This window comes from Sus scrofa, chromosome 15, assembly GCF_054392235.1.
Source record: "Sus scrofa isolate SSC_HxYL_T2T_F1_AM1 chromosome 15, Sscrofa_HxYL_maternal_Yorkshire_Landrace_v2.0, whole genome shotgun sequence".
In the NCBI taxonomy this organism is placed as follows: Eukaryota; Metazoa; Chordata; class Mammalia; order Artiodactyla; family Suidae; genus Sus; species Sus scrofa.
Genome location: NC_139397.1, coordinates 36,105,681 through 36,249,859, shown reverse-complemented (window position 1 = coordinate 36,249,859; position 144,179 = coordinate 36,105,681). Strand labels below are relative to the sequence as shown.

General features: G+C 36.6%; 1 protein-coding gene across 1 annotated transcript; it reads left to right on the top strand.

Annotated features, from left to right (window-relative positions):
• The first annotated feature begins 23,637 nt into the window (after positions 1-23,637).
• On the top strand, positions 23,638-140,193 carry LOC146395793 (uncharacterized). Its single transcript, XM_084999929.1, has 5 exons — positions 23,638-23,710; positions 35,745-35,837; positions 39,302-39,419; positions 123,901-123,985; positions 138,303-140,193. The coding sequence occupies exons 2-5, from the start codon at positions 35,755-35,757 to the stop codon at positions 138,323-138,325; spliced, it is 309 nt and encodes a 102-aa protein (XP_084856055.1). The 5' UTR covers positions 23,638-23,710; positions 35,745-35,754; the 3' UTR covers positions 138,326-140,193.
• The last annotated feature ends 3,986 nt before the right edge of the window (positions 140,194-144,179 follow it).

Here is a 144,179-nt window from a genome sequence, read left to right as displayed (position 1 = left end):
TATCTTGGTTTTCTGGCATCTTTAGAAATTTTAAATATCACTGCTCATCCAAGGATAATAAACACATTTATTCTAATGCAAATCCAGTTACTCTAGGTACATGGGCAATCTTTAACAATAAATCCATCTCCTTGACCCCTATAAGCAATACTCTTATCTTACAGGCATCCTCTGTTACAATTGACATTTATTTCCAAGATTCCATAATTTGGTAAAAATATCCTGTAAACTAAATTTATCCCCCTCCAAGGGCTATAGTTTTATAAAACTACCAGCCTGATAACAGTGACTCCTACCAAGGATGAAAGCCTTAACTTCGGCTTGGATTAAAAAATGAATTTCAAGTCTAGTGTCTTACCACTTGTGGTCCTCTGTGCCCACACTCAAAACCATCTTTAATTCAAATATTCAAAATAGACTATTTAACATAAACATATTTGTTTGTAAGGACCTATTTTGGAATTAGTCAGATTCTAAGGCCTCCAAAAAAAACAAAAAACAAAAAACAAAAACCAAATTTCCTTGATTTGCTGAGTGTAAATCACCCTGGGATGAGAATTGCAAGAACTCTTGGTTGGTGTTTAAAGATTTCATTCAAACCCCTATACCAAGACCAACATTTAACATGGCTCCCAACAGCACAAAGCCATGTCCCTGAGATAACTAACTCCTCTTATGAGTTTCTGTCTGGAAAAGCCCAGAACTATCAACATAATTCACAGTTTACTCCACCCAACACCTGACAATCATCCTCCTACCACTCTTTCTTAGAGTGTTTCTTAGACTCTCAATTGTGAATCTTTCCTCTGTTGTTCTGAGATGTGTGTGTCTCTCCTACCAATCAGGAGTATATCTCTCAAGGACCTGAAAGTCATCCCTTTCAAATCTAATCATCGGGAGGGATGAGGCTTCTGTCTCTTAGTCTCTGTGGGCAGATAAAATCTTAATTTCAGTATTTATGGCTAAGCGGACCCAGTTGACCTAATTGATTGACACCGAGCAATTTAATTTTAAATTGTTGTTAATTTAATAAATAATTACATTTTGGAGTCTCCATTGCGGCTCAGTGGTAATGAACCTGACTAGTATTCATGAGAATGCGGGTTTGATGCCTGGCCTCGCTCAGTGGGTTAAAGGATCTGGCGTTGCTATGAGCTGTGATGTAGGTCACAGACATGGCTTGGATTTAGTGTTGCTGTGGCTGTGGTGTAGACTGGTGGCTATGGCTCCAATTTGACCCCTAGCCTGGGAACTTCCACATGCCATGAGTGTGGCCATAAAAAATAAATAAATAATTACATTTTAAGTTTTCACTTTCCTGACTCCACTTACATCCCTACTTATTCCCTTCCCTATTCACTTGTTCTCCCCATAAAATGCCCAGTCACTCTGCACAAATCAGAATAGAGATCAGCTTTTTCCCCTATGCTCAGCAGTTACTGAGTAAAATATGTTTTCACTGCTATAATTAATGTATGGCTTTTAATGTCTTTAAAGATTAAGACATTTATTCTTAATGTCTTTGGTATCCTCAGTATTCCTATCACAGTGAGGAAAAGTTCACTCACTAGACATGTAAAGTCTACTCTTGTACCAAGAACCATCCATGGAAATCAGAGGGACTACAAAGAACATTGACAGCTGTAGTGTTTACTCCTAGTATTTACTCCTTAATTTTCAAAAGAGACTTCTCTAGACCTAAGAACATATATTATCTTAGCAGTAGCAAATACCCTCTTCAGAGCCAGGTATTTTTTTTAGCAAAAGGGACCTCACCCTGATACAAAAATCAAACAAACAAATAAAAACCCTATTGTTGACTGACTTATTAAGCTTACCAATATTCCCCAGGCTTTCTACTAGGTCTCAAAGTCACACTTGTATATTTTCATGAACAGCCCCTTTTTCTTCTGGATATATAATCCCATCAATTAAAGAGAATGAACCACGAGTTTCTAGAGCACAATATATGATTCAATGGAAAAATGGAAGTAGCCTTCCACCTGCCATTTAACTGAACTTAACTCCATCTGAACATTTATCCAAATCATGCCTTTTTCCTCCTACGGATTTTACCTCCCCATGTCAATACCAACCTTTAATTCTTATAACTAACTTTCCAAATTCTGCACCATCAGGGTAAACTCTAATTGGTGATACTCCAAAGAAATAATCTAGCTTTCACAGGACTTTGACTTTATCTGCCACCTCAATCAGTCACTCCATTAAAAAATCATACAGGATTTGCATTGGGTCTATTCACTGTTATCTATAAAGGTGACTTTGTAAGTGGGAGGAATTCTCATTTATGAAATGGTCCTAGAAAAAGACACATTGGCTGCCTCAAAAATCTGTAATGGACGATATTTCATCTAGTATATAACTTGAAATTATTATCTAATATAATAGAAAAGTAGGAAAAATAAGAGAGTAATTAATCAAAACGAATACTGCTTCACAAACCAACTACACAGTTCACTCACCTGATGCCAAAAGGAATTAATCAAAGGAAGGTTTTAATGGGTAAATGGCCATCTGTGTGAATTAGATTCTAAACCTAATCTCAGAAAATCATATGATACCTTTTCCACTTGACTCCTTGATTGCTTCTCTTATTTCACTATTTTTTTTTCCCTACTCCTGTTCACAGATCCTGTCAACCCAAGTATATTGTAATCACCAGATTTTATATTTGGCCTTACATTTCATTTCTCCATTTGCCTACTTTCAGCATAATGCCCGACAATTTTCCATGTACTTTTCAGACTCCAGAGTCCACAAAGTTTTTGTCATTGTTGTTGTTTTGTTATTGTTGTTTGTTTTGAATACTTAAGACTCCAGTTTTGCCTTTGTTTTCTCATCAGCATTGTGTGTTGGAAAACACACTGATTTAGTTAGAAAGCAATGTCATCTATAGCTATGAGAAAATATGACAATCAGTAGGTAAATTATTTGTGGCCAGTACCTTCTTTAGTAGATATATGTGAATGAAGCAGTTACTTCCACACTGAAAATCATTAGACTTAGTTTCATTGGTAGAGCACATAGACTTGGCCTCATCATTTGTGGAAAGGTAGAGAAATTTTTTAAATATTCAGAAAGGGCCTTTTGAAAAACAACTGTGCCCATTCTTAAGCTATGGCTTTTTCCACCATTCTACAGGCTGCTTTGTGATGCCAGGGCTGAGGCTCTGAAAATTTCATTTATCCTTTGCCATTGGATCCCCTTTCAGAGTCTTCAAAGAGGAGGTAGGAGAAGATGACTGAAAAAGTCTTTTCTACTTTCTCCCTCTTCTTTGCTGTTACCTTCCTGTTACTGTCAAATGTCACCCGAGCACCCAAGGAGTTACTTGCTCCAGTAGCCACAGCCGATCTCAGTGAGCAGTCTTTCCAGCACTTGCAGTCCTAACATCACTGTGTCCTTTTGAGATACCAGCGCCATCAGCTGCTGTTCCTCTTCTGAGTCTGGGGTTTGCCCAATGGGGGCCCCTCCTTTCAGCTCGGCATAGCAGTTCCAGCTAAGCCATAGGTCCTCCTCTTGCCTTTTCACTTCCTGAATATCCAGTGAGCAAATCTTTTACTAATTTCTATCTTTTTTTTTTTTTATTTTTTTGCCACCTCACAGCATATGGAGTTCCTAGGTCAGGGATCAGATCCTAGTGGCAGCTGCTCCAGCTGCAACCACACTGGATCCTTAACCCACTGTGGCAGGCCAGGGATCGAACCTGCATTCCAGGGCTCCAGAGACACTGTTGACCCCATTGCACCACAGCAGAAACTCCTAAATTCCATATTTTAAAGTAACTAGTATGTTTTCTATTTCTTAACCAGATGCAAACAAATAAAATGACCCCAGGAATAAATATATTTTATGTTGCTATTTCATGCACACACACACACACACACATACACACACACATGCGCGCTTAATGTTTCCGGAAACAATATTCAGCCTTACTCTATGTGATACATGGGGCTTTCTAGAATTTTTATTCCATTTTTGGGTTTTTGAAACTTCTGTTAAAAATCTTCCAAATTGGAGTTCCCGTCATGGCTCAGCAGTTAATGAACCTGACTAGTATCCATGAGGATGTGGGCTGGATCCCAGGCATTGCTCACTGGGTTAAGGATTCGGCATTGCCATGAGCTGTGGTGCAGGTTGCAGACATGGCTTGGATCCCACGTTGCTGTGGCTGTGGCGTAGGCCGGTGGCTTCAACTCCAATTGGACCTCTAGCCTGGGAACCTCCATATGCCATGGGTGCAACCCTAAAAAGACAAAAAAAAAAAAAGAAATCTACCAAATTTATTTTATAATCTATTATTAATTCTTGATCTGAAAATATTGATGTATATGAAACACAAATGTGTAGTCTAACTAATATCTCTGCCTTCATGATGGCTTAAACCAGACATTTGATTTGCATATGTGGAATTTTCTAATATTAAATATGTTCAGGATGATGGAAATAAAGCTTAGGAAGAACTATGGACAAAAAACAGATAATGAAAAGTAAAGTTTTAACATAAAATTAAAATTAAAAACTCAAATTATATGAATAAATTCTATTGAAGTGCTCTTTAATTAACTGCCTACATCTTTCAATGGACATGCTAAAAATACAATGAGAACCAAAACGTGATTCATATACATATACACAGGCACAAGGATGGAAGAAGGGTGAGTTTGTTTTCCCTACCTGGAGCTGAGACATCTGAGCACTCCTAGTTCTGGGAACTTTTGATTCCAATCCCCCTGATTCTTAGGCCATCAGATTTGGAATGAGTTACACTAACAACTTCCCTGGTTCACCAGCTTGCAGACAGCAGATGATATGATTTCTTGGTCTCCATAACTGCATGAGCCAATTCTTATAGTAAGTCTCCCTAGGGAGTTCCCTGGTGGCCTAGAGGTTAAAGGATCTGGTATAGTCACTGCTGTGGCTTGGGTCACTACTATGGCTCAGTTTTGATCCCTGGCCAGGGAACTTCCACATGCCTCAGGCATGGCCAAAAAAAAGAAAAACCCAGTATATATCTATATGTAACCCATTGTTTCTTTTTCTCCGGAGAGCACTAAAACACATTTCTAATCATATTGGCTTTTCATATTCAATTCAGGTATCATCTCTTCTAGAAAACCTCCCCCAAATTTCCTGGGTGAATGAAGTACAAGGCTCCCACAGAATACATGATTCTATGAATACACATTTAAAGTTCTCTTGTAATTTCCTGTTTGGGTTGCCTTGCTCCCCCATGATGCTGTGAGTACCTCAAGGATAGATAGCATATTATGCTCATCTGAGTATCACCATTACCTAGTCCATTGTCTTGCTCATAATATATGTTCAATATTTTGCTGTTGAACTGAGCCCTCTAAGGACAAATAATCAACAATTTGCACTTGTTCATGTTATGAGTGCTGTGGGTCTGGAGAGAACCCAGAATGAAAGAAACATAACCTAATGTATACACACCCAATTTCTGTATCCTACGTTTTTTTTTTTTTTTTTTCCTAAAATAGCCCTAAAATTTGGTCCTTAAGAAAACTGGCTCAAACCCTTATCCTTCTGGCCTTTGACTTCTGGCCCAATTTTCCTGCTTCACACATTCAGTGTTCTTTCTTACCGCAGCCATGCTGTGAACAGCTGGTATCATGATGACACAACACTGACTGCCTCCAACATGCCTCCTGACAGCAATCTTCAAAACAAAATTTAAGTTGAAACTATTCCAAAAACATCCCTGACCTCACAAAGATTTATCCGTTCTCTTGGTATAGGTAGTAAATGAAAAAATACAGTTCTCTTCCCAAATAGATTCTGTCTGACAGATGGTGTTTTGTTATTTTAGGAAAGCAGCCCTCGTCCACTGAGTCTTTAAAGGGTTCCTTTAATAGTCCCATTGCAACATTTCCATAAATCATTTGCTTCTTTCTAAGAGAACATGTACAATAAATTCTTCCATAAGATAACTACAGAGAAACTGGCATCTCTTAGGGTTATAAAGATGAGATTAAAAAATTGGTATGAAAGACCTCTGTAAGCCATCAATACTTTATAAATATGTGTGCAAACAAGAAAATGAAATAAGCTTCCTGTGGGATATTTCTTCATAGTATTTCCATACCTCCATGGAACAGGCTATTTAAAATTGATTCTTATCCTTCAGGCACCTCTGTTTTGCCAATGTGACATGTTCCTTGTAATTTTCAAAGGCAAGATGATAAAATTGAGATTTGTGGTTATCACAACCCTTATTTCACATGAAAGCCAACTGTGATTGTCAGAGATAACTTCAACTAGGGAACCCTAGGTCTATCTGAAAATTTACCCCAAGGAAATGATATTGTTTTATTAACAAATCCCAGGAGAGAGCAATCATGTATCATCATTGATGTATTAAACAAAGACGAGGCTCTATGATCTGAAAATAGAGACAATTACCGATAGGGAATATTATTTCAGGTCATTAGGGAATGATAGTGTTCAAGGGAAAGGAATGTGAGTTTTGCAAAACTAAAGAATGTGCAGGCAGCAGAAATTTATCCTTTCAAAAAAAGAACTGAGCATTTTTTTTTGGGGGGGGGTTGTTGAATGTAAGATTCCCAACTTATCACTTTAAGTAGATTACAAGAAAAATTACTATACTGAATGAAAACATAAATTGAAATCGTACCTATGCGTTGAACATATTTCATTGAATGTTGCAAATAGTAAGTAAAATGAATGTAAATAACCTAGACTGGCCTTATATATATATCATGTGCATTTAGATCTAAGTCAACATCAGTGGTCCTAAAACTAGGGGTATAAATCAGTGCAACACTTTTGGTGGGCAGTTTCTCATTATCTAACACTGAGTTTTTTTTCTTTTTTTCCTAAAGTGCACAATGTTTTTATCTTTCTTTTTAATTTTTGGCCACTTCACAGCATATGGAGTTCCCAGGCCAAGAATCAGATCTGAGCACCAGTTGTGACCTACAATGCTGCATGCTTCAATCCACTGCTCAGGGCCTGCCATCAAACCTGTGTCCTGGTGTGGCACATTACATCGCAGTGGGAACTCCTACAGTACACATTTTTGAGGCTAGAATTCTACAGCTAAATGTTGACTTCAATCTAGATCTACAAAATAATACTCACAATATGATTATTGAATTATGGCTTAAGCATGGCAAAAAATAATTCAATAATGAGAGACCAAAAACATAGTGGCCATGCATACAAAATAGTAATCAAAAGTCTTAGTCATTAAATACCACTTTTTTCTTCCAAAGGGATTCTAAATATACTAATCTCCCTGACATTTTCTACTGAAATGATTATATTTCTAAGCTATACTGATACCACATAAATATAAATTACTCTGTGGTGTGGTTGGTTACATGCTCTATACGTTCATAATGTATTTTATAAAATATTTTGTATTTAGATGGTCCAGTACTGCATCAAGGACTTTTTCAGACTTTACTTGCTTATTTATTTACTCATTTACCTGTCTATTTATTTAGCTCATTAGTCAGCTTGTAGCATAGGCTCTAACAATATCAGGTGTAAGCAACACATATTTTAAAATAAAGTTTTGGAAAAAAATTAGGTTTACAGAACAGTTGCAAAGATAGAATAGAAAGTTCCTATAGATTCAAACAGAATTCTAATTTCTTCTAAAGTTGTTATCTTACATTGCCATTTTACATGTGTCAAAACTAAGAAACCAATATTGATGCATTATGATTAATCAAATCATAAGCTTAATGTGGATTTCACCCATTCTCCCAGCCATGTTTTTTTTTTTTCCTGTTCCAGGTTCAATCCAGGGAACCACGTTCCATTTAGTCTATCATGAGGTAGCCTTTATTTTCTTCCAATCTGTCAGTTTTTCAGAATTTCCATGGTCTTCATGACCGTGGCAGTTTCGAAGAGTACTGTCAGTATTTTGTAGTCTATTTCTCAATTGGGGTTTGCCTGATTTTTTTTTTTTTTTTTTCTTGTGATCAGGCTGTGGTTATAGGATTTGGGGAAGAGGATCACAGAGGATTTTTGCCCTTCTAATCATATTCTTATCAATGTTCTCTCTCCTCCTTGGTGTCAATGGAAGAAGAAAACAAACAAACAAACAAACAAACAAAAAACAAAAAACCACAACATGAGAGTTTTGAGTTGTTTCATTTGGGACAAAATGAGGACTATAGCCTGAGAGGCACATTTCAGATAGCTCTGAGAAACTGCTCCAAAGAGGTAGGGGGGAGGTTAGTATATACGTGATTTTAGTGAAGGAGTTATGTGCAGTCAAGCACACATTTTGCAGAAGGTCTCTCCTAGTCTCGTGAAGGTTACTGCTAGTCACGAGGTGCATACATCACCATGAAGGATTTTAGTGCTTTTCTAGATACAATGAGATGCAAGCATTGGGCTCATAAAATCTTCTCCTGAAAATACTATCTGAAAAGCTGCTCTGCCAGCTTTCCCAGAACATAGGAAAGCCTCACTCCTGATCTTCACCCTGAGCTCATTTTAGGGGTTGTTGAAAGTCAGTGCTCACAGCAGCTTGTGAGTCAATCCTTGTAGAGGTAGATGGCAGGTGCCCATCCTTAGTTGGAAGGAATAAGGAGAGCTCATAGATTAAAATATTTTATAAATTCTGAGGCTCATAGGGGGTATTTTGGAAATTTGCCAGGCCAATTTTAATTGTCACCAAAGTTGGGGCATATACCCCATCCAATGGGTAAGCGCCAGAAATTCTAGATTCTTGGCAATGTATAAAGATTCCATGTTACTGTCCTCACAAGTGAGTGTTCCACCAATCATTCCTATAGAAGAAAAATGTATTTATAAATATCAGAGCCTAGAAGCTCAGTCTGTTGTACAAATAAACAGAAAATACAACAACAACAAAAAGATGTTCCTGTTTTGGCTTAGCGATTAACAAACCTGACTAGCATCCATAAGGATGCGGGTTCCATCCCTGTCCTCATTTAGTGGGTTAAGGATCCAGCATTGCCCTGAGTTGTGGTGTAGCCCACAGATGCAGCTCAGAACCAGTGTTGCTGTGGCTCTGGCACAGGCCAGTGGCTGCAGCTCCAATTTGACCCCTAGCCTGGGAACCTCCATATGCTGCAGGTGCAGCCCTAAAAAGACAAAAAAGACAAAAATAAATAAATAAATAAACAAATAAGCAGAAAATGCTTTTCATGGATTTAATATACATGAAATTTTCAGGACTATAACAGTTAATGAATATTAAGGTAAGGTTGTTTATTATTTTTAGGAGTATTATCCAGGTTTTTTTCATCAATTTGGAAAATTGTGTTGCTAACTATAACATCACTCATGATATTTGATTTGTTAAAAATGAATCTATGATAGTATGCATTTATGCCTATTGCATTTATGTGACGCTGTGTATAGAAAAAAAATGCATTTACTTGGCCTTTATTTTAAAATATGATAGTAATATCCAGTTGAATGTTATCTTGCATTTCTTAAATCCAAACATATTTCTTCTAAGTTATTGCAAATATGTGGCTCCTTCACTTTACATTGCAGTGAAGATATTCTAAACATTTACTTATGGCATAACATATTTATTATAATTACTTTCTTTTATTTTTCTTCCATCATCAGGAAGACATTACATTAAATTTCAAAATAACATGTACAGGTTGGTTATAGTTTTTAATGAATATCAGAATCATAAAAGAGTATTAAAAAAAGTATTAAAATACTTATGGTAAGTGTTCTCCGATGGCCTAGCAGCTAAGGATCTGGTGTTGTCACTACTATGGCTGTGGTCACTGCCATGGCATGGGTTTGATCACTGGCCTGGGAAATTCCACATGCCCCAGGCCAGACTAAAAAAAATATATATACATGTATTTTTTTTTTCTTATATCTTCATGATAAGATATTTGTAATAAAGAGCCATTTAGAACATCATGGATGCTTGAAACAATATTTTCTCAACTGGGAATTCCCAATTATTCCTTTTTATTTTTTTAAATTTATTTTTAATTAATTAATTATTTTTGTCTTTTTGTCTTTTCTAGGGCCACACTTGCAGCATATGGGGGTTCCCAGGCTAGGGGTCCATTTGGAGCTGCAGCTGCCAGATTACGCCACAGCCACAGCAACACCAGGTCCGAGCCACGTCTGTCACCTACACCGCAGCTCACAGCAATGCTGGATCCTTAAACCAATGAGCAAGGCCAGGGATTGAACCTGCAACTTCATGGTTCCTAGTCAGATTTGCTAACCACTGAGCCACGATGGGAACGTCCAAGAATTCCTTTTTAAAGGGCTTAGACACTCTTTCCTAAATGAGTAAGAAATCAGGTGCTCACTCTGCTTATATTTTCAGGATTTTTCAATATTGTGAAGAATGTGTAGTACTTGAGAAAGGAAAAGAGGGGATATTTACCAGATAGGCCATAGGGATAAAAACTGAGGTTCTTAAAACAACTCTTAAAGACATATAACTTACCCTACAAACTCTCTGAACTCAGGATTTTTTCAGTGGGTGGTCAGTTAAAAACAAAATAAAATACCCTTCAATGTTTGTAACTTAGACTTGAGAAAGCATTGTGATCATTGAAAATCATCATTTCAGTTCTGGATTCTCAGTGGGGCTGGGTTAGGGGAGTCAACAATGGCAAGGCAGAGGGTGCATCTTCCACAAAGTGATCCCAGCAGAGAGGAGGGTAACAAAGGCAGGAAAAGAGTCAGGACTGTTTCATGCATCCCACATTTATTTTGTGGCTATTTAAATCTAGACATTTGAGATAGAGGGAAAGGATGGCATCCCTGAATATACAGAACTTATAGTCTAATACAAATGAGTCCTAAAATTCATTCATTCATCCATTCATTCATTCATTCTCTTTTATTTCTTAACCAAAGACCTATAGGAACACAGGCAATTGAACAATGGGTAATTATGAAGCATATCATAAAATGGTATGGGAGGGAGGGGAATGTATGTATATATGTATGACTGGGTCCCTTTACTATACAGCAGAAATTGGCACAACATTGTAATCAACTATACTTGAAGGAAGGAAGGAAAGAAAGAGAGAGAAAGGACAGGCTGGAAGAAAGGAAGGGAGGAAGGGAGCATGAGAGAGAAGACTTCGAATAAGAATTCGGTTTGTATTAGGTGATTTTGAGAAAGCTTCAAAGATCAGGACTTGGCTCTGTATGGAATGCTTTCAAGAAACAGGGCATTTCTATGTTATTCTATAATAGTTTAATAATTCTTATCTAGAAAGTAAGAAGAATACAGAGAGGCTAAAGCTGTGATTAGATAAGAAACATCGGTGACTCAAATTAGCCAGAACAGAGGAATATCAGGCCATTTTTTGTAGTTTGGGCAATGTCCTGTTTTTGTCTTGATTCATCAGTCACTGAGGGGCCTTGTCTGAAGCTTCTGTACTATAGAAAGATAACATGACCTAGCTGTGCGTGCCAGGTCACCCTGAGCTCTCAGAAACTACTTTCTTCTTTTTCACAGTCATTTATTCAACAAAAATCTAATTCAACAGACATCTATTAATTATTTTATGTATATATAGCCCTAAAGTTATAAGTAGATGTTTGATGGCCCCAGCCCTCCAAAAATAATTGAGGTTAGTTTCCATCTATAAATTAGTATTGTTTGTTGATGAGGTTCCACAAATGAAGACATTTTCAGGTGGTGGGGAGTTTTCTGTGAAGGCTCCGCAGAAGAGAAGGTATTTCACTTGAGTGTTGAAAGATACACAGTTGTTTTTGTTTGTTTGTTTTTGTCACACCCATGGCATGTGGAAGTTCCAGGTGCCAACAGACACCACAGCAGTGATAACACACTAGGCCATAGGGAACTCCAAAAGACACATAGTTTTGACAGTTTCAGATAAGGAAAATAACTATGGGCAGAAGTAGCAACTGCAGAAGTTATAATATGTGAGAAGTACTCTGAGTACTGAGATAAGCTTCAAAAGGACCTCCTTGGTCGGACTGAGGAGTTAACACCTTCTTATTTTCCATTGACCATAACGAAGTTTGGAAGCATTTTATATAGAAGAGGCTTATGATCATATTGGCACCTTATTGAATAGTTTGTAGAGTGGGATTGTTAGCAAATCAAGTTTGATGCACTGGGAGGCCAAAAAAACCAAAACGTTGGAGTTTGGATCAGGGCCAAGCAAGAAAAAGGGGTGCTCAATCCTCCACACTCCCCAATGATTTGGGGGCAGAAGTTTATATGGGCAAAGTGTGGGGTGAAGGTGGCAAGGTGTGTGACTTTCTTCTGATTGGTTGGTAGTGAGGTAAGAGGGTGGTGCTCTACAAATCTTGAGCTCATCCTGAAATTTGCCATTTTCCACCTTGGGGGGAGGGGCCTAGTTCTGCAGAGCTCAAAGACATTGTTATATATATTTGTTGAGGGGGAAGCCAGAACTCAAGGCTACACTATGGTTTCTTGACTGTTTCTCCCTTGTTTATGCATCCCCTACCTTCCCTGATGAGCACTTGTTTGAACCTAACTTTTGGAACTCAGAGAAGGTGGTCATAGAGGCTGAATGAAGCCTATTTCCTAAAAATAAGAAACAGGGGATACAGAAAGGACTTGTGTCCAAAAGCCCCACAGGGTCTTGCTCAGTTTCAGGATTACAAACATATACATCAGGGACTAATTTGAGAACTAAATAAGATCACACCAAAAGATCCTAATGCTGAACCTATTGTGTGTTTGGTGCAATGTAAATGCCATGTGGGTCATGTGGGTCCCTTACTGTTCTTAATAAGGATGTTAATTCCATGAAAACAAGGGCCCCTTGGTGAGAGGAAACTTTAGTCATGAAAGGAAGACTGTTCAAGGAACCAGAAATGATTTACTGTTTTTAGTAAATTCACTTGATTTTAGAGAAGGATAAAAACAATTCTGAGATCACGTATCAGTGCTAAGAGAACTCTCTAGTTTTATGAAGCAATCATTCTTTCATAACTTTTAATTAGGCCACCATTAAATATAAAATCTAAACTATTCTGTTGGCAAAATATTATTTAGTACTAAAAAGCACCAGAAGAGGAAGACATGGTAACTTCTCAAAAGGACTAAAATAAGATGGATTCTAATGTTTCTTGGATAATTTAAGAGGCATCTTATGTGATGATAAGAAAATGAAGTTGATGACCTATCAATGTCCTTTCTAGATGAGAAATTATACAATAATGTATTCTAATAAGTCCTTGTACTTAACAAAATAGGCAAGGATCCCTTTTTGAACTCTATGTGATTTAAATTATATTTTTTTCTGTAGAATTAAGAATAGTTTTACTTTAAAGTTAAATTGGGTGTGAAATTGGTTCCAAGGTTTTTTTAAGCAAAAAGGATAGCTATGATTTTTCACTTTTTCTGATTTCACAAGCAATACATACTTATTTTAGAAAAATTTGAAAATATGAAATTTTCCAAGGAATAAAGAACATCTCCCATAATTTCATCACCTAAGTGTGTTTCATAATTCATTTATTATATTTAATACACAAAACCAGAGCAGGCATCATTCAATCCATAGCCCTCCCCATATTACCTTTGCATTCTCCAAAGACCTTCCCTGGATATCTACCCCTTGAGGTGTTCTCTCATTTCCATCTGCTCTCACCTGTCCTCAGGAATCTGAATGTCTTTTAGGCCATTTACAGTTCTTTCCACCACATCTGTATTGAAAGGGAGTGATTAAGAGGGTGGAAGAAGGATACCATCAATTTCTTTTTACTTACCAAACAACTTTCTCCTCCTCCTTTCTACTCTTCCAAAGCTTTCTGTACCATTAAATGCCATCCCTTGAAAAGTACCCACCAAAAAAACTCAGCTAATAAAATGGTACAAACAACTCAGGGAAACCACTTAGCTGTTCGGTATAAAGACATCAAGATTGTAGATAGCCCTCTAGAGATAATGGACATCAAAGTAAAGAGAGGAAGTCTTCCACATATAATTCAGTGCTAATAACACACTCGATTGTTACATTAGTGACAGCAAAATTTCACTCAAGGACAATTCTGAAGCAAACTGACTTAAAAATCTCTATTACTTGAAATTCTTTCAATAAGGGAATTAGCGACAGTGTTCAGAGCAGTACATGTTTTAATTTTAGGTGATGTAGGTTAAATATGCACCAGCAATGATCAGAAAAAATAAAAAATATATAGTAAAGTACAGTGTCACCATTAAGATCTTACCTGTTGGTTAACAAAAAGAAGTTCTTGAAAAGGAGGTACGTCAGGAGTTCCTGCTCTGGTGCAGTGGGTTAAGAATTCAACTGCCCAGCTCTGGCTGCTGAAGAGGCACAGGATTGATCCCTGGCCTGGGAACTTCCATATGTCCAATAGGGGTGAATATGGTTGTAAGTGATCAGAAAGAATTCTATTCTTAATGTGAAGATATTTGAAATTTATTATGAATAATGAGATAGGATACACAATTTAAGATTAGACTTAACTTGTGTGATACACTTGAGTGACCTCTGCATATTTTATTCTACATCTACACAGTCTTTGAAACTTATGTAAGAGAATGTGTCAAGGACATCTATTTTAAAAGAGTTACAACAGAAAAAAACTAGTGTGAGAAGAGAAAAAGTGCTAACGCTTCCTTCTGTGAAAGTGCTAGGATCTTGTTTCAACATTAAAAATCAGTTGAAAATGTAAGTCTAGGTGTCTGCTGTGTTGGGATCTCTTTTCTTATGGGAATAACACTGACTAGAATATACTAATTTCTTAGAATCCTGAAACCATAAAAATTTAAAATCTGAAAAAGAGTCTGAAATCATCTAGACCAATTGCATTTACAGATAAGAAAATGTAGCATCAGAGAGAAGTGAATTTCCTAAGGTCTAATAGTCAGTGATTGAGAACAACGATTCCCTACACATTCAACTGCTACTTCTAAGTCCTGATCTCTTTAATGCTGATCTCTTCAATGCTCACCAGGCTACCTAGTATTATACATTTTTAACACCCATTACTAGTAGTTGGAAAAATATTATTCATGGTCACTTGGAAGTTACTATAGGAAATGTTCAGCATGTAAACAACCCCGGAAACTGTTTTAAAATCTTAAAGCAAGCCCATTTGACAAGAATATGTAGTAGCCTTCCTGAAATTGTTATGTGGTTGCAACAAAGTTTACACATGAATAATTTTCAAATTGAGCACAAGTTGAGGCATTTAAAACGTTCACAGACTTCTAGTAAAGATGAAAAAAACACCTTCACTTTCCCCCAAAAGTTGATCAAAATATTAGTAAAGAAACAGCAACCATAATAATAAAACAACAATGTTTAGACAGAAGCTTGGGAGACATGATGCAGCAACAGTACGCTAATATTAACAAACTTCTAAAAATAGCAATCATTGAGTTCCCATGTAGCCCAGTGGTTAAGGATTCAGTTTTGTTACTGCTGTGGCTCTTGTGACAGTGGCTTTGGTTTCGCACCCTGGCCTGGGAACTTCCATATGCTGCAGCTGCTGCCAAGAATAAATAAATAAATAAATTTTAAAAATATAAACCATATGGAACCCTATTGAAGGACATTTCAGAGGAGAAAAAACTATAGCTAAAGATATACTCTGAAAATATTGCAGATACCATGAACAGATCCACCCTCGCCAACTAAATGAGCCTCACAGTTTCTGAGTTCAAACATGACAAATGGTTAATAAGAGATATATGTTGTGTAGGGAAAACTTTTGACAGTTAATCCTTCCAAACTTCTCCCTCCCTATAATACTCTGAAAATACAGAGTGAGAAGAAATGGTAGTATTCTGCTATAAAATAATTCTGGAAAATACTACCTACAGAAGTTGACTTATTTACTCAGAGATATCAGAAGCCATGGAATGAGTTTGGGAATGTCAAGCATGGCCTTCTTTATTTAAGTATTGGGAGGTTAAACTTTCACACCTAATTGCTTGTCATTCATCAAAACAAAAATTAATCTTGTTAGTGACATGTTCTGCCCACATATATAGAGCTTGTTATTTCCTCTCCAGTTCTGGAGAAAGACAGCTGCAAGAGAAGATAGAAATTGGAATCATGCTGCCAAAAGCCAAGGAGTGCCAACAACTACTAGAAGGGAGGAAAGAAGCAAAGATAATAGATTCTCCCTGAGCCCCCAAGTGGAAAACAACCTTGCCAACACGTTAATTTTTACCATTCTTTTCTTTTCTTTTTCTTTTTTTTTTTAATGCTCCCAGGCCAGGATTGAACAGGAGACACAGCAGTGACCATGCTGAATCCTTAACTGCTAGGCCCCCAAGGACCTTCCACCAATACCTTAATTTTAAACTGATCACTCAATTTTAAACGGATAGCCAGTGAAAGAATAGTTTCTGTTATTTTTAGTCTTCTGGTGAAGCAACTTTCCCACTTTTTTACCTCATCCCAAGGAAACATATACCATCTTTCTAGATTCAGCTCAAATGCTTTCTCGTACTAAATTTTCCTTGATTCCAGCTAAACTGACCATTTCTGGATTCTTTTTCCAACATAGATTATCACAGAATGTTGGATAAAGATGAAATATTTTCCCTCTGGAAGCAACCTTTTCCTCTTCTGAGTGCTCACAATACTCAATAAAGGAAGATGGAGTGAGATGTCAATTCAAGAAGTTAGTGTCAGAACAAAATAGTGACTCCAGCAAAAAGATACTGAAGAGAAATTGCAGTACTAATACATAACTGATAACAATAGACTGAATTGAAATAAATGCCCAGAGGTAACAAATTGTCAACCCAGATTTTTCCATGATTTCTAGGAACAAGATCAGGATCCTCAGTATTTTTCCAGGAAGCACTTCATTTTTTTCCAGGAATTCTTGAGACCCACAGTAAATGGGAAGAACATCTCACTGATTCAGCACCTCCTTCCCCCTACTCAGGATGAGGTATGTTGATAGAAGGATGAGTTGTGTTTCTCTCTGTTAGGGAAAATCCACCTTGGGTTCCTTGCCATCATCTGCTCTCCTGCATAAAAGAGACTGCAATAGGAGTGAGCTTTGCAGGTGGTGGCAAGGATCCATCTCTTCTAGCAGTGGAGAATTGTGTCATAAAATATAAGGTGAGAGAGAGCACTTGATATTTTATTTGCATTTCAGAAAACACCCTGAGGAGTAAGAAAAACATAACCTCTCATTTTTAGTGTTCAATTTATAACAAAATACAATTGTAGAAAATCTTATTTCTTTACCTGGATTTTCTGTTTCAGTTTGCAGCTCCCTGGCAAGCTTACTATGACAATATAGACCTGGAGAATGGCTGGCATTCTCATGAAAAATACAAACTTTAATGATACATTTTATGGTGTATGATTTGAGATGCTCATCCTTGAGTGTGCATAATGTTCTGAATCATCATTGTTTTGGCATCAAGATATGATTGATATTAGATGTTATACCCACTATTTTGTCACCTCTAAGATTCAGCTTTTAAAATAGGATTCTTTCAAACATTTACCAACTGTATGTTATTATCTCTGGAGGAATGAATATTTGGATAATTGGGAAATCTAAAACGTTGATGTAGGGATTTATGATTTGGATAAAATTGCCTTCTGCAACATGAATTTTTGAGAGACTGGAAAAATTCTTACATCCCAAAAAGATTCAGAACTTATGAAGTGTATCAAGATGCATTCATATTCATACTGAGGCTTTACTGCATTTTTCATTTAACAGATTTGTGCCTCCTTTGATCTTTGATCCCCAGAGACTCAACCCAGCACACTACCATATCAAACTGAAACATGTGTATTTTCCTGCTCAATGAAATGCAACTTTTAAACGTTGAACACTGGTTTACAAAATGTCTCATATGAACTTAAAAAGAAGATTTTCATACCAGAGAACTTAAATCAGTTCTCTATCTCAAACAACTTCATTGCTTCATGTTTTTTATTTTTTTTTAACTATGTATATAATTTCATCATAAATGACCACAAGTGGAAGATCCTGGGCTAGGGGTTGAATAGGAGCTGCAGCTCCAGGCCTACACCAAAGCCACCACAATGCCGTTTCCATGTTGCATCTGTGATCTTCAAGGCAGCTTGCGGCAATGCAGGAATATTAACCCACTGCTCGAGGCCAGGGATGGAACCCGCATCCTCATGGACACTATGCTGGGTTCTTAACTTGCTGAGCCACAATGTGTTAATGCACCATTTCTGTCTTAATCTATAATCATAGCTCGGGCCATACTACTACAAAACCAGAAGAGTTTAACTTTTAATCATTACAATTTATTCTTCATCACTATACTTTTTGCATTCATTCACCTGATATTTTTTTCATGATCCAGATAATATTGCTGAGTTCAAAATAAATCTAAGTATAAACTGAAAAGCTAGAAATCCCATACAGAAGAAATTCTGTCAATCATTATACCCCTCTTGCTCTTCTTCCATCAAAGACAGATGTTGACTGTGCTTATTTTATGTGCAAGGTATTACTCTAAAAACTGGATATAATTCAAATAAGAAAGAGGTATATTATCTGACATCAAAAAGTTTCAAGAAGAACCTTGCCTTATAAGGGAAGGTGTATTTAAGATTACCCTCACTGATTCAGTTAAAATTACAAAATGAAATCAGAGGTAAGAGGATTTCTGAGGAATGGAAAAGTCCATTGCTAAATAGGGTCTGGTGTTGAATTTCATCTTGTCTGTGTTTTCAGAACCAAAAATACAGAATTCTTGGCGGACCAAGCTTCTATCTTTGAGCTTAAATAAACTTTGAGCTTTTTTTTTTTCTGAAATGTCTTATAAAATTGCTATTCGTGCCATTAGGAAAAAAATGCAATAAGTCTCTTGGTCCTAGAACATCTTATACAAATGGCTATATGGAGTAATGAGAAATGTGTATAGATTTAATTATAGGAAGCTTCAGATGAAAAATATGGTAGAAATGAGGCATCAGTTTTATACTTCTCTATTGCCATTGGTGGTAAGTTCTCTCTTTCCCCTCAAACTCATCATTCTATGTCAGAGCGTTACGTGAATTTTGAGACTACAGCATCCTTGGAAGCTATGTATATGTGCAGTTTTCTCTAGCATCCAAAGGTTCTCGAGGGGTATCCTGAAGCTGCCATTTGATGTGAGATAAAGGCTGAGGAGCTGGCCTTTGGTTTTCTCCAGACTCCATTTCACAAGGTTTCTACCAGAGATGCTCAGATTTGGTCTGACTTTGCTTTAAATATTGGGTTTTTGTATAATGTTCTTTCTAATGAAAGGTTTTGGAAAAAAATATTTTTATAACTTTCAATCCATTTCAATATTTTCATTAAAAAAATGAGAAGTATGAGGGAGTTCCTTTATGGCTCAGTGATAATAAACATAGCCAGTATCCATAAGGAGGCAGGTTCGACCCCTGGCCTCACTCAGTGGGTTAAGGACCTGGCGCTGCTGTGAGCTGTAGTGAAGACTGCAGAAAATGAAGGAAGAGATTAAAAAAAAAAACACAAAACCAAAACCACAAGGACCAATTTGAGGAACATAATGGCATTCTAAAAAGAGAGAAAAGAAAGAAATAAGAGGATAAAATTGTTCAAGAAACAATTCAAGAAAACTTTTCACATTTTGATGAATACATGGGTATTCAAATGAAAAGTGAATAATGAGTGCTAAGCATGACCTATGAAATAAAATCAGAAATATAGATGTATCCTTTTAAATTTCAGGATAAAGTGAGATCTCTAAAAGTTTCAAAAAAATTAGGTCAGTTACAAAGTTATGAAATATAGAGTAACCTCAGCTTTTTTTTCCTCAGCAACAATGAATGTAGGAAGACAATGAAAAACTGCCTTCAGAATTATTAGAGAAAAAGATTTTCAACCTAGAATAGAAACCTTTGGCAAGCTCCCATAAAGTGAGAAGATATGATAAAGACATTTTCATTCCTAAAAGATTCAAAGAATTACCTTAATTCACACTTAGGAAATTACTCCAGAGTATATTCTAGTAAGAAATGAAAGTGATCTAATTAAAAGGAAGATGTAGCTTCAAGAGAGCAAGAAAAATAATTCCTAAGATGAGAGCTGTGTAGCAGGCCTGAAAGTATAATTTGGAACCTAAGAAAGAGTCTGGGTAGGGATTTGTCTTGTAGAAAAAGGGATGCTAAGAATGGAGAGTTGGAAAACATTTAAGAGATGGAGAGAGGGCAGCTTAAGTTCCTTGACTGAAGTTGCAGATGTGACCAAAATAGAACAATTTGTTAAAAACAAAACAAATCAAAAACCCTCTTGAGAGGATGAGGATGAAGGCCCTGCCCTGCATGCGGAGTTCCCATATGAGTATATGAGCTACTTCCTAATCTGTTTTCTAATTTCCAGGAAGTGAATCACAACTAAATCTGATGTATAAAGTAAGAACTGTTGGAATTCCCTCTGTGGCACAGTGGGTAAAGGCTCTGGCATTGCTGCAGCTGTGGTGTAGTTTGCAGCTGCAGCTCAGATTTGATCACTGACTCAGGAACTTCCATATGCTGTGGGTGTGACTGAAAAATAAAAAATAAATAAATAAATAGAGGCAGAAAGAACTGTAATTATTTAGTGATCTGACAGTAAATATAATAAAATGGAGCCTGAAAAAAAATGATGGCCCTTGTGAGTCCAAAAGGAGGCAATGGGGGAGGTAGGGTGGTCACACTGATTTCAGTATGAACCTATTTTATCAGGGTGGTCTTTATGGGAAAAATGTTTTGGTAAAATAAACAATAAATTTAAATAGCCACTTTATGTCTTCAGGATGGATTTCCCATATACAGACTTTGAACCTATTTCCTGTGCAAATGCTTTTTAACTAATCTGTGATTTTTCCTGGAAGAAACCAATAACAGAGTCATTAGAGCTGGACAAGGAGGGAAAAAGAGCCAAATGGGGTGATTTCAGGTGAAGTATCAGCCACAGGTGGGTTTTTTAAGATCTTGTCATGTTTAAAGGCAAGGAAGCTTGGCTTTCTCACTCTGTTCCAGGTTCTGGTCTATCTTTGCTAAGGATTATGCTGGAAGAAGATGAAAAGGACATAACCTTCCTGTGTTTTTATGTCTTTGATAATACATATTAAACAGCTTTGTAACAGTCACCTGGAACAGATGCAGGCCTTTAGAAACACAAAAAGTAAATGGGGGGCAGGAAGAGATACCCAGAAATGGAAAACAGATTTGCAGAGATGAGTGGAACACTGATAGTGTCCACTATGGAATGAAGTTCAAGATCACTGGATTTGATAGGTCAACTAATCTTAGTAGTAATGGGTCTTCCTCCCATCCTCTCCAATACATTTTAACAAGCATCTAAGGAGCGCTTACCTCCCCTATCCTCCAACAGCAAAATCCATTAAACTGTACATAATTTATTAAATGACATTCTAAAAGTATGCTGCAAGAAAGGCATTGGACCCAATTCATGTGATTGAGTGGTGGTTTGGGAAGTGGGGGCAGAGGAGCTTTCTAGGGGCAAGGATGCTGGTATCAAATCAGCCCTGTCTAAGAAAATAAGTGAAAGAAGGTCTTTCCAAGGAGAAGTCACAGATGTGAGCCGTGGGCAGAGTGTAGGGTCTGACTGAGCTTGGCACATTCTGGGAACTGCAAGTACTTCAGTGTGAAAGTAAATATCCCTTTATCAGTTAAAGTGAACTGACTATTTGCTAAATGCAAAAAGTTAGATCTGATCATGAAGGTAGACCCAAGTAAGATCTCCAACATAGTCATCCTTTCAGAATATTTTGATCTTATCTTTTATATACATATATATTTAGAAGCAATCAAATTACATAATAAATCACTTAATCACTTACCTTCGAATCCACAAGTAAGTTGTCTTTTAAAAGCTCAGTCTACCTTTGTAGGAAATACACTGTGAAAGCATTGGTTCACCTAAAGCAGATTAGAGAGAAGATAAGAAAGCACAATTCAATCTAGCATTAATATTATTACTTACTTTGGGTGTTTAACTCTTTTTTTCTTTTTCTTTTTATGGCTGCGCCTGTGGCATATGGAATTTCCTGGGCTAGGGGTCGAATCAGAGCTGTAGCTGCTGGCCTACACAGCACAGCAATGCCGGATCCAAGCCACATCTCTGACCTACACCACAGCTTGTAGCAGTGCCAGATCCTTAACCCACTGAGCAAGACCGGGGATCGAACCTTCATCTTCATGGACACTGTGTCAGATTCTTAACCCACTGAGCCATAACAGCAACTCCTGGGTGTTTAATTCTTATTGATGGCTCTGTTAATCATTCTACATCCTCTCCATCCTTGCTCCTTATGAACAAAATCATCTTGGGCAAGCTGTTTTACCTTTCATAGACTTGTATTTTCTTGGCTGTAAAATAAGAATATATATGGTTAACTTACAAAAATAGTATGTGGATTAAAGAAATGAAATGATACACACAACACAAATTGGCTAGGACAAGTGCTAAACAGATTAGATTTTTTCCTTTTCCAGATTCTGCACCCTACTTACCTACTATAACTTCTAGAAAAGACTATTGCTTGATTGAGTTCTATGTTCCAGATATCCTGATTGCATTATATTCATTATTCATCTTTAAAGGAAAAACTTAAAATGGGTATTATAATTGCTCCATTTTACATATGAGGAAGTTAAGGAAACAAAGAGATTAAGTCACTTTCCTAACTTCACATGCTAGATAGGAGACAAATCCAAGGTTCAACCTAGGTGATTCTGACTAAAAATGAGTTCTTTCCACTACAACAAAACTTACTGTAGCATGTGAGTTAACTAAGAATCAGCTTTACATAGGGCTTAGATGCAAATATTCATTTTAAGTGTCTTTAAGAATTACTTTCAAAAGATTGAAGAAAAAGAAAACATCAGCACATAATTGGGTATTAGCAATGCTGCCTGTGTTGGCTGACAAATGTGATCCTTTTGTATTTTTATTGGGTAGCTGGAGTTTGTAAACATTACACACCAGACACTTGAAATGAACATAATGCTTCTATGCTGATGCAAGTTGAGTCCCCCAAAATTCTAAAGGTACAAAGTATTTTTCAGTAATGCTCAATTATTTGCCAATTAAAACAAGGCTCAAGCTTAGAATGTGTGGCATTCTAACAGGAACTGCAATTTCTTGGGAAACAGGATTATATTATTCTGACACACACTGCTTGTGGACATTTTCTTGAAAAATTAAAATTAAAAAAAAAAAAGAGTTTTAGTGGTATGTCCTTTAGGTCCTACAAAAGCTGATACCAAGATGCAGTTAGGACAGCAACACGTTTATAGAGGAGTAACATCTATGTAAGCATAAGGGAGGAACAGGACAGGGTGGGGGCCATCAAGAGACTGTGATGTTAATATAATAAAATCTCTGTGAGCCCAAAGGGGCCAGGGAGCAAAGAGTAAAATAATCCTGCTGTGAGCAGAAATTGCTGAACTCTTGTATCACAGTTGCCCACTCATTGGCTAAGTCCACCCCAAAGAGAGCATGACCTCAACACAAAAGTTGAGGCACACCCTGAGTTCCCATTGTGATTCCTCAGGTGAAGGACCTGACCTGGCCTCTCTCATTGGCTTAAGGATCTGGCATTGCTGCAAGCTATGGCTTAGGTCACAGATGCTGCTTGGATCCAGGGATGCCATGGCTGTGGTGTAGGTCACAGCTGCAGCTCTGATTCAACCTCTGGCCTGAGAACTTCCATATGCTTCCGGTATGGCTGAAAAAAGAAAAAATTGAGGCACACCTGAAGAAATTAACAACAGGAGGCTGCCAGTTTCTGGATAACTCAGTATTCCTCTCAGTTGGGTAACACATCTTCCCTTGAAAGGGGATTTGAGAATATCTCTCTGTGCCTATCACAATCCATCCCTGTACCCCATGTATTCACTTTTCCACATATATTTGGAGAACAGCTACTTGTGGGAAGAAATTTGATTGCACTCCACCTCCCCCCTTCTCATCCCAGGGCTGCAACTGGTACTCATCCATCTCTTTCCTTCTCCATCCTTTCAAGTCCCCATTGCCTTGAGCAACTTCCTCTGCTGGTCTCAGGGGGTGGATTACCTCATGGTATGTCCCAAACCCTCACTCTTGAGGGATCTGAGTTCCTGGCAATTATATCCTTTTCAGGTTAATGTCCTCCATTTATTCATTCATAGTCACAGTTGGGCAAGAAAGTACCAAGAGCTGCCCAACTGGACAACTCATATTCCATATATAGTCCTACTGCCCTTGTTATGTAGCTACTGTTTCATCTTCTCCTGCTGATCAGGTTAAGTGGTCTGTTTAAATGGTGACTCCCTTTCTGGCCTGCTCATCCCTGGACACAAGAGTCCAAAGTAGGAGGTGGTAATCATAGCTTTTAGCACAATAAGAGGCTTGTTGTGTCTACTGACAAGAGCGTAACCTCTTTGTGAACCAGGATTTCCAATCCCATAGAGCCAAGGGTTGAGGGAATGAGAAGTACCATTTATTACTGTGTCAAGGAATTGGGAATGGTACTAATTGTACCACTTTAATTATGAGGCTGCTCTTGATTAGTATATATGAAATAACCAACCAATCCCAATCTTAATGACTCACTTCTGCTCCTCTTTTGCTATGACGTGGGACCAATCAGAAGCAGTTACTTGATGGCCAACATCGTCATAATAAGTCATGTTGTGTATTTAGTTGGCAGTGTCTCTTTGGTCAATGCTGTTTCCTGGATACTTATAGATTAAATGAAGATCTTCAAAATTTGTGCCAGTTCCCATAGATCCATTCACATAATCTCTACATTGGACCTTTTTTCTCTGATCTTCCAATTATTTTATTCTTGACCCCATTCAGCCAATCTAGCCATTTGTAACTTTTTACGAGTCTGTATATATTCTAATCCTGGGGTACTTCTTGAACATAAAGTAAATGCTCAGGTGTAGCACCAAAAGCTCTTCCCTTTGGAAAGATTTTTCCTTGCCACTGGCCATCATGGCCACTTCAGAGTGACTACCACTCATGAACTGAGGTGGACCTGAAGATGGTAATTAATAGCTGGCTGCTGGTTGTCAACCATACTCCTCAGCTGGGCAACCAGCGCTTTCTTAAAGGAGAGGCAATCTGAGCATCTTCATGTCTGCCACCAGTGGCTATTTTATGATTATAATTTACTCATCTTTCCTTCCTAATTCTTTTAGTAACAAGGTTACTCTCCCCAGAGAATTTGAAATTAGAGTTATGAAAAAAGAATGGAAATATTAGTGCTTGGTTAATTCTGTTGTCCTTTTTTTCTCCTCCTGCTGGCATTGCAGTAGTGCACTGATGTTTGTCCTTCTGAAAGCCTTAGTGCACCATCATCCTATAAGCTACTGTAGTATCTTTACAACAAACTCAATTTCTGTTTCAAAAGTTAACCAGAGTACATTTCTACTGCTTGCTATAAAAATCCCTAACTGATATGGAACTCTAATAAATTGCACAGCTAGACAGGAAACTCTAGTAAAAGGGCTCTTTCTGCACATTGTGAAAGGCATTTCATTCTGGACAGATGCAAATCTACTGATGCACAGCTTAATGAGCATATGGTCCCTTTGTGCTAATGAGGAAAAGAAGCCCCTTCAAGTGGCCTTCTTGGTGGCTCCCTTGTGCAGGATTCAACCTTGAATGCCTTTGCTTGAGTCCATGCTTCAGATCATTCCCATCACATAGCAGAGATAGAAGGCAAATAACATAGGATAGAAATGTTTTTGAAATAGAGAAATATAATGCTTATCGTGGTACATACCTAAGAGGAACCCAGCTGATAGTGACTATGAACTGAAAGGATCAAGGAGTAAAAATGAAGTCATTAAATTTCTTGGATATGATAGGAAAGAAATTACTTCAAATTGGGGAAGCGGGGGAAAGATACATAAGAACAAGATTTGCTTTTGAAAAAAGAAAAAATAATATATTTTATCCAGTTGGCTTTAACAGAGAAGTGCAAAAGTTAACCAAAGCAATTATTCTAATTTCAGCACTGAGAGAACCATTAAAGAGAAGAAAGACTCCATTTCAGAAGGACACAGCTTTAGCATACACTTTCAAAGGGATCCATTCCTATTTTTATTTAAAAACCTTTTCAAAATGCACAACTTTATGAAATTAAAAGCCTTGCAAAATTCCTTAGAAGAATCTACTTGATAAAAGGAAAGCAGCTTGAATTAAAATGCTATGACTCAATATGAAAAGTTGTTGTGGGGAATGCACAGAAGATAATATTTTCATACATTAATGGATAATATGGGTGGCAGTATGCTTACTTCTAAATGACTGAAGGTTATCACTCAATTGCCTAGCACAGTCCTGCCTATCTTCAGTCAGGTGGGATGCTTTTACCAATAGCATAAAGGGAAAGCCCAGGTCCTCTAAAAGCTACTCCAGGACAGAACCACAGGGGTGATTCTGCTAGGCACAGGTTGATGCCGGGGAATTAAACACTAGAAATAAAGTGAGGAACGAGTAATGTCCCATTGTACTTAACATGCCAGTAATTAAATGTTTAAATTCTGGAGAATGGTTCTATTTTCTTATGGAACAAATATTTTTATAGAGTACCTGCTACAGTCAATAGCTATTGGTCACCTTCATGATTTCTATTTGAGTTAATATGGTTTCCGACTTGTACAGAATTAATACCCCAATGTAGTGATGCAAGAAAACTATCATTAGTTCAGATATAGAGGAGAGAACTATGGGAAGATTTCTCTTTCCCATATGAGAAATTGATGCTGATTGTTGTAGATTAGTGAAAAAGCTGTTACTTTGTAATCTGTCTAAGAAAAAGATACAGGGATCTTTTTCTTAGCAAGGCTGTAGCATTAGGGGCCTAGGTAAAAGGGTGGTTGAGGGTGGTGTCACTTGCTTGCTATTTCTCATAGCTTCAGTAAGTTCATTCATCACAGGAATAATCTGCTTTGAAACTGGTCTGTACTCTGAAAGAAGAGGAAGACATTACAGCTTTGCTAGGAAAGGCTATTTTTGCCCGAGAAGTTCAGTCCTTGTTGATGAGACGTCAACATTTTGAAAAATTTTAAAATTGCAAGAGTTAGACTTTCTATCTTGAATTCTAACATTATTTCTGGCAGATATAGCTAAAACCTTGGCAGATTTTGGAACTGGGACACAGGAAAAGTCTGACACACAAAACCTCCATAAACAACACAAGTAGAACAATCTTTGTCAAAGAGGACCATCGCTTCAAAGCAGAGCTGGGATAAAGCTTGGGTTAAAAGGACACTTTAGCTTTTCTTTGTTTTCCTGATCCACTTTGGTCAATTTATCCCAGGAGAATTTTACTTTATTTCATTTTATTTATTTTTAATGGCCACACCTGTGGCATATGGAGTTCCCGGGCCAGGGATCGAATCCAAGTCAGAGCTGAGACCACCCTGTAGCTGCAACAACTCTAGATCCTTTAACCCACTGCACAGGTCTGGGATCAAACACGCAGCTCTGCAGTGACGAGAGCTGCTAGAGTTGGATTCTTAACCCACTGCATCACAGTGGGAACTCCTATCCAAGGAGAGTTTTAAATTGAGGATTTAAAATACAGAAATACTTATTAAGAGTGGATAGAGAAGTTCAAGATCATTACTAGCCATAAACGTTGGCTAGATAAGATTCCATGACATCTGGGAAGATATTAGTAGTCTATTACGAAGATATAGACTTTGAAAATAAAACTCTGACTCCATTTTTTTATGGGACTGCAGGCATCTTTTAAGCCTTGGCCCTCCTTCTTCCCCTCTGTCCCACATCTGGGAAAATTGAGAAATCTGGGTATTCCCCCCACCGAAGCCAATGGAGATTCAAACCACACAAGCCCTCCCCCATGGGTGGGAACCCTGACCATAGCTGTGATCTCTAACCACAATAAACGCCCCAAGCCAGTACCTTTTTTTTTTTTTCTTTCTAAAGCCATTTATGGATCAGCTTGGGAATTCTGCCCACCTCTTCCTAGAAAGGCCCCATTATTACGTAAGTCATAAACTTTTTCCATAACTTCTAGGTGTGTATGTGGCATCATCAGTCTCAATATCCCACCTAAATTTTGGGTAAGAGGCTTTCCTGCCTTTGTATGTGACCAAAACAAACCTGATGTCTATTGAGAAATTAAGGAAGATGTATTGCCAAAGAACCTCAAGTCTGATGCCCAAGTTCCAGGCCCCTGAGTTTATACCATATGAAAATGGGCTGCTTTTTTCTGTGGGTTTTTTTGTTGTTGTTTTTTGTTTGTTTGTTTTTGGTTTTTTGTTGTTGGTTTTTTTTGTCTTTTTGCAATTTCTTGGGCTTCTCCCATGACATTTGGAAGTTCCCAGGCTAGGGGGTCAAATCAGAGCTGTAGCCACCAGCCTAGGCCAGAGCCACAGCAACGCGGGATAAGAGCCGTGTCTGCAACCTACACCACAGCTCACAGCAACGCTGGATCCTTAACTCACTGAGCAAGGCCAGGGATTGAACCTGCAACCTCATTGTTCCTAGTCAGATTCGTTAACCACTGAGCCACGACAGGAACTCCAGAAATGGGCTGCTTTTTAATGTTTCCTTCCCTAAAGGGAGGTTGCATATAACAATGGAGAAGAGATAAATGGGCATGAACCATTTACCCTGAAGCGCAAAACCAAGGTTCAGCCTGTGAACCAAGAATTCACTTCTCCAACAAGGCAGAAGAGATTTTGTGACTGTTGTCCAGAAGGTATGCTACTACAGACTTTCAAGAAAATTATGTAATGGATTAATTGTATGCATTCAGCTTTGGTAAAAACACAATAAAATTGGCTGCAGCTTACAAGAAGAATAGGGTATGTTATACTTGCAGAAGGGAAGTTGCTGGGATTTGCCATTGTGGCTCAGTGGATATAAACCTGACTAGTATCCATGAGGATGAGGGTTCGATCCTTGGCCTCACTCAGTGGGTCAGGGATCCAGCATTGCCCTGAGGTGTGGTGTAGCTAGCAGACTCGGCTCAGATCCCACATTCCTGTGGCTGTGGTGTAAGGCTGCCAGCTACAACTCAGATTGGACCCCTAGCCTGGGAACTTCCATATGCCTCAGATGCGGCCCTAAAAACCAAAAAAAAAACAAACAAACAAACAAACAAAAAAAACCAAAACCAAAACCAAAACCAAATAAACAAAAAAACCTGGGAGATTGAGTATTTGCTGAGAGCCACACACTAGGTCTTAGACTATACCTAAAATTGCTGGTTTAACAACTTCTTTCAGTGACTTTTTAAATGAGCAGATCTCTGGGTAATAGTTTGACAAGCAGTCAATTTGGCCTTGAAAACATTTTGAGTTCCATAAACAATTATTAAATCTGATTGCTGTTAAAATTTAATAGTGTTTTAAAATGAATGCTATTTTTATCTACTTGAACACACATAGATAGGTTAAAGCATTATGAACAAGGTTAACTTAAGTAGAAATAAGGTATAATAAAATGATGAACAGTTTAAATTGGATATTAATAAATGCAACAATCAGAGCAGCAAATATTTTAATGATCTAAGGAGGTGACCTAAGGGGCAAAATTCAAATTATCAATGTTTGAACTGTAGGAGAGGTAGTAAATGAACCTTGAAAATATTAGTCTGGCTCTACCAGTTATAAAAATTTGCCATGAAGAATCACTGGTTTCAAAAAAGACTTTTTATTATACTAAAAATTTTATAAAAGCAAGATAGGGAGAAATGAGAAAGTGGGGGTGGAGTGGGGGTGGGAGGGTACAGTGAATTGAGTTGTGGTGCTCCAAAAGATATATCAACCTATAGCCTGAATGTGATTTTATTTGGAAAAGCGTCTTTGTGCTTGTAATTACATTAAAGATATTGAGATTATATGGATTTAGTGTAGGACAGGTGTTCTTATAGAACACGAGAAACACAGAAATAATACAGAGAAGGCCATATGAAAACAGAGGCAGAGATAAAAGATATATAGCTACAAGCCCAGGAACTTAAAGAGGATTGTGGGAATTCCCAGGTTTGTAACCAATTCAGACAGAAGTGCAGGTAGCTTGGGGATCCCTCCTGTGGCTGGCATCTGAAGTAAGGGCACTTTTGTTGAGGACATTGCCCTTTAACTCATGAGATATGACAGAAACTCTGAAGTTTAGTCAGAATTGAAGGACTTTGCCTTAACATGTGGGGTCTACATGAATTCTGTGTAGTTAGTGTCAGAATTGAATTGAATTGTAGAATACCTAGACTGTGTCAGAGAATTATCATAAGAACACATTGGGAGAATCTCTGTTCAGAAAGAGTGTTCGGAAAGAGAAAGCCAAAGTTATGGCTGGACAATGGTTTACTAATGGTACCAGGAAGGTGACTCGTGGATCCAATTAAGTATCTCAGCAGAAGCAAAGATTAGAGATGATGTTATGCAGGAAAGATCTGGGGTGGAGTGTTGTTTTAGGCATGGACCTGAAATATACACAGGAGACCAACATGGATTTTGAGAATATTATAGCAGCAGAAATACTACTATATTGGACTGAAAGGAACAGCAACAGAATACAATGACAGGAAACTGTTGGACCTCTAAAATTCTATAGATATGCATAGAATGATAGAGCTACTTGGCTGCAAATACATATTGCCATACAGAAAAAGGAAGAATGACTTTGAGAGTAGCATAAACACAGGGGGTTAGGTGTAAGGTTCCAACAGCTCAGAGGACAAAGCAGAATTTTCTCAGGTATTGAATCCTAATGAAATTTTCTCTGATGGGTTTCAAATTTTCTAGGATTTGAATGATCCCTATGTTCCTTTCTTTTTCTACCTTTTGGCATAAGAATGTCTATTCTATACGTGTCCCACTATTGTATTTTAGAAGAAATAAATAACCTGTATTCTAGTTTCGCAGGTCCACAGATAGAGAAATATTTTGCCCCAGGATAGATCGTAGAATAGTATGCTCAAGCAGAGCCCAACCCAACAGTTACACCTCCGGTGTCTTGCCACTGCTCACAGAAATAGTTGCTGTTTACCTAGAAAAGTTAAATTTTTATATCCATTGGTTTATTTTACACCAAACAATCAACTTAGATGCCTTAAGAGAGCAAATTATTTATTGGAAAAGGTAAAAGTTATGACATTACTGATACTGTAATGAATAAATAGTGACAAAAAAGTAGAAGGGGAAGAGAAAAATAAAAAGGAAGTTTTGAAAATATGTATAAGTAAAGTTTGAAAACCAAAGGGATGCAGTGGGAAAGTTGAAACATTATTGATAATATATTAAACAAATTTTTTTTGCCTAAATTTATAGTATAGATAAATCCAGAACAGCAATGCATAAGATCACAATTCAGACAGTATCATATTCTAAGTCCAAATTTAGTACCTTAATTCCCAATTACATATACATTTTTTCTCTATAGCACAGCATTAAGCACAGAGAAGAAAGAGAAAATATAAAATGCATGAAATGTAAGCAAGTTTTAAGAGCATAATGCACACCTCAAAACCCAGAGGCCGTTTGTTGTGAATATAACTAACACATACATATCCAGCAAGGGTAATAAATGTTGCAAGTTAAATTGAATAATGATTTCACTGTCTAGTTGGTTTCTACATGAGAGATACACGTGGGGTTTGAAACGAGTCAGTATTTATAATGCAATATAGAGTATAAGTTGTACTCTAAGAAGGGATTTCTGAAATGTCACCAGCACACTAATTTACTGCTATTTCCAGAAGAAAAATAAAAGCACTGAACATAACCAATACAGACTGAAGGTTAACAGAAAATCTCAATTACAAACCGTATTTCTTCCTTTAAACTTTACTTTGCTCTAAGGATAGCTTCAGAAGTTTCAAAGGAAGAGATGTAAAAAAAAAAAAAAAAAGAGAGAGAGAAATAATATTCCCTATTTACTTAGAAGAATGCCATTTGATATATTTATAACTGGATCAGAAGTTGATGACTTCAGATATGCTTCAATCTATAAAGTTCCTGTTTCATCAGCAATCCTGTAAAGGAATGCTGTTTTGTCAAACCCTCAACTATATATTGTTTGTCGAAAAGAGAATTGCAGAAGGTAGATGCCAGTCACTTTTATAAAAATGAAGCCACAAATCTAAGACTTAAAGGAATTTTAAAGCCACTGAGAAATCACTTCAAGAATTTATCAAGAGAAATACAGTTTCAGAAATGTGTGCCAATCTAAAAAGATTCCATAACAAAGTGATGATTCCATACTGCTTCCTTTTGCTAATATGTGATGTGTTTGCTTCCTTTTACTAGTATGTGATAGTGATGGTTGGAACAAATTACAGCTATAGAGAAATGTGTCTTTGACAATGCCAGATAGTAATTCCTAATCAGTCTCAAGTAATGGACTGCTGACACTTGATATTTGAGTAGATGGTATAAATAAAATTTAAAAAGAAATATTTACACTAGGATAAAGAGGATTGAAAGAAAATAGATTATGATAATGGTATGTTAGTTATTAAATTTAAATAAGGAAATTATAGTTAAGCATATACCTACTATCTTTTCTGGTAGTTTCCAGCAAAATAATCCTTCAATAAAATGCTAAAATACACAAAATTGAAATGCCATCTGTCATCTCTCCACACGTTATTGTAGACAAAGCCAGATGCAACAAGGCAATGGATATTCAATACTATAGAAAAGAGATGGTATGATATATTGTTATATGAAATTATTTTCCAAATAGATTATTTATATGTGTGTGTGAATAGAGAAGAGAATAAAAATGAAACCATAAAAACTAGTTACTGTAATTAACTATAATGAAGCTTTTTTTAAAAAATGGTATTAAATGACTTTTAATAGAAAGTATGTTTTTCTATTGTAATCATTAGGTATATTGGGGAAGAGGTACATAGGCATGGTGATGGGGCTAGTCTTCGTAAGAGGTAATCAGATCTTCATGACTCTTGTTATGCAGATCAGTTTCCAAAAAATCAGGCTACTCTGTGTTAATTTTACATGTCAACTTGCCTGGACCATGGGGATGCCCAGATATCAAGTGTTATTCCAAATGTTTCTGTTAGAATGTTTTTAGATGAGTTTCTCATTTTGCTAATTTATTTAATTTTTTTTTTTATGGCTAAACCCATGGCATATGGAATTTCACATACTAGGGATGGAATTTGAACCACAGCTGTGACCCAAGCCACAACTGCAGCAACACTGTGTCCTTTTAACTCTCTGCACTAGTCTGGGAACTGAATCCAAGTTTATCATTTAAATTGATAGACTGAGTAAAGGATATTGCCTTCCCAAAATGGGTGAGCCTTGTCCAATCAGTTGAAGGCTTGTATAGCCCAAATGAGCTGACCTTCCCTAGAATAAAAGAATTCCTCCTGCCTGACTGTCTTTGAGGTGGAAACCTATTTTGTTTGTTTGTTTGCCTGTTTCTGTCCTCAAACCCAAATTGAAATATCAGTTTTTTTCTGGGTATCAGACTTGCTGGCCTTTAGACTGAGAGGTATCATTGGTTATCCTGGTTCTGAGGTCTTAGAACTCAGAAAAGAACTAAACCATTGGCTCACCTGAGTCTCCAGCCTGCTGTTTTGGCAGGACAACATCCGGCCAGCCACATATTTTTGTAAATAAAATTTTATGAAGCACAGCCCCACCTATATAGAAGAGCATGGCTGCTTTTATGCTACAAGGGTAGAGTTGTGCAGTTGGATCAAAGACTATACTGCCCACAAAGTCCAAAATATTGACTGTCTAGCCCTTTATGGAAAAAGTTGATTCATTTCCAATTAAATTAATCTCTAATTGTTCACTTAAGCCTCTTCATAATATAGTGCATACTTTTTGAGAGAAACTGCCTCATCTATGTATTCTGTCTTTCCATTAGCTCTTATTGGTGTTCATTCCATGGCAGATTTCTTGAGTTGAAGATGAATTAAAAGCAAGTAGAGGACAAAGAATGGTCAAGATATAGAAGAAGAACAGGAGTTCCCTATTGGCCTAGTGTGTTAAGCATCTGACATTGCTGTGGCTATGGTTCAGGTCACAGCTGTGGTGTGGGTTTGATCCCTGGCCCAGGAACTCTCATATGCCATGAGCACAGCCAAAAATAAATTAAAAAAAAAGATATGGAAGAAGTATAATATGTTTTCTTAGATGCTAAGAACCTACTATGTTGTGTTATAGTGGATTTTTTTGGTTGTCATTCTTTGAAAGGATTTTCCTTTACTAAAGAATGAGCTTTTTTTTTTTTTTTTTAAAGCAGAAGCAATGCTTTCATTTTTTAAATTTCCAAACACCAAGCACAATGTCTTGCTCAGAGTAAGGGTTCAATAAATGTCTTTAATGAATGAATGAAAATGAGTAACCTAAGCAAATGGCCAAAGGCCAGAAACACTGTGATTGAGAGCTTAGTGCTGTTGGAGCATAAAAGATGAGGGAGTAGATGATGAGGAATCAGGTCAGAAAACTAATAAGCATCATATTATGAAAAGATTAGCGAGATAAATTAAGGACGTTGATTTTATTATTGAGGGGATGGAGTGACTACTGGAGAATAATAATTACAGAAGTTATAAATTCTATATACTATAGGTCGGTTTGTGTTTAGATATTATCACCTTCAAAGGTTAAATTTGAATATTAACACAAATATTTTTGAATTAGAAGTGGAGAATCAGTTACAGGAATATTATGTGGCTCTTGAAGCAAATAAAATTATACTATACCTTCCACAAACAAAAACTTAAAATAATTTTTAAAGTACATTTTAAAGCCATTTATAAATTGAATAAATAACTCACCCACACAGACAAAACTATAGGGGAAGCTGAATCACTTTACTGGAAGTTTTGGAAATGGTTATGTGATTCTAAACAATTACCCATCACTATAACCTCTACATGGAGATCATATTTTATTCAGATAAGCTACAACTTCCTGAAAGGATGTCCCCACAGGAAGCTTCATTAACTGCCATTTTGTAGAGCAGACAGAACTATCAATCACCAAATTAATAGGGCATACTGATCCAGTTTTGTTTTATGTGCAAAATCTCCCAAAGATCAGTTTGATTCCATAACAATGGCAATGCAACAGACAAGCAAGAAGCCAAATGATTGAGCACTGACAGACTTTCCTTAACTTACCAAATGTTTACATTATGTAGTTTTTCCAATTTATGCACATTTCAATTCCATGAAAATATACTTCTTACACAAAAGTTGCAGTTATATATGAGATAAGAATAACACAGCAGAAAGATAAGGAGCTTTAGAATCAGAGTTGGATGCAATTTTCAGCCCCATCAGAACCGATCCGTGTGATTTTTCAGTAAGTTATTAACTTTTCTGTGCCTCGGATTTCTCATCAGGAAACTGATAATATCATATCTACTCAACTCTATTGTTGCATAAATTACAGATAATGTATGTGAAACCAGTGTAACTAAAAAATAACATCTCATGTAGATTATTTGAAAGTATATTTTAACATCTGTTTAGCTAAATTTCATGGCATATCAAGATACGGTTACATTAACAACAAAACCACAACTATGCAATACACAGACAAATCAGTTTTCTAAAAGTTACCTTATCTATGTTTTGATAGGAAAAAAATCTCAGTGCAGTCAGAAAACATTTATGTCTTTACTTTCAAAGACTCAAAGTTCTTAACTCTCTGCAATTACATCATGCAATAAGAAGAAAATGTTGAAAATGATGTTTCAAATACTACTTATGTCTTGTTTTCTTTGTGTTCTCAAAGGAAGAAGAAAATGTGGGTTTTCTGGAAGTCATTAGCATATCCATTTTTTTCACTTCACACAGAGCAACTACGGTTTTCCAGGATGCATACTTTGTAAGATTTTTATCCTTTGTAACATATTTACTAAAATCCACTAGAATTAGTTGGTTTCATTCCTAGGCATTGAGCTTTCCTTTATAATGCAGACTTTATGTCACTGTTTCCAAGCGAACTGTTGAAAGAAACTGTGATATATTTTAAAAATAAAAATAAATGAACTTTTTATCATAGTCTCATCAGTAAAGTTCAAATATCCACGTATGAATGAAACATCTTCAGATGTTCCCTCATTTGTACTACCTTAAAAGTCACTCTGTAATTATTTCCACTTTGTTTGAGGCCAAAATTTGCGTAGCTTGAATCACAGGACAGGTAATGAAATCTGACCTGCTAATCAATTCTCCTTCAATATTGCATCACTACCACTTCCCCGCAACTGCTTTCCAAATAAAGGCCAGATAATGTTTTCCATCGTAGAAGTAAAATAAAAATTAATGGGGAAAATGGCATTATGGTGATTTGCTTTACATAAGGGAAAAGCTGTCAAAACTGAATCTACTGGCATGTACATATTCCACTAATAGTATAAACATAAGTAAGGCGATATGTTTCATTTCTGCTCAAATTTCATTAGGAAAAAAAGAAGGCAGTTGCAAGTCATCCCTTTATTATTAAAACTGTTGATACCATATGATATTTGTACACTGAAATTTATAATATGGGAAGTAGATGATTTTATTTTGTGGACCAGAGAGAGTCTAAAGAAATAGAGAATAGGAAAACCATGTTAATATTCACAGAAATAACTATTTTTTAAAATGTTAGTCTTTTTTTATTTTATTTTATTTTTGGCTTTTGTCTTTTTAGGGCTGCACCCACGGTGTATGGAGGTACCCAGGCTAGGGGTCTAATAGGAGCTGTAGCTGCTGGCCTACACCACAACCATGCAGGATCTGAGCAGCATCTGTGACCTACACCACAGCTCACGCCAACACTGGATCCTTAACCCACTGAAAAAGGCCAGGGGTTGAACCCACAACCTCATGGTTCCTAGTCAGATTCGTTTCTGCTGCATTATGATGGGAACTCCAAATGTTAGTCTTAATTGATTTTACTTTTAATTGCAACTAAAATGTCTTATTTGTTAGCATTGCACAGAAATTAGGGCATATAAGTGTGTATATTGATGAAGAGAGAAGTTGATGCTTTGTAAAAGGGTGTTATATATTCTAAGCTCCTGTTTTACAGAGTTGATCTCAAACCGTCAGCATGCTGTACAATGTATGCATTAATAATGACCTATACTTAACTCTTTTAAAGGGCTACCATCTCTTCACCTACCTATCTCTAAACTCAAATCCTATTCTACCTTGGTTACAATTTCTCCACCAAGCTACTTTCTACACCACCTGGAAGTTCCTGTTTAGTGGTTAGAATTGTGTTTTAGACAGGCCAATTTGGCAGCTCAATATTAGAATGAATTTAAGTCAGACGTCAGAGAGACCAACTAGAGCAGTACAATAAAATAGAAATATAATGAGATCCCCCTAGGTCGTATCAAATTTTTCTAGTAGCCACACTAGAAAAGTAAAATGAAAAAAGTAAAATTAATTTTAAGAAGGATTTTATCTCACAATATATTCAAAATATTGTTATTTTAATATAAAAGTATTATGAAATTACCACCAAAATTGGATAAATTTTTTAAAAAATAATACTATATTCAACTCCAGTGTGTAGTTTATGCCTTCAACTCATCACTCTATGCATCAGACAGATTTCAGATGCTCTCTAGTCACGTTGGTTAGAGGTTCCTTATTCTGACCAATCAAAACTAAAAGCTTACTTCAATATTTCAAGAGGAAGATTATAACCCCAGCAGATTAGCAGTAGCTGGGTGAAATTCATGGGTCTTGATTACTTGTTCAAGGTCATGGGTGAAGTGGAAAGAAGAACCACCCACTTTCTTATTTGTTGACTTATAATAAATATTATGGGGGTGATAAAAGGAAAATCAGTTGCAAAATACCATTTGATTCTGGATGCAAGGCAAAAATAGTTATTCCACAGCTACCTAACTTTATGGGTGGGAAAATGGCATAAATAAAAGATATATGGAAAATGGAATCCTTTTACGAGTAGTCTGAGAAATGATTTCTTAATCGTGTAGTCACAAAACAATCACATACCTAGGTAATGTTTATCTGAAGGTCATGTTTCATTCATTTAAATCACTACTTTGGAAAACATGTCCCCTTGTAGAGTTTTGTAACTGCCATTTTGCTTCATAATTGTAGACTGAAATACAAATTGTCGAAGTGGTAGTGTGTATTGATCTGGTTTTATGTCACAAACTCTATTAACAAAAAGTCTCATAACAGTTTCAATGAAACACACTCACACACACACACACACACACACACACACACACACACACACACAAACTCCAAGTAATTGAGTTTAAATGGGGACTTTTTTCTTTATTTAGTAATTTTCAACTAAAATTTTTTTCAATGTTTGCATTTTTTTTTTTTTTTGCTTTAATGTAAAACTACTTGGGAAATAACAGCAAGTGATAAATTTTGTGATGAAATGATAGGGTAGAAAGGGAATCAGAATGAGTTGGGTTTAAATTTCATCATCAACATGATTCACATTGGTGGATTTGGCATAATTTTTTTTTTTTTTTTGTCTTTTGTTTTTTAGGGCTGCAGCCAGGGCATGTGGAGGTTCCCAGGCTAGGGGTCGAAATGGAGCTGCAGCTGCCGGCCTATGCCACAGCTACAGCAATGCCAAAACCAAGCTGCTTCTGAGACCTACACCACAGCTCATGGCAATGCCAGATCCTTAACCGACTGAGTGAGGGCAGGGATGGAACCTGCAACCTCATGATTGCTAACTGAATTCATTTGTGCTGCACCATGACAGAAACTCCAGGATTTGGGCATAATTTTTAACTTTTCTCTGCCTCGATTTTTCTGTCTGCAAAATGATGATATACTAATTATTCTGCAGAAATCTTGGATAAACTAGTGAAAATACATACAAAACATCTACTATATGCAGTAGTTTTAAAAATGTAAAATACATACAAAAAGCTCTCAAAATGTTGTAATAATTATTTACAAGGGTAATGATTTCTGATTGAGTGTAATTTCTGTATATGAAAATATTTAAGATTAGCATCAAAAGAAAAACTTGATGAGCACTCTCATAAATAATTTGAGCATTTTTTCATCTTTTCAGCTAAATTCAAAAGTACATCAGTGTTATTGTTTTCATTAGTACTATAGAAATACCTATCACTAAATTACTCAGAAGAATCAATTTTTATACATCACCACTGAATAATTTCTGTGGAAAGGAAAAACATTTCAAGGCAATCAGATAAAATCTATATCTTTTCTTCTAAAGAACCAAAGTTCTTTACCGATATTATTGGCAAAGCCATTATGCAAAAGCGAGAGAAAATTGAAGGTGCTCTTTTAAATTCTACTCATTTTTTCTTTCTTTATTAGGTGTCAAAGAAAACCAAGAAACCAAGGTTCTCCAAACTTCACCTCCTATAATCTGAGTTGTGGGTGTGTTTTTTTCCCATTCCTCCTCTGGAAACGCCTACACAACACTTCTGTTCAGGTATCCTCCGTTTTTCCAAAGTTTATTTTACACCACTTTGCTTTTATGAAAGACCTACATTAGTACATTTTTATCAATCAAAAGAAATCCAGAGGATTTTCAGTTTTATGAAAAAAGGCAAAAAGAAAAATTGGGTTCATTGTATGTTTTGCAGCAAGAGTGTTTAGAGGCCACTGTGGTGCATTCTATGCAGGGGAATGGCCCTGCCAAACTCCTTCCCAAGGAACTTCATTCAGCTTCTCAGCATCAACAAGCCACCATAGCTCCAAACTGTGTCCATGAGCACCTGCACTTTACCTACATTTATTTTGTGCATCTGTTAGCAAGATGTGTCCTAAGATAATTACTTTTCTTTAAACCATTTCAAAGGTATCATAGGAACACGCTACTTCCAGGGAGTGAGGGAAACCTGCATTGAACTCTGAATTAATTACAGAACTGCTTTTCTGTGGGGCTCAAACAGATGTAATTATAATAAATTTGTAATTAATTTACTAAAATCCACTAGATCAGCATTTCTCAAACTATATTTGACCCCCCAATTTTTTTTTAATCTCAATGCATCACAGTCACAACACTTAAAAAAATTAAAATGAATTACTAAAGAAATAAAGATATATAATACACAAGCGCAAGGTTTTTCATTCATTAGTCAACAGACTTATTAAATTTTAATATATTTAGAACAAACATAGCATAAGGAAATAATTAAATATATGCATTATTCATGGTGACTGTGAGTAATCAATTAATATAAAAATATTACACACATTTTTGTCATTCTACATTTATTACTAAGTGGAAATGTATGAGAGGGATGATTCTCCATATTAAATACCCACAAGCACACATTAAATAAAGATCACCTATATTAACAATTAAATATTAACATGATAAATGAGTTTGCATCTCACTTATTAACTTATCTACTGTAGGTTGCATTGAAATAGTGCTACTAGCAGAAAATAATATATATCTAAAGTACTTCAAGGTCTTGTTTTAATAACATCCATAGTAGCAAAACAGTGCCACTGTCCTGTGTTAATGAGAATCAAAGAGATTTTAAAGCAGCTTCAGAGAGTTTAGATTATTCTTTTAAACTGTTATCCACAGTGTAGCAAGTAGGAGTTCCCATTGTGGCTCAGTGGTTAACAAACCCGACTAATATCCTAGTATCCAAGAGGATGCAGGTTCTATCCCTGGCCTTGCTCAGTGTTGCCATGAGCTGTGGTTGCAGAAATGGCTTGGACCCGTGTTACTGTGGCTGTGGGTAGGCCGGGAGCTGTAACTTCAATTCAACCCCTAGCCTGGGAACTTCCGTATGCTGTAAATGCAGCCCTAAACAAACACACAAACAGATAAATAAAAATCACAATGTAGCAAGTAATCTCTATTGTTAAAATTCATTTTCAATCTGTCATCAGTAGCTAGTCACAATAATTTATCTTATACATTTAGGTTTAAGTTTAAATTTTTCCTTTGACTAAAAAAATATATTTTGATCATAAACTTCCTATGCATGTATCTTTTCTTGAAAGAAATATAATTCAAAAAGTCCTACCAAATTTTTAGGATGTTTGGCAATAATATTTCACAGATGTACAATATTAAGCTCCTAATTAATTGATAATTGCCCTTAAATTGTGGAATATTATGAAAATTTTTGAACATCTGTTCTTATTTCTAAACTTTGTTTTGGCCCTTTTTATCTCACATGCTATTAAAAAACACATCCATCCATTCCTTCTTTGCATGGGAATCATTAAAAAATAATGATGGTAAATAAAAATCAGTGGTTTTCCAAAATATATGTTTATATCAGGACTAAACTGACCTACTTCACAGTAACACAAAAAAAGCATTCATCCACAGTTCAGCTATCATTGAAATAATTCTTCTAATTATTCACTGCTGTACCTTGGCATGCAATAAATGTCTGATGTTTAGATAATTGCATATAAAAAAGAGCAATCTAAAATATAATATATATTATTTAGATAACTCATAGTTCTTACTAAAGCGCTAATGATGCTATTTTGTGAAGCTGAGGTTTTGGGTTTTGTTTGCTGTTTGTTTCGTTTGTTTGGTTGGTTGATTGGTTAGGGTTTTTTTTTTTTTTTTTTTTTGTCTTTAGGGCTGCACCCATGTCAAATGGAAGTTCCCAGGCTAGGGGTCCAATCGGGGCTACACTACAGCCACAGCAACGTCAGATCCAAGCCACGTCGGTGACCTACACTGCAGCTCATGGTAATGCCGGATCCTTAATCCACTGAGCGAGGCCAAAGATTGAACCCACCTCCTCATGGATCCTAGTTGAGTTTGTTATGCTGAGCCAGAACAGGAACTCCTTGCTGTTTGTTTTTGGGTTTTGTAGCAGTAATTCCTCAATAAAGGAAGCAGTGTATGATTTACATTTACATAAACATTTTAATCCTCCAAGGTGGCCTGCCTCCTGGTTTTGTCCTCTTGTGTGTCTCCCTTTGTGTGACAAATAGCATATGGCAATATGATGGTATGTAATCATGATAAGATTGCAGCATCTGTCATGAGGGTGCTCACTCTTCCTGATTCTCTTGTGGATCACTTACCCTGGGAAAAGCAATTCTGAGAGCCTCTGTTAAGAGGTCACTAGGGTAGTCAAATGACCAAAGCTAGTGACAACCGAGGCCTGCCAACAACCATGTGAGTTGTGGGAAGGTCATCTTTCAGCTCCATTTGAGTCTTCAGATGGTTGCATTTATGGCCAACAACTTGCCAGCAATCTCATGAATCACCCTTAGCCAGATGATCCACTCAGGTTTACCCATTGCAGATCCATGGAACCGGTGAAAAAAAACAATGACATTTTAGGCTATTAAGTTCTGGATGATTTATTATGAACCACAGATAACTGATATGCTGGGAAAACGAAATCATAATGTTTTCCTGTCTTTGTATTTGGCTCATCAGAGCTGAGTTCTCCCACAATGTACCACTGCAGTGTTAAGCCCTTTAAGAGCAGGCTGTGCTTGATAACAATAAAGATAAACAAAGGAATCATTCATTCTTATCTTCTTCATATTCAAAGAACAGATATTTTAACACTATTTGAGCATTTTGTAAGATGAAATTAAAATACTTTGATAGGGTTATGTTGTTCTAAGATTTGGTGTTCCATATCATTAACCATTTCCTAACAATGTCAAGCTATGTTATAACAGTTAACTGATACTTGACCTACTGCCATCAATTTGCCCAACATTTACAGGTGTACATCTTTGATAGAGTTTTTTATAATGTTTCAGCAATTGCATATGGTATTTGAGTCTTCAACCTTATTTGTTACTTTATAAGAAGCCCTCTTATATAAAGCCATGTTTATATTTGAATCATTGAACATCAGCTTCTTTTGAGTTTTTAACTCAAATATTTTCTTTCATAATGTATTAATGGTTGAATATGTTCCCTTTTTCTTTTTTTGAATATGTTCCCTTTTATTTTCTATATAAATGCTACTTAAATTGTAATAGAATGGATGCTTCATTACTCAGTACATCCCTTACAAATGGCACACCGTTATTCTAGCATCCCAATATGAATCAATATTTGAAAGATCATACATTTGAGTAAAATGTATCAACTATTTCGGTTTTGTTTAGAATTCCTTGCATAGTTGTCATTAAGCTTGCAACCACTGCTTCATACAGAAGAATTTATACTAATTCATGTTGAAAAATAACAAACTTATTTCACCCTATTAAAATTACAGTGAAAAAAAAAAACACAAAATAGGAGTTCCCACCGTGGCTCCGTGGTCAACGAATACGACTAGGAACCATGAGGTTGTGGGTTCCATCCCTGGCCTTGCTCAGTGGGTTAAGGATCTGGCATTGCTGTGAGCTGTGGTGTAGCCCACAGATGTGGCTCAGATCCCATGTTGCTGTGGCTCTGGCATAGGCCTGCAGCTACAGCTCCGATTAGACCCCTAGCCTGGGAACCTCCATATACCGTGGGGAGCAGCCCTAGAAAAAGGAAAAAAAAGAAAAAGAAAAACACAAAATATAATTTCTAATGTAGATAATACTATAAAGCTATACATTTTTAAAAGTTTTGATAAAAGATTTTTCCTAAAAGTTATACAGATAACTAAATGCTTAAACTTTCTCATAGTTTTCATACTTTAGACATTCATTTAACAGATTAATCCTAATGCCTCACATGAGTAGTACTTATTTCATACAGGATATAATTTATCATGTAAGATCATCAGCACTCAGATGTATCTGTTTCTGTTCAGTAAGACAAGTTCCTGGGTTCTGTGCTTTAAATATTGCAGAAGTGTTAAATTTCTATAAATGTTTCCAAAATATTTTAAATGTTTGTATCACATTGTCATTACTCTTAAATGAGTTCATTGACTGGCATCAATCCACAGACCACTTTTGAAGTCTTACATGAGCTTTCCTAGCTCCTCTAAATTTGACTTAATTTTTACAAATGAGAGAGAACCTCTTGTGAGACTTGGTGCAGAGCAAGAAGGCAACTCACATTTACACAATAAGATATTTTTATATTTAGATAAACTCAGATACCCATATTAGAATGAAAGAGTGGGTAAAACTCATTTGTCTACTGTTTTTAAAATTCCTTTGGGCATGTGACTGCTTAGTCTAGTTGGTTGGGTCACTCTATTATAGATGAGATCATTAATTTTTTATTTTTTTAAGAAACCTGATAGGCACACCACAATCTGTCAGATGACAAAGAGAAAATAGTTTAGTAATGAGTTCAATGTCCTTTATTCCAAGGAAAATAATGCAGGAGGTGGGGGCATACAGTGCCTCACCAACAGTGGAGAAATTTTTCCAAAGAATTTTGGGCAAGAGTGAGTTTTATAACAGTGTTAGAGGCAGGAACTTGGAAACAGGGCATGGTTGGCAGGGCTTGCATAGCTGATCTTTTTTGGAAAAATCAAAGAACAAGGAAATAAGTAGGGAGCACAGAGTTGGCTTACTATTGAGGATTAGATGACTGGCTTAACTGTGTTTCTGGTAAGGGGAGATTTTATAGGAATACAGAAATCCCCTTTGAAGGTGTGGCCCACCAGGCGGAAGTGGTGCCATCGTGGGCCTAGACATTTATTTCAATAAGCCTTTATCATTAAGTCCAACCAACCTTTGTCCAACATTCCTTGAAGATATAAAATCATGCCCTTCTACCATTAGATTACATTAAAATGCATATTTTATTTAGACTAAACTCAGAATAGAATATTCTATCAGCAAGAATGCACAGGGGTAGTCCAAACTTGTAATGCCTCAGGATGGTCTCTTTCTGGCTTTGAAAATGAATTATAATCCCAGGCTTACCATTCTCTAACTATGTGGCCCTGGGAAAAAATATTATCTGTTCTGATCCTGAGAAGATACCTAACAAAAAATAGAGATAACAACATGTGGAATTCTTCTGTCAGTTTGAAATTACACACATAAAACATGGATGTGTGGGAAGTTCCCTTGCTGCATCTGTGGTGCAGGCCATAATTGTGGCCTGGGTTCAACCCCTGGTCCAAGAACGTCCCTATGCTACTGTTGTGGCCAAAAAAAGGGGAAAAAAATACTGACATGTCTTAAAATATAGCATAAATTACATGAATGGAAATAATTGCTAAAAGAAACCATACGATCATGAACTCTAGAAACTGCAATCTGGAGCATTTTCTTTCTTCTACACACTGTTTTCAAAATCAGGAAAAAATACACAAAGACCAAATTTTTGATTAAAAACAAATAAACAAACAAAGATCTGGTAATACTGGCAATGTTGAGTTTATTGCCTGGCAATAATCATTGCAGCTGCTCTCTTTGGGTAAAACATGTATCCCACCAAACCCCAAGAATGTGACATCTGGCACATTTTATCCATCTTTTTTTGAGGGGGCGCAAACCAGAGGCATATGGAGATTCCCAGGCTAGGGGTCAAATCAGAACTGCAGTCACCAGCCTACACAACCACAGCAATGTGGGATCCGAGCCACATCTGCAACCTACACCACAGCTCACTGCAATGCCAGATCCCAGACCCACCGAGCAAGGCCAAAGATTGAATCTACATCTTCATGGATACTAGTCAGATTCATTTTTGCTTAGCCACGATGGGAACTTCTTCATCCCTTTTAATGACCAGTTTCACCAGAATATTAATTTAAACATGATTTCCTTGTTGAACACTCTTCCTACCTAAAAGCTTCATATAGTCAGTTTTCTTATGTCTGGATCTTAACCTTGAAGAATACAAACCACATGCTGAATTGGTTTGTATCTTTCACAGCAATGATCAAATGGCTAAAAACATATGGTCAATATTCTTTCCAGGTCAATAATTATCAACAATTAGTTATCTGACATCTTCCACATGCTGGGTCCGTATTAAGTCCTCTACACTCACATTATTATTCCTAGTCTCAGCTTCATACGGAAAGTATTTTCTTTTTCTTTTCTTTCTTTTTTTTTTTTTTTTTTTTGGCATAACCCACATGCTAGAAGTTTCTATGACAGAATCCAATTTGAGAACTGCTTGACACCCTAGTTGGTGTTCCTTCCATATCCTAAATTACTACCAAAGATGACAATATAAATGGGAAAGGTACAGCTTAGACCGCCAAACTGAAGTAAACTTAGAATTGTGTAACTTTTAGACTGTGCCCAGAACAGAGCATTTAAGTCTAAAATTCTGTCTTGGACATATTGAGGAATTAAAGTAAAATATATATATGTGTATGTGTAGTGTATATATCTATTTAAGAATATATATATAAAGTCAAATATATATATATTTATGTATATATGTATGTATTTGTGATATATATAACATTGATTTTATTATGTATTTAAAGACATCCCAAGAAAGTTTTACTGCTATTATAGTTAAAATGTTATTGTGTATATAGAAGCCACTATCTTATTAAATAAAACAACACCAATAGAAATGAAGATCTGTGTATGTTTCTCTAATCACAAAAATATCCATTCCTTTCTGAGTTGGCAATTCTTTTGAATTAATATTTGCTATCTCTATAATTTCAAATATTTTTATTACATTTATATATATGTATATATATCCTTGTGAAATATGCAGTATTATATTGAAAAATAATTTACTTAACTCTAGCTCTTAGCTAATTATACAATTCCAGATTTTAAATTATTTCTTGCAGTCCTATAAAGATATTCTATTGTGTATGTCTTCTATTATTGTGATTGAGTAGTTATCCTTTGTGCCTAAGCTTTTTCCTCCCTCTGGATGATTTGATGTTGTATAGTTTTACTCTGATATATCTAAATACATATTTTTTATTATTTATCCTTCTTGGAATGAATTTTTCTTCCTGAATATTACTGAGTGTCATCAATTGAAAAATTCTCAGATATCTTTTCTCATCCCTTTTCACTACAATGTTCTAATTGGAACATCCCCTGGGAGTCCAATTAGATGTATATTGGGTGTTTTTTTATTATATCCTCAATGTGTATGAACCTTCTTTCATAGCTTCTTTTAGTTTCTCTGTGTTGCATTCTGGATCATTTATCCATATGTATTTGCCGGTACTCTAATGCTTTTTTTTTTTCACTTTGTTTTTAATTTGTTTTATAACAGATTGGTTGTTTTTTAAATATGCCAACTTATTTTTGAAAGTTGTACCCATACTTTTTATACAAAATATTACTTCCTTAAATACATATTTATAAGCATCTGCTAACATAATATTACATTTAGTTCTCTCTGTTGTTTGCTCTTTCTTTCTGCTGACTCTTTCACATGCTGTATTTTTTTCCAGTAATTTGTAATTTCTGTTTGTGAGCTCCTATTCAGCTGATATCATTCAATAGAAATCCCTCAGTATATAGGTTGAGCTTGAGTTTCTTTAAAAAATATTTCCATTTGCTTCTTTCAGTCTCTCTAAGGCAGTGCGTCTCTAGCTTTACCGTGTGTGGTAGAAAGAATAAAAACCCTTCAAAGATGATCAGGTCTTAATTCCCAAAACTTGTGTATGTTATCTTCTATGCCAAAGGGAATTTGCAGATGGCGGTTTAGTTAATGATATTGGATTATGCACTAGGGCCCAATATAACCACAAGGATTCTTATAAGAGGAAGGCAGGAGGGTCATAGTGAAAGAAGGAGATGTGATCATAGAAACAACATGGAAAGACAGAGAGAGAGAGGGAGAGGGGTTTAAAAAGTTAACACTGCTGGCTCTAAACTTGGAGGAAGGTACAAGCAAAGATGCGGGCAGCCTCTAGGAACCTAAAAAGGCAAAGGGACAGAGTTTTGCCTATAGCATCCTGAAGCAATGTGGACTTCCTATACTTTGATCTTAGAACTTTGGATCTCTAGTAAGAGCAAACTTGGGTTATGTCCACTAAGTCTGTGGTGTCATCTGTTTGTTCCACTCGTTTTGTTAGATCAGCAATAGGAAACCAAGGCAATGTGCATGCAAATTACTTGGGTTCTTGTTGAGCAAAGACATCTGTTGATAGGCCTGGGAAAGAGTGAGAGTTTCTGTACTTCTAGGAAATTTCTAGGTTATCCATATGCTGTTGGCTATTTGTGCACCACATTTTGAATATCAGGGATCTAGGGTAATATTAGCCTAAAAAGATATTAAAAGTTTTTTCTAAAGTTTTCCCAGATTATGAAGGTCATGAAAATCAAACCTCAAACCCTGTATGAAGGCATTTTTTTTTTTAACCCAAACTTTCAGGGAGATGAGGTCCCCAACTTTCTGAAGATGTCTTTTTTAAGCTTCTCTCATGGTGTTAACTCAACATATCTGTTTGTTTGTTTGTTTCCTGTCTGCTGAAGAGGACTTAAAACCCAAGGCAATAAATTTATGGTACAAGCAAATGTATGTGAGAAATCTTTTATACTATGTTTTGTTTACTTTGCTGGTTTCAGCTCCTCTGTCATTTTTGGTCTTTATATCTTCCTGCTATCTCATCAATGCATTCATGAAGATATCTGTTGCATTTTATCTGGGATTTCAAGTTATTCTTGTAGCAAGAGGAATATTTAACTCGTTATGGTCCGAGAAATAGCATCTTCATCTATATTTGAAAATTTGAAAATTCCATACTCATTTTTCAGTGAATGTCTCCTTAATTCTTTGTCTTCTTTTTGCTGATTCTTGCCACTATGGCCAATTAATTGTAAATTAAAACTTTATGTCTATTTATAGTTAATAGCAGTTTTAAAGAGTAAAAGTCAATATTGAAGAGATCAAGTGCTTAATACAACTAGTGTATATTTGAATTGCTTTAGACATTTGGATTAAAGAAAAACAGACAGGAGTTTTCCCTGGTGCTCTAGAGGGTTAAGGATTCATTATTGTCACTGCTGTGGCTCGGGTCACTGCTGCAGCATGAGTTTGGGCCAGGCTCAGGAACATCCACACAAAAAAAAAGGAAGGAAGACAATGTAGGTAAATTTTTAAAAATCTGCATTTTCTGTTAAATTTCAGTCATTAACTTAAACCTTTGTAGATGCCATTAGCCATGGACTTTATATACATTAATTAGTTCATTTGATCTTTACAGCAACTTTATAAAGATTATCCTGATTTTAGACATGAGAAAACTCAGTCTCAGAAAGAAAATAGAGAATACTCCTAGAAATGGAAGACTGTATACATTTAAGAATAACAATAGGAGTTCCCAGTTGTGGTTTAGCACGTTAAGGACTTGTCTCTGTGAGGATACAGGTTTGAACACATTTGACCTCACTGGGCTAAGGATCTGGCAATGTTAAAAGCTTCAGCATAATTTCAGATATGGCTGGGATTCTGAGTTGCCCTGGCTGCAGGTTGGATTGGACCCCTAGCCTGGGAAATTCCATATGTGGCAGGGAATTTCCATATGTTGCAAGTGTGGGTATAAAAAGCAAAATGAATAAATAAATAAATAAATAAGCACATCCCAATGTTTATTATATATCTGATTGTGCCAAGATGAGAAAGAAACGATATCCCACTTGGAAAATAGAGAGTCTGTAGTGGAATCAAGGACTTTCTCAGGTCAAATATATGCTTCTACTATTCCATGTTGGGTCTAAAACTGTCCAAAATAAAGATTTGCAATTGACTTGGGGCACTGCATGGAACTCTACCTACAGTCTCTTTCATATGCTGCAAGCCAATTAGGGTAAATATTTATGGAAAATTTTGGCAAGTGCAAAATAATGTACATGAGCAAATAATCCCATTTTTGATACATACATACACGCACATAAACACAAATACTCTAGTACTAACTGTTACTATCTTATATTAATGGATCCCAAATTCCTGACCTATGTTCCTCAACATATTCTACATCTAATTTCTTGACAGAGGCATATTTTCTCCCACTTCATCAATATCATTAGATCATTTCACTGAGAAGATTTGTCATTAAGCATGAAATTTTTGATTGCCTTTCTCCATATTATATACTTTCTACAACCAAAAACATCCTCCAGTCACAAATGCCACCTTCATTTCAAAGCTAATCTCTCCATGTGCATTCTTTTTTTTTATTACTCATATGAATTCCATATGCATTCTTTATTATTTTTAATAGAATAAAATACATATATTTAAACATAATTACATTCACACAGATTATTATATCATGGATTTTAAGAAACAGATTAAGTGAATCCCTCTGGAGAAGTGGAAAGGAAAATATGCTGAGACAAATAGGAAATTTATTCTATACTTTATCCCATTTTGTATCGCTTTCATCTTTACTATTTAGTATTATATATTACATTTCAATTTTTCTTTAAAAATTAGCATTATATTAAAATTGTGTATATTATGCAACTAAAATTTATAAAGAAGAAAGCTTTATATACCATTAACTATTTTATATAGCATAATAAAAAGAATAACTTAACTGGTAAGAATAACAAAAATAATACACCCTCTGAAAATAAGTAAAATATAAAATGCATAAATTGGTTAAAAAACAGTGTAACTATATAAATATGTCCTCACAATTTGTTACATCTTATTGAGTCTTCAATATAGGCATTACACCATTCTAGGTGATGTGATAAACAAGATATTACAGACCTTACATTATACCATGGAGAGAAATGGTTATTAATAATACAATTGTAGAACTGTATTATTTAATTGTAACAGTTGCATTCTTTAATTATAATTATCATAAATTCTTTGTTGGAGAGGAAATCAGAATCAGATCTAAGAAGACTTCAGCATTCCAGGAATGATGTCGAATGACCCCCTTCATGGTGGATTATGCACTTATTTACTATGAGATATATTTCTTCTCCAGAGATTCGTTGTTTGCGTATCAATTGTAGATTTTTGGTTTGCAGTTATTCTGAAGTTTTGATATGAGTCTATATGTATATGAGATTGTTTTAACTTGTCAGTCTCTTAATTGCAAGTTCATCTCCAATGTCCTGCATTTGTGCCCAACTCTTCTCATGAATTCTGATTTTGGTGGTATAATTGTGCATGGATGATTTCATATCTTTACTGTATATATACCTTTACTGGTGAGCCTTGTCATTTGTGGAATTTTTGTTTCCTGTTGCTGATCTTTTCTTTCCTGCCTAGAGAAGTTCCTTTAGTGTTTGTTGTAAGGCTGGTTTAGTGTTGCTGAATTCTCTCAACGTCTGCTTATCTGTGAAGGTTTTGCTTTCTCCTTCAAATCTGAATTAGAGCCTTGCTGGGTAGAGTAATCTTGGTTGGAGGTTTTTTCCTTTCATCACGCTAAGTTTATCATGCCACTTCCTTCTGGCCTGCAGAGTTTCTGTTGAAAAATCTGCCAATAACCTTATTGGGGTTTCCTTGTATGTTACTTGTTTCCTTTCCCTAACTGCTTTCAAGATTTTCTCTTTGCCTTTAATTTTGGTCAGTTGATTAATATGGGTCTTGGTGTATTCCCCTTTGGGTTTATTTTATATGGTACTCTTTGTGCTTCCTGGATTTGAGTGAGTGGTTCCTTTCCCATGTTAGGGAAGTTTTTGGCTATTATCTCTTGGAATATTTTTTCTGTCCCCTTCTCTCTCTCTTTGCCTTCAGGCACCCCTATAATATGGATATTGGTGCGTTTAACATTGTCCCAGAGTTCTCTGAGACTCTCTTCATTTCTTTTCAATCTTTTTTCTCTTTTCTGTTCTGCATCCATAATTTCCACTAATCTGCCCTCCACCTGGCTTATTTGTTCTTCTGCCTCCTGTATTCTGCTGTTAGCTGCTTCTAGTGAATTTTTTATTTCAGTTTTTGTATTTTGCATCTCTTCTTGATTAAGTTTTATATCTTGTATCTCTTTGGTCAGTGTTTCCTGTAAGTTATCCATCTTTGCCTCTAGTTTATTTCCAATGTCTTGCATCATCTTTAGCATCAATAACCTAAAGTCTTTTTCCTGGATGCTGAGAATCTCCTCATTGCTTAGCTGATTTTCTGGGGTTTTTCCTTTTTCCCTCACCTGAGTTATAGTTCTCTGTCTTTTCATTTTTATAGGTTTTTGGTGTGGTGACCTTTTTTACAGATAATAGAGTTGTAGCCTCTCTTACTTCTGGTGTCTGCCCCCGTTGTGGCTGAAGTCAGTGTGGGGGCTTTCTGTAGGCTTCCTGATGGGAGGGGCTGATGCCTGCCCACTGGTAGGTGGAGCTGATTCTAATCCCTCTGGTGGGTGGGGCTTAGTCTCTGGATGGGATTAGAGGCAGCTGTGTGCCTGAGGGGGTCTTTAGGTAGCCTATTTACTGATGGTGGGGCTGTTATGCCATCTGGATTGTTGTTTGCCCTGAGGCTTCTCAGCAGCTGACTGATGGGTGGGGCCAGATTTTCCCAAAATGGCCACCTCCAGAGACAGGCAAGCTGCTGAATATTCCTAAGATCTTTGCTTTCAATGTCTGTCCCTCACAACAAGCCAGGTTCACCCCTGTTTTCCCAGGATGTCCTCCAAGAACTGCAGTCAGGTTTGGCCTAGATTCCTATGGAGACCTCACTCTGCCCTGGGACCCAGTGCACGTGAAATTCCATGTGTACCTTTTAAGAATGGGGTCTCCATTTCCCCCATTCCTGTGGAGCTCCTGCGCATAAGCCCCACTGGCCTTCAATGCCAGATGTTCCAGGGGCTCTTTCTACCAGTGCCAGGTCCATGCACATGAGGGTTTGATGTGGGGCTCCGTGCTCTCACTCCTGTAGGTGAGTCTCTGTGAACCAGTTAGTTTCCAGTCTGTGGGTCTTCCCACCTGGAAGGAGGTATGGGGTTGTTTATATCGTTAAATCACCCCTCAGACTGCTTGATGTGTCCTCCTCTTTTCTTCTGGATTAGGATATCTTTTTTAAGGTTTCTTGTCCATTTGGTTGAAGATTGCTCAGCCTTTAGTTGTGAATTTTGTTGTTTTTTAGGAGAGAAGTTGAGCTCCAGTCCTTCTATTCTGCCATCTTAATCCTCTCTCCTTCATGTGCATTCTTAATCCCAACACTTTTTATGTCCCAGAGATTGAGTTCTATTGATTATTATTGCATCTCTTTTACTTTTTTTAATTTCCTTTTTTAAATTAAAGTATAGCTGATTTACAATATTGTGGCTTTTTTAAAAAGTTAGAGTTGATTTACAATGTTGTGGATCTCTTTTTTCTTTAATTTCTCCCTCTGACATTTTTTTCCTTTGTTAATCATTCTTAAAGCTCTCTCACCCTAAAAACCAAATTTTCCTTTGCTCTCTATGCTATATGACCTGTAAGACATTTTTCTCCTTTTCTCTTTTCACTCAAACATCACAAAGAAAAACCTGCCCTCTGTCATCTCACCAAACATTTTCTTCTCAAGTCATGGTAATTGAGTTCCTATTCTCACAAAAGAACTGAAACTTTTCTTAATAGAATTAAGTTGCCAAATTTAACTGACATTTATCCGACCTTATATTAATTATATTTCCTGTGATATTTAGCATCACTAATCACTCCATACTTGAGAAAATGTCTAATTTCTGCACATGGATACTTCTAAGATATTCTTGGGAATTATTACATATTAATTTTCCATACATTTCTGTCCTCGAGTCTCTGCTTTTATCATTCATTATACTTTGGTAGTTTAGGCGATCACTTCCATTCTCATAATTTCAACTTCCTCTTGAATGCTGATAACTCATGAATCCATTTCTTCTATCTGTCGTCTCCCCACCACACTTCGATTACTCTTTCTCTCACTGCCTGAGGGTCAATTACTTCTGAATGCCCTACAAGTTCTTCACATTGTCCAGCTTCAAAATGAAATTGATTTTCTTCCCCTACATGTGCCTTCATCATATATCAATCAAAAGCGCCACCATTAATCAGTTCACATTTCAGAATTACCCTTGACTGCTCTCTTCTTAACTCTCACAATTAATTCAACCATGTTACTTATCAATTAAAATCTAATCAGGAGACAGAACCCACACAGTAATTTGAAATGAGAAAACTTAATATAAAGACTATACCAGGGGAATAAAAGTAAGAACAACTCTAAAAAGTGCCCTAATGCTAAAGGAGAATATCCATGGGAAAAAAAAAATAAACTTGGAAGTAGAGATTCTTTCTTTTTTTTTTCTTTACATTCTTTTTTTTTAAATTGAAGTAGAGTTGATTTACAGTGTTGTGTTCCTTTTAGGTGTATAGCAGTTATTCAGTTATACATACATATATATTTATTTTTTCAGACTATTTCCCCTTATATGTTATTACAAAATGTTGAGTATAGTTCCCTGTGCTATATGGTAGGTCCTTGCTGGTTTTCTTCTTTATATATAGTAGTATGTATATGTTAATTCCAAATTCCTAAATTACCTCTCATACCCTTTCTCGGGGTAACCATACATTTGTTTTCTACACTTGTGGGCCTATTTCTGTTTTGTATATATGTTCATTTGTGTCTTTTCTTTTTTTTTTTTTGATTCCACATGTAAGTGATATTATGTGATATTTTTCTTTTTCTGTCTGGCTTACTTCACTTCTTTAAGACTCGGTTTCAGACTTTGTTAAAATACCTATGATACCAGATCACCAGGCTGTGGAGGAATTCTCAGGGTTGAACTGAGTCAGAATTAGTTTACAGTTTCTAGGAAAACTGTAAACACTTGTCTGATAGAGAACAACTGGAATTTTCAAGAAGGAAGAAAACCCTCTGCAGTACAGTCAACCAGACCTGGTGGGAAGGTCCACAGAAAGGGGTCAGGGCTTTAGAAGATGCCACGTGGCTAGAAATGTGAGCTATATGGTGTCTGTGATAGGTGTTTCTTGACACACCTATGAGATAAAGTTGGACCCAGGCTCATAGATGGATGCATAATAGAAATTAAGGCCTCAGGATCCTGCTCACTGAATGGATAGAATGAGGCCTGGGGAACCCAGTGTCCTCACTGAGAAGACTGTGGTGAGGTGGTAACCAGCTCAGACTGGTGGTGCCCTGCATGTGCAGCTATATGGCAAGAGGAAGAAAAATCCAAAAGAAGCACACCCAGGGAGTTCCCCTTGTGACTTAACAGGTTAACAACCCAACATACTCTCCATTAGGAGTGCCGGTTTGATCCCAACCCTGCTCATGGATTAAGGATCCAGTGTTGCCGCAAGTTGTTGCATAAGTCACAGATGTGGCTCTGATCTGGCATTGCAGTTGTTATGGCATAGGCCAGTAGCTGAAGCTCAACCCCTCTCCTCGGAAATTCCATATGCCACAGGTTCATCCCTAAAAAGAAAAGAAACAAAAGAAGCACACCCAAACCAGAAAGAGAAATATCTTCCTTTTCCAGTTTCCTTCCTGTCCCTTCTACTGGTAATGCTTACTGCTGGGCCATCTGTAAAAGAGAATTGCTTACAAGGTCCTACTCTGTTATCATAGCCCAGGTAATGAAGAATGATTTTGGAGCTGTGAAGCCATGCATTTATAAGTGCAAGTAACTGTCAAATACATGTTGTTTTAAGTATGTCTTATATTTGTATGTTAACCTCATTTTCTTTATCATTGTCATTTCTTAACTTTCACCACTCAAATTTAAAAATCTGTTTTCTACTGATCCAACTAAGCGACCTATCCAAAGGGGAATTCTAAGTCACTCTTCTTGAGAGATTTCAAAAATACTTGTTTTTTGTAAAGAAACACTGAAGTTATTTATCCAGGAAATAAGCACCTTTCCCGATTTTTTATGGCGAGATTGCTTAGCATCCATTAGCTGTATTTGTGAATGAGAAACAAAACAAATCTCACTGGCATATGACAATAAGGTGTATTTTTCCTTCAAGAGTTTGTGGTTTGACTGATGTTGCATCATGTATGCCAGGCATGGTTAGGTGGCTTTGAGTAGCTCCTTGGGGCTAATTAGACTCCAAACATTTTCCAGCAGCAGGCTAGTAAGGGCACCTTAAACTCATGACGAGGGTTGAAATGCAAATGAAAGTATCAAATTGCACAGGAGTTCTCTTGTGGCTGAGGAGGTTAAAGATTTGATACTGTCACTGCAGTGGCTCAGGTCACTGCTGTGGTGAGTGTTCCATCCCTAGCCGGGGAACTTCCACATGGCATGAGTGCAGCCAAAAAAGAAAAAAAGTGCAAAGTCACTTTTAATCCCTTGTGTCCATCTTTTTATATCCTCATCCTAAACAGGTCATAAGATAAATATAAAATCAAAGAGATGTGAAGTATAAGTGTCCCATGAAACGGAGGAGGGAGGAAATAATTTTGAAAAACCTAATCTCTATACTTTCTCTTGTATTACTTCCCATCACCACCAATCTGATAAAATCATGTTTTGATTAATTACATGGAAGATGAATTACCCTACCTTACTATCATAATTCCAAAGAAAGCAAAAACTCTTGGGATTTTATTTAATGTGTACAAACTTGTCATCGCTAAATGTATGATTTGTTAGAGTTTTTGAAGTGGTGCAAATAACTTACAGAGCTTTCAATGATTTCATGTTGCCTATTGATCTTAGTTCAACAGTTTCTGTTATAGAAAGTATCAATCAAATTTATTCTTTCATGGTATCTTGCTGTCCTTTGGAGAACATATTTCTCTTTTAAGACTCCAGTGATTTTTTTTTTTTTTTTTTTTTGCATGCTTGTCATGTTCATCACACCCCCAGCAGCTGTTCACCTTTCTCTTTTTGCTCCATGTGTCTCAATCTAAAGTTTCTGAGTAATGTTCAGAGTCAGGTAATGACTCTGTAGTCTTTGTGATTCTTTTCCTCTCCATTTGTCTTCTGTAGCAATGAGTCCGTGTGCCTCATATTCCTACTCACAAATTCCTTTTTTCGATTTTTTATTAAAGTTCAGTTGATTTACAGTATAATGCCAATTTCTGATGTACAGCAAAGTGACCCAGTTATACATATATTCCTCTTCTCATATTATCTTACATCAGTTTCTATCCCAAGAGATTGGATATAATTCCACGTGCTATACAGTAGGACATCATTGCTTATTCATTCTAAGTGTAATCATTTGGAAAATAAAAAATGGGAGTTCCCATTGTGGCTCAGAGGGTTAAGAACCCAACTAGTATCCATGAGGATTCAGGATTGATCCCTGGCTTTGCTCAGTGGGTTAAGGATCTGGTGTCACTGCAAGCTGTGGTATAGGTCAAAGAAGTAGCTTGGATCCTGTGTTGCTATGACTGTGGTGTAGGCCTGCCGGCACAGCTCTGATTTGCCCCCTAGCCTGGGAACTTCCATATATGGAAGGTGCAGCCCTAAAAAGGAACAAAAAAAAAATGTAATCATTTGCATCTACCAACCTCAAACTCCCTGGCCATCCCTCTCCCTTCCCCCCACCTTGGTAACCAGAAATCTGTTCTCTATGTCTGTAAATTTGTTTCTTTTCTATAGATATGTCCATTTGTGCCATATTTTAGATTTCACAATTAAGTGATATCATACAACATTTGTCTTTCTCCTTCTGACTTATTTCACTTAGTATGATCATCTCTAGTTGCATACTTTGCTGCAAATGGTGTTATCTTGTTCTTTTTTATGGCTGCCTACTCACACATTCTTGAATATTTAGAGCTTCATATTTTAAGGGGATCTGGGACTTCATTACCTGTATTGAGTACAAAATATTTATACTAAGTATGTTGCTTTCTTGCTAACTTCTGCTTATGCATAGCCACTATAAAAGAATTGTTCTTATATAAGTAACATAGAATAGACTCAAAAATGTAAATACAACTTGAAATGCTGGAATAAATATCCATTGTCATTTTGCACAAAATATAATTTAGCCAAGAAAAAAGTAAAGGAGTAGAAATGGAAATGATAAAAAGCCCGAAGAAATAAAAGAGTACAGTATCCAAAATTAAGCACAGTTTCTTGCCAAAAGGGTTTAGCAATATTCTTTCTAAATGCGTAGTGGAAAGATAAAAGATGAGCACTTTTTATTGGACAGGTGTCTACATGTCAAGAATGCTCTTTGATGATAGAACTCTGGATCATTTTGTCTTTCAGTCAGCACCAATCTGTCCTAGGGAACTCTCATTCTGTTTTCTCATCCATCCCTTCTCTGAAAGAATCATTTGTTCTATTTTGGTCTTGCTCCCAGAAAGCTAATAGTGTTAAATGGAGGCTCCTGTAAAATCGTAGGGAAACTAATTCAAATTGTAGTTCCTAGGGCCAGAACAAACATTAGATAAACAGGAACAATGAGGCAGACTTATAATCATTGTCAATCAATTGCATTTTTTGGCATCTACTGTGTAAAGAGCAGTAAGAGGATATAGGTTAACATCCTCCCTTAATATGTTTAGAATCTTTTAAAAATGTATAACAGGCGAATTTTCACTGGGTCTTAATAATTTCATGAAAATTGCCCTTTGTTTGGTATACTCAGAGACTAAAATAATCCCAAGAACTTCAACTAATTGGCCCCCTCCCGCTTCCCTTCAGCTAACACTAAGGCACTATTTATTTACTAGCTCTGGATCCTGGAAGGTAAATCTTGATATTCTCATTCTATTTCACTGTCTTCTCAGGTAGATTACGTCTAAAAGTAATGTTTGCCTGAGTTTGCTGCAACTACAAATACAAACAAATAGAAACATGTGTCAAAGTTCCTTCATATGGCAACTGACTCCTTTGTATCATTCATCGACAAATAGTATATTACATGGGAATTGAAAATATAAATTTCATGTTCATCTGATCTATGATGCAGTTTCAGGAGACCTATACTTCTTTTTAGATGTAAATATTCTGTAGAAGTGTATAGCCATCATACAGTTATAAAAGATTTCTTTTTGGTAACTATTTTCAATTACTAAAATTAAACATTACAGGGAGTTCCCATCGTGGCGCAGTGGTTAACGAATCCAACTAGGAACCATGAGGTTGCGGGTTCGGTCCCTGCCCTTGCTCAGTGGGTTAACGATCCGGCGTTGCCGTGAGCTGTGGTGTAGGTTGCAGACGTGGCTCGGATCCCGCGTTGCTGTGGCTCTGGCGTAGGCCAGTGGCTATGGCTCCGATTCGACCCCTAGCCTGGGAACCTCCTTATGCCGCAGGGGCGGCCCAAGAAATAACAAAAAAAGACGAAAAAAAAAAATTACATTAGCAGAAGTTGGTCAGTTTTATGACCAAGTAACGAGTTTTATTTAACCAAAACCCTTGAGCACTTAGGATAATAGATTGTCATAATAAGTGCTGAGTCTCTGAGTACAGCCAAATTAAAAAAAATAAGATGATTGAAATATTGAACCCACTGAGTAAAAGAACACATCCTTTCTCAGGCAGCAGGAAGGATATATATTAAGCCAGAATATACTAGTGAACTCTAATCTTTGTTCCAGGTAGCCAAGGATATAATATCCTTTAATAAAATATTATGATAATTGGATATTATGATATCCTTGATTAAGATTGTGATATTGAATATTAGGAGTTTCCATTGTGATTCAGTGGGTTGAAAACCTAACTAGAATCCACAAGGATGGGAGTTCAATCCCTGGCCTTGTTCAGTGGGTTAAGAATCCAGCATTGTTGCAAGTGGCAGCACAATAGTTTGCAGATGCAGCTCAGATCTGGTGTTGCTATAGCTGTGGCATAGGGCACAGCTGCAGCTCCAATTCAATCATATGCTGCAGGTGTGGACATAAAAATAAAAAAATATATATATTATCAATATTGTCAAGTATATCAAGTTTATGTACTTTTACTGAATATTTATTAAGAATTGAATACAACACATAGAACAGAATATAATATCAATCCCAGCCCCATTTAGGCAAGACAAGTTTGATAGTTTTATTTTTTCATCTCTGTGTTATACCAATTTGTCTCTTTGATATAAACCCTCCTTAAAATATGTTTCTGGGCATTCCCTTCATGACTCAGCTCCAACGAGGATCCATGAGAATACGGGTTCGATCCCTGGCCTCGGTCAGTGGGTTAAGGATCCAGCATTGCCATGAACTATGGTGTAGGTCACAGACACGGCTCGGATCTGGTGTTGCTGTAGCTGTGGTATAGGCGGGGGGCTAGAGCCCCGATTAGACCCCGAGCCTGGGAACCTCCATATGCCGCGGGTGCAGCCCTAAAGTAGGAAAATATACACACACACACACACACATATATATACACACACATACACATATATATACACACATATTTAGATGTTTCTGTAAATGAAAACCATGGTCTGTTATAGAAAATGCTCTAGGCAAATTTCCCAGGACTTGTTAATACCCTTAGGAAATAAGCAAAAAAATAGAAAAAATGTGACTTTCTATGATAAATACATAGTCCTGCTAATTAACTCAGATGAAACACAATATTCCTAAAAAACATTGTCTCTATGCCAGACATCATCTTCCTTCAACTTTTATCTTCTTTATACAAGACATTTGAACTTTCCAAGTTTACTTGCTGAAAGTTTTGTAGGCCTTGGGAAAGGAAGAAAAAGTATCCAATAAGCACAAAACTTTCCATAGTACCTTGAAAAGTTTAGTTTAAAATATATACATCTTGGAGTTCCTGTTATTGCTCAGTGGGTTAAGGATCCAACATAGTCTTTCTGAGGATGCAAGTTTAATTCCTGGTCTTGCTTAGTGGGTTAAGGATCCCAGCATTGTCATAAACTGTAGTATAACTCTCAGATGCGACTCAGATTTGTATCCACTGTGGCTGCAGCTATGGCATGGGCCTCAGCTGCAGCTCTAGTTTGACTGCTAGCCCCCTGGGACTTCCATATGCTGCAGGTGCAGTCTAACACACACACACAGACACACACACAGACACACACACACGCATGCACACACAAAAATACTGTACATCTGGCATAATTGAAATTATATACCCATTGAACAATTCCTCATTTTCCTCTCTCTTTATCCCTGCCTTCACAGACATGCACACACACGCACACGCACACACACACGCACACACACACACACACACACACAAGCATGCAAAATGTTTAGCCAAAGGGTCAATACTAACTGTACTTCTTTTTCTCCAATGTTAAAATATGAAAATATACCAAATACCTTGAAGCTTAAAATTTGGCAGGTTAATATTTACTTAATGGTGACATATTAAAGCTTCCCCTATAGGCTTCTCCCTCAATAATTCACTTTCACAAGAGTTAACATCTCAGTTTCAGCATTTAGGGAACTGAAACTTTCACATACATAAATCAATTTATATTTTTTTAAGATTTTAGAAAATGAACAATACAATCACAATGATATAGGATATTAGAACTAAAAATAAACACTGAGATTAATGAAATAAAAGGAATAATTATGTAAAGATGAATCTAAACTTATCTTTAAAAACATTAATAGAATACCCTTTACGAACTCAATTAATTAAAAAAGAATAGAAAAAATAAGATTAGGAATAAAAAAGAAATATTTTACATTTTTCTCATACTTGTGGTTATACATTAGTATGAAAGAAATGAAAATAAGAACATACTATGAGTAAATCTATGACAAAAAATTGGAACCTAGAGTAAATGATTTCTAAATAAAAAAAAATATTTTGGCCATATCTGTGGCATAAACCCACTCCATGGCTGTGGCAATGGTGGATATTTAACCCACCACACCACACAGGAACTTCTTCTAAATAGAATTTAAATGTTTCTCTCTCTTTTTTTTTTGTCTTTTGTCTTCTGAGGGCCACACCCGTGGCACATGGAGGTTCCCAGGCTAGGGGTCTAATTGGAGCTGTTGTTGCAGGCCTATGCCAGAACCACAGCAATGCCAGATCTGAGGTGCTTCTGCACCACAGCTCATGGCAACACTGGATCCTTAACCCACTGAGCGAGGCCAGGAATTGAATCTGCAACCTCATGGTTCCTAGCTGAATTCGTTTCCGCTGTGCCACGACAGGAACTCCAAATTTAAATGTTTCTGATAGCCTAAGAATAATTTGAATATTTGTACAAAAAAAGAGATTGCAAATGCAATTCAAAAGTTATCAGAATCACATGGCTTTACAGCAGATTTTGGTTAAAGAACCGATGAGTACACTAAATTCTAAATATTCCTAAAAATTTATATTCTGTAAGCAATATTCCAGTATTACAAATAATTTTCTAGAAAAATGTTCTAGAAATCTCTCTATTTTATATTATAATGCTTATGTATGTTTATTACCAAATTCAACTGAAGGTATTACAAAAAAGAAACTGGAGATGGGTCCTACCTATTGTATTTTAAAACCTAAAATTTCAAGTTCTGCCTTGACATCTTTGAGACACAGGGCCCCATAAAAGCCAAATTGTGATGCACCCCACCCAGTAGGAAACACTTCTTCCAGGCCATTTTCCCCATCAGCCATTACCTGTCCTCAATGACTGGATTTCACCTCCCTATTAGCTCAAGAAATTTTTCAAAGAAGCCAATCACACAGCACAGATGGAGTCAGGTGTTTCCCCCACCCTCTGGGTACTATGAAGCCTGCCTCCCTTGGTCAGTGTTGGTCACTTCACTCAAGAGTATAGCCCCAGTGTGGCCCTGCATGTCCTGTGTGTCCTCCTCCAGGCTGTGAGCACATGTGAGTGATAAACTGCTACCCTATATTCTGTCTGGTGTTGGGTGTTATATTCTCAGCTATAGCCAACTCTTTACAGGGGATTCATTCCTTCTTAGACAGGACGATGGATAGCAGGGATATTCAGAACAATTAAGAATATTGAGACAAAAAAAAAAAAACCTAAGTAGATATTAACAAATGCAATCCAATAAAGTATCACAATAACAATATACTACAATCAAATGTATATTTATTCCAGAAGTACAATGGCAGTTTCACATGAAGAAACCCATTCATCTATTATCTAAATAAAAAGAGTGAGAAACCTCAAATTATTGAATACTGATATTTTATATCTAAAATAATAAAATTTAAAATGTTATAAGAATTAAAAGTAGCTCAGAGTTCCCATTGTGGCTCAGCATGTTAAGAACCCAGCATAGTCTCCATGAGGATATGGGATCAATGCCTGGCCTAGTTCAAACTCAGTGGGTTAAGGATCTGGCATTGCAGCAAGCTACAGTGTAGGTCACAAATGCAGTGCAGATTCAGTGTTGCCATAGCTGTGGCATAGGCCTCAGCTGCAGCTCTGATTCTACCCCTAGCCTGGTAACTTCCATATGCCAGATACATGGCCATAAAAAGAAAAAAAAGTAGTTAGATAAATATAATAATAATCATTTTTTAAAGTCAAGCATATGCTTTTAATAGAACATCAATACCTTTACAATTAAAATGTGTAACCTTGCAAAAATGGTCTCTGTTATCACAATTATAATTCATTGGACTTCAGGAGTTCCAACATATGCATTTTGCTGATGATATGTTACATATTTGTCTAACTCAGGAGGCACTAGAAAAATACAAAAAGCAGTAGTAAACTTGCTATTATGATGAAAGCATATGCCAAGATTAGCTCAGCAGGATGGGGCTGAAGAACGGGTGCTGTGAAACTTAAGGAAAAAAGTTAACATAAAACAAAACACAGAGACATTTATCTTAAGTAAAGGTGAGAACCAGGGGATTCAAGGTTTCAGGGACCAAAAGCACCACCTCAAGCAACCACGCAGCTTTTATTGTTCTCTTTAGGATGATGTCAAGTGAGGAGGGACTATGGGTAGAGGATATAGGGTTTGTTTACTATTTTATAAGTTCTTTTATTATTTTAAAAGCCACTTAGCTGGTAGAAGGTTAAGCTTTTACTCTGACCTTTAGACACACAACAATCATTAGCATTTAAGTCAGCTATCTACGCATAGCATTCCAGAGAATCCTCACTGTGCTTCCGCAAATGGCATGCCTATTTGAGGCAACCCAGGGCATGCCTAGATTTGCACCTTGATTCTTTTTGCTAATGCATGTTCTGCTCATGACCACTCATAAACCACTTAGCCATGAGGTTCCTCTTTCTCTTATTCTTTAGAGGACACACCATGCTTGTGAAAACAGCGTGCCAATCTGCACAGGTCTGGTGTGCCTAGACCAACACATTATGTCCTCATTCAGCTAACCCTATGAATAACTTATGCCTTTAGGTCTTTGTTCTTAAGCTTAAGTCTTTTACCATTACTGTGACTCTTTTTCAAGCAGGAAGATGGTGTAAAATAAAGCAGGACAAGATGGAGTTTTCAGCAAAGAGGCTAAGAAAATATTGTAGAAACATGTCTCGCAGCAAGTATACTTATTCCATATCTTAAAATCCATCTATTTTGCTAAGTACTAAAATGAATTCCAAAACCCAAGGAGGAAGCTTTTTTAAATTTCTCATGTGTACTCAGAATATATTAACACCAATCATATGGCACTGTGATCATCTCTTTCTTATACTATCTCTGCCACAAAACCACAAATTCCTAGTACTGGCTGCTTAATGTATAAAATTGTGTGGTATATGCATGTAACCTATGCACATTCTCTTGTACACTTTAAATCACATCTAGATTACATATAGTATCTAATAGAATAAAAATTCTATATAAATAGTTGCCAGCATGGGGCACATTCAAGTTTTGCTTTATGGAAATTTCTGGAATTATTACTGTGAATACTTTTGATTCACAGTTGGTTGAATCTAGGGATGAGGAACCCACAGATATGGAGGGCAGAACTTTATAAAGTTTTACAACTAAAAAACAAAATGACAATTAAAAATAGGTAAAAGACAAACATTTTTCTAAAGAATATATACAAATAGGTAACGAGCACCTGAAAACATTGTTAGGACCTGAAAACATTACTAGGACAACACAAATCAAAATCAGAAGAGTTACTATTTCACACCAACTATGAAAGCTATATTTTTTAATGGAAAACAACAAGGGCTAAAGATGAAATAGAGAAATTGAAACTCTGGTTTTTCACTAGTAGGAATGTTAAGTAGTTTAGTGAATGTAGAAAGCAGTTGGGCAGACCCTCAAAAAGTAAAACAGAATTACCAAAAGACCCAGAAATTCCACTCCTAAGTATATACTCGAAATAATTAAAAATAGATATTTAAACAATTAACATACTGTTAGTTGTCAGGAGAGAATTCGGAGCAATTGCTTAATGGGTACAGGTTTCCTTTTGTGATAATGAAATGTTTTTGGAAAGAGACACTGGTACTGATTGTGTAACATTGAAAATGTTGGCACCGAGTTATGTGGCACTGAATTGTTCACACTAACACATTGAATTAACTAAAATTGTTAATTTCATGTTATATAAATTTCAACTCCACAGTAGTAGCAGTAATAGTAATAATAATAACAATAAAGAATTATTCCTCTTAAAGTTTTTGGAGTGGTTCTGTCCCCAACTTTGGTAATTTCTTTACATGTGTGCACTGATCATTACTCAGCTTAAGATTTAAGGATAAGCCTCTGCAGATCTCTCTTCTATTGTACTATAGTGAACTCCCCTTTCCTTGCCCACCCTGGACTCTCAATTCTATCTTTTTTTTAAATTTTTTTTCTTTTCTTTTCCTTTTTTCATGTTTTATTATTTTTCATTAAATTATAGTTGATTTACAATGTTGTGCCATTTCTGCTGTACAGAAAAGTGACTCAGTCATACATATATACATTCTTTTTTTTAGGTATTATTTTCCATCATGGTCTAACCCAAGAGACTGGATTTAGTTCTCCAGACTATACAGTAGGACCTTATTGTCTATTCATTCTAGGTATAATAGTTTGCATCTACCAATCCCAAACTCCCATTCCATCCCACTCCCTTCTCTCTCCCCTTGGCAACCACAGGTCTGTTCTTCATGTCTGTGAGTCATTTCTGTTTTGTAGAAAGGTTCATTTGGGCCATATATTTTATTCCACATATAAGTGACACCATATGGTATTTGTCCTTCTCTTTCTAACTTACTTCATATAGTCTGAGAATCTTAAGTTGCATCCATGTTGTTACAAATGGCATTATTTGTTTTTGTATGGCTGAGTAGTATTCCACTGCATCTATGTAAAATGTCTTCTTAATCCATTCTGTGGATAGACATTTAAGTTGTTTCCTTGTCTTGTCTACTGTGAATAGTGCTGCAATGAACATAGAGGTGCATGTATCTTTTCGAATTATAGATTTTTCCAGATATATGCCCAGGAGTGGGATTGCTAGATCATATTGTAGTTCTATATTTAGTTTTATGAGGAACTTCTATACTCTTTTCCATAGTGGTTGTATGAGTTTACATACCTACCAACAGTGAAAGAGGGTTCCTTTTTCTCCACATCCTCTCCGGCATTTTTTGTTTCTAGACTTATTAGTGATGGCTGTTCTGACTGGTGTGAGGTAGTACCTCATTGCAGTTTTGATTTGAGTTTCTCTAATAATCAGTAATGTTGAGCATCTTATCATGTGCCTACTGGCCATCCAGATGTCTTCTTTGGAGAAATGTCTATTTGGGTCTTCTGCCCTTTTTTCTATTGTATTGTTTTTTGTGGCTTACACCTCTGTCTCTTTAAATCAGGGCTGTTTCTGACTTCTACCTACTTTCTTAGTACCTATGTTTTAGCTAGCAAACTCCCAAAGTAGTAAACTGGAACAATCTTGGGTTTATGTCATTTATCTCCTATGCCTCACATATCATTGTCCTGCACTGCCCAATGTTAAATGTCTAAAAATCATTTCCTCATGTATGTTGTCTAGTTATTAGTTTGGGGTGATAGCAAATCCAGTGTCTGTTATCTACAGTGGCCAGAAACAGAGGTTAATATTTACCTTTTAATGGAGTCTTTCTCAAACTAGATTTGACATCGTTATTCTCAGGTGTTCATTTTATAAATACATACACATGCACTTATGCACAAACACACAAATACTTATCTCCTTAAAAGATGTAAGTAAAGTGTAGTACTTAAATGTGAAAAACAGAGATCTAAATATTCTTGAAGCTGGAGAAGCATGCATACATATGCTCACTCTGACACTTCAAATTACATTTTATTCACTGTAACAACAAGAAATTTTAGCGCCATAAGGCCCTTATCTGAATTAGTATCATCATGGAGCTCTTCTTAGAGCTCAAAGGATGCTCTCTAATTAGAGTCTACTGCTAAGGGTATAAGAAAATAGGAAGACATAACACCTGTACATGCAACACATTAAGGACACTTAGCTTTTCATCCTAGGGGGTAGATGATGCCCATGAGTTCTTCAGTACTCTAAGGGGTTCAGACTGCCAAGAACAAGCATTTTATATTGGCTAGGACCATGACCAACAGTAAAGGAATCACACATATTACAAAACTGTACTAGTTAAAAAAGAATGTTCACAGGGATACTGTATGTTTGATTACCTAATTATATTCAGTGAATAGATAGAGCAGAGAATGATTTTTCCTCGAAGGGCCACATGAATCTATATTCTAACTTACTTTGCTTTACTTCTGTTTTTTTTGTGTGTGTGTGTGTGTGTGTGTGTGTGTGTGTTTATGGCTTTAGGGGTGCATCTGTGGCATATGGAAGTTCCTGGACCAGGAACTGAAACCAAGCTGTGGCTGGGCAGTGCTGGATCCTTTAACCGACTGCACTGGGTTTCAGGTTCCAACAGGCACCGCCACAAAACAAGCCTGATCATTCATTAATGCAGTGCGCCACACAGGAAATCCTACTCTAATTTTAGGATTCCTTCTAATATAAAGGATGGCATGTCACTCCTAGAAGTGTGTTTTCTGGTGTGTTATTCTTGTTCTCAAAATTATTTCCTTGGGTTTTTTAATGTACCCAGTGCAATTTGTAGGGAAAAATGAATTAACCAGTGAGTTTCAGAGCAGGAGTAATCTCTGGCTAATTTGTCCCATGCAGGCACCTCTTCTAGGTCGTCCCTTCACTACTCCCTTACTGAGATGAGGGAGCAAGGGGATCACAACTGCCGCTGGCTCCACAGAGACATTCTTTCTAAAAATGCTGCATGCTTCCATGTCTCTGTGGCTTTGCAATTTCTGTGTCCCTGCCTGAAGACATAACATTCTTTCTCCATTCTAAGTAAACATAGTCACCTCTCAAGATGTGTTATGTGTCATCTTTTAAATAGAATCCCCTCCAATTTCCCTAGTAAATTAAGTAACAGCCTTCAATATCCCACTCCACCAGAGAGGTAATTTCATTGCATTACAGCTTTGATTGAAGGGGTTGGTCCCCACCTCACCCCGCCTTCTGAACTTCTGAAAAGTCTGAGCCTTGTTTGTTAGAACATCTTTGGATGTCCTATCTTCCAGTACATAATAAACCTTTGAGAAATAATTGTTGGAATGAAGGAAAGGAGGCAAGGAGCAAAATGGATAAAAGAGGGTGAGTGAATATCTTATTGTAGGTGTTAGGCAGTACAAAGATAACAGAATATCATAATTCTTGCATTTTCACAATTGAACAACCCAGATCACAAAAATTTGGCCACAACATCTGAATTAAGGTGATCTTGTTAAACCCAGGCATTGCAGAGAGTTCAGGACTTTAAATGGCAGAGGAAATTCTAACATGAGATAATCTGACAATGCTTTTAAATCAATGCTATAAAACCTGAATATATGGAATAAATATATAGAGAATTTTTTACTATGAAAGAAGTATTAGCTAAAGGGTAAGAGAGACTAATAACATTTTATGATCTCTCCATTGATTATTCTTATGTTGGCTGATCATAATGTTAAATAAAAAAAATATATATACTCTTCCCACTGGTTACTAAGGAGAAATATGAAGATCACAGAAGACACTGCAACTAGTTTATAATCTAGTTGAGGTCAGGATATATATTGTCTTAAAGAAAGATTTTGATTAAATTTTCAACTTGATACAGAGGACAGAAAATAAAATGGTATTTCCAGCCTTGAACCACTCATGTCTAGGTTGGTAAACCAGGAAACATATTCTCCCTCCATGAGATTCATTAACAGTATAGAGATTTAAGTACCCTCCAGCTAGAATATTCATAAACAGACATATATCCTCATGACTGAAATCAAATGCAAAATTATTGAAAGGATGTTAATGAAAGAAATTGAGCTATGAGGGCTTAATTAATAAGGAAAATGGCATTTAGAAACACAGGCACAGAGGTCATGTGACTCTAATACTTAGCCATTGATAGGAACTATGGTTGTTTCACAATAAAGAAAAAAAAAATGCACTCAAGACAGCAGCCATCAGACTGTATACACGATATGGAGATAAGTTTCCATGTACCTAACACTGATCATTCATCAGAGGATGGCTATCGATGTATTATTTAGTTGAGCTATATTTGAAGTTAGTATTAAATTAACATTTGCTACAGCTTTGCCCTCAAATATTTAAATAAACAGTTTCTACACATTAATAAATATTTACCTTCTTGAAAACATGCCAATATTTCTCAAAGCAACCCCAATCCATGGCTGAATGCTACAGTCAACAAATTATTACCTTGATTGATGCAATCATTTTCTTCTAAAACATGATGACCTGTCAGGATACAGTGTTAGATGGCCTGGTTTTGTTTAAAAGGCATTGATATCTACAGACATAGAGAACAGACAAGTGGTTGCCAAAGAGGACAGGTGTGTGTATGGTAGACGGGAGGAGGATTGGGAATTTGGTATTAGGAGATGCAAACTATTATGTATAGAATAGATAAACAACAAGGTCCTACTGTGTAGCATGGGGAAACTATATTCAATAACTTGTGATAAGCCATAATAGAAAACAATATTTAAAAAAAAGAATATATGTATATTTATCACTGACTCCTTTTGTACAGCAGAAATTAACACAACATTATAAATCAACTACACTTTAATAGCAAAATGCAGTGAAATCTAATGATTATCTCACTTAACATTGAATTATTTCCTGTCACACATATGAAATAATCTCTTTCTGACAAATTTCCATCATTGAACTTGTTAACCAAGATGATTTAATTTGCTATTTTGAGTTCACTCTGCTACAAATTCACAGATATTTCAAGTAACAGTATTTATCTTGGCCAAAAAACAAAAGAAAATCCAGAGATATAGATCTTAAAATTTATATAACAAGTTCAAGCGGTTGGCATTGAAACACAAACTCATTTGTGCATCTGTTTCTCACCAGGTAACTATATTTATTCCCCCCAAAGTGAGCATTTGCTGGTAAAAAACTTAACTACAATCAAATCTCTCGCCTTCCCCCACCCACTCACTTTTCTCAAGTATTCTCATTTTGGAGAAAATGCATTTAATTAAATTCTGATCTTTTCTGAATTCTTAAACAAAATAGGAAGGCTCATAGAAGGAAATTACCAAAGCTTTTTTTTTTTTTTTAACCTTTTATTCTATGATGGAATAATAGCATACTACGAATGATAACACCTAAGGAAAGAAATCATAGCAATTATCTGAGTCATTCTTTTCTGGAAAATTAGCAAACCTGTGAAATGGTAATCTTTGAACACTCATATGTTTCAAGGAAAGTGGTTAATAGTTTTTTCACCTACTCTTGTAAAAGTTCCTCCTCGCATAATTTAATCCATTTTCTCCTACTAACATTCAGATACAAAAAGTTTACTAAAAGAGAGCTCAATTTTTATCAAATTCTATGTAGTTTGAAACTAAATTCAGCAACAATTAGAAATTACTATGATAATTCAAAAACCAGTGACTCAAATCTCTAAAAGACAATATTATTTCTAAATAAATAGGTTATTAGAAAATGAAGATCATTATAGTCTCATTATAAGGTGAACGGCTCTGCCAGCTGTACATGCCTGTTTCTATTATTAGTGATGGTCTATAACATGGATTTCACATAAGCACTTTATTTTACTTATTTTGTGCTTTTTTTTCCTAGCCAGTATCTTCAAACCATAGATGTAATCAATTATGATTTCTGTAGTGGAATACTTCAACTGTATATTGAGAAATTCAGATATCTTAGAACTTCCTTTGAGATTTTTGAGCTACTCTGATGATAATTTCTTAAAATGTCAATTAAAAGTCAACTGGAAGATGACCTATCCTGGGCAAAGACTCATATACCCAATGATGGCTTCTTTATCAGAGGGGGAGTAAAAAGGTGGACTGCATCTTTGCTTTTGTCAATAGTATTTCTTTCCTAAGGTAGGTGTCATAAAATTCACATCTACTCTGCAGGCAAGGTCTTTTCATAGAACTTCACATTCAAGATTAAACATCCCTGCTTTGGGGTTTCTTGTATGGAGTATAACACACAAGGAAGAGATTCAAAGTCTCTCCTTTTTATTTGTATAAAAATTTAAAATTATAATTAGAGGCATCAAAGAGCTCATAAATATTTTAAATGAAAGAAAATCTCAGAAAGTGTTGTGGAACATTTTCAGGATTTGTCATGTCTGGAAAAGCAGTGACAACTATAAGGAGGGAAATTGCTGGAAATTGTATTTTGTAGAACATGGAAAAGAACTCCAGAAGGACACCTGTTACCACTAACTTAGGGGTTATCATTCATGTTGAGGTCCATATGAATGATGTCCCTGGTGCTCAGGTGAAATTCCCATTGAGAGCTCACTAAATTCCTGAGGCAGGAGAAATCTTCTCAGAGCATTGGCGCTGCTATGGGAGCACATGGAAATCAAAAGAGAGAAACATTGCAATTACACTTTTTTTCAATAAGGGAAATTTATTTTATTCTATATGAACATCAGAAGCGTAATAACGTTTCCCATCATCTTGTTTTTCATTTTTCAAGTTTTATTGAAGTATATTTGGGTACAATGTTGTGTTAATTCCCGCCGTACAGAAAAGTGATTCAGTTATACATATACACATATTCATTCTTTTTCAGATTTCTTTCCCATATAGGTTGTCACAGAATATTGAGTAGAGTTTCATGTGCTCAAAAGCAGGTCCCCACTGACCATCCATTTCATATACAATAGCAGGTGCTTCCCACAACATTTTCATCTGAAGCTTCTGAAGCTTTTCTTCATGGAGTTTATCTCATTTTCAAACGCCTGAGGGTAGATCCAGAGATACACAGTAAAATAAAATTCTTGGACTGTATCCATAAAACATTCGGGCAATATGGATGCAGCTAGAGATTATTATACTAAGTGAAGTAAATCAGTAGAAAGACAAATACCATATGATATCTCTTATATATGGAATCTAAAATATGGCACAAAGAAACCTATCTACAAAACAGAAACAGACTCATAAACATAAAGAACAGACTTGTAGTTGCCAAAGGGTGGGGGAGGGAGTGGGATGGACGGGGAGTTTGGGGTTAGTATATGCAAACAATTACATTTAGAGTAGATAACCAATAAGGTCCTACCATATAGCACAGGGAACTATATCCAATCTCCTGGGATAGAGCTTGATGGAGAATATTTAAAGGGGATGTATATATGTAAAACTGAGTCACTTTGCTGTATAGCAGAAATTGGCACAGCATTGTAAATAAACCATAATTTTTTAAAAATTAAATAACAAAGCAAAACAAAACAAACAAACAAAAATATTCAGCTTTTCCAATACAGCAAAAGTGGACTGGGTCTGAAGTTGAAATAAAATCCCTGCATTTCATTTCTGATATTGTCACAAGTTCCTCATTACCCTGCTAAATACTTGTGGCCATAACTGTGCATCCATTTTCTTCTTTCTCTATAACATATGAAACTACATTATAGTATCAGTGTAAAATACTTATGAGATAGTAAATGCAAATCACTATAAGCATTATAAGATGTCATAAAATAAATGCATTTTCTATTTAAAGATCCAGTTGTCAGCCATTGGTTTGGATATCATGAATACATTGATTTATGTCAACATATTTGATGTATGACTTCTGGTCAAGGTAATGGTGTTAGAAGTCATGTAAAGAGAAGACAGGAGGCGTTTTTATTTCTGCAGTATTCCACGTGCTCTCTTCTAATTGTGGACTTCATCAGTAGCTGCTAATTCAAGAAAAATTCTTCCCATTCCTTTAATCTAATATTTAGTTAAGTCAACATTTAAAAGACTACACTCAGGAGTTCCCGTTGTAGCTCAGTGGTTAATGAATCTGACTAGGATCCATAAGGTTGCGGGTTTGATCCCTGGCCTTTCTCAGTGGTTAAGGATCTGGTGTTGCTGTGACCTGTGGTGTAGGTCGCAGACGTGGCTTGGATCCCATGTTTCTATGGCTATGGCGTAGGCCGGGCAGCTACGATTAGAGGATTAGACCCCTAGTGTGGGAAGCTCCATATGTCGTGGGTGCGGCCCTAGAAAAGACAAAAGGACCAAAAAAAAAAAAAAAAAAAAGATTACACTAAAGATTGTATCCTGTTGCAAGCTGAGCCCCTTGGCTTGTTAACATTCTTCTTCAATATAATCTAATAAAATCTGGAGAGTAGAAAATAAAAAGCTTGGTTCACAAGTTTCTGGAACTAAAATTTGAATTCCTTCTCCACAAAAGCCTTTCTGTGTGATCATAGGAAATGCTTACTTTCTCATCACTTTTTATTTCTTCTTTCAAATTACACTATAATTCCTATATATATACACATTCTCTCACTTTCAAGTATGATAATGGAAACTGTAAGCAATTAATCCACCACTGAGAGAAACTATAGAGACTGAATAAAACACATAAGCAACTATTTGAAGACATAGGAAAGCAACCAGGGCAGGCAAGAGCAAGGATTTGCAACAAGTTAAGCTCCCATTCACTTTGGTTTTTGCCCCAGAAAAATTACCAACCATATTTTAGGGAAGTAAAAGCCATGGTAGGCTAAAAATATGAGCAGTCAAATTGGGGAAGGGAGATGGGGTCTGGAGTTTGTGGTTACTAGAATGTTGCCACTTAAGGGCAAAAGCACCAAAAGCAGGAAACCAAAAATAAATGAGGCTAGAATTATAGGTGATTTCCTTCTTTTGGAATTGTTCAAATTTTACACTGTGTTGTGCAAGCTGAGACTCCAAAAAGCAAATGAGGAGAAGAATCTTAAGAACAAAAAAGCTGAGAAAATAATTTGGCTGGGTTCAAAGTCAAAATTCAGGACTGGCCACGGAAGTAAAAAAAGAGGAAAAGAAGGAAAGAAGGAAAGATGGAAGGAAAGAAAAGAAAAGAAGAGAAAAGAAAAGAAAGGAAGAAGAGAGAGAGAAAGGGGAGAAGGAAAGAAAGGAGGGAGAAGGAAATAAAGAGAGGGAGAAGGAGGAAAAGAGGGCGTGAAGGAGGGAGGAAGATCCTCAGGTGATATATAAAAGGGTTACATTTTATGAGTGGGAACAGCACCCTAGGAGGAAGAACTAAAATTGATCAGCCCTATTAAAATTGTACACAAAGACTCCACTGTAATAAGGAGATTTTGCTATAATCTATCCACCTGCTAGAGTAAAGTGTTTACCCTTTCAGGAAAAAAGATAGCATCATCCAAAGCATAAAATATTTTGTGAAAAATTAATAGGCATGCCAAGAAACAGAATCAAATGGCCAAAAAGATCTGGAGTTAAAAATAAATAATAGAAGGAGTTCCTGTAGTGGGTTGGCAAGTTAAGAACCTGACCAGTATCCATGAGGATGCAGGTTCAATCCCTGGCCTTGCTCACTGGGTTAAGGATCTGACGTTGCCACATGATATGGTGTGGGCTGAAGATGCAGCTTGGATCTGGCATTGCTGTGGCTGTGGTACAGGCCAGCAGCTGTAGCTCTGATTCACCCCTTAGCCTGGGGCCTTCCATATACCACAGATAAGGCCCTGAAAAGAAAAAAGAAAAAAAAAAGTAAATAAATAATAGAAAAAATACCTGAGTAGTCCAGATCTTGGAGCTGTCAGGAAAAATAAAATAAAATAAAATAAAATAAACTTTGTAGTGACTATGTGTGATATATTTAGAAAATATGGGGGGGGGTTCCAGCAGGAAACTAAAAAAAAATTCTAGAAATTTGAGAACTGAAAATACATTAACAAGATTTAAGAATTCAAGAGATAAGTTTAATAGAAAACAAATACAAGAAGATATTCACATAACTTACAGTAGAGAAATTAAAAACAAAATGTGATACCATGTAGTGCCTATTGAAATTTAAAATATTAGTTAAAAATACTGATGATGTGATAATAGAAATTAATATTGACACTTAGTATTTACATGGCTGTGAGCATGTAAATTAGTACTGCAACCACTACTCTGGAATAATCGTAGTAGTAACTACTAAAGCTAAATACACACAAGTTTACTAAGAAATAGTCCAAAAAAATACTTATATAAGTGTTGACAGCAGTGTTATTTCCTTTTTTTTTTTTTTTTTTTTTTTGCTTTTTAGGGCTGCACCCACAGCATATGGATGTTCCCAGGCTAGGAGTCGAATCCAAGCTACAGCTGGCAGCCTACGTCACAGCCACAGCAATGCAGGATCTGACCGCATCTGCAGCAGTATTATTTTTAATAGCTCCAAACTAGCAATGGTCCAATTTCTTATCAATGTTAGAATTAATAGATTGTGGTATATTTAGTAATGAAATATAATGCAAAAATAAAAATAAAGACATTCTGATACACACTACAACGTGGATAAATCTGATGGAAATGATTTTGAGTTAAGGAACCCTGATGGAAAACTCTTGGATACCTATAATTAATTAAGTGAAATTTAGAAACAGATAATACCAATTAGTATTGTTAAAAGTCACAAAAGACATTACATCTACAGGATGGCAATTTTCTCGGAAAAGACGCAAAGGAAGCCTCTAATGTGCTAATATTGTTCTTTACCTTTACCTAGGTGATTGTTACAGATGTTTGTCCACATTGCAAAAATTCACACACAAGATTTATTCAGTTAACTTTATATTTCATGTTAAAACTTAAAAAAAAATATGACAGTTAAATTGAGTCATTTGGAAGTATTTTGGAAAAGTTTAAAAAAATTAGGCATAATATTTTTGTCAATTTGCTATTTTTGATGCCTAATCTCACATTCAAAGATTCCAAAAGAAATGCATGAAAATGTTTATTTATTATTTATTCTCTTGAGGCAGAAAAGCAGAATGTCTCTGAGGAAAGACATTTCTCATCCTTCAAGTGCCTGGTGTCCCCAAGTAGTGCACCATCAATACTAGATTTACCAGCACTAATTTTAAAATTCAAAATGTCATTTCAATTTACCTTCTCTCAACTCAAAATTATGTGCAGAAAAAAGACACTTTGTTTGCCTAAGGAGCAGGTCACAGGTACCTTACAAAGTCCATTTGAAAGGTGAAAAAATCTTTTTATACCTGGAGAATCCAATATTTATTTGAGCCAGCAGAGTAGTCTGGGGCATAACAATGAAATATTTGGTTCAAATGGTGTTAAATAAAGGCGAGAAATAACATACACACATGGGAATCTGGTTTAACTTTTTATTGAAGAATGTGGCACTCACAGCCACTTTTTCATTTGTTATAGCTCTTTTTCCTCCTCCATGAAGTCAGTAAGTAATCAATCCTCTCAGTGAAGAAAAGTCTCTGTATAATATTAAGTCACAAGAACATATGCTCCTCAGCAAATATTTGTGCTGAAATTTTCCTATAAATCTTTGGTGCCAAAAAACTTTTTAAAATTTATCAGGATTTAAATCATCAATAGATTAATTCACTCTAAATAATTTTTAAGGTCCTAGAAAGGACCAAAGTAGCAAATCCTAGCCATTAGACCACCAGGGAAATCCCTCTTTGATGCTATTTTTATGCTATTGGAGGAAGGAAAAAAAAAAAAGTGGTCAAAAAATCAGATACTAATCTAGAAAGGACCTTAAAAATACCATTTCCCTTTCCCTTATTTTGTACATTTTCTAATGAAAATATTTTGTGAGATGAGTGAGTTGAGTTGATGAAGCTCACACAGCTTTTTGAAACTTAGTATCTGATTTTTTTTACCACTTTCCTTTTTTTTTCCTTTCTCCAATGGATTATTGCAGAATTAGCACAAAAGTAGCATCAAAGAGGGAGTTCCCTTGTGGTCTAAAGGTTAGGTTTTGGCACTTTCACAGCTGCAGCCCAAGTTCAATTCCTGGCATGGGACCTGAGATTCCCACATCAAGGCACTGCACTCCAGGGTCAAAGAAGCAAGCCTCAAAATAAGACCAAAGTCCGATCCCTCTCAACACATTCTCCCAAATCTTGTCTACCATATTGAAGTTCCACACTACATTATGCATTAAGAACTACAGCACCAACCAATAATTCCTTGGCTAACAGAAAATCTAGATGCCACTTATTTAAGTAACTGCTAAAGCATTTCAGAAGACAGAGCTTGTATACAGCTCACAATCTTGAAGAATATCTGATGGAATAGAACTTCGAGGAATGGTGAAATTTGAAATGGAAAATGTTGTTAAGGTTCAGTTTAGCAGGTCTTTAATCCTGGTCAAGTCACATGGCATCTTTGTGAAGATGCACAGTCTTAGCTTTGATAAAGGGTTGGTGAAAAGGAATATCTCTTGGCACCTCTAGCATTTTGACTGGCCTCTGAGTTAGTGGCTGGGGGTAGGGGTTGTTACCCACAGGGCAGGCCAAAGAGTCCTAAGAGTAACTACCTGGTTGAAGCCTATTTCAGCAAATAGAAAAAGTGTTGACTTACCTGATGCCTTAGTTTTACTGCTATTTAGCCTGCTCACTTTTTTTTGTTTGTTTGTTTTTGTTTGAGGGAAGCACCTATAGCATAAAAATTCCCAGGCTAGGGGTTAAATCAGAGCTGCAACTGCCAGCCTATGCAACAGCCAAGGCTAGTCTGCAATCTACACCACAGTTCATGGAGACACCAGATACTTAACCCAATGAATAGGGCCAGGGATCAAACCCAGTTTCTCATAGTTACTAATTGGATTCATTACCATTGAGCCACAGTGGAACTCCTAGCCTTCTCATTTTTTTACATCTTTATCACAACTGTTACGTGAAAAGTTACTGTAGAATAATTGGTAGTGAGTATTGCCTATTTTAGAGGCACAGATTGGGTTCCCAACTTCAAAAATCACAATCATATACTCTGATCCTATGTTCACTCTCTCTCTGTCCCTCTACCCCCTCTCCCCTGACCCCATCTCAGGCTGAAAGCTTATAGGCTCACTGATTTAAAAGTCCATTTTAATGAGACACATTCTCCCTTTATTTCATAATAGCCTTGCCACAGCCCCAAATCCTCACTCCGTTCTTCACTCACAGATTTGATTTCCACCACGGAATTTGTCTTGACAGATGTGACCCTAATTAGAGAGCTGAATAGGCCCCTGGGTATGAATGAATCAACATGAAACTTTTTTTTCATTCCTTCCTTGTTGCTCTCTTTCTTCCCTTTGTCATGAATTAAAGACACTCTTGAGAACCAATGCTATTTTATATGTGACTCTGAGAAATTCCGGAGATCTAAAGAAGGAAGCTCTAGGCCTTTCTGGGACTCCAAGTCCCCTTGGAAATACTTTGGGAAGATAAACCTGTGAGCGCAGAGGCAGGAAACACAGGTGAGCCTTCTGTGTCCAAGGAAACAGCAACAGTGAAGTAAGGATGCAGCAGAGAATTTAAAGTAGAAAAAGAAGAAGGTCCTGGTTATATTGGTTCCCAAATGGGAACTCTGATCATAAAAAGTTGAAATAATTTGCCAAAAGTCACTCAATACTTATGTGGCTGAGCAATCTCTCAAACTCCAAATTCTACCATTTTTAGAAATACCACACTATCTCCGTACATCTACTTTTATCATTTCCTTGACTTTGCCTTTAATCTTGTTTCTTTCCATCCTTTTGAGAACCTTACATTTTTTTTTTTTTTTACTGAGATTTCCATTACCCAAATCCCTAGGCATACCTTTTACTTTTATGAACTCATGATGTTCTTTCTTGAATTGAAATCAAAACAGGTAACACTATTCTGCACTTTACACTCTACATTGATGCATCCCTGGTTTTCATTTTCTTAGTCATCCTCTCTTCAAATTAAAGTGTACTAGTATATTTTACCCAAAAAGTCAAAAAATCCAGAGACCCTTCATTTGCAGGTAGGAAGGGCAGCTTCCACCATCATATTATTTACTCACTTCCTATAGAGTATCTTGATTTATCACGACTAGTGGAAAGCTACAGTGTGAGGTTTATATACTTGTAACTCTTCTGTAGATGAGGGCACAGGGTTCTAAAATAGAAAGTGGTAGGGAAGAAACTTGAACTTCCCACTTTAGATATTGGGTTCTTATCACTACATGACAAGATATAAGGTTTAGATTTGTCTCTTTCCATCTTTACTCCTAGCTAGCAAAGCATCATAAAAACATAATTTTGGGGTGGGTAGGGCAGTAGGAGTCCTTGGGATTCCACTGGGAGATTCTGAGAGTTGGAAAGAGTATCACTTTCGAGCTTAAAGAAATAGTCCAGAAAAAGCAAGTTCATGACTTTTCCTGAGTCTACTTCATGAACCTCTGAGTGTGCTGAGATTGCAGGGCAGTCAAAAAATCCAAAATAAGAAGGCAGGTGACTTCATGGGTAGAGGAAACAGCAGCACTGGCATACCTGGGCAAGATATACTTGGGTGACAAGGGTCCATCTAGGGCATTGGTGACTTGGGGGTAGGTGGCTAGCTGATGAGCATTGGCCAGATGGTGAAGTTCCTGGGATCTGTGAACAGAGGCAAAGTCCAGACCCTCTGGAAAGCTTTTTGTTGTTGTTTCTTATTTTCTTTTTTCGCAAACCCCATTAAGAGTTTCTTGGAAATGATAAGGAAAGCCATCAGAAGTTCTCTCATATTTCAGAACTAGATGTGGGGACAGCAGTTTCTTCAGAAAAGCCAGGAAACTAAGATGGGACTCTGAAATCCTGTCTCATGTATGAAATGTAAGCCTTAATCTGTGCAGAGACAGAGGTACCAGTGAAAATCCCCTGCAGCTAGGAAGTTGAGGAAAAATCCTCCTAAACCTGAGAGAGGATCAAGAATGGATTCTGGGAGTTCCTGTCATGGCTCAGTGGTTAACAAATCTGACTAGGAACCAAGAGGTTGTGGGTTTGATCCCTGGCCTTGCTCAGTGGGTTAAGGATCCGGCATTGCCATGACCTGTGGTGTAGGTTGCAGACACGGCTTGGATCAGACGTTGCTGTGGCTGTGGTGTAGGCTGGCAGCTACAGTTCCAATTAGACCCCTAGCCTAGGAACCTCCATATACTGTGGGTGCGGCCCCAGAAAAGACCAAAAAAACAAAAAAGAATGGCTTCTGGAATCAAAAGGGGAGCAAGGTGAGCACTGAGAAGACTACATCATTGAGGTCCGGGGACATAAAAGCAGAAAATGCTTCCACATTGAACACCCACTCGTGATAATGAATATCTCATAACATGTAACTTGCAAAAGACAGACACTTGCTGAGGTGGAGTACAAAGGAAAGACCTAAATCTGAGGACAAAAAGGCATTGGGAAAAATTCTGGCAAGCCAGCAGCCCCCCACAAAACACAAAGTACCCCTAGATAATTTAACATCTGTGGCACACTCAGTAATCAACCACAAGGACAACAACGGTCATACCCAGTCCCATTTCTAATTAGATTAGCTCAAACCCCTACCCTAAAGACCCAGTATAGGAAAAGCTCTCTCATCTCTAGGTTGTAAAATCAATTTACCTCAGTCTCCACAATGCAACTAGCTTTCCAGGAAAAAAAAAAAAAAAAAAAAAAAAAAACCAAAAAAAACAGGCATAAAAAAAGACAAGAAAAACAATGCATTCCTGAGAGACAAAGAACTGTTAGAAATACATTCAGAAGATTCTGCAGAAGTAAAAACTATCCGATAGGTGATTTAAAGTAATTATGATCATTATGTTAAAGGGTAGTAAATAGTAATAGGACTGACACTGTATCATCTGATACATTAGAAACAGCACACAACCTAAAGTACATAACTTCAATCTAATAAGAAAGCACTAGATACATACAATCAAGGAATAGTCTACAAAATACCTGAAAAGTATTCTTTGAAGCATGAAGATTATAAAACACAAGGGAATATTCAGAAACCATCACCATCCCTTAGTAAACTAAGAAGATACAGCAATTAATACAATTTGGCTTCCTGGATGGGATTCTTAAGTGGATAAAGGACATTAGTGGAAATCTGGTGAAATACAAATAAAGCCTGTAGTTTACTTAATAGCGTATCAATGCTAACTCCTTAGTTTTGATAATTGTACTATGGAAGTTCTTAACATTAAGGGAAGATGGGTGGAAGACACTTTGGAACTCTCTACTATTTCCACAATTCTTCACGCCTAAAATATTTAAAAGTGAAAAGATGTCCCTAATTGTCTAATATTCATTCTATGTAGTCAAGCAAATATTCATTGAATGCCTGGTGTATTCTGCATATTCCAGGAGGCACTAAAGAAATCATTCATGGCTTCATGGTATTTACAATATACCAAGAAATAGACACATATTTTGTTTCAAACTTCATGCTAGACTAGAGCATGAGAAGCTGTCATATGGGACATTACCTTGTGGCAATGGTCTATAAGCACATTACTATGCAAGCAATCCAAGAGATCAAAGAACACATATGCTCCAAAAGAAATTAAAATGCTTGAATCACACAGGATATTAAATTAATTTAGAGCATACAGGAATGAGTAGTGAAAAAGTGAGGTATCCTGTACTCAGGATACAGGTTGGAAGGACCACACTACCCATACTACCTGAATCTTGTAAATCGACTATTCCTACATTCTGTCACTCACTGACATCAAACTTTTCTACTAATGACATTTTTATGAGAACCAGAGTTGAGGTTCAAGCAAAGGAAGCAAGAGTCCACAGACAGAAAATGGCCAGAACCAATGGCAGTCTTGTTCTCTCGAGAGTGGCATATCAACTGTAGCTTGCCATTTACCTTGATGAACAGCCATAAGCTTTATGTCTGTGCTTCAGCAGATGATTCGTGGACCAAAATGGATGTTACCCATAGGTGGCCATATTAAGACCTTATTTTGAATAATATTATTCTAAATAATATTCTGAATGAGGACCTCTTTTATATGTAGTATCTGCTAAGCATCCCATATAATTAAAGTATTATGAATATTGGGTATTTTCAGTCCTTCTATCATTTCCTATCTGTACACTCTCCATAACCCTCTCCTTACTATATTATATTTGACTTCTATAAAATTGAATTAGAGTTAGGAAGAGAAGTTTAGAAATAATTTCATTGGTAGAGTTGTAATGTGGCACTGTTAACATTTAGGAAACTGAGTTCCTCAACTGCTTTCTCCTCTGGGAAATTTTGCGAGTTCTTCAAAGAACCCCCACCCCATATTCCTAGGTAATTATTATGTACAGTTTCTTGTCATGAATAATGGATAAATTGAGTGACTCCTTATAACAGCCCACTTATACGTCACAGGCTCAGGGAATTCTATTGGAGGACACCTCACACCTGTACATAATCCTCTGGCTTGGACCCTTACAAGTTGAAATCCTTTCCTAAGATCAATGTCTATACCATAAGATCAAGACATTAGCTCATTTCTTAGTAGAAGAACAGCTTCCTTTCACTTTGATCCATTTCTTCTATTCTGCAATCAGAGGTATTTCAAGAGTAATTCTAGGACAAGTTTCTGCATTCATATAGTTAAACCCAAAATCAACTGGCTGGAAGTGAGCTGGTTCATCTCATCCTCTCTGAAAATGCACTGTGTATGGACTGAACTCTCCAAAGAATTTCTCATTTCTGGAATCTATCCAGGAGCAAAATAAACTAAGGGTTGGAAAACTTATTTAACCATTTCTTGACCCCCATCCCCTTCATTAATGGTTAGGGTTCTGCTAACACTTTTAACTTAAGAAAAATGTTGAGGAGTTCCCTATGTGGCTCAGCAATAACTAACCTGAGTAGTATCCATGAGGCTGTAAGTTTGATCCTGGTCTTGCTCAGTGGGTTAAAGGATCCAGTGTTGCCAGGAGTTGTGGTGTAGGTCACAGATGTGCCTCAGATCCTACTTTGTGGTGACTGTGGTATAGACCAGCAACTACAGCTCTGATTCAACCCCTAGCTCAGGAAATAGGAAATTCTGTACGCCACAGATGAGGACTAAAAAAAGAAAAGAATAAAAGAGAAAGAGCAAGAGAGACAAAAAAAGTTGAATTTCATATTTGATTCCTTTTTTTTTAAACATCAACGCTATTATGATTTTTAATCACCTCAAATCAGCACACTGATTAATTCACCACTGATGCAGCTAACCCACAGCTGTTTTTCTAAGTTTCCAGTTAAAAAGTACACTGTAATGAAAAAAAATTATTTATAATTATTTTCTCTAGATATTCTATTTTTAGATATTATTTTTCCATGATTTCTATATTCTTCCAGACCATTTTTAATACGGAAAAAAAATCTCTAAACCTACTCGTACTCCCCACTTTCACAAAAATAAATCCAGAGAGTTCCCACTGTGGTGCAGTGGATTAAGGATCCTGTGTTGCCAAAGCTGTGGTGTAGGTTGCAGCTGCAGCTTGGATTCAGTCCCTGGCTGGGGAATTTCCATTAGTCATGGTTGCAACCAAAAAAAAAAAAAGGGATAAATCCAGAAACCAGAAGCTCAGTAGTAATGCTGAGAATGAATCACTTACATTTTTTAATGTGATTTTTCATCTTTGAGTCATCTTGGGATATTACTCAGGATAAGTCTCCAGTGATGAAGAGGTCTGTGTCTCCACTGAGACAAAGCCAGAAGGTAAAATGACCATAGAATTTTACCCAATTATGATCTAAGAGTTTAAATAACCCATTCAGTTGAAAAGATGACAAAAACTCTGCTTAGGTTTCTTAACTGATCATTTTTCAGTTATTTTATAACTTAGCACTGAACAGGTAGGTGAGTTTTATAAGAAGGGTATGATGAGTGTGGATATGTCCTTAGGAAAAGCCTATAAAGTGACAACTTTATAGTCAGTTTTTTCTTTCCTTTCTTTGTCTTTTCTTTCTTTTTTTTTTTTTTTTAGCCTCCCTTATGATAGAGTATAGAACAATCCATCAAGTGGCAAAAGGTTGATCTGATTTAGTCGCAGCAAGCTGGGGGGGAAATCAACTGAAAAATGGCCAATTTAAAGGCACTGTTAAGACCAAACAATCTCACTTCCCTAGGGGCCAAGAGAGGAGGAAAAGCAATGAAGTGGCAAACAGTAGAAGAAAAGAGATGGGCTCAGCCCCCACTCTGTTGAAGCGGGGCAGGCACCACCTCAGTACCTGCAGACAAAACATGAAGAAATTAACATAATAATCTGATTTTATCTACATGATTTCTATCAGGCACACTTTTGTGATGCTTTCTTCACTTTTCTGATCCTACTATCGCTAATATTCAGAGCATAAAATTGACATCATATTTCTGGTTAAGCTGATATTAAAAGTTAGACTATGAGGCCCTTCCTCATCTGGAAAGATAATAATAGGTACTAATGGGTAAAAGACAAATTTCAGAAGACATAGCCATGCTATAAAGTTAAATAAATAAATGTCCCTGAAAAAAACAGGAAGCAAAGCACTGAGTAGAGCTGAAGCCAGGACCACCCCAGCTTCCAGATCCAGAAGTGGGCAAAAGCAGCTAAGATTTTGACTCACACAGAATTACAAGGAATAAATATTTTCCACTATGTTAAAAGCAGGGCATGATAAAGAAACTCGGCTTATAAATGCAAAGATGCTGAAAAATGTGTCTGCCAACCACTGCTGGCAACATGGCTCACATACCTTTGCTTTCTTTGGAAGGAGCAGAATAGAGGCACATATGCTGGATAGGTTATTGGATCAGAAATATCTACAGTGACCATAGGGTAGGAACTAAGCCAGGAACCAGAGGCCCAGTTTTCTGCTGGGAGCCCTGGGAAGCTACATGGGAGCAATTGCAAAACCACAAAGAGTGAGGATCTGATGGAGAGAGAGACGTTCCACCCAAGACCAGTCAAACAAAACTCTAAATAATTAATGTACTACTCAACCATAGAATTCACCAGTAAAATTAGCATTAGGAGATGAATTCTGTCCAGATAAAAAGAAAATGACATAGCAGTCAGATAAAACACTTCAACATGATTATATTCAGAGACCCGTAAAAGATTAGTGAATTAATAATATGCATGTAAAAATTATGAAATTAAAATATGTGGAAATGAAGGTTGAAGATGTGTGTACACTCTACAACTCACCATTGCCTCTGCTATATGTATGAGTCAGGGAAATTGAAGTACATTTAGTAAATTATTAAAATTTTTAAAGTCTTTATCATAAGACTTCTTACATGCTATATTTGCATAACTCACTTATTTAACAAATTTGTCTCTGTTGCTAAAAATCCTTAAATTTTTTTACAGTAATTTCACATCTTTTTTGAATTTATGGATACTAAGTACTTAGTGAGGCAATTATTATCTCCATTTTTACAAAGACGTGGTGAAGCAGAGAATTTTAATCAATTGTCACATAGCTATTGAAGAGTATTACTCAAATTTAGGTCTTCTGATACAGAAGTCTGTTAATTAGCCCCCAAGGCAATTCATTTAATTCATTTGCAATCCCAATTTCCTCACTTGTAATTTATTAGGATGTTGGAAAAATGAAATGCCATATTTAAAGCACCAATTTCATCTTTGGTGAATGTAACTACCTTTTCCTTTGTTCCTTCCAGTCCCTTCTTGCTTCCCTTTGCTTTTCTTGTTTCATATTTTACTTTTGTTTTTAGGTTAATTTGAAAGTCTGTGCCATTGCAGCTGTAACCAATCAGGACCCTATAACGCCTTCCCAGAATAGACCTCCACCCATGCCCTCTGCCTGCCTTTTGTGCATAGAAAAATATTTAGTCAAAGAATAATTTTAATCAGAGAAGTAACAAAATGCAGAAAGAAAGGAAAACAGTCAAGGAAGAAAAAAATAATATTTTAGCCATAAACAAACTCACGGACCTTTAGTTCTTCCTCAAGGACTATTGATAATATTCTGAGCCATAAATTTTGAGCTGTTTGCAGATACTGAAGTCCCCACCAAGTGGAAGAAATTAACTGTATGCTGCCCGCAAGCACATAGACCCCAAACTGGTTGGAACCAGAAGGTTGATGATGCTGACTCCCAATTACCTCACCACCAACCAAAAAAAAAAAGTCCACAAGCTGACTATGCCCTGCTCCTTAAACAGCTTCCTCACTACCCCCTCCAGGGGGACACACAGTCTTGAGGCATTAGCCTAGCATGGCTCCCTTTTCCTGGCAAAGTGATAAAGCTATTTCTTTCTACTTCACCCAAAACTCTGTCTCTGAGATTTAATACAGCCCCACCACACAGAGGCCGGATTTCAGCAGCACAACCAAGTTTGGGTTTTTTTTTTTAATAGTTCTTTGCCCACTCTACCTGTCATTACCATGTATATCTTTCTTTTACCTACAATAATAACTTGGTCCCTCACAGTTCACATGTAAAGCAGATATGGAAGGTAATTGTATACATTTTAGCATTTTTTCAGTTAAGAAATCTGAGATTCAGGGTTACAAGTTTTGCTCAACCTCAAGTAGTTAAAAGAAAACTGAGCTGTGTTTTTTTTATCATTTATATATATATTTTTTTTTCTGCTATACAGCATGGTGACCCAGTTACACATACATATATACATTCTTTTTTTTCACATTACATGTTCTATCATAGGTGACTAGACAGAGTTTTCAGTGCTACACAGCAGGATCCCATTGCTAATCCATCCCAAAGGCAGCATTCTGCAGCTATTTACCCCAAGCTCCCAGTCCCTCTCACTCCCTCACCCTCCCTCTCCTTCCCCCTTGGCAACCACAAGTCTGTTCTCCAAGTCCACAATTTTTTTTTCTGTGGAAAGATTCCTTTGAGCTGTATATTATATTTAAGCTATAGGTGATATCATATGGTATTTGTCTTTCTCTTTCTGACTTACTTCACTCAGGATGAGGGTCTCTAGTTCCATCCATGTTGCTGCAAATGGTATTTTTTTCTTTTTTATGACTCAGTAATATTCCATTTTGTATATATACTACATCTTCCTAATCCAATCATTTATCAATGGATATTTGGGTTGATTCCATGTCTTGGCTATCGTGAACAGTGCTGAAATGAGCTTCAATTTTTAATTTGACTTTCTGATTTCAGATCCAGAATATTTCTGTCAGTATGAAGTTTTCATATGTACCAATCCTTATTTATTCAATGTTGCTCTCAGAACTCTTAAGCAAAACTTGGGGGGAAATTCAGTGTGTAAAATAAATGATATTAAATCTGCTATTATTGTGAGGATGTGGTGGAACATTGTAAAGGCAGGGGCTCCCAGCTCCAATATTTCCAATTGAGTGTGTCTAGGGTAGGGCCCAGAATTTGCAGGTTTTCAATTTCCCAAGTGAGGCTGATGCTGCTGGTCTTGCCACTCGATATGTTGTCTGCTGAACAACAGCATCAGTATCCCTTGGGAGTTTGTTAGACACACAGCACTTCAGACCCCATCCCCAGATCTGTTAAATCATAATTTTCATTTTACTAGGATCTCTATATACATAATGAGAAGCTCTGGTTTGACACACTAGGTCTCAGTCCTTTGTGCATAGCAGGATAACCTGGAGAGAGAAAAAAACAAACATGCTTGAGTCTCTCCCTAAACAATGTTAATGTAATTGATCTAAGGTATAGGCAGGCTTGAGTGGCTTTAAAAATATTTCCCAGGTGATTCAAAAGTGCAAACAAGATCATGAGCCATTGGCCTAGAACACACAATTTTCCACACTTATCTTAGGTCAAGAAAGATGCGACAACATGATAAAAAAGCAAATTCACAGGTACCACCTATAAAAATGTTCAGTAGACCAAAGAGGGGCCAAGAACATGTAATTTTAATAAGAAGTTTAAGCACTTCTTAGGGCCAATGATTTCATGAAACTTTACTCCATAATTCTATATGTATCCCTAAAATAAATGAACTGCATGCTGGTAACATTCTTACCTATAGTACTAATTTTAAAGTGCTTCAATTAACATTTTGAATTTCAGAGAAAATTTTCAAGGTATGTGTGTGTGTGTGTCTGTGTGTACAGATGGACATGAGTGTGTGTGTATATTTATATTTAATTAGAAATAGGCATTATTTTAATGGAATGGAATAATTAACTTTGAAAGTTGAGAAACTGTGACTTTAGCTCTGTCTGTATCTTTAACTCCATGTGTCAATATCAACAATTTACCATCCTTAGAAGTCAGTTTCCTCATTCCTATATAGAAAAGAGCTCAATGAATGACTGTAGCTCTAAAAAGCATCACCATTTAGTTAGTGGTAATGAGATATGTAGCAGATTACAAAAGCTTTACTGGCAAACCTAAGAACACTTAATTTTAACATCTGATGCCTTCCAACTTATCTCCCCAAATGTCTTTATTGATGTACTCAAATCTCAACTCCCCAAAAGACCTCCAGTAAAATCTGTTAGTCAAGTAAAGCTGAAAAGTAATGGAGAACACTATCTTGACCAATTTTAACAATGTCCCAAAATGGGAAAATTGGGATCCAGTCTTTATCAGATTTGTAGCCTGCACTGAGTTGTTTTCAGATGACTTGAAAACAGAGACCTGGTTGAGATGAGGCAAGGAGAGTTATGACCTAATAATTTTGGATTAATGTGAAATTAAGGCAGGAGATAGGTGGGCTCCAGCATAGATATTTATAACTAGCCTCTTGTTTATACTTTCTGAGGCAGGAGATAAGTGATTTCCAGGATAGACATTTACAACAAGCCACATATCTGTACTTCAAGATAGAAATAACATACACAAGGCAAATAACTGGTACTTGTCTTCTGTGAACTTGTTAAACAATGATAATGACTGGATCAAAAGAGGGCTTAAGCCCTGTTTGGGCAAAAGACCAAGAGGTCTCATATTTCCCATCTTCAGGGTCAGGGAGATCCCAACTACACATGTGCAGAGAGACTCCTTTGGGTCAGAAAGTAAGGGGGCACCAGGCCATAAAAAGTCCAGATAACCTTTCTACCATGCTTTGCTTTGGATTCCATCTTGGCCAAAGATTGGGGAGGGCCCTGATCAGGTATGAAAGATAAAACAAGATTATTGGCCAAAGGAAAACAAAGACCTGGAAGAACTGCCCCTATATAATTTGGTTTAAACCACCTCTCTGGCATGCTCCTCATTCAGGGGGACACCCACACCCACACCCACACTGCTTTGGGTGTGTATCATTGCTTTACTTCTGCCTTAGATAAATAGACTACTTCTCTGTGTACTCTCCCACATTGCATTGGGTTTCTAACAATAAACTTTGTGCCGTTTTTACAGCCTTTGCATTCATGAAATATTTTTGCTTTCTATGAGGGGCAGGAATCAGGGCAGTTCTGCTTTTAGCTAGTCTAGTGTCTAGATTCCCAGTTGTTATCCAGGCTGCCCATGTTCAATTCCTGAGCAGAGAATTAAGATCTTGCTTTAAGCCATCACTCACTGCTATCAAAATGAGGGTCTTGAAAGTGAGTTTTGTTTTTCCTTTTTTTTTTTTTTTTTTTATGGTTACACCTGTGGCATATGGAAGTTCTCAGGCTAGGAGTTGAATGAGAGCTACAGTTGCGAGCCTACATCACAGCCATAGCAACACCAGATCTGAAATGAATCTACAACCTACACTGCAGCTTCTGGCAACACCAGATCCTTGACTCACTGAGCAAGGCCAGGGATGGAACCCATATCCTCATAGATACTAGTCCAGGTTCTTAACCTGCTGACCACATTGAGCCACAATTGGAATTCCAAAAGTGAGTTTCAATGAGAAAATTGTTAATTTTGATAAAGAAGTCTTTTTAGTTTATTCCTTAGAGCATATGTTTTCTGGAGCAAGTAGCTAAATTCTTTTCACTTGATCAAATGTTATGTAGTACCAAAGAGGACAGTAGTTTCCCCTTCTATTGTGGTTTAGCACAATAATTAAAAATACATTGGTTTCAGGTCTCAACATTTAATTAAAATACAGTTTACTTGTTCTGTTGCAGTAATCATTCAGGTATTTTGAAGTGTTCTGTGGCGAATACTGGCTCCTTTCTCCATTAGTGTCTCCTATTTGACCAGCTCCTCTCTTCACTGACCCTGGGAGTTCTTTAGTTTTATTTATTTATTTATTTTTAAATTATTTTATTTTATTTTATTTTTTTTCCCACTGTACAGCAAGGGGATCAAGTTATCCTTACATGTATATATCACAATTACATTTTTTTCCCCCACCCTTTGTTCTCTTGCAACATGAGTATCTAGACAAAGTTCTCAAAGCTACTCAGCAGGATCTCCTTGTAAATCTATTCTAAATTGTGTCTGATAAACCCAAGCTCCCAATCCCTACCACTCCCTCCCCCTCCCATCAGGCAGCCACACCTATGGTCTATTAATCTTTAACAAGGGAGGCAAGAACATAAAATAGGAAAAAGAAAGTCTATTCAGCAAGCATTGCTGGGAAACCTGGACAGCTGCATGCAAAGCAATGAAACTAGAACACACCCTCACACCATGCATGAAAATAAACTCAAAATGGCTGAAAGACTTAAATATATGACAGGACACCATCAAACTCCTAGAAGAAAACATAGGCAAGACACTCTCTGACATCAACATCATGAATATTTTCTCAGGTCAGTCTCCCAAAGCAATAGAAATTAGAGCAAAAATAAACCCATGGGACCTAATCAAACGGAAAAGCTTTTGCACAGCAAAGGAAACCAAAAAGAAAACAAAAAGACAACTTACAGAATGGGAGAAAATAGTTTCAAATGATGCAACGGACAAGGGCTTAATCTCTAGAATATATAAACAACTTATACAACCCAACAGCAAAAAAGCCAATCAATCAATGGAAAAATGGGCAAAAGACCTGAATAGACATTTCTCCAAAGAAGATATACAGATGGCCAGCAAATACATGAAAAAATGCTCAACATTGCTGATTATAAGAGAAATGCAAATCAAAACTACCATGAGATACCACCTCACACCAGTCAGAATAGCCATCATTAATAAATCCACAAATAACAAGTGCTGGAGGGGCTGTGGAGAAAAGGAAACCCTCCTGCACTGTTGGTGGGAATGTAAACTGGTACAGTTCTTTAGTTTTATAATCCCTGAATTAAGGATCCTTTGCCTCCACTCACCAGGACATTCACTCAGGTTTTCCCAGGGCTTTCAAGATCATGGTTATTACAGGTCATTTATAAAGTCCCAAAGACAGTTGGCCATTCAATATGGCAGCCAGTCAGTTCTGATCCAACACTCAGCTATTCACAGCAGGGCCTCCCTCCCTCAGGCCTGACCTCCAGGATTCTTTGTTAATGATCTTTTGTACTGAGTGCAGAGGCCACCTGTGGTGAAGCTTCCTGATGTGGCATGAGCTTTCATTCTGGAAAAATAAGAATTTAGAATTATTTCAAATAAGGACTACTGCTGGGTTAGAAAATGGAAACTGAGCATATCAGCAAGCACTCAAGCTGGGAGAAAGGTCAGGATAGTGGGCCCCATAAAAAGCACAGGAAAAAACATCTGCAAGGGAAGTGGCAAAGGGAATTAATACATATATTAAATAAAAGCTGTGATTCCAAAAAGGTGATGAGCTCCTTGTATTAAACCTCATTCAATCTCGCAAAAACCCTGGAGATACACATCCTTATCTCTATTTTATATAAGTGGAAGAAACTCGACTCAAAAGAAAGACTAGACTTGTCCTGAGTCACTGAGTTCTATGGGACAGAGCCAGGCTGCAAACACAGTGGTACTCTTTCCTGCCACCATGCCATGTCATCTCACTGTGCATTAATGGTGAGCTTGTTTTAGAACTTAAACTGTGCTGAAATCATGGACTGCTCTCCTTTCCACTAAAACAACAGGTTTCAAAGAATTTTAGCATTTGTCTCAGAGGAGCCTAGCATAACATTGGGATAATAAACTTGAAATTGTTGGATTTTACTTCATGGAGATAGTCCATCTGAGAAAAAGATGAAAAAAAAAAAAGCAGAGCTCAGAAATGAAGGATGTTTTTATCCTAATTGTATTATTTGAGTCCTGGGTTTAGCTAGCCTATGACCATTTTGGAACATATGCTAAGTAGCTCCCTCTTTTCACTTAATTCTCTTCATGTTTCAAAAAGAGTCCTGGCTGATTACAATCATGTTTAAAAATTATGTCCCTGGAATTGCATAAGGAAGAATGTTTTTCTTTAATTTTTTTCTGAAATTTCTAAATATATAATAGTTTGTCTAAATACACAATAAAAACTTGTTATGCCAGTTCTACATTAGTGGCATGAGTTTGATAACACTTCCTTTTACTTATCCAAGCTCAAAACTTCTAGTTATCCCTGAAGCCAGAGCTCAAAAGCTACATTTTATTAAAGATATGTCTCGTTTCACTATAAGGACATTTTTCTGTCTGACCCCACTTATAGTAAACTATAAAGTATTTACAAACAGGGTCAGTGTCTTTTAATAATATTAACATATTGTTTCATTTTTTGAAGTAATATGTGACCAAGGTAAAATATTTCAAAACACAAAATATTCTAAAATTAGGTATAAACTATAACCCAGCAAATATCATACCTTTAACTCTTAAGAAATTATACTCTTAGGAGTTGTCTATCCAAAAATTCTTTCATTTACTTTTTAAAAATAATAACAAATAAAAGCCAACTATATAAAATACTAAAACTTTCTTTTTTTCAAACAGCCACCTTGGTGAAACTTTCCATTTTGGCGTAGGTATGTTGACATAATTTCTTTTCTTTTTCTTTTTAAATTACTTATTCTATTATAGAAAGTTACAATATTTCATTTAGCCTAGCTCTTATTACTGAGAATGCACACACACAAACACACACAAAGTTCTAGATTTTGCTGTCACAACACAATGCTACAATAAGCATCCTTTTACATATCTTGCTTCTCTGTAAAAATGCATCTGTGTAGTAAAGTGTCTAAATAGATTCTACTTTGTGGAAAAAGTCTGTCTGAGGGACCAAAAAAGAAAAGCAGTGGAGTTTCCTGGTGGTCTACTGGTTAAAAATCCAGCATTGTCACTGCTGTGACATCAGTTCAATCCCTGGCCTGAGAACTTCCACGTGCCAAGGTTGCAGCCAAAATTTTTTTAAAACTAAAACAGAATTAAAAATAAAAGAAAACAGAGCTGGGAGTCTCTATTTTGGCTCAACAGTAACAAACTAGGCTAGTATCCATGAGGATTTAGGTTTGATCCCTGGCCACACTTAGCAAGATAAGGACTTAGCATTGTGGTGAGCTGTGGTGTAGGTTGCAGACTTTGCTTGGATCTGAAGTGTTGTGGCTGTGGCTGTGGCCAGCAGCTGCTGCAGCTCTGATTCAACCCCTAGCCTGGGAACTTTCATATGCCTCCTAAAAGCAAAAAAAAAAAAAAAAAAAAAAAAAAAAAAAAAAAAAAAAAAGAGGAAAGAAAGAGAAAAAGGAATTAGAGCTAATTTGTATGGTTTAGGCTCCCAATTAAGCTAGTCTATCTCCAAGACATTTTCAGAACATAAGCTAATAATTCCCTCTTTTGGCTTGATTCTTTTTAAGTTGGAGGTCAAAAACTTTGAGCTAAACTGGATCACATACTGTAATTATTTACATTTTGTGTTGGATACTATGACATTTTTCTCCAAATTGCTTACACTAATCTGTCCTTCTACTAACAGTTAAGCATTTAATTTGTTTCCTTTGTAAACTCAGCAATATCACATATTATTTTTTATTTATTTTTACTAATAAGTGGTATGAATATATAATTGGCTATTTTATTTGAGTCAGTTTATTCTAATTATGAGAATCATTAGAATTTATTCTAATTATATTTATAATATATATATTACATATGTGGCATGTATATTTGTGCCACATTTGATCTTCATTTTATATAAGCCCCTGTATTTGTCAGAAGTTAGTATTCTCCTGAGAAACAGAATGAATAGGGCATACACACACACATACATATATACACAGAGAGAGAGATTTATTATTGGAACTGGCTTCAGTCAATATGGATGCTGAGAAGTCCCACAGTCTATTGCTTGCAAGATTGAGAATCCAGGAAAGCCAGTGCCAGGATCTAATGTTATTCCAAAGGACTAAGGACCAGAAGAATCTACAGTGTAACTCCCAGTCACTAGTTACATCCCCAAATCCAAAGGCTGGAGAACCAGAAGCTCAATGTCAGTGGGCAGAAGATGAATCACCTAGCTCAAGAAGAGAAAGAATTCACCGTTCCTTTGCCTTTTGTTCCATTTCACCCCCTGTGGATTTGATGATGCCCACATTTGTGAGGACTGATCTCTTTACTGAGTCTATTGAATCAAATGCTTATCTCTTCTAGAAACACTAACACTGACAAACCCAAGAATAATGTTTTACCAGTTATCTGGGTCTTTCTGAGGCCAATCATGTTAACAGATAAAATTAACCATAACCATTATATTCCCTATTTATATCCTTTGCCTATTCTATTTCCTGTCAGGTTTATGGGATTATTGTGTATTTTTCAATTTGTCTTTCAAATTTTGTCTTCTGGTATTCCTTTTCCATGCATACCTTTTTAATTTTACATAATAAATTTTTCTCTTTCTGTCTTTTTTTTTTTTCTGACTGCCCCATGGCATATGGAGTTCCGAGGCCAGGGATCAGATCAGAGACCTGTGCCACAGCTGTGGCAATGCTGTATCTAAATCCACCATGCCAGGCCTGGGATTAAACCTGAGCTTCAGAGACACTGCTGATCCCATTGCACCACCACAGGAACTCCCATAATTAAATTTATAAAATGTAATTTATGAATTCTGGATTCTTCTTTCTTATTTAGAAAAGTTATTTGTTCTCCAAGATTATTTTAAGAACACTGTATATTGTTCTCCAGCTTTATTTGTGGAGGGAAGTGTGGTATAAAAAATATTATTGTGATCTAGCATTGTTTTTTTTTTCTTGGATTATCAGTTGTTCAGTTACTCTTTATTGATTAATTCATGGCTTTCTTATTATTTTTAAGTGATAGCTTTGTTTTATAGTCATTATTTTATCAAACCTTTGACCCATTTCTTTTATCTATCTGCTGACTTGTGTGTCAGTATCAAAAAGTTTCTGTCTGTGTTTTTGCAATGTTTTAAGATATACATAAATTTTACTAAGATTATTATTGATTTTATGATGATTAATAACTATCATTATTTTATCCTTTATGCCTAGTCTTACATGTTTTTATGTATGAGGTTTAGCCTCAAGTTGATGTGTCAAAAAAACCCAAAATAATCAGCCAGTATTTTATTAATCCCATTAATTTTACAGATTATTTTTAAAGGAGCTGGAATGTTTATAACATTCATTCTTTTTGATGATGAACAAGATTATTTAGGTATCTTATCTCCCTTTGTAAATGTGGTAAACTAAAAGAGGTCACAGATTTTTGTAGCTCCTCCAGTTGAGAGATGGAATCTATTTTTCCAAACCCTTGAATCCAGATAAATCTTTGACTTGAGTCTATCAAGGAGGAAAACAAAACAAAAATTTTCTTTTACTTATATTCTGTAACTAGAATCTACACATTAAGTTGACAAAGGAGAAATTAACAGGAGAAAATTGTATGTTCATAGGCACACAGGAGTCAACCAAGAGGTAGCTAGCTTGTTATCTGGTTAGACTCAAAGGCTTATGTGCCTAAATTAGTAAAGGAAAGAGGGGGAGAAGAAATGACTTGGAAGGGATGAACAAACAGGTTTCTTGAGGAGAAATGCCTTTGTTTTTTAGTAGAACAAATGGGAGGCAAGAAAGTTTGTAATAATGTTTGTCTACACAGATAAGAGTGATCTTCTTCAATGCCCTAAAACTCCCCCAGAGAGGGCAGATTTAGCAGGTTTATTTCCGCCTTCGCTCCTGGGAGTGGAAGCCAAGCCAAAGAGGGAATTAATGGCCCCATCATCATTCTCAGAGGTTTCAGCTTTTAGTCAGGTAGAAGTCCTGAGAAGACTTCTTTCAACATCTGTTGATTCTCAGAGGTCTTCAACTTAAAATAATTTTCTTTCCGGTTTTCACAGGCTCAGAGTGAGTCCCTAAGAGTTCTGAGTTACGTCTAAAATAACCTCATGGTTTATACCTTTACTGTCCTGGAATATGGCTGCAATTGTGTGAATAAGCCTGGGCTCATTCCCTAGAGGATGACAGACCAAGCAGAGATGTGGTCAAGGTCAAAACCACCACACGGGGCAGAGAAGAGCTGTTCCAGCTGAGCACAGCCCAAACTGCCCACCAACAGAAACAGAATGTTATTGTTGTCTTGAGGCATCAAGTTTTGAGCAAATGATGGATGGGTAATGGTTCTTCCTGCAGGTCCTGGGCCTTTCTTGTTAAATTTATTTCTATAATTTATTTGCATGTGTTTGCTATTGTAAAGAAAATACCTATTTCCGAAAGGTTGTTGTTTATAAATATGAAAGCTGAGTATAATTTTGTACCTATACTGATCAATTTATTTAGAGTTTCTAATAGGCTTTAAATTTAAATACATGGAATAAACAGATATATGACCTCAACATCTTTAAATAAAGTTAAATTTGCTTCTTTATTAACAATGATGTTTTGTGCACATATATATTTCTTTTGTGTATTTACTTTGACTAGTATTTCTGAAATAATGTTAAATAATAGTAATGGTAGTAATATGAAAGTAATGATAACTTTTCCATGTTTCACGATTACACATTACACTGACGGTATCCATCAATTACAATTTTATTGAAAGTTAGGTGATTTTAATTTAAAAATGTACATTAAATTTTATCATACATCTTCAGGCCATCAATCTAGGTTTTGCATATGTTTTTGTATGTTTGTGTATGTTTTTACAGTAATGGTATATTATATCATATATGTATTAATACTGGTATATGTTTCATACTACGTTATAAGCAAATAATTTTAGTACTAAATCAGTCTTTATTCTGAAAACAAATTCCAATTTTCTATGGTATTTCCTAATTTAGTTTTTCTGTTTTTGTTTCTGGAGTTTATTTTCTTTGAGTTTTTAAATCAATATTTTTAAATGAGTTTTCTTTCTTGTACTGATTTATCTGGTTTTGATATCAAGGATATGTTTGATTTTTAAAAACAGTTTTGAACTTTTCCTTTTCTCTCAGTGTTTTGGACAAGTTTAAATAGCATCAGCATGATCAATTCCCTGAAATATTGATAAAACTCACCTATAATAACCTGTGGTTCTTGGCCTTTTGCAGGAGATTAGAGATGCAATGGTGAGGAGACTGTTTTCTTTTTGAACACATTTAGTTTCTCTCATGCGATTTATTTGCTTATGTTTCCTATCATTTCATGTGTTGATTTTAGCAGTTTATATTTTCAAGAACTTCATTTATTTTATTTTATTTCAAATGGATTTGAAGAAAGTGGTGAACTATTTAATTCATTTAATTTCCTCTATACCTTTGGTTCTTTCCCAATTCCTCTCTAATCTTTTGTGATTAAGGCTTTCTTCCTTATCTTTTTCTGATCAGGCTAGATTTTATTGTTTTTGGAATGAATCACATTTGGATGTACATATTATTACCATGTTTGTCTCCAGTGTGTTTTCTATTTTGTCCTTTATAAATTCCATCCTTCCTCTCTCCTTACATTTTTACTATTATTTGCTTTTCAAAATGCTTGATTTAAATGCTGAATTTGTTTGCCCTTTCCTTCTCTTTGTCTTTCTGTTCCCCTTTGTCTCCCCCCTCTGTCTCTGTCTCTCCCTTCCTCTCATTTTCTCTTGGCAGGATTGTTCTGAAATGTTTACTGCTTTTATGATATAACAATTTCCTGCATTCTGCCCTCCCAATCACAAGATGATGGAATAACATCCTTAAAAAAGGGCATCTCTCACATACTCAGCTGCCATAATTCACACACTCATATCATTCCATACTTCAACAAGTATACTATTAAATAGGAGTTCCCTAGTGGCCTAGTTAAAAGATCCAGTCCTGTCACTGTTGTGGTTCAAGTCACTGCTGTGTCATGGATTCGATCCCTGACCAGGGAAGTTCTGCCTGCCTTGGGCATGGCCAAAAAGAAAACAGTAAGTACACATATTATATATAGGCAAACATAATTTTTTATCTCCCAGTATCAAAGCAATCGCACACAGCATTTCAGATAAATTGTTAGAAAAATAACTCATATTTAATTTATCAAAGTGAAACCTAAATATTCAAAACATTAAGAAAGCCCACAATTCTGGCCTTTGTTTTCTACTTTATATACTCTTGCCTTGGTGGAAAAACTTCAACTTTAACACAAAATATAACAATCCTAAATAATTGAATACTAGAAAGAGAAAAAGAGAAATAATTATCCTTTCTATTATACATATTTTTCTGCTGTCAAACTAATTTGTTTTAGTTTTATCTCACTTCTGGCTAGAGAGTCGTTCACAGTGAACCTAGGCAATGCATATGGGGATTTCTTTATCAAAAATCCACAGACCTAAAATTATTATTCCTTTTGGAATAACAATAGCAATAGTGAAACTAAAAATTAATAATGAAAGTTTCCTGGATCAGATTTGATGAAGCAGCTCTCTCATTATGAAGCTAAGCTCAGAAAGGGAAGCTGCAGCCAGTTGGCCCTGTGTTCCCTTTCCTTGTCTTTGTGCAGGAACATCACAGAATATTCTTCCTTCACCTGGTGTAGCACTGAGGACCACTTTATCAGTAGAAATAATTTTATGAGCATATCAATGCACAATTTTTTTTTATGCATAATTTTTTTAGGTCAGATTTTTGATCATTGGAGAGGCCACTTGTAAACCTCTTATTTATTTACTTTTCTGGGGCATTTTCAGTTTTCATGCAATTCTCTGTATTAAATTATCTGTTTAGTTGGTAATGGTTGTAACCCTTTCCCTGTTCACACATTTTATCACTTCTACTCTAGGAGATCTACTTTGGGCCTAAATTTCTCCCCAGAAAGTCTCAGGCGAAATTTCAACTTCAATTCCCAAGGGTTCCTCCACTTTATTTCTCACCAAAAGAAAAAACAAGAAGGAATGAGCAGAATCTTAAGTTATGCTCACACTTGATTTCACAAATCAGTTATATATTATGAATCATTTCACTGCTCTTACCTGTACTCCCCACTCATATATAGATCTTTTATTTATTTATTTACTTATTTTAATTTTTTATTTATTGTCTTTTTGGAGCCATGCTAAAAGCGTATGAAGGCTCCCAGACTAGGGGTCAAATAAGAGCTGTAGCTGCCAGCCTATACCACAGCCACAGCCACTCCAAGCTTCATCTGTGATCTATTTCACAGCTCACAGCAACATTGGATCCTTAACCCACTGAGCAAGGCCCGGGATTGAACCTAGGTCCTCATGGATACTAGTCAGATTTATTTCTGCTGCGACACAACAGGAATTCCAGATATTTTAATCTTGAAAAAATATGCCCTTTTAATGACTAGTTCAATGGCATGATGTCTCATTACAAGATTGAGATATCTCAATAATGAAATTTAAACATTTTGAGATAATTTTGAGAATGAAAAAAAGTTCTAATATAAATATACTGGGATTAACATAGTAGTCTTCAAATCACTGACTTCCTGGCCATGGCCTTCCTTTCTTTTATACCCTCCTGGAGTATTTTAGGTTCCTTTTATTCCCACGTTTGTTTTCTCTGTCACCCATGCATTCATCAGAGTCCTTCATAAGAGCAGATAAAGTGCATAAGAAAACATATTGGACAAGTTGTTCAATCAATCTATGCCTTCTCTGCAAGGCAGTATAGCATTGCAATGAAAGGAATAATTTCTGGAGCCATAAGTTCAGGTTCATATACTGATTCTACCTCTTACAATTTTGAGACCATGGCCAAGATACTTAATGTCTCAATGCTTCAGTCCACCCATCATTAAAGAAGGGATAGTGTTATGGGGAAAGAAAGAAGGAAGGAAGGAAAGAGAGAAAGAGAGAAAGAGAGAAAGAGAGAAAGAAAGAGAGAGAAAGAAAGAGAGCAAGAGAGAGAGAAAGAGAGAGAGAAAGAAAGAAAAAGATATTACAATACAAATCGATGGGTTTTTTTTAGTGAAATATGTCATAATTTAAAAAGATGATGTTATTTATTTAAAAGGTAACAATGTTACATAAGATGGTAATCCATATAATCCTCCTGGGTGTTTTAAACACTGTGTTGAAATTACTTTGGCTGTTAAGAACAAAAATGAGTTAGATAGTTGGCTGACAGATGTGAGACTTATAAGGTAGCTCGATGATGTTCAAATGGGGTTCAAACTTGGCCAAATTAAGAAAAGATGTTCTAAATGTGCATTTGTATAATGGCCTCCCTATATCAAATATATTGTTAAGAAGAAATACCATGTAACTGAAATAACCAGCATTTTGGGATGGAGATTATTATTATTCCTAAGAGAGGTTAAGAGAATTGTGAAAGTTGTTTTTTTGTTTGTTTTTTTTTTTTGAGAAAGCGATAAGCAAAAAAGTGAGAGGACACTGTTTTGGATTATAAATAAAAGAAAGTATGCCAATTTTGTGAATTAAGAATTGTCATTGCACTCTTCTTCCTTAAATAAGGTAGTGAACTCTTTTACATGACCTTGTGTTATACCTGATGACCAAGGCTGCACAGAAGGGGTTAGACAATGTAGCACCAGTGGATTCAATTTCACTAACAGGTTACCAGTAAATCATCCCTCACTTAAACTAACCACAGTCAAATTTGTTTTTTCCAACCAAGATCATTGGATATTTCTTTCTTTCCTTTTTAACTCTTTGGTATGTTTTTTCTTTCATAACTATTTTGTATTTCCTGAGATGAGATGGTAATTGTTGGTGCTCCCTTTGAAAGACTTTATAATGATATTACTTAATACTTTGGGGAAAGCATGCCCCAAATTAGAACATGAATGAATAGGAAGAGGTACTTTCATGAATTGTTGATTACTTTGGGTATCTAAAGGGGATTTAGATACGCGTATTAATGAATGTGTCCTAGCCTGGGAAGGCCAGAGAGAGAGTGTGTGTTGCCAAAACATTGGCTGTCTCTGTAAACCATGTCATGTAGAAATGCAGAGACAGAATTGGAGGGAACAGAGAAAAGCAGCTTTTATTGCCAGGCAAAGAGGTAACCCAAAAAGCTAATGCCTCAAGCACTGTGCCTGAAGGGGTAGTGGAGTGTCTTAATAGTGTTCAAGAAGAAGGGTGTGATTAGCTCATGGACATTTTGCTGATTGGTTGGTGAGGTCATTGGGAGTCAGTGTCATCAACCTTCAGGTTTCAACCGGTCTGGGGTCTCTGCACTTGTGGGCAGCAAACAGGTGACTTCTTCCACCCAGTGGGGGATTCAGCACCTGAAAAATAGCTCTAAGGACATGGCTCAGAATATTATCTCTAGTCCTTGAGGAAGAACTAAATGTTCTTAACTTTGTTGAATTGCTAAACTATTATTATTCTGTCTTGCTTGACTGTTTTCCTTTTCTCTGTATTTCCTCACTTCTCTGGTTAAATTGATTCTTTGAATAAAGGTTTTTCTATAGACAAAAAGACAGGCAGAGGACATGAGTGCCTGCTTGATTACAATTGGTCTTACCTTCCCTTGTGAAGTTGCGCTCAGGCTTAGAAGACTTTTACATTTAAACAAGTGAGAAGAAGGCTAGACATTCAGGTCCCCCTTGGCGTGCAAGCAAAATAGAGTTGTTTCCCAAACTCTTTTATCCTGGTTTTGTTTCAAGATTTATTTATTCATTCAACAAACATTTATTTAGTACTTACTGTGCAATAAACAGTGAAGAAAACTGTATTTAGTAGTAATGATAAAAGTAAACAATAAATACCTAAAGAAATAAATAAGGAGGCAACATTTGAGCAATGATTTAAGTTTATGGGCCAAGCACAGAAAGTAATGTGTAAGCAGATGGAGAAAATACTGCATATAAACATCCTGAGAGGAAAATATATTTAGCATTTTGAGAAACAGCAAGAGGTCAGGATGCTTAAACAGAATGGACAGAAATGTTAAAGACACAGTCCAGGGCCCAGGACATGCATACTAGGCTATGCCAAGGACCAGTAGAACATGCAACAGACTGAATTTTGTGCACCCCGCGCAATTTGTATGTTGAAACTCTAACACCCAGAATTTGGAAATCGGTCCTTTAGGAAGTAACTAAGGTTAAATGAAATCATAAGGGTAGGCTCTTACTCTGATAGGATTTGACCTTATAAGAAATCTCTTTCTTGCACTCTCTTCCCTATGTGAGGACACTGAGAAGGCCATCTGCAAGTCAGGAAGAAAGCTCTTACCAAGAACTGAATTGGCCAGCACCTTGGGCTTGGACTTCTAGCCTCCAGAAATAGGAGAAATAAATATCTGTTGTGGAAGCCACCTAGTGTTGGTATTTTGCTATGGCAGGCTGAGCAGACATAGAATTCATCCCAAGAAATCTAAGTATGACTTACTTTTCCCAAATGTTCTGTGTGAGTTTTTACATAAGAAATAGCCATGTGTTTTTGTTGGTGTAGTTTTGTTTTGTTTTTGCGTTAGGTCCACACCTGTAGTATATGTGAGCTCCCAGCCTAGGGGTTGAGTTGGAACTACAGCTACTGGCCTACACCACAGCCACAGCAACTCAGAATCTGAGCCATGTCTGTGACCTACACCACAGCTCACAGCAACGTGGGATCCTTAATCCACTGAGTGAGGCCAGGGATCAAACCTGTGTCCTCATGGATACTAGTTGGATTTACTTCTGCTGTGCTCCCATTGGAACTCCCAGCCACCTCTTTTACTTTTTTCATTTTTTAAATTTTTATTGAAGGATACTTGATTTACAATGTTATGGTGATTTCTGCTGTACAATAACTTGATTCAGTTATACATATACACATATCCATTTTTTTTCAGATTTTTTTATCATATAGGTTATTACAGAATATTGGGTAGTTTCCTGTGCTATACTGTCTTGTCTTCTAAATATATCGAAATATTAATGCCAGAAACTTTACCACAACTCAACTGACCTCCAGATTTCCAAAATAACTTTATTTTCATTATACTGTGGATGTCTTTTTACCCGGAGTTCTTTCTCCCCACAGGGTGTCTCATTTTTAGGACTTGGAGAATAGACTTGTGGTTGCCAAGGGGGAGGGGGAGGGAGTGGGATGGATTTGGAGCTTGGGGTTAATAGATGCGGACTGTTGCCTTTGTAATGGGCTAGCAATAAGATCCTGCTGTGTAGCACTGGGAACTCTGTCTAGTCACTTACGATGGAGCATGATAATGTGAGAAAAACGAATGTATACAAGTATATGTAACTGGGTCACCATGCTGTATAGTAGAAAAAAATATAATAATTTATTGGGGAAATAAAAAAAATCACCTAATGCTACTCTAATGCAAAAAATAAAATAAAATAAATAAATAAATAAAGAGAATATATACAGGACATTGAGTTTAATTTTAATGTTCTCTTTTTAAATGCTAATAATTATGACTCAATTATTGTAGTGGTTTCCTTTTTGTAGTTTTCTCCCTTGAGTTCCTTTAAATTGTAAGTGGTCTAGAATCACAGAGTTTTTGCCTGATTATCTCCACAGTCCATTGCCAAAGCTATGGGTCTTTTCAGGACCTGTCCTTTGGAATATTTCCCAGATGCAAGCACATGGATGTCTGTGCTAAAGCCTCCTGTAGTCCATTTGCTTTTATCCTCTTTGACAACAGCATTGCCCTTGTTGTGACTGCAGAATCTTGTTTCCCAGTTTTCCAGATCGCTATTGTAGGACTGGGTTTGGAAATGTTCCCAGCATTAGCATGATGGTCTTTTTGGGAATTTTTGTGTTATATTTGACAAAGCTGTGCATATGAAATTTCCAAAAGGTCTTATAAAGTAAATACCTTGATTTAAATTTCACTTTTTTGATGGTGGCATTCAAAATCTGCTGAATTAAAGTGAAAGATATATACACAGATGTCTGAAACCATCTACTAAGCAAAAAATGTAGGTAGTTCTCTTCATCATCTGTCATTGGAAATTTGTCATTCTCTTTAATTTTCTAAGTATATGCACACATTTTACTAAACTGAAAAAAAAAATTCACCCCTTTTCATATAATAGCGCTAACTACTCTATTATTCTCTCCTCACTCTCATTTCTAACTTCTGGATCAACTGGTGGGCCTCTGCTGTCTGTACTTCTTTGCAACTTACGTCTACCTGCATCTCTAGCAATCTGATTCCTATCTCATCTACTCCAGTAAACTATATCCAAAGTCACATTTAATGAAACAGACAAATTAACTATTCTTTTTATTTCTTCTTTTTTATTTTTTTTTTTTTTTCTTTTTGACTGTACTCATGGCATGTGGAAGCTTATGGGCCAGGGATAGAAACTGGACTTTAGTTGGGAGCTATGCCACAGCTGAGGCAATGCTGGACCCTTAACCCACTGCACCACAAGTGAATTTCCTCTTTTTCTGTTTCTTCCTTTTTTTTCTTCTCTTTTGCTTTTAGAGTCACTCACCTTTCTACATAGTCTGGACCAATGCTGTCAAATTCTTAACAGCACTCTCATTAGCATCTTTGAATTCTTCCATCGCACAGCAGAGGTTAAGCCCCTGTTGTCATTCTTTGCTCCAAGATACTATACAATTGACCTCCCCATGCTCTAAAGATGCAAAATTTTGATAGGGAAAATGAGGGAACATGAACATTGTGATAATCCTGGGAACATTTCCAAGCACAGTCCTATAATAAGTCTTGAAAACTGGGAAATGAGTCATATCTCCAACAAGACTGACAATATACAAGGAGAAGAGACAAAAAAAAAGTGCCATTATCAGAAATGAAATAGAGGATATCACTATAGATCCAATAGCCATTAAAAAGGACAGAAGGAGAATACTTGAGACAAGACCACACTCATAAATTTGGCAACTTAGAAGAAATGGATCAATCCCTCAAAACCCATAAACATCTGAAACTCAAACAAAATTAAATGGACTATCTGAAGGGCTCTCTAACCATAAAAAAATTTGAGTTCATAATTTAAAATCTCCCAAAACATAAATTTCCAAGCACATATGATTTCACTTGAGAATTATATCAAACACTTAAAGGAGAATTAACCAAATTTTACACATCTCTTATAGAAAAGAGAAGATAAAGAATAGTCAATCCATTTCATTAGACTAGTATTATCCTGATACCAAATGTAAACAAAGTCAGCCCCTCAACAAATAGACTACAGACAAATAACTACCACAAATCTAGATGCAAAACATGTCAATAATAGCAAGCAAAATCTAAAATGTTCATCTAAATGTTTAAATTTTTTAATTTAAAAAATTAAATACCATGACCAAGTGAGATCATTTTGAGTTTTCCAGGCAAGTTGAACATTTGTAAAACAAATAATATAATTCACCATATCAAATAGCTAGAGAAGAAAATCTTATGATTATGTTAATTAACAGGGAAAACACTTTACAAATCAACATCCATTTATGAAAACAATTCTCAGATAAAGGAGTTGAAGTAAAATAGTTCTTTAAAATGAAAAAGAATGTCTGCAAAAAGCCTATAATTGCACATTAATTAGTAATATGTAAATGTATGAAAATATAATAGTTGCTAGTAAAAGTACATATACAGCCAAATTCAGAATAATCTAATGTATATAATGACATGTAAATCATTTTAAAATCTAGTATAAATGTTAAAATGCAAAAAGATTAAAAATAGCTGTAACTGCAATATTTTATTAATGCTTACACAGTATAAATATGTTGTGATATCAAAGAGAAAATGTTGGGGGGAAGCAAAAATAGTTTGTGTATACAATTGAAACTAAGTTGATACCACCTTAAAGTATACTGTTATGGGAGTTTCACTGTGGCTCAACGGTAATGAACCCTACTAGTATCCATGAGGATGCAGGTTTGATCCCTGGCCTCGCTCAGTGGGTTAAGGATCCAGCGTTGCCATGAGCTGTGGTGTAGGTTACAAATTCAGCTCAGATCCTGAGTTGCTGTGGCCAGAAGCTACAGCTCTGTTTCAACCCCTAGCCTGGGGCTAGGAACTTCCATATGCTGCAGGTGTGGCCCTAAAAAGACAAATATATATACCATTATGACTCTAAGATATTTTCTATAAACCTAATAACCACAAAGCAAAAGATAATAGTAGATACACAAAAGAGAAAGAGAAAGCATACCACTACAAAAATCATAAAATCACAAAGGAAAATGATGATAGGAAAAAGGAGTAAAGGAATTCCAAAATCATCAAAAAACAATTAACAAAATGACAATAATAAGTTCTTACCTATCAATAATGCCTTAAAGTGTAAATAGATTCTGTCAGTGGCTTGAGTACATCCATATCAGTGACTGTGAAATAACTAGGCAGTGGGTTCAGGGACCCAGTGGACCTACATAAGGCAGACATGGACTAAAATTCCATTGATCACTTGACCTCCATGAACACTGACTGATAGATCCCACCCTTGTATATTGTGGATCTGTTGGAATAAGTGTTAGTTCAAAGCCAGTGTCTAACAGTCTCAAAAAATGTTTGACTATTTTTGCCCATGAATAGTAATCTGAGTAAGAGGCTGTATGTCTCTTTGTGCAATGCTGAGAGGAAGAGTATTAGTACAGTCAATATAATAAATTATCAATATCAATTTTAAGGAAGAAAGATAATTCGGCAATCAGGCCCAGCTTCTCCTTTACTCAAAGGGCCTGGTCTGTAAACTGGATCCAATCTAGGAATTAATGGAGAGTTCATGACTCTTTGTTTTAATGATTCAAGTTAAACTTCTGCTTACTTGACCCAGAATTCTTCAGCTTAGAAAGATCAAGTAAGAACTTAGTAGGCTATAAATTTAATTCTCTTCTAAGAACACCATGATCAACTGGCAGTGTCTTAGATCTCTGTGAGTCAGATGATTTTAATTACAGCTTTGACCTCTGTCAATTAAGGTAACCATGCCTGCCTTATCTTTGGCAATTAAGTGCTGCCACTGGCTCCTGCCATCCTGGCATCCATCTATTCCCGAATTCATTTAACCATCCCAGTTCAGTAGCAAGAGTTTTCACTTTAATTTCTGACCTACAGTAAAGAACAACCAGAAAGATTTTTTTTTGTTTTTTTTCTTTGCTTTTTTTTAAGGGCTGCATGTGTAGCATACGGAAATCCCAGGCTAGGGTTTGAATCGGAGCTACAGCCATCGGCCTATGCCATAGCCACGAAACACCAGATCTGAGCTGTGTCTGAAAACTACACCATAGCTCATGGCAACACTGGATCCTTAACCCACTGATCGAGGCCAGGGATCAAACCTGGTCCTCATGGAAACTAGTCAGGTATGTTATTTCTGAACCACAGTGGGAACTCCCCAGAAAGAACTTTAAGAAAGCTGAAACACCCATCAAAAATTTATTTTTCACTGTCATAGTGGAAAATGTGTCTTCTGGATCTGACCAGGACGAATGACCAGGTCTTACGTGAAAAATCGACACTATAATTTCAATCTCCCTAAGCCTTTGGGTCCTTTCTTCTATGGTATGGCAAGGCTGTTTTGGCATTTCAACTTCTTTTAGTGTAGCCACGTTTTGGTCCATGTTTCACCCAATGAGGAGGTTGGGATTGACATAACACACTACTATATATAATATAAATAAGTAACAGGGACCTACTGTATAGTGCAGGAAAATTTACTCAATACTGCATAATAACCTATATGGCAAAAGAATCTGAAAAGGAATGAATATATGCATATGCATAACTGATTCACTTTGCTGGATACATGAAACTAACACAACATTGTAAGTCAACTATATTCCAATAACAAAAAAATTATTAGAGCCCTCTATAGTTCCTTGAGCTGCAACATTGAATCAATATTCTGGGCTTTGTTGGTGCAAAATTAATTAATTTGGCCTAAATCAACTTTTTGTTTTCTCTTCTACTATTATTCCACTCCCTTAAGATTAATTCCTACACATATTTCCCAGATTTCTATTCATATATATATTAGAAAAATCATATGACTCTTTTGAAGTGCAGACCATCTGTCTGTAGTTAACAACTTGACCTTACCCCTCTGAGCTTGTTGGGACATGAGTCCAATTATAAATCTTGAAGAAAAGCAGGTTAGAGGGGTAGTGTCTTACGAAGCAATTACCTCATAGGAGATCATTATGTTTTCTTCAGGCAAAGCTGCTGTAAACTCTTCAGACAGGGGTTGAACTCCTCAGAAATGTATGCCAGACTACAGAAAAAAGACTCAGCAGAATATAGGGGAGCTTGATGTCCCCAGTTTCAGTGGGATTTTCCCACATGTGCCTATTCTAATTTTCAAGATCCCATTTGTTTTCCAATCATGCCTTCACTTTAACAGCAAGCTCCTTGAGAGTTTAGGAGTTCAATTTGTGTTGCGATTCAGCCAACGATGCAGTGAGTCTCTGTTGGTTTTCAGAATTATCAACCCTATAGCTGCAAGAGATAATGGTTTCTTTTGGGGTAGACATAGAAAATTTCAGGTTATTTATGCAAAGCTGAGGCTGGAAATGTGAAGTCCTGAGAATCCTTTATGTCTCCTACTTTCTCCAGCATTTGGGAGCAACCAGCCAATCTCATTATACTCATTAGTTTTTCAGAAATGTTGTAAGGTATAAAATACATGGTCACCCAGAAACTTGTGTTTTATATGTATCTGATTATAAGTAGGAAACGTTGTTTTGCACATCTCCGTCTCCATAAGCACTAGTAGAGCTCCTTTTACCACTGGAAATAGTCATTAGAGCCTTGAAGTCTAATCATATTAGAGAATCATTTCCAAAAACCCCAGAACCAATGCAGAAAACTTGTCCTTGAGACTCCATTCCTCAAAACAGCTCTCAGTATTGAAGCGTGAATGACAGTATTGGAGTTCCCATTGTGGCCCAGTGGATTATGAAACTGACTGGTATCCATAGGGATGTAGGATCTATCCTTGGTCCTGGTGTTACTGTGGCTGTGGCATAGGCCAGCAGCTGCAGCTCCAACTTGACACCTAGGCTGGGAACTTCCATATGCCTCAGGTGTGGTCCTAAAAAGCAAGAAAAAAAAAAAAGTGTCTATGAATGTGAGTATCCTCCAGAAAAACACAACTATTTGGATATATGGGCTTATTGATTTCAAGAATTTAGCTTCATGATGGTGGAGGCTGTCAACTCTAAAATCAGTAGGCCAATCTGGCAGGCTGTCAATTCTCAAGCAGGGACTGATGTTTTTGTCTTAAAGCAGAATTTCTTCTTATAGAAACATCAAATTTCTCTTACTGTTTGAATGAGTTCTACTCACATCATCAAGGATAATCTCTTACTTTAAGTCATTTGATTGTAGATATTAACCACATCTACACAAGATTTCCACAGCAATACCCATTTTAATATTTGATTGAATAATTGGGTTTTTTTGCCACTCCCACAGCATATAGAAGTTCTTGGGCCAGGAATCAAAACTGTGCCACAACAGTGACCCTATCCACAGCAGTGACACATCAGATCTTTAACCATGAGGCCACAAGGGAACTCCAATAATTGGGTATTAGAATCTAGCCAAGTTGACACATAAAACTAATCATCCTACCATGACTGAGCAATTTCTTTCCCATGCATATATGCAACATAGATGGAATGTATTATCACACACAAACTTGTATAAATGTAGAAATAAACAGTGCAGGGAGTTCCCATCATGAATCACAAATAACAAACCTGACTAGCATCCATGAGGCACAGGTTTGATCCCTGGCCTCACTCAGTAGGTTAAGGATCTGGCATTGCCATGAGATGTGGTATAGGTTGCAATGCGGCCCAGATCTGGCATTTCTGTGGCTGTAGCTGTGACTGGCAGCAGCAGCTCAGATTTGAACCCTAGCCTGGGAACTTCCATATGCTATGGGTGCAGCCATAAAAAGACAAAAACGAACAAATTAAAAAAAAAAGTATAAATGTTCATAATACCCTAATTCATAATAGCAAAGCAGAATAGCAAATCTAATGTTCAATAACTGATGAACAGATAAATAAATGTGGTATGAACATATAATGACCATACAACATAATAAAAATACTGACACATGCAACAACATGGATGAACCTTGAAAACGTTATGATAACTTAGTGAAGTCAGACACAAAAGGCCATATATTGTATGATTTCATCTGTATGATATGTCCAGAGGAGACAAACCCATAGAGGAAAAAAAAAAAAGTGTATTAGTGGTTGCTAGGAATTAGAGGAGGTAGTGACCACTAATGAGTACAGGATTTCATCTATAAGTGTTAAAAATATTTTGGACTTAGGAGTTTCTCTTGTGGCTCAGCAGGTTAAGAACCTAATATCCATGAGGATGCAGGTTCAATCCCTGGCCGGGCTCAGTGGGTTAAGCATCCAGCCTTGCTGCAAGGTGCAGTGTAGTTCAAAGATGTGGCTCAGATTTGGATCCAGCATTGCTGTGGCTGTGATGCAGGCCAGCAGCTGCAGCTCCAATTTGAACCTCTAGCCCGGGAATTTCCATATGCCACAGGTGCAGCCACTAAAAAAAAAATGTTTTGGATGTAGATAATGGTGACTATTATTGACAACTGACACATTGAATTATACACATTAAGAAATAAATTTAAACAACTAAAATATCTATTATATATGTATCTATCAAATAGCTAGTACACAATAAGTGCTTTTCCATGAAAAAATAAAATAATATGAAATTAGAAAATAAGTATATGTCTGCTTCAAAGATCTTCTTAGTGTATGCATTTGACAATTCTTATAGGGGCTCTAAAAGTTTTTCTAGGAGTTAAAAGTAATAGCATTTTTCACATAATCATATAAATAACACACTATATGTACATTACAATTACGAAATATTTCAAATGTAACATGAATTTAAAATTTTTTTAATTATTTTTTTTGCCTTTTTGTCTTTTTAGGGCCACACTGGTGGCATATGGAGGATTCCAGGCTAGGGGTCTAATTGGAGCTACAGCTGCCAGCCTACACCACAGCCGAAGCAACACCAGATCTGAGCTTCATCTGTGACCTACACCACAGCTCAGGGCAATGACAGATCCTTAACCCACTGAGCAAGGCCGGGGATCGAACCTACTTCCTCATGGATGCTAGTCAGGTTTGTTAACTGCTAAGCCATGATGGGAACTCCTCAAAATATTTTATATTAACTTTCTAAGCTCATTTTGTCTTTTTTTGTGTGTGTGTGTGTGTGTGTCCCCAGCATATGGAAGTTCCCTCATCAGGGATCGACCTTGCACCACAGCCACTGCAGTGACAATGCTCAATCTTTAACCTACTACACCACAAAAGAGACCCAAACTCTTTTTAAAATGCTATTTTATGGAAGGTCATCTTTCTTAAGTTCTTGCAAAATACATGTTTGGTTTTTTTTTTTTTTGTAGAAATAACTATTCTTATGATCCTTTTTAATCATATTTTATTCAATGAAATTATATAATTAAATTGTCAATTCAAAGAGATATAAAGTGGAATATACAAAATGGTGTTAAGAGAAAATCCCTGGTGGCTGGTGTGTGTTTACTACCTGGCCCAGGAATTTCAGATGCTGAGGGCATGGCCAAAAAATAAATAGGAGTTCCTATCATGGTGCAGCAGAAATGAATCCAACTAGGAACCATGAGTTTGCAGGTTTCATCCCTGGCCTCGCTCAGTGGGTTAAGGATCTGGCGTTACCCTGAGCTGTGGTGTAGGTGTAGGTCACAGATGCAGCTCTATGCCACTGGTGCAGCCCTAAAAAGCAAAAATAATAAATAAATAAATAAATAAATAAAAAAATAAAATAAAGTAGTGATAAGAAAAATAGACACATTATTCACTCTGTTTTGCTGAAACATGGAAAGCATATTTGACTTAGTGAACTGGTTAAAAGAATTCATTTAGAGAGCAGTCTATCACAGATGTTTTACTTATGAATTAGCATTGCTAATGTCCAAGGAGCTAGGAAGTTGAAGATGACTAATTAAATGTAGATGAAGAGAAAGGCAGCAGTGCTAGTCTGGGCTCTAAAGCCAGCCTTAATTTGAATTCTGGCTCCCCCTGTGCCTTACTAGCTGCATGATTCACACAACTGCTTAACCTTTTTATGCCTTTGTTCTCTCATATATAGAATGGTACAAAATTATACATGACTCATATTTATGAGAATTAACTGCATCAATGACAAGTAAAGTGCATATTGCTAGAGATAAATAAAAGTTAACTTAAGAAAAAAGAAAACCGCTTCTGTCTTTAGGAGAATTCTAGAACGTTTGTTGAAAAGGAGAATTCAAGGTGTACCGAGACCTCTTTTTTAACTATTTGATTGTTCGTTGCCAGATTGTCATTGCTTAGGACATAATGGAGCAGTCTAAAGCACTGGTCAAGGAAAAGGGAATCTGTCTTGTCTCTAATTTTCAGTGCTAAGTCATACAGATGAAGTCTGAGATTCTCATTCCCTGCCCTTGGTTCATTGTGTTAAACATCCTCTGGTACAGGATAATTACAAAGGACTAACTACCAATTTATGTTGGGTGGAAATACTGTTCTTCATGGCAGGCAGCTGCTCCACTTGGATCTACCCTAAGAAATGTGAGGAATATGCCTCCAGACTTGACTGGGATAAACCTTGCCATGTGCAGGATCTTCCATGATTATGGCCATTCTATCGGTTACAGCAGATTGAGGTAGAAAACTGACCCATTTAGGCTAATGAGTTTATTTCTCCCAAGCATTTGAAACTGAGATTAAAAGATGAAATGTAGTTAGTTTCTTGTAATATTCAAACTGAAAAGATATGTAAACCAATGAGTCGTGGTGAACCACATTCTATTACTTATATGGAAAAGCAGGAAAAAGCATTTGGCTGATAAAAGAATTAATGAAATGCTCCTATAAAGACAGAAATGCATAATGATACATTCTCCACCCCCACCCCCCACAGGGACAGGCTGAAGTTCAAAGCCAGGGAGTGAACCTGTGCCACAGCAGTGATCAGAGCCATAGTAGTGACAACGTCGGATCCTTAACCTGATGAGGCACCAGGAAACATTGATACATTCTTAAAAGTTGAAAAAAAAACAGCTTTGCTTCCTTTTTTCCATGTCTCAGTTCAAATTTTTTGAGAGGCTGACTGCATTTATTGCCCTTTCTATTTTTTTTTTTATGAACGATTCTCCTTTTTTTTTTTTTTTTTTTTTTTGCTAGAGTTAATTTGAGTGAGTTCTTGTTGTTCTCAACCAAAAGGTTATTGACCATGAAGATAATGGGGAAGGTAATAACTGCAGTGGTCAGGCCTCCTCGAGCAATGAAAATGGAGGAGAAGCAATTGTATGGGAAATTTCATCTAAAAGCAACTGATTTTTTTTTTTTTTTTTTTTTTTTTTTTTTTTTTTTTTTTTTTGGGCCAGAAGTAAAGAGAGGAAAAGAAAGAGAGGCTATTTTTTCTAGGTTTAATTAATCAGGCTATTGCCTACATATTAAATTTAATTTCCCCAGAGGATCCCAGTTCATAAAAACATCTGGAAGCAGAAGTCCTTAGATGTATTATGAAGTAGATTCTCTATTTTAAAAACCTCATTTGGGGCTAAGCTAAAATCTCCCTGACAATAAAGGAGTCTGCAGTAAGAATTTATAAAGCACAATGTTCAGAGTACCTAAGTAAAGATTAATTGGTGGTGATAGACAGGCACCCCCTACCTCAGAGCCCTCTCTGTTCCCCAAAAGGAAAGAGGCATTTACCTTTTATACCAGGAAATTTAGCCAGATTTTTCTGAATGCAAAAATTTCCAAAACCCTATGAGCCTTCTCTGGAGTGGAGGGTCCTCTTGCTAAAATTCCTAAACACTTTAAGGGAACTTTTGAGTTCATAATCTGATTTTGCTCATTTTTCTATTTTACATTTTCCCTATACACAGATTCATTTATTTCAGAAATATGTATTAAACCACCTCTATGAGGCCTCTAGGCTTCTAAGAGGCACGTATGGAAGGTAGGCATTTATCTCAAGGAATTTGAGGCAAGGAAAGAGAAAAGCAGAGAAACAACTATAGCAAAATACCAAGTTATATGTATTCATGAATGCTTTGAAGCAAAGAAGGGAACTTATTTTGTGTAGAGGTGGGAGAGCGAAAGTTTCTTTGGAGAGAAAAATCATGAATGAGTTTTTCTGTTTAGGACAGAGGACCTTCCAATCAGAGGAAAGGGCATGTAAGCCAAGTTCAGGAGAAAGTGTAAGCAGCTTTTAGCAGGAAGGAGCTTTCTGCAAACTAACTCTAAACCAGGCACCCCCACCCCAGCACTCTACTCATCTCCAGCCCTGGCACACCTTTCAATTTCTTTGATCATATGATACTTGCCTAACCCACTGGTTCTTCCATAGATCAAAGAAGTAGAAATGAAAAGTAATTAATAGAGGACCAGATCTCTTCCTAGCATCCCCTCCAATAATCTCGTGAACCAACTGAGTATTGATAGGCAAGATAGTATTGAAAGGAACATCACAAGAAATCTACAAGCTTGCAGGACAAGCCTGCACACAGTCAGGAATGGTGGCGACTCTGAACCACTATCTCAGTGACTAACTGAGATGACTTCCCCTTTTCCCTTAACAAACTTTCATGGCCGAGGAGAAACTTCAGAAGTGGTTTTTAGGGGATGCTGAGTCCACCATCACCCTGATTGCCAGCATTCTGATTTAAAAACAATTTTCTTTTCTACCAACATTTACCTCTCTTACGAGTACTGATTTTTGAGCAGCAAGCAACCAGATATGAGTTCAATAAAAAAATATAGAATACATTGTGGGGGCTGCTCTGGGGTAAGGAGAGGGGGATGAAAGTGGGCTGAGGATGAAGGAGGGATGAAATCTAAAAGGGATTTATATACTATGCACAGGGATTGAGATTTTGTCCTAAAGGCTACAAAGACATATTGAAGGTTGTAAACAAAGAAATGCCGTGTTCATTGCCATATTTGTCATATACTTTTTTATGTTAAGTAGTGATGGGATATAGCAGCTACCATTTTCTAACCATCTATATAGTAGTTTAATAAACCCTGTGCAGGGAGTTCCCGTTGTGGTGTAACAGGATCAGCAGGATCTCTGGAGCTCAGGGAGGCAGGCTCCATCCCAGACCCAGCACAGCAGGTTAAGGACTTGGAATTGCCACATCTGTGGAGCAGGTTGCAACTGAGGCTCAGATTTAATCCTTGGCTGGAGACCTTTCATATGCCACAGGTGAGGACAAATAAAACACAGAAAGATTTATATTACATGCTGATAAAAATAGGTGTAATTCATGTAAACAACAATATACTGCATACAGAGATGGAGCTTATATGTTGTCAAATAATCAGACCAAATGAACATTCTTTCTAATTGCCAACTTTGGACTTGTCTATGCACATCCTGGTTAAGATACTCTAGTCATCAATCCTAAAACTGCCAGCCTGGTTTATGCTATCCTTGAGGATTCTTCTTGGACCTTCCAGTTGGAGTGTGCGCTGGGAGCATGTAAAACTCTACTGTAAGTTTAGGAGTACTATTTCATGTGCCTTCCTCATCCATCATTAACTTACTATAAAACTTCTCTTAGTTTTCATTCTGCTTCATTTTCACCCAATCTTACCCACCTCCCTATCCCCACTTTTTTCTTGACCTCTAACCTCTTGTTTGGATTCAGCATTTTAATTTGAAATCATCCCAGCCTCTGTATCATACTATTCAATGCTATTCCCCAGTTGACATCCATGTTCACCATAGGCATGAGGAATCCTACAACCAAACTGGCCTTAGGTCTCAGAGGACCCCTAAGTGGAGACCAGTTTTCATCTTGCTTCCATTGTCTTAGCAGAGAGACTTTGTTTTTCATTATATTTTCCTGTTTAGCTCACTCACTTTATCAATAGGCTATGAGAATTAGTTTCAGAAGATTAATGCACAGAGTCAAGGCATCTGGGTTCAGTGGGAAAGTCTGCAACTGATTTGCCCATTAGTCCAGATAAGCATGGACTTCTTTGTCTATCTCTTGGTCCTGCCTGTCCACTAGTACTGTTTGGTACAAGTGATATTACATATAGAAGGTCACATTGAAAGCATCTTTTAGGAGCAAGATAAAAAATAAAATCAGAATATTTAAGTATATTATTCATGGATTAGAATTTAAATGGCTTATTTTCTTTTACATATAGAGAATGCCTCTATTGTTAATAATAATGTGATAAATGTTAAAGTCTATTTAGGTAAATTACAGAATTAAATAAAATCATAAAATAAATATAGATTAAAAAAAAGAATTAAGGAGACTCTCCACACTAAATTTCAACTATTAAGGTTTTTGTTTGACTTATACAGCCTTTGAAAGTAAATATATTTTCTGGTACCTCTTACTACTGATTAGAATTAGGCTTAACCTCATAGTAACATTGACAACTAAAAGCACTTATTAATTTTTCTCTTTTAATTGATAGAAATAGTGAATGTAACTTTCTATTCATATGTGCATACTTACAGATTTTTCTTTAGTGTAGTGTAATTTACCTTTTCCATTTTATTAAATGTAGAGCATTATTTAGAAGGGAGTTATTATCAAGACTGAGAATTCTAATAGCTGGAGTTCAAGTTTTACAGCTTAGAGCTTAGTGGCTCAAAGCTTAGTAAATAAGCACCTCTCTGAGCCTTTTAAACAGTATTTGAATGGAGTTAAGTTTATGAGTTAGCTATAAAATTATAATTTGGTTATGGAGAGGAAACCTCATTTCGTGGCACTCAACAAACTAATATAGTGACCCTAAATCCCAACCTGACTGTTTAGTTAATACCACACACCACTATGAAGCCTATTAACAGGCCTAATTAAGGTATCAATCACTGATCAGAACTTCAATAACCCTACCATAACTCTTTTTATGGCATTTTTAGCAATTTGCTCTAATGCACGAGGGGCGTATACAAATGAATTGGATATTAAGGGCCCTGATAAGACCAGATGTTTTGGCAAGCATTCCCAGCCCTGCACTTTCACAAACTCACTGGGAAACAGACAGAGTACCTTCTAAAAAAGAGAGAGGAACCTGAGCTGGTAGCCATTTAACACACCCAATACGCTGCCAGGTTTTTAGACACATGTAGGCTTACAGACAGAATTATACAGGCCATTGGACATTTCCAGCCTTGTAGACTCTGTTTTATTCAGACTGCCCTATCCAGAAAAGCCATCTGTGTGGAACAAATCACCCCCGTGATAGCCACTTTGTACGTGGCTGTGTGGGCAAGCTTTCAGAAGAGAAAATTAACATGTTTGACCCTCTGTGTTAATGGACCCGAATTTCTCCACTTACTATCTCCTAATAAATCAAGTACACTTTAGTAAGACAAGCTTAAGGGCAGATGTTATTCCGTAAATCTCCATGAAGTCACATACCTTAGGTTCTTCTAATGTAGCCTTTAGTATTTTCTAACTGATTTGTAATTTGGGAAACTGACAGTTCATACCCCACCAATGAAATCACCGTGGCTTCCCGCTTTATGGGTCAGCAGGGTATCTGAGGGAGGAGGCTAGGGAGACAGGGTATCTCAGGGAGGAGGAAGGTAAGCAGGGTATCTGAGGGAGAAATGCAGGTGAGTAGGATACCTGAGGGAGGAGGAGGGTCAACAGGGTATCTGAGGAAGAAGGGAGGGTCAGCAATTTATCTGAGGGAGGGAGAATAAATCCACAGTTAATAGCTGCACTGAAAGAATAGCAATTTCAAAATATCTGGCAAATATAGATTTGGGGTGAGTAGATGGGATGATGGTAGTGATGAGGGTATGATTTATTTAACAAGTATATAATAACCAGCCTGGTGCTCCCAAATGATTACCAGGCTGAGGGCTCTCCTTGCACATTACTAGACAGGAAAAACAATATGAGATATGGATAGGAAGGACTGAAAGTTTTCCTAAGCTAGGATGTCTTCCAAAAGTTGGTCACTTGATTTGTGTTTCTAATATGAGTCATTAATTTAAATTAGTATATTGAAGCTTTAAAAGTATAAAGATATTAGTGCTTGAGGGGTAATATTTTAAATGACATTTAGATATTTGCACATTGAATGAATTCGTTAATTCTTTTTTTAAAGAAGTCCATAAAACATAAGGTAAGAATAGGATCTATTTTGAGAGAGGAAATAGGTTAGGGTTATTGGAAGAGATGTTTAAATTTTGATCATAGGCAAACATGGGTGGAGGCAGATTTCATATAAATAACAGAAATGAAGAGACTGATTTCCTAGAGAGAGCTTCAAAATGAGGAAGTTATTACTGAAACAGAGGAATACAAATATTCTTTTTCTGCTTACTGAGTTAATTTTAGCCACTATAACAATCAAATCCCCCAAAATATCAAAGCTTAGACATGAAAGTTCATTTCCTTTTTCTTACTTTTTAGCGCCATACCTGTGGCATATGGAAATTCCAGGCTAGGGGTCAAATCAGAGCTGCAGCTGCCAGCCTACACCACAGCCACAGCAATACTGGATTAGAGCCACATCTGTGACCTACACCACAGCTCATGGCAACCCCAGATCCTTAATACACTGAGTGGGGCCAGGAATTGAACCTGCATCTTCATGGACGCTCTGTCAGGTTCTTAACCCACTAAGTCACAGTGGAACTTCAACAGTTCATTTCTTGAACACATTAATTGGCAAGCAGCTTTCTTCCAACTGATAATTTAGAGATTCAGTTTTCCTCTATCTCATGTCTTCACATTGTTGAAAATATGACTTCCAAGGTTACCACACCTACCTGCGTCTAGGTGGTGGAATGTGAATGTGTGTAGGACACATCCAACTGCAAAGAAGTGTGGGAAATGGCTCCAGTGAAGGCCCACTATCTCTGACACACTAGAATTTTTCTGAGCCTTGGTGCTGGCTCTGCATCTCCCAGTCTCCAGCACACTAGAGTTAGTCATAATAAAACAGAAAGAGATGTCTGTAAAGTGGAAAGAGAGAAGAGTTTTTGTTGTATTTAGCTTTGGTAAAAGTAAAAACAAAAACATGCCTGTTGATGGAGAAGAAATTGAGAGTTGAGTAAATAGGGCTAACAGAACCAGATTGGCATTTTCTGCTTTGTTGATCCTCATAATAGCTATGATGTGTGAAACTAAGGCCACATAATCTTATCATATGAGTAGAGTATGGAAAAACAGTCTTGGCACTCCTGGTCTTCCCCTGTCCCCGGCTATGCTGAGTTTATTAGTAATAAAATTTATCCAGTAGTCTCCCCAGATAAAAAACCAGAAATGTTAAGTCTACTTATTTTCTAATCCAAAATATCATGGAGGTGGTCTTGAAATTCTTGAGTTTCCTTCTCAGTTGGGGGGTTTAGTTAGAACGTGGGCTCAGGAGTGTATTCTAATTTCTATGGTCTTTAAGGACTGAATAAATAATAATCTGGAAAATGTGATCCCTGAAATATAGAGAGGAATAACCGAACTGACTTGCAACTAAATTAAAAATATATATATATATATATGTTAGCCACTACCCCAAGTTTACACATTTGCTTATAACAAAAGTCTTTTTAGAAATTAAGTTTGATGTTGGAATCTCACAGCTAGATGACAAAGCCATAATACGCACCCAGTATTTTGATTTAATAGCCCTAAACCCTTGTTTCCAAAATCTCCAAGTATTCTTGGGCATGAGACCTAGATCGGAATATCAGAGGTATTGTAAAACATAATTCTCTAATATAAGAAACAATAGGAAAAACAACACTTCCTCTATGGTTAATTTCTTTTTTTTGTTAATAAAAATTGCTTTTTGTTGATATTTCCCTCTAGCATTCAGTCTCTACAGTGGGGTATTGCTACTGTTGAATGATGCCAGATCAGTGCCTAATGTCGCATGCCTAAATTGTTGTGCCAAACATTACTATAAAATTGGTCATTAGAGCTTAAGGATTGTCATTCATTTTCAACCAAAACCATATAAAGCATGAAATGTCCACAGTGATGAACAGCTCCTTAAAAACTTGTTAGGATAATTGTGCAGATTTCTTATAATTGCTCGGTCAATTTTAAGAGAAATACATTGGTATTTTTCTCATCCTTCCTCATAAGCACTGTGTCTATGCTCATAGTACAAGGTGACTCATCATGACTTTGTCACATGAGTGGACAGAAGCAAAAGCCAGAACTCCAACATTATCCAGCAGCTGTCAGTTCCATTTCAGGGACCGACACATCCTCTCATGAACACTTCCTGGGGCAACCTTCTGCAAATTGTCCACCTAATAATTGGCAAAACCTGGAAGAAGTTTTCTCTAAAATAATTTCAGGAGTTGACTTAGCATGAAATGGTAAATTAGACTTATCAACATTAAGAGTGAGATTTTTTTCTTTTCTTTTTAGGGCTGCACCTATGACATATGGCAGTTCCCTGGGCTAGGGGTTGAATTGGAGCTGCAGTTGCCACAGCCAGAGAAACACTGGAATCCAAGCCACATCCATGACTTATGCTGCATCTTGCAGTAACACCTGATCCTTAACCCACTGGGCAAGGTCAGGGATCGAACCTACAACCTTTTGGACACTGTTTCAGGTTCTTAACACAACAGGAACTCTTGAGATTTTTCTCTTATTTGGACAATTAATCAGATTTTAAGGATCTTGTAATGTATTTTCTTCCTTTAGTTTATCGAGAGTGCTTTTTTTCCAGTTCCCCTGGTGGTATAGCAGGTTAAGTATCCAGCTTGGCATAGATCACTGCTGTGGCTTAAGTTCAAACCCTGGCCCTAGGAACTTCCAAATGCCATTGGTGTGGGGGAAAAAAAAAAGAGTGCTTTTACTAGCTGTCATTTGGTCTGATATTTGGTGTAGCATATAAATTTATAAGGCAATAAATTATGCCTGCTATCTCTAAGTAGAAAGAAAAGCATTTATACCTTCATACAAAATTCTTCATTTTGTGTTATGGAGAAAGAGACAGTAGTTGTCATTTCTTCCTCTGAGGAAGGGAGTATCGGGAATTATAATTCTCCTACAAGTAGCAGAGACACCACCATTCCCTTCAAAAAAAAAAAATTGTAGTATAAACAAATCTAGGGAATTTATATTTCTCCATAGTAAGTTTAAGCCTCAAGCTATATTATTTACTACAGGTATCAAACTTGATGTATGCCTAACTCAGGCCACTAACACTCATACTTGTCCTCACAACATTGTTGCTGTGCCTGAAGTATTTTCATCAGAGTTTCTGGTTAGTGGAAACAGCAAAGCCAAGTATAAATGCTAGTAGATCCTTAGGGTATGCCACTCTTGTAGGGAAACTTTCTGCAAGCTCTATCCAAGGACCTCCAGGAACACCACTCAGGGCAGAAGTCTGTCCCACAGACATTAGTACCTCAAATGGGACTGGTAGATGTTGTTTCTAAACTGGACACCACATCTGTCTGAATGATATAGAGGTTATGCTGTTAGGGAAAAAAATTAGAAGATGAATATTTATAAGCACCTTTGTGGTCTTTGTTACAGGAGGACTGGGGGAGAAGTATCTGCTCTGCTCCCTCTGAGCCCCATCATCCACTTTTTTAATTATTTTATTATTATTAAAATATTGTTGATTTACAATGTTTCTTCAGGTTCTGTTTTACAAAAAGTGAGAGTCACACACATTCCCCTGTTCTATACAGTAGGATCCCATTGCCCATCCATTCCAAATACAGTAGTTTGCATCCCCCAAAATGCCCATCCATCCCACTCTCTCCCCTTGTCCCCCTCCTGGGAACCCCAAGTCTGCTCTTCTTGGCCATGATCTGCTTATGTTTTTTGTTTGTTATTTTTATATAGGATCATCTGTTCCATATTTTAGATTTCACAAAAGTGATATCATACAGTATTTGTTTTTCTCTTTCTGACTTACTAACTTAGTATGAGAGTTTCTAGATCCATCCATGTTGCTGCAAATGGCATTAGTTTGTCTTTTTATGGCCGAGAAATATTCCATTGTATATATGTACCACATCTTCTTAATCCAAACTATAAAACGTTGATGAAATAAATCAAAGACAACACCAACAGATGGAAAGATATACAATGCTCTTGGATTGGAAGAATCAATATTGTCAAAAAGACTATACTACCAAAAGCAATCTACAGATTCAATGCAATCCCTATCAAATAACCAAAGACATTCTTCACAGGACTAGAACAGAATATTTAAAAATGTGTATGCAAATACAATAGACCCTGAATATCCAAAGCAATACTGAAAAAGAAAAACAACAATCGAGGAATCAAGCTTTGTGTCTTTAGACAATACTACAAAGCTACAGTCATCAAAACAATATGGTACTGGCACAAAACAGAAATATAGACCAATGGAACAGGAGAGAAAGTCCAGATATAAACCCAAGTACCTAACGGCAACTAATATATGACAAAGGAGGACAGAACATGCAGTGAAAGAAAGATAGCCTCTTCAATAAATGGTGCTGGAAAAACTGGAAAGGTACATGTAAAAGAACAAAAGTATATACAAAAATAAACTATATACAAAAATAAACTCCAAATGGATTAAAGACCTAAATAGAAGGGCAGATACTATAAAACTCCTAGAGGAAAACATAGGCAGAATTCTTTTTGAAATAAATCACAGCAACATCTTGTTTGATCCACCTCCTAGAATAATGACAATAAAGACACAAATAAACCAATGGGACCTAATCAAACTCAAAAGCTTTTGCACAGCAAAGCAAACCATTAAAAAATTGAAAGACAACCCACAGAATGGGAGAAAATCTTTGTAAATGATGCAACAGACAAGGGCCTAATCTCTAAAATATACAAACAACTCATGAAACTCAACAACAAAAACAAACAAACAACCCAATTGAAAAATGGGCAGAAGACCTAAACAGACATTTCTCCAAAGAAGACACATGGATGGCCAACCGCCTTATGAAAAAGTACTGAATATCACTAATTATTAGAAAAATGAAAATCAAAACTACAATGAGGCACCACCTCACACCAATCAGAATGACCATCATTAACAAGTCAACAAATAACAAATGCTGGAGAGGGTGTGGAGAAAAGGGTATCCTCCTCCACTGTTGGTGGGAAAGTAAATTGGTACAACCACTATGGAAAAGAGTATGGAGGTACCTCAGGAAACTAAATATAGAGCTAACATGATCCAGCAATTCCAATGCTGGGCATATATCTGGACAAAATTTTATTGAAAAAGATACATGTACCCCTATGTTCCTAGCAGCACTTTTCACAATAACCAAGACATGCAAACAACCTAAATGTCCATCAACAGATGAATGGATTAAAAAGATGTGGTACATATATACAATGGAATACCACTCACCCATCATCAATTTTTAATCTAGCTCCCAAAAAAGGAGGATTTGCCAACCTGATTGATCAGAGATTAAAACTAATTAGGTCCTGTTTTACTAGTAAGCAGAGATGTTGGTCCTAAAATACACAGCCTGGCTTCTGCAATCCTTTCATATGTCCTCTGCCAAACTAATAGACCTCTATGAATCTGCTCCATTAGTTGGAATTCCAGAGGGAAGAGGAAGCTGAGATTTATGATGAAGCCCCCTGAGAAAGTGGCTTCTGTCTTGGTTAAACATTGAAATTTATAATTTAGAGTGTTTTCTACTTCCTAGCTTATTGGGCTCTTTTACGACCTCTATAATACACTATTTTACTGTCTCTAGCTACCCAGATTTTTCTCCTGATTGTGTCATCAGGATAACTTTTCCACCTGGACTCCTTTGACAGTGTTGCAGTTGACCTTCTCCTTTCCTGTCCCCATCCTATGTGTTCCTTCCAGTTTCTTTTAGAGCATTGATCCACCATGTCATAAATATTTACTTGTTTTTCCTCCTCTAGGTGGGTGGCTCCTTAAGGTGGAGGATCATGGCTGGACTCTTTCTGACTCTTCATGGTCTAGCAAGATCTTGTCACATAAGTAATGGTAATTACAGTTATTATTTAATCTAGAGATAGAAATGAATACAATTGAATCATCAGTCTTAAGCAGGTGAAAGTATTATTTTTCAAGAAGCTTGGAAACTCAGCAGAAGTCAAAATCTTTATTTGTAGCAATGGTTTTAAAAGTATGGTTTAAAGCACAAATAGACTCACAGGTATAGAAAACAAATTTATACTTACCAAAGGGACAGAGAGGGATAAATTAGAATTTTAAGATCAACATATACACACTACTAAGTATAAAACAGATAAACAACAAGCAGCTACTATATAGCACATAAAACTATATTGTGTCTTATAAAAACATATAATGAAAAAGAATCTGAGAAATAATATATAATATATATATATAACTAAATCACTTTGCTATGCACCCAAAACTAACAAAATGTTGTAAATCAACTATACTTCAATAAAAAAATAAAAAATAAAACAAGTGCAGGACTCAGAGCTTTCACAGGCAACAGTTTCTAGAACATTCAATAATATCATGGTTTTTTTCATTATGTTTTTTAGCATGTATGGCAAATGACTTTGATTCCCATTTAAGGATATGATGTAAATGTCCTTTTAAATTAATATTTTAAATACATGCTTTCTAAATTTAAAATAAAGTACATATTAAGGAGAGACACAAGTCAGAGTATTTTAAACAGGATTTGTATATCACAATCATTCATTTCCTGCCCTACTGTCCACATTCAGACTCACAATCAGCAGATTTGGAGAGGGACCAGCCTTCTGCATTTTTAAGTATCCCCCAGGGATTCTGCTTCACAAACTAGATTAGATTTGAGAGGAGATCAGCAGTGGCAAGTTCCGCTGTTCCCTTCCCCTATAAGCTGCTGGACTCTGGTCAGCTTTGCATGTGCAGGTGCTCTCAACCAAGACTAGTGGAATCTCTGAGGAGCTTCTAAAATTCCTAATGCCCAGACTGTACCCAGGAAAGTTAAATTGGAATCTCAAGGGAAGAGTCCAGTCATCAGTAATTTTAAAGCTCTTTGAGTCATTAAAATAAGTAGCCAAAGTTGAGAGTCAATGGCATACACAAATTCTGTAAGAATCTTCAGCTGCTGCTATAGAATAATAAGAAAATAAAACAGAAGTAGTTCTCCATTGTGACTCAGTGGGTTAAGAACTTGACTAGTGTCTGTGAGGATGAGGGTTCGATCGATCCCTGCCCTCATTCAGTGGGTTTAGGATCCCGCATTGTAGCAAGCTTCTGTGTAGGTCATAGACGTGGCTTGGATCAAGTATGACCATGGCTATGGTGTAGGGCTGCAGGTCTGATTTGACCTCTAGCCCGGGAACTTCCATACGCTGCAGGTATGGATGAAAAAAAAAGAGTAAATAAATTAAACCCTAGAGTGATATTTCCATATTATTTTATACATGTAAAATTCATACTAGCTCGACATTGCCTGGACATTAAATATGTATTTTATTCCACGTGCCTCTTGCTTGCTTGTTCTGCTTTTTGGTGCATACCTGTTTACCTGGTCTTTGAACACCTCATCTTCACTCCGCACTCCAGAATTTGTGAGTGCAGAATATGAATCTGTTCTCAAATGAATTCTGGCCCATTGCTTTCTCTGATCCGTGCGCATGATCTTCTCTCTGACTATGGTTTGCCTCCTTGAGTCTTTTCCTGACTCACTCTGCTTATGACACTTCTGATCTCAAGTGTTTCACCTTTACCATGTTCATCTCTTTTCTCTTCTGCCTTCTCAGTCTTGATCTGTAGGTTATATGATGCTACATATAACACCACATTTCTATAAGGATTCACCAAAAATCTATAAGATCCCAACACTAGATGCAAATAACATGTAAGGAAATGAGAGTGAACTTTAAAATAATTTAAACTCATTCTTATTTTTAACACATTTTATTTCTTTGTCCCGTTTTGCTCTCATGCACACAACCAGCCCAAGAACAGATGGGATTTGTGCCTCTGGATGTCTCATTTTCTTGTATTTGTCATACTTCCTATGGTCAGCCTTCCCCAATCTTCAAGAAATGCTTCAATATCAGTTAATATTTACCTACAAAATTTAGTGCTTAAATAAACAAAAACCTGCATCTCGAATAACCCAAATCACTCCCATGCTCCAATCCTCATTATTTTCCGATCCACAGAACAACTGCATACCTACCTCAGGTGCTACTTTGTTGTTAGCCCATCTTTCCTCTGAGATAAGATCTCCTCCATATGTATTACCATTCTCTTTTTTTAATGATTCCATCAGCCTCTTTGATTTTTCCTGCTCTTTCATGACAAATCCTTGGATGATTGCTTTTCACAATATCTTTTTCATCCTTCACAAGACTTCCCGTATCCCACAAGGCTCTGCTACATCTTCTCCCAACAATCATCTAGTCCTGTGCTCCTTATGTAGGGTAATATCTCTGCTCACACATGGTGAATTGTCCACCTCAGCCAAAGACTCGCTCCTGGATCCTTCAAGCCTCTCCACAAATTGTTTACTGCCCTCCTGCAGGGGCCCTCCCCTCACCGCTGGTATCACTCCCTGTGTAAAATGTGGGCTTCTCCAAATTTGAACTGTAGTTCTTGTTCTTATTGGCTGTGACACTCTCTGTTTAAATCTTATTTGTCTCTTGTCTTTTTCTAATAAGTCATTTAATGCAGGAAAGCTTCTCCAATCATCAGAGTTGAGTGTGTTCTCTCTCCTCTGAGTACAAAATTATTCCATCTATTCTTATGGTACTTATTACTTTCTCCCTTGTACTGTAGTTATGTCTGTAGAGCTGCTCTTTGTGAGTAGTTTAAACCTTGATAACACACAGCATACTCATTTTTTTATATCCCACTACCCCCACATCATAATGACTAGCTCATTACCTTTGCCCCTAGTAGCTTCTGGTTAATTAATTATTGAATTATTTTCTGTAAATTCATATTGAATCAATGAATTAATTAATTCATGAGCAAAAATATACCCTCTGGAAAGAGTTAATGTTTGTATCTTTAAAAAAAAATTTAAACAACACTTCTATTTTATAAGATATTTACATCTCTTTCAGTAGTCCTGCTAATATGGAACTATTTGAAAATTGAATCAAATGCTAGCCTAAGCGGAAATTATTGGGTAGCAATGGCATAAAAGTGAGACAGTTTAAACATTCAAGTTCAACAGAGTCAAAGAGAATTTCTTAGGAAATAGGAATTAGCTATAAGACATTTAAATAAAAATGTATTTGGGACATTTGCACAAAAATAATGGAGACAATGTTGATTTTTAAGTATAATTAATATGGTATATGAAATGAACCATACTAGGCAAAGCAAGGTGTACCTTGGTAGGAACTTTAGGACTCTTGTGAATATAATGTTTGGGGGCCAGATTTTTTCCTAACAATATGTATTGCCTATATTATAATGGATGACAATTGGAAAACATTGTGCAAAATACAAATTAAGTAATCATTGCAAAACTTTGTTGTCTTTAGGGTAGGAAAAACCATTTTGAAACACTTAAGATCTTATAGGAAAGTAAAGCATGGGAAACATACTTCAATGTGAACCTATTAAAAAACCACACACACACACACACACACACCAAAGAGGACTAGATAGATAGATAAATAGAATATAAATATATGAATAATACACTTAAAATTTATGACTCTTTGGTCAATTCTCCTTTTCATTCATATGTTCCTATCATCACTGCTGGTTTCAAGTTTTTTCTTCTTTTTATAATGTACACTTTCAGGGCCTATTTTTGCAGGAGTGAGTCTTCATCTATATATGAAATCCCTCTTTTCTATTTTAGGAAAATATTTTCCTAATGACAATTTTGATTTAGAACCTTCCCCAAAGCATGTGTTTTTCCAAATCTTTCCTATTAGCTAAAGTTCAATATTATCTGCTTTATACCTAACTTTAAATGTATCGGGATTCAATTATAACTGGAAGTCACTATTTTCCTAGAGCTTTTACAAATATTTTTTTGTGTTTTCTTACTTTTCATGAGCTATTACAAGTCCCTTTTGTCTTTTGTCTTTTTTTTTTTGTTGTTGTTGTTGTTGTTATTGTTGCTATTCCTTGGGCCGCTCCCGCGGCATATGGAGATTCCCAGGCTAGGGGTTGAATCGGAGCTGTAGCCACCGGCCTACGCCAGAGCCACAGCAACGCGGGATCCGAGCCGCGTCTGCAACCTACACCACAGCTCACGGCAACGCCGGATCCTTAACCCACTGAGCAAGGGCAGGGATCGAACCCTCAACCTCATGGTTCCTAGTCGGATTCGTTAACCACTGCGCCACTACGGGAACTCCACAAGTCCCTTTTGTATCTGACTTATGGCTTAGCAAGGAATATTATATGTAAATTGTGAAAAACTAAGGTACCTTAATACAGAATATTTGTCATCATAAATTGGTTTTCTGTATTTGAGATTTCATCAATTGACTGTTACATGTCCTATTGAGCTTAGAAGTAAATATTGACAAATAGAAAACTCCTACAATTTCTACCTAAACAAAGGTGGTGGGAACATTCCTGGATAGGTTTATACATTGTTCTGTTAAGTAAAACCCTTAAGAAATATGAAGAAGGAAGTTAAGGGGTCAGACAGAAATACTACCCCAATGCAAAAGAGGGAAAAACTCTTAATACCTCATATAACTTCACATCTTTGCTGCCGATAGTCAGAAACGTATAAATGGCATTAATACCCTGACAAATAAAATATTTCATGTCTCTATAAAGACTAGTTTCAAATGTTTCATTGAGGCTTCATGGCTATATAGGATTAACTGGGAATGGTCTTATTTCCAGGATATAAAGCAGGACAGTTTCATGCTTAGGGCATCCAAATTGAAGCCAGTGTAATTCTGCATTCTTTGCAGCTGACAGTGAGTAGAAAAACAAATACAGCAAAAATGGTGCCGTTAAAATGGCCTTTTTTTTTTTGGACTGATTATAAAGACAACTTGGTGGAGGAGAAGATGTCTTACAACATAATTTCGTAGCATTCTCTGTAGTCATAACGCTTTCTTAATAAAACGATTCTAGTATGGAGGGGGGGAAAACTACTCTGTTCTCATTCTAAAAACTCCCAAATGTACAATGAAAGAATTCCTTAATATTTATAACTTCCATATTTTTGGTCATTGTTTACCTTTCAAAAGTCAAACAAATCATGTCCTAGAGGCAGTAAAAGTCACTGTATCCTTGTCCAGATGCCAAGGAATGCATTGAGATGACTCCAAGATATGCAGTGCTGAGCCGTAGAACTAATTCTTAAATGTAAGTGATTTATTTTGGGAAAAGGCATTATCTTCTGTGAGTTTTCAACACTATATTATGTAAGTTCCCTCCTTTCCCCAGAATGCCCTCAGGGCAATATAGTGTTTTACTGGGCTTGAAATAAGCAACAATTTTCATTCTTGGATTTTGTGTCTTGATACTATTTAGACTTGCTGTCCAACATCATGGCCACTAGGCACTTGTGACTACTGAGCCCTTGAAGAGTGGCCATTCCAAACTGGAATGTGTTGTAATTGTAAACTACACACCAGATTTCAAAGGCTTAATACAAAAAATCATAAAATATCTCAATAAATTTATATCAATTAAATCTTGAAATAAAAATTTTGGCTTCATTGGGTTAAATATATTTGATTTAACTTTTTAAAAATACATTTTTTATTATTTAAAAAAATTATTAAAATACAGTTGATTGACAATATTCTGTCAATTTCTTCTGTACAGCATAGTGACCCATTCATACATATATATATACATTATTTTTCTCATATTATCATCCATCATGGTCTATCACAAGATATTGGATATAGTTCCCTGTACTATACAGGGGACCTCATTGCTTATCCATTCTCAGTGTAATAGTTTTCATCTGCTAACACCAAACTCATGAAAAAATTTAATGTGGCAACTAGAACATCTGAAATCTTGATGTGTCTTACATTATATTTCTACTGAATATTACTGAGAGAAATTGAACTATTCTGTCACAAGATCCTCTATCTCAAAAAGATGTACACAGACATTTATAAAACAACACCTGATTGAAGCCATTTTCAAAGAGCTATAATAAAATATTGGCAAACATCAGTTTGATATCATTTACCAAAATCTCCATAATGACCCAAAGATTAGAGTTCTTTAATGTCATAATTCATTGTCACACAATTTTTCACTTCTCTTTTGGTCTGAATTTAGCAAATTGTTTTTAACCATTTTCAGGGAGAAGAAAACTTGTTATATAATGATTTTTTGAAGGCTAACATAGGAGCCCTAAAGAAAACTGTGAAAGCCCCTCTTCTCCCCATATGTGGTTTTCTAACATGTGTAAACAGCAGCCATGTTCTATCCAAATGTAGCTCATTATAAACCATGGTCATGGTTCAATTGACAATATCAAGGCATAAAGAAGAAATAGCTAGAGGAGAAAAAAATTCAAATGTAGTGTTTCTTGAAATCCCAAATCCTGCAACATACATATCAGAGTGAATATGCAAGAGTTCTGCTGTCTCTACTACTGTAGGGGCAGTAAGCCAGCCCTTGGAAAGATGCCTCCGCAGAGAAACTGAAATGGAGGGGAGGGTCTCACTAACTGAGAGCTATTTGACAGATGTGGTCTTTGTCTTCTCTCCCAACTTTCAAATTGTTCTGGCTCATAAGAAATGGGGACTCTCAATAACAGCTTCTGAGATACCATGAAACAATGCATGTATTAGAAATGCTTCTATCATGTAAAACATACATAATTTAGTCAACAGCCATCTAGCTTTCTTTTTTTGTTGCTGTTGTTTTAAATATTTCATTTTCCTTTTTTTAATTCAATGAACTTTATTACATTTATAGTTGTACAATGATGATCACAACCCAATTTTATAGCATTTCCATCCCAAATCCCCAGCCCACCCCCCTACTCCCTAAAATATCAGCTTTGGAAACCATAAGTTCTGCTGTCTCTACTACAGTCAGTATCTGTTCTGCAAAAAAGTTCACTGTGACCTTTTTTTAGATTCCGCATGTAAGTGATAGAATATGATATTGATGTCTCACTGCCTAACTTCACTTAACATGATAATTTCTAGGCCCATCCATGTTGGTGCAGATGCTGTTATTTGTTTCCTTTTAATGGCTGAGTAATATTCCATTGTATATATGTACCACTTCCTCTTTATCCACTCCACTGTCGATGAACATTTAGGTTGTTTCTATGTCTTGACTATTGTATATATTGCTGCAATGAGCATTGGAGTACATGTATCTTTTTGAATCATGGTTTTCTCTGGATAGATGCCCAAGAGTGGGATTGCTGGATCAAATGGTAATTCTATTTTTAATTTTCTGAGGAATCTCCATACTGTTTTCCACAGTGGTTGCACCAATTTATATTCCCACCAACAGTGTAATAGGGTTCCCTTTTCTCCACAACCTCTCCAGCATTGATAATTTGTAGACTTTTAGATGACGGCCACTCTAGCTAGTGTAATGTGGTACCTCATAGTTTCTATTTGCATTTCTCTAATAATTAGTGATGTTGAATATGTTTTCATGTGTGTATTCTCCACCTGTATGTCTCCTTTGGAGAATTGTCTGTTTAGATTTTCTTCCCATTTTTTGATGGGGTTGTTTGTTTTTTTGGTGTTGAGCTGCAGGAGGTGTTTAAAATTTTGGAGATTAATCCCTTGTCAGTCTCTTCAGTTGCAAATTTTTTTTCCCATTCCATGGGTTGTCTTTTCATTTTGTGTAGGGTTTCCTTTGCTGTGCAGAAACTTTTAAGTTTAATTAGATGCCATTTGTTAATTTTTGTTTTCATTGTCATTACTTTAGGAGGTGGGTCTGAGAAGATATTTCTCTGGTTTATGTCAGAGGGTGTTCAGTCTATATATGTTTTCCTCTGCCATCTAGCTTCTCTCTCTTTTTTTTTTTTTTTTTTTTTTTTTTAGGGCTGCACTTGCTACGAATGAAAGTTCCCAGTCTGGGGGCTGAGTCAGAGCTGAGGCTTCTGGCCACAGGCAGACACAACAATGCTCGATCTGAGCCAACTCTGTAATCTCTGCTGCAACTTGTAGCAACATCAGATACTTAACCCACCAAGCAAGGCTAGGAATGGAACCTGACTCCTCAAGGACACTATGTTGTGTTCTTGACTCACTGAGCCACAATGGAAACTCCTTGAGTGGTAATTTTTTTTTTTTAGGGCCACACCCATGGCATATGGAAGTTCCAGGCTAGGGGTTAAATTGGAGCTACTGCTGCTGGTCTATGCCACAGCTACAGAAATACCATATCTGAACCATATCTGTGACCTATACCACAGCTTACATCAATGCCAGATCCTTAACCCACTGAGTGAGGCCAGGGATGGAACCCACATATTCATGGATACTATTCATGTTGGTTTCAACTGAGCCACAACAGGAACTCCGTTGAGCAGTTAACTTTTGATTCTTGAGTCCACCAACAGAAAATGGACAAGAAAAACCATCTGGTCAAATTTGAACCAGAGTACTGGTGGCTCTGAGTTATTTTAATGTTTAATAGATGAAAATACTGCTTAAATATATTCTGAATCTTAAGGAAATTGGCGATCTACTTAAACAGCAATTGCACTTTCCAGTATGTCTTCCTAACATTTTTGCTCAAGGGATCTCAATATCAAGCCATAGAAGTGGCAGTGGACATTGGAAGCAAATGCAAACCTGTGGTCCTCTGAGAATTGAGCTTATTTTTCTCCTAAAAGTCTTTTTAAGATTGCAGATGTCTCTGTCATCCTGGTAGGTATGAGACCAATAGGAATTGGCAGATACAACTCTCTTTCTCCTAGAATAATGTCCCATCAATTTCCTTCTGCAGATCCTGGCCTTTTTTTTTTTTTTTCCAGTCCTTGGCATCCACTGCCTGCTGGATGCTCATAATTGAGCTCAGTATTTATTGAAAAATAGATGATCCTCTTTAGCATAGAAGGTCCCAGAAGGAAGCACCGAGGAGCAGGTGTGTTTTATCTCAAGCCCAGCAGGCTGTCTTGCTACAGAAGGCTCCTCCAGAAGCCTGACCAGCTGTGCAGTGCATATGGAGAGGAGGCCAGAGTGATGGTTCAGTGCATGTGCCCTTAGCCACTAACTTCAACTCTGAGCTGCTGCTCACAGCAGCCCTTGCTTTTTGAAAATGGCTGCACCAGAATGAATCTTATTTCTCATATCTTCTAAAATACCCAAGTGGAGTTCCCGTCGTGGCGCAGTGGTTAACGAATCCGACTAGGAACCATGAGGTTGCGGGTTCGGTCCCTGCCCTTGCTCAGTGGGTTAAGGATCCGGCGTTGCCGTGAGCTGTGGTGTAGGTTGTAGACGCGGCTCGGATCCCACGTTGCTGTGGCTCTGGCGTAGGCTGGTGGCTGCAGCTCCGATTCGACCCCTAGCCTGGGAACCTCCATGTGCCGCGGGAGTGGCCCAAGAAATAGCAACAACAACAACAAAAAGACAAAAAGATAAAAAAAATAAATAAATAAAAAATTAAAAAAAATAAAATAAAATAAAATACCCAAGTGATCTTTCAATCTCTCTCAATCCAAACAGAGATTTCAGAGATCCAATGACTAGACAAACAGGTTATTTTTGTCCTAACATCCTTGTAATGTGAGAATTTAGCTGAGATTTATTTACACTGTACAAAATAACTTGTTTGGTTGAGTTTTGTCTTAGTTTGAGTTCTCCAGTGGTAGTTTTTTTTTTTTTTTTTTCCTCTTATTTTTTGTGATGGGCATGCCTATGGCATGCAGAAGTTCCCAGGCTAGGTATCAAACTCACATCAGAGCAAGGACATGAACCACAGCAGTTACAATGCTGGATCTTTAATTCACTAAGCTACCAGGGAACTCCTCAGTGGTAGTTCCTGAGGCCAGAGTCTCTTGCAACTAGTTTATGAGAAAGGTGAAGGAAATGGCTAGTAAGTGGTGAGTAATGAGTAAAGGAAGAAACACTATCAAGCCAGCTCCCACTATGGATCACTGATGCTTAATCTGCTCAGGAAACTTTAGGAAACAGTGTGAAGAGTATGCCTCCAAATTATCCCACACAAGGGAAAAAGAGATTGGTGCATTTTATATTAACTCTTTAGTCATTGGTTAAGCACTGCTCCCAAGATTCCTAATTCCTCAGCACAGATGGTCCTGTCCTTAGGGTCTGAATCTTGCTCACTAGCTAGACAAGGATCTTCGTCTGATTCTCACAGAAGTCAGCTGAGCTTGCAACAAATTGCTAAAGATAAGTGGATATAGATGGGGCACATAATATGTTTGTGAGAGTTTTGTTAGTTGAACTACTGAATGGTTGGAGTTAACGAAAAAAGAAAAATAAAAATAGAGAAAACTCAAAAGTCATTGTAAAGAATACATTAGGCCAATCTAGTTGCTATGCATTGATTTGCAGAAGCAAATTGAATTAATGGAAAAATTGGAACAGGTTTACCTTCAATCCCACTTATTTCTTCTCTGCTTCCCCTTTCTTGTCTATATAGGAAACAAATGGCTTAAGTTTGTTTACATTTTAAACTGGACTTTGCTCCCAAAGTTCTCAACTTTCTAATGAATTAATCTTGGTTTCTTTTATTTTTTTTCTTCTTCTTTTTTTTTTTTATCTTTTGTCTTTTTAGAGCTGCACCAGCAACATACTGAGGTTCCCAGGCTAGGGGTCTAATCAGAGCTGTTGCTGCTGTCCTACACCAGAGTCACAGCAACACCAGATCCGAGCTGTGTCTGTGACCTACACCACAGCTCATGGCAATGCCAGATCCTTAACCCACTGAATGAGGCCAGGGATCGAACCTGCCACCTCATGGTTCCTAGTCGGATTCATTTCTGCTGCTCCGTGATGGGAATTCCACCTTGGTTTCCTTTTGAATGAGATTCAAAACTAACAAAAAAATTTTTTTAATACTTACTACTAAAGTTATACTTTGTGAGACTTATATCATGTTTCTCATTTATGCATTCTGCCATTTTTCCCCCTGCTGATATCATCCTGAAGATGCCCATATGTGGATATTTGGACCTTGACTATTTGCCAAAATGTTTTTATATTTTTTTTTTACCTCTGGAGTTTCCTTGTGGCTCAGGAGGTTAAGAATCCAGCAGTCACTGCTGTTGCTGTGGCCTTCCAAATGCTGTGGGCACAACCAGTTTTTTTTTTTTTTCTTTCTCTTAAAACTTCTCATTTTATGGATTCCTATTGACTGAAAGCAAACAAACAAAAATCTCCATATGCAAAGATTACTGATTCACAGATACTTACATAGTTATTTTTCCTATTTACATTTGAGGATTTGAATGGCATATTAACTTTCAGATATTAACATATTCAAATATTAACATTTGCATATTAACATATTTGAATGCCATATTAACATAGCATAGTAACATTTGATCAGGCATAGTCACACATCTTGAGATAGGATGCTCCTGCCTGAAGCATCTTTGAATTAGAGATGTCACTGGGTCTCTCTTACTTTAGGGACACCAGAGTATATTCCTTTGATCTAATTGCCTTCACATGACCTTATGTTGTCCACTCTTTCCTGCCATACATCTTATAAACTCACATTTCTAAGTAAATATCTTGCAAAATTAAGTTTTAGAACACTTTTTCCTATATACAAATCTCTGTTTCCTTTTTTGGATTATTTTTTCCAAAATTATTTATAAAGCAATTTGGAAAGACTCACATTGTATTAAGATTTAAAAAGGTTGTTATGTGTATAAAGCTCTGATACAGATTAAGCAGTGAGATAACAACAGCGGAAATGCCACACTCTAATTTCACTTTTAGGTGATCAAAGAGATGCCCACACCAACAAGGTGGTCACATTGTTTTTAACAACCTTTTCCAATTTCCAGACTTCTGTTGAGTCCAGAAATGACTTCCATTGAGTTGTTTTAGCTACATGAAGTTAAATTTCTGAAATTTCAAAATTTATCATGATGGACATGATGATGAACAATTTTGTGAATGGAACTTTTCTGCATTTCTTTTTAGCTCTGAACCAAAATGCAATCTTGGTAGATCCTAAAATATGGAACAGTTGTATCTGTTCAAGCACTGTTCCCTGAAGATTCTCAATACTACATCATCATCAAAACTCAAGTTTAATTAAAAATGTCTACCCTGGGGTTCCCATTGGGGGCATCAGAAACAAATCCCACTAGTATCCATGAGGACACAGATTCAATCCCTGGCCTACCTTGGTGGGTCAGGGATCCAGCTTTGTGGTGAGCTATGGTGTAGGTCATAGGTGCTGCCCGGGTCCCACATTTCTGTGGCTGTGGTATAGGCCAGCAGCTGTAGCTCCAATTCGAACCCTAGCCTGAGAACGTCCATATGTTGAGGGGACAGCCCTAAAAGGCATAAAAAAAAGTCAACCCTTCACATTAAGAGTAGGAAGTTCAAGGCTTGAGGAATCACATCCACAGCCAACAGGATACTTATTAATCTGTAACAGGGAAGGAGTCTTTTATATTCATGATGGCCTGAAACACATTCTCAATCTTAAAAAGCAACAAACCTCATTAGGTGAGTAACATATTCTAAATTTCTTCAAACACCTCATTAATGTATCCCTGAGAGGAACAATGAACAGCCCTAGGCATGCTACTGAATATTTAATCTCTCTTTTCAAAAAAGCAGACACTCAAACAAAAGACTCAAAAGGAAATATTTTGCCTTTTGAGATGGAAAACTTAAATGTATATATCCATTAGGGATGTTCAGATCAATTTCTATGATGTGTGTGTCCATCAATAATACTTATCTATCCACAAATATATATAATCAAAAAAGTGATGCAAATGAACTTATTTATAAAACAGAAACAGACTCACAGACTTGGAAAACAAACTTAGGGTTACTAAAGGGGAAAGGTGGCAGGTAGGGAAGAATTTGGGGTTTGGGACTGGCGTGTGCACACTATGGTATATAAAAAGGATAGTCAACAGGGACCTGCTGTATAGCACAGGGAACTCTACTCAAAATTCTGTGATAATCTGTAGGGGAAAAAAAATCTTCCTTTACCTTTATTTATTTATTTTATGTTTTTTGCTTTTTAGAGCTGCACCTGTGGCATATGGAAACTCCCAGACCAGGTTAGGCTGGCAGCCGCAGCTCTGATTTAACCCCTAGTCTGGGAACTTCCATGTGTCATGAATGGGGCCCTAAAAAAGAACAACAACAAAAAAGTACCACAACCAATTAATATGCTAAACTTAGTTTATAGAAAGCCCCTGAATAGAATGGTACCACAGTCTCTTCATCTGCTACATGATTCTACTTAGTATATAGCATTCAGCCCGAAGCCTGCTTCTACATGATATTTAATTTCATACCCACTATGCTACCCTAGAAAGTCTTAGTGACTATATATTCACTTGGCACATACCAAATTTTTTTAATCATTAAATAACTCTTCATAGGCAGTGTAGCTTTATTTTCTGTTTTATTTTTTCATTTTTAAGTAACATCTGCTCATTGCAAAATAGTCAAAGAATTGAAGTCAAAAAAGAAAAAATAGTAGGAGGTTTCCCCCAATCCAAAGCTTGTTAACTTTTTATTTTGTTTCCTTTTTGCCTTTTCTAGGGCTGCTTCTGCGGCACACGGAGTTTCCCAGGCTAGGGGTCTAATAGGAGCTATAGCCTTTGTTTTACAACACAGCCACAGCAACACAGGATCCGAGCCGCGTCTGAGAACTACACCACAGCTCACGGCAATGCCGGATCCTTAACCCACTGAGCAAGGTCAGGGATTGAACCCACAACCGCATGGTTCCTAGTCAGATTTGTTAAACACTGAGCCATGATGGGAACTCCTTATTTTGTTTCCTTCTAGTGGAATAAAAGAACATGTGTGTGTCTTTGCGTGTGTGTGTGTGTGTGTGTGTGTGTGTGTGTGTGTGTGTGTGTGATGTGTATATATCAAGTCAGTGCTTAAACATATTTTAATATATAAAAATTTGCCCACTATACTTCTTCACCTTTTTTCTTTCACCACCTAAGAGTATATCTCAGACTATTCTCATGTCTATAAACACTGATCTTTTTAATTCCTTTCCATAATTGCAGAAGTTTCTACTATAGGTAATATATTATATTTAAACAACACATTAATGGAAATTTAGATTATTTAAACATTTCATCACTGCAAATATACTGCAATAAATAATTCACATAAATTACTTGACATCTTTGATGGTATATCTAGATAAATTCTTGGTGAGTATTCAAAAGAGGCATTTTTTTTTTTTTTTACTACAGATACTGACAAATTGCTCTTCTAAAGATTTAGAAATTTATACTGTCATCAACTGTGTGAGTGAAAATTTCCCTGAAAATTTTGCAATGCTGGATGTGAACTATTTTTGTCATATGGTAGGTAAGAGTATTATCACATTTCTTATGCTTTTTTTTACTTGCATTTTCCTGATGCTTTATGAGAATGTAAATATTTTCACAGGCTTATTGCAATGCATGCACACACAATTTCTTTTGTAGCTAGCGTTAGAAGACTAACAGCTTTCAAGGAAAAGGTTTTTTTGCAAGACTGAATGCGAAGTGAGTGACTTAGGTAATTGATATTCAGAAGAAAAACATATTATATAACAAGCATGGTTCCATAGGGCAGAACAGAGAATTCTGTCAGTATCTTTGGGAACAAAGGGGTGGGATCTATTCACAAGAAGCAAAGTAGAGCCTTAATCAAGAAACATTAGTGGAGGTAATGTAAACAAGTTTTTAAATGTGTTTATTTAAATTTTGGGTTAGCATGGTCTCCTGGGTTTTAGCATCTATGATAATAAGATTATGCCTGGGTAGCTGCAGGTACCAAAATGAAAGGCATGAAAGTGACTCGAACCTGAACTACATCCTAAACACAACTGGCCCAGAAGACCTTCAGAGCTTTGACCAATAAGTTAATGCTTGTTGAGATTATGTAACTCTTTGTTACACAGCATTATCTCGGAAGAACCCTGACTAATATAATTACATAATTACATATCACAGAGACCATATAATTATCATTATCTAAAGAAGGGCTCAGAGCATTTAAGTAATCTGATCAAGATGATCTATTAATGAAGAGGTAGTGAGGACACAAGCCGACATCAGAACACAAAGATAGAGGAGTGATTATATATTATTATCTTCCTTATATATCCTCCTTATAGATCTTCATTATATATTATTATCCTCCTAAAATTTTTCAAGTCATTGAACACAGTGGGGTGAGGGCAGTAACAAAGACACTAATTCAAGAGATAGCTAATGTTCAATTTAAAGTAGAATAAAATTAGAGAAAGGGTTAGAATTGAAGAAGGTCAAAAGAATGTGGCAATTCATAACAGATAATGAGGGGAATATCACTATCACCAAGATAATCCTTTTATGGTGCCAAGTCAAGTGGTATAAACCATTTAGCACACAGGTACTTGATATGCTTCACTGCAGTAAATAAAGCAGAACTATTTTGAAAATTCCCTTCTTTCAGACAACTTACACCCATGCAGTAAAATCCTTGTTACTGGAATTACCTTTGTGGCTCAGTAGTAACAAACCTGATTAATATCCATGAAGAGATGGGTTCAATCCCTGGCTCTGCTCAGTAGGTTATGGACCCCATGTTGCCCTGAGCTATGATGTAGGTCACAGTTGCAGCTCAGATCTGGCATTGTGGCTGTGGTATAAGCCATCAGCTACAGCTCCGATTTGACCCCTAGCCTGGGAATTTCCGTATGCCATAGGTGCATCCCTAAACACCCCCCCCCCCAAAAAAAATTCTTCTAACAAATAATCAGCAGTTTTGGCTTCAAAATGTATACCTAAAAGAAGCAGAAGCAAAAATATTGAGAATTCTACAGTTTATCCTGCCCATCAGGCAGGATATGCATTTCTTTTCAAAAACTGCTCAACTTCTATATGTGAAGTACAATGCAATGCTCATTATGGCAAAAGATGAGACCACTAGATGTAATTATAAAAAATGTATGTATATAGCAGTGGCTGGATAATTTCTGTTTACACATGCTAGTAATGAAGAAAGTAGAATTACATAAGTAAGTACAGTAGAATATATAATCACTTCAAGAAATTTAAAAATTAGTGATGACATAAATATATCTACAAAACGTTAACACCATAAAAAAAGAAATGAAAATGTTTTTTAAAAGTTGTGGATTTGTTTTCATACATCCTGTCACAAATGCATGCAAACACATACACAATATTAACAGTTGGAATAAATCTCATAGTACACACTAATTTTTTCATTAGTTGTCATTAATGGCATGGATGCTCCATTTAAACGGTTGCATTATTACGAAGCAACTTTTTGGGAGAATAAGTTTTCTGCTCTAATCTCCACTCACTCACTCATATAATTTGGTTCATGCCACCATGTTTGGATTTTCTATTGCTAAGCATTTAGGTAATGCTGACTGAAAAAAATGCACAACCTGAAAGTTGATAACTATGTTTTATTCAGACAAAACAGAGGACTTAAGCCTACCAGGGACACAGCCTCTCACATAGAGCTGAGGCACTGCTCCAAAAAGGCAAAGGAAGACCCGGAATACATAGGAGTTTTTGACCAGTCAGTTGGAACATCAAAAGATCACTACTAATTTTAAAAAAAATCTCAGAGTTCCCATCGTAGCTTAGTGGTTAACGAACCCAACTAGGAACCATGAGGTTGCGGGTTTGATCCCTGGCCTTACTCAGTGGGTTAAGGATCCAGAACTGCCATGAGCTGTGGTGTAGGTTGCAGACGCAGCTCAGATCCCGAGTTGCTGTGGCTCTGGTATAGGCCAGCAGCTACAGCGCCTATTAGACCCCTAGCCTGGGAACTTCCATACGCGGTGGAAGTGACCCTAGAAAAGGCAAAAAGACAAAAAAAAACTTAAAAAAATAAAAGTAAATAAAAAAAATCTCAAGTTAATGAATTTAGTGTTTTTCTATGTATGGGAAGTTGCAAATTCTGGGCTCTTTGAAATCATTCCTTTAATATGCACCTTAGCTATCTGAGGCCAGTATCCTGTGTTTCCTTATGAGTCTCCTCAGGAGGGTGGCTATAGTGGCTGAAGGCTAGATGGTAAGTGTCCTGTTTCTTTTCTGAGTTCCCTCAAGACTCATGTCCAGCATCTATAATGTGATGGCTTGATGGCTGCAATGTCTTTTATTTACTCGTACAGGAGACAACATTTTTTTTCATTGACAGTAATTGTATTTATTTTTCCATTAGTTATTTCTCTGTTTATTATCTGGCATCCATGCTAATACGTAAGTTACTTTAGGATAGGGACTTTGGTTTTTGTTCACTACAATATCCACAACCTAGAGCAGGACAGGAACGGAGTAGGCACTCAATGAACATTTGATGTCAGAATAAATGAAGAAACAAAATGTACATATACTGTGCTTCATTATCATTTGAAGGTAGATTTCAAGATATATACATATATAAAAAACTGCATTTTATAGTTATATATAATATAGAAAAAACTAGATATTATAGTTATATATTTTTTGTTATGTATGTATAACAATCCAAATAGTATAAACACACAGTGAGAGTTTATAAATTTTTTTCATTAAAAATTTTATGTATATACTTTTTTTGCACACAAAAAATAAGATCATTAAATGCACATCTTGGTAAATTATTTTGAAAATCTCTTCCACTATGCCTAATATTAGGCATTCGGTATCTCATTAAAATTTTTGACACTAAGAAGCAAAAATGCATAATATTTATTTTGTTCATAATTGCTAATGGTCACTATAGCTTACATATAAATTGTTTGCTAAAGAGACATACAACTATTTAATCAACAATGAAGGGAATATGATTCCTCTGTATTGTACAATCAACTAGTTTTGTGAAGTGTTGAAATAGGTGCACTCCAACGTCCCTTGTAGCTGTAACATCTGAGACTAGGAATTCATTTTTTTTAATACATTCAAATTGTTTAATGTCATGTAGTTTTCAGTAACCAAAAAGGGAAATGATAAAATAATTATCTATTGATTTTTATCCGTTTGAGACACTCAAAATACTCTAGAAAATCTCATATTATTTTCGTTCGATCAATGAATATATAACAACCTTACTACTTTTAATGTAAAGTTCTTCATTTTGAAAGGTACAAAATAGGTGAAACATATTACACTCTGTCACCATACAAATTTATTACAATGTTGATTGTATTATCCATGCTCTACATTTCTTTTTTTCTCATTTTTTTAAAGTTGATTTATAATATTGTGTTAATTTCTACTGTACAACAAAGTGATTCAGTTATACATATACACATATCTATTCTTTTTCAGATTCTTTCCCATATAGGTTATTACAAAATCCTGAGTAGAGTTCCCTGTGCCATACAGCAGGTCCTCATTGACCATCCATCCTATATACTAAAGTGTGCAGATGCCCGTTCCAAAACCCCAGTACATCCCTCGCTGCCACCTTTCCCCTTTGGTAATCACAAGTTTGTTTTCCAAGTCTGTGAGTCTGTTTCCGTTTCGTAAATAAGTTCATTTGTATCACTTTTTTAATTTTATATACAAGTGATAGCATATGATGTTTGTCTTCCTCTTGACAGTAGTTATATTTACTACATGTGTATTAATCAGAGAGCTTAGTTAGAGGTCATAAACCCTACTAGGAATTTGAAGAAGAAAATTTTACATATAGAATTATTAACTAGGTGGCTAAAAGTTAAAAGAAAACTATGAGGTGTACAGAAGTAGCAAATGCATACCTTAGCTACTACTATCCTGAGAGCTGAGGAAATGGGAATAAGAAAAGAACACACTTAAAATAAGTTCCTACTCCCATCTCAAGTTCAGATCTCTTTGGAGAAGGTGTGGCTGCCACTAGAACATCAGCCTTCCAGGGGTGAAGAAACTTGCCAAAGGGAACAGGCCAGAGATCAAATGTAAGGGTATCCTGCCACGTAGTAAAAATTTGCTTGATGGTGAGAGCCATAGCTGATCTATGAAGGTCCCTAATATCAGTACTATTAGACCTCCCATAAGCTGATTAGCTGGCTCCCCTGCCCTTGGAAAAGCACACCAGAAGCAGGAAACCCCTTGCTACAGTGTTCCTTCTGTTCTTTCTAATGACAAAGCCTAACACTGAGGCAGCAGCAAAGGCAAAATGTCTAGAGGCTGCAGCTTCAGTACAGCTGGCCCTCTGTCTCTGTGGGTTCTGCCTCCCCAGATTCAACTAACCTTCTATCAAAAATATTTGAGAGAGTTCCTGAAGCGGCTCAGAAGTAAAGAACCTGACCAGTATCCATGAGGATGCAAGTTCAATCCCAGGCCTCACTCAGTAGGTTAAGGATCCAGCATTGCTGTGAGCTATGGTGTAAATCACAGACTCAGCTCAGATCCTGAATTGTTATAGCTGTGGTGTAGGCAAGCAGCTACAGCTCCGATTCAATCCCTAGCCTGGGAACTTCCATATGCTGAGGGTGTGCCTCCCCCAAAAAAAACCAAACACAAGAAAAAAAATTCAAGGGAGTTCCCTGGTGGTCCAGTGGTTAGGAGTCTGTGCTTCCACTGCTGCAGCAGGGTTCAATCCCTGGTCTGGGAACTGAGATTACCATATCAAGTGGCTGCACATTGTGGCAGAAAAACAAAAATTGCAAAAAGTTCCAAAAAGCAAAACTTTACCTGCCCCACACTGGCAACTATTTACACGGTATCTGTATTGTATTTACAACTATTTACATAGTATTTACATTGTACTAGGTATTGTAAGTAATCTAGAGATAATTTAAAATAAGTATATAGGGGAATGTGCATAGGTTATATGAAACATTGCCATTTTATACAAAGGATTTGTGCACCATGTCAGACTCTCCACAAGGATCCTAGAATGAATCCCTTGGGAATCCTGAAGGTGTGACTGTACTGCTAAGTAGGTCAAAGGAGGGGAGTGAATTTGGCAATGAATTCTCACTGGCACAGCACATGTCAAGTCAGTCCAACCAGCCCTGTGGTCTATTTTCTCACTTCCAGATGTTTTCCTTTTTTTTGGAACAAAATCAACTGTAGCCTCTTCTGTTTCATTGTCACATTTTGAACAAGCCAAAAGCTGAAATTCCACAGGATAAAATAAGTCAAAAATCC

What these genes read in the sequence shown, in the direction of transcription:
- LOC146395793 (XM_084999929.1), top strand. Translation starts at nt 35,755, where the DNA reads ATGTGGGTTTTCTGGAAGTCATTAGCATATCCATTTTTTTCACTTCAC. An exon ending in TTTTCCAGGATGCATACTTT is followed by an intron (nt 35,838 to 39,301) that starts GTAAGATTTTTA and finishes TTTCTTTATTAG; the next exon opens with GTGTCAAAGAAAACCAAGAA. An exon ending in ATCTTGTCACATAAGTAATG is followed by an intron (nt 123,986 to 138,302) that starts GTAATTACAGTT and finishes TTTTTACTACAG; the next exon opens with ATACTGACAAATTGCTCTTC.